Source organism: Convolutriloba macropyga, chromosome 13, assembly GCF_964194025.1.
Source record: "Convolutriloba macropyga chromosome 13, txConMacr16.3, whole genome shotgun sequence".
NCBI classification, from domain to species: domain Eukaryota; kingdom Metazoa; phylum Xenacoelomorpha; order Acoela; family Convolutidae; genus Convolutriloba; species Convolutriloba macropyga.
The window spans coordinates 17,742,117-17,886,295 of record NC_134480.1 but is presented as its reverse complement, the minus strand read 5'-3'; the positions used below and the strand labels follow the sequence as shown (position 1 = coordinate 17,886,295).

Genomic DNA, 144,179 nt, shown 5'->3' with positions numbered 1-144,179 from the left:
GTTCGCTGAATCCGTATGTCACTATCAAGAACAGTTTAGCAAGTAGAACCTTATAAAATTAACTGATTTATTGTGATGCCAAATTAATAAGATCGCGAGGAAAAAGTTACAAGACTAGACTTACGAGAAGTTACTCAATGCTATCAAGTTGTTGATAAGTAGTACTACAATTTTTGTCAAATGTTTCAACATTTTGGCAAAGTGCATTAGTTTTCTTTTCACTGGATTGGCATCAATACGGGGTGGGTGGGGGGACTAAAAAGTGTTCTGATCTCAAACCATAGACACTTAAATACACCAACATACCCCGGAGTATTCTCGTAGCTGCAGATGTCCATAAATAGCCAAAATTTTTGAAAGGCTGAAAGTCTGCAATGCTATAAGTTCCTATATATACACATCCAGAAGTTGACATCCATGAAATTTCGGCATTTTTAAACTTACACGTTGCGTGTTCCAATTATAGGTTAATTACTCTGCTGAAGTCACTTCCAAAATCTGACTTAAATCTGAAGTCGCTTCATATGGCTCTCGAAGAATGCCAGATTTTTTCAGTGACTTCATCAGTGTCCCATAACTTATACTAACTCCTTAGGTTAACAATTAACTAAATGAAACTGTATCCCACCATCAATGATGCACTGGAACCGCATGTGAACAACTTCATCACTCTCCAGCTTTCGAGACAGGGAAGCCTTGATTGTGAACACCTGTCCCCTCCTCACCACACAGTTCAGGGTCTCATACTCCCCCGTGTGATGTTCCCTACCATTCTTCTTTTTCATCAAATCCAATCCAGTTATTGAATCTAAAAATAACGTATTTTTTAAAACGAGTTATTTTTTAAAATAAGTTATTTTTTAAAAGTTATTTTTTAAAATAATTTTTTTTTTAAAAGTTATTTTTTAAAGTAAGTTATTTTTTAAAAGTTATTTTTTAAAATAAGTTGTTTTTTAAAAGTTATTTTTTAAAATAAGTTATTTTTTAGATCTCACAAAACTGGTCAGTTTTTTGTTTTTTTTAGCGAAAATGAAAATTGTTTGCATTAAATAAATATTTTTGAAAAGGAGCAGAAACTAAAAAATGGCTCTTTCAAAACATCTGACATGGAATTTCATCTGCATTTTGCCAAACAGCTGCCGTTATTCCAATACATCAACCATTTCAAGTTTCTGGTCTGTATGGATTTCTTGGGATCCTCATCCAAGATCTTAAATTTTTATGATCTCGTTTAAGATCACTGAGTTTTTATGTTTCTCGATGTTGTTGCAATGAAGTCAGAAATCTGAACTCAAAAAGCGAATTTAATGTTTTAAGGAAGCCATAGACTGCTCATTGAGCTGTTCTATTGTAATTTTTTTAAATTTGACTTTTAGGGGGTGATATGGTGCCATAAATATCAATTTTCTGGGACACGGTTGCAAAGATATGTTAAGATCTTTTTATGAGGTACCGTCTCATTATTGCGGCAAACATTGGCCAGGCTATGATCAACCACCCTGAAACTGCAATTAAGTGAGTGCTATAACCCGCTAAACCCCCCCCCCCCCCCCCCCCCGGTTGCCCATCATACAACTTTCCTTGGTTTCATACAAGGTCTTATATGATTTGTATGATTTCTTAGTGGTCATAAAAAGATCATGCAAAAATTCAAAATTTTACCCAAAATGCAGGAATCGTTATGCCTTGGTTCCATGCAAGGATCGTACTAGGAAATGCGTTATGAATTGTACGACATCATATATGATCCTTGCATGAAACCCTTGGAAGTGGCAACCGGGGCCCCACGTATACACCTTCATAGGGGCAGGGTATTTAACTGACAATAATTGGTGTGTGAATCACAAACCGTACCCATCAACTAACACCCCTCACTGATACAAATTGACAACTCCAGAACTCTTTTCTTCAATTTTGCTAAAAATAGCACAATGAGTCACTTACTCTCGACCTTCTCATTGTCGAAATCTCTGTCAGGGTACCATGGGGAAAAGTTGCGACCACTCCTTTCCAAGAATCGTCTGAATCTTCTGCGAAAGCGACGGTTTATGAATAAGTCTGAGAAATTTGAATTGTACTCGCTACGCTCTGGCAGCCCTCCTTAAAAAGAAATTGTTGATTTTAAAATCGGAAACATAAAACAAAATAGCCACTTGGCTGATGTTAATTTAGATTTGAACAATGTCTTCCAATACCTGATCCATGATTTTTTTTTAAAAAAACTATTATTATAACAGCATAAATTGAAACGAATCGTGTTTCTTCTAATATTTTTGTTTGACAAAAGGGGGAGTAAATAAAAAATTCCATAACCTTTTATCGCTGCAGTCAAATATTCACATTTTGACACGTACAGAAAAAAAAGCAAAATATTTACGCCATTGACATTTGAAAGGGATCAATAGAACATTAATTTAATTTGCTTTGCAAATATCTGGAACTTGAAAACTGTAAACGAAAAAAATGAATATACATGAAAAAACGAAAACAAAATTGAGAGAAAAAACGGAAACTGTAGCGACCGTTCATCTTTGTGAAATTTTTTGGGAATAGGCATTTAGGTTTTCAAAATGATGGAAACTTCAATTGATTGATAGAAAAAAATCTAGTAAATACGCGAATCTAGAAGAAAAAAAGCAGGGGATATAAATTTTAATAGAAGAAAGCGCATATTGACTAAAAATATGTGTAAATTTTGAGGTTTTAATAGTAAATGCGTGCAATTTATAATTTCTGGTGGTTTGGAGCTGGTTTGACAGGAACAAATAAAAACTTGTTCAAGCAAAACTTGACAAATTTTTAGCTCTAGCTATTGTGTTGTTCTCATCCAAATCTTGAACTTAATTTAGGAATTTGTTTTGATTGAAACCAAATATAAATTAGCAGTATCTAGCTTGCAATAATCAAAAAAGGAGGTCAGTTTACAAAATTTTGTTGCGAAGAAAATCCTGGAAAATTTCTTTCCTCTCAACAAATTTTGGTCCCAAATGTTTATAATCAAGTTTTAAAATTTGAAAAAAAAACTTGCTCGATTGGCACAAATATTCTCTTTTTAAATAAGAATTGACAGAATGCAATGATATTCTAGCAATTGACAAAAATTGAGATACTCGCCAATTCAATTTTTGTCAAGTTTTCTTGATAATTATGGGGACCAAGAAACTTTACAATTTTCAAATAATTTGAAAATTTTTTGAATAATTTGTTTGATTCAAATGAAACTTAACCCTTCTGGTTTACTCAACAGAAACATCGGAGATAGAAAATGTTTTTACCAAAGGACATAGCAACATATACAAAAGTAAGGGAAAAAGTTTTGGTTTACAAAACAATGATATAAAATTTCACGCAATTTAAACGATGAATACTTGACCAAGATAAAAAAAATATGCCTATTTACTCTTATAAAAAGGCATAAAAAATGGTACACTAATATTTTCTCTTGCTTCAATTCTGTACTCGTTATTTTATGATTATTTAAAAAACTAAAAAATCCTCAAGTTTATGCAAGTTTATCAAGTTATCTGAGAATTTCATGAACTTGCAAAAAAAATGAAGACAATTTTTCGACATATTAAAATGCAAAAAACCAAACAAGTTTGGGCATAGAAACTTAAAATGTGATAGTTTTTCTCTTTTATCGGAGTTTTCGATACGATCTTAAAGTTGAAAATGATTATAAACGACCTCAAATTTTGGCCAAAGATAAGATAATGAAAATAGACAAAAAGATGGAAAGAGAAAACTTAAATACGTACGTGTTCGTCCAATCTTTCTGTTTTCAGTTTTTTTAATCAAAATTTTAAACACATGGTCTCTATATGATTGGCATCAAAATTTTGTTTTTGAAATGTAATCATTGTGACTTGAAGGGGAAAAAAGATAATCTTTTTGGGATATATAGTGGAAGAAACAATTAAACTACTCTCTTTTTTATGAATTTGAATTAAGAACAACAGGTGACAATTTCTCAGTAGCGCAGAAAAACCAAATATTCCAACACAATTTAACTTCAATTTTGATTTTGGATTCTCAAATTGATGTTAGAACTTGTACTTTTGTTTATTATATTACGTGTTCGCAGTACACAATTTTTTTGTTGCGTCTAATTGAAATAATGAGAATTGAAAGATTTTATTCAAAATTTCAATCACAGTTGCCAAATCAAGCACTTTAATTACTTGGAGGCTTAATCAGATCGAAATTGTAGATAGTTTAGAAGTATCGGGTACTTGAAGTAATGGATAAACCTAAAATGTATCCGTAAATATCTGCTCAGAAAAATACTTAACAGTTCCATGCAAATACCGAAACATGTCAAGTTTTGGGGTTCGAGAAAAATGATAGCTTACTTCCCCAAGGCATTTTGAATGATGATCTGGAGCTAATGTAATTGTAATCTAAGCAACAGAAACGTTTCCAAATTCTATCGTGAATGAATTGTATCTTTCCATTTGCTAACTATCAGACATATAATTGGAAGTTGGTATACACTAGGAGGAACAAATACAAGGACAATTGATACGGTATTGACTATCATTTTACTATTCACAGAAATCTAATCACCTACAACTCAATGTTTGATTATTCGAAGGTTTCCTTATGGATAACTAATCCCTAATTCCTTATTAAGCAAACAAAATTGGTGAGATATGCAAATAAATGTTGAAAATTCTGATGAATATAATTGTTAGAACTCGTTAAAACTTACGAAGTGTAATTTTATTACTAACTACAAATATTTATTAACTAACTAATAACTATTAGGATCAGATATCACAACAATGTACTCCTATGCTTTCATGAGATAAAGTTTTTCAATTTAGCAATGAGGCCGTTAAGGACAAAAAAATTTACATTTATTTGATACGAAGCGTCAGCAAATGAAAAAGATACAATCAAGAATTCTTACAAGAAGTATGGTCAAATCAAATCAAATGTATAATCTAACAAGTTGAGCTAGAAAAGGCGATGGTATGAACAACTATAACTGCAGCGTGGTGAAAACAACATTACAAACAATCAAATATTAATAACTAGTGCAAAAAGTAAACATATGCGTGCACGTGCGATATTTAATGTATAGTACTAAAGAAAAACTGTTATAAACGCATTCAAATCTTAATGCATTGAACGGATGAGCAAGCTAAGCTATCAAAAATCAGACAGCGCAAGATATAAATGATCGTTTATGATACCAAAATAGACAGATAGACAAAGAGCTAACAGTTATTATGGAACCTATCCACATTACACTCATCGCATTCCCTTAGTCATAAATAAGGAGTTAGGTATTGCAAACTGGGGCGAAGTCGCGCGCGCGTGCGTGTGTGTGTTTGTGTGTGTGTGTGTGTGTGTGTGTGTGTGTGTTTGTGTGTGTGTGTGTGTGTGTGTGTGTGTGTGTGTGTGTGTGTGTGTGTGTGTGTGTGTGTGTGTGTGTGTGTGTGTGTGTTCTTGAAGCGCTTTTTCTCTTTTCGAAATATTAAAGCTTTCTTTATTTTTCACTGTAATTCGGGCAAAATTTAAGGTGCAGCTGATTTTTTCTAAGCAGTTTGCAGATACGAGCTGTGAAAGTCAAAAATACCGGTAAATTTTCACCCGAAAGCTAGAGAACTGTGCCCAAAACATATTCAGATATGCATTTTTCAACGCTGTACAATTTCCCAATTAAGATCGTTGCGCAGTTTTTTTTATAGCAATTTAGCTATTATGCTGTAATTAAACGCTGTTTCAGAAGTTGGAAGAAAAAAAGCATACAGAAATCTCACTTGCCAACAATGAACATCTCACAAAAAGTTACAACGAAAAGAGAGCAATTTGAGTAATTGAACATCGCAATTTATACGGAAAAGTATAGAGAAGAAAATAAGCAGTGAAAAAGTGAAAAAAAGAAAAAGCAATCAAGACATCTTATCAGGGTAATTTTTAAACAAGAAGTTATAAACATCTAAGCAATTATCTCTGATCAGTGATTTAAATTTAAATTTTATCCGAAAGGCAGCATTATTTTGTCTGCTTTGGAAAAGCGTAGAACCCAGGTTGAGGTGCAGACCCAAATTTCTTTATGATCAGACCCAATCGAGCGCACATCCGTGTTTTCGCAGACCGAAATTACAGGGTCTGGACGGAAGTTCGAGCACACTACAGGCTGGACCATGTTCTGGAATTGGATTGTTCAGAGGTCAATTTGGTCTGAAAAGTCTGATCATAGATGTATTCGAGCGCACTTGAGTATGATCATAAACGGTTCGAGCGCAATTGGGTCTGATCAGAAGCGCATTCAAGCGCACTTGAGTCTGATCATAAACTGTTCGAGTCCAATTGTGTCTGAACAGAAGTGTTTAGGAACCAAATTGGGTCAGATCAGGGAACATTTCAAGCGCTTTATTTTTTTTCGATTTTCTTACTGAGAGATGTTGGTTCTAACAAGAGGCAACACTAAAGCAACGTTCTGATCAGAGGCTCATCTAAAGTCCAATGGCTCTGATAAAAAAGAAGTCCAGCTGGTAGCAAAGTCCGGTACCCTTCAGGGGAAATTTCGATTAACTGGAGACCACGATGTTTCTTACGGAAAGCTGTTTAAACTCATCCATTGAGTCAGAAATATACTCTAAACGGTGTGCTAAAGAAAATTTGTTCTCAACAGTTGGGTTTCATTTTCTTTAGCAAAACTTTTATTCTTTGTTTTTCCTTAGATGAATTGAATACTGCAAACATCAGTTTTTATGAAATGAAGATATTATAGCAAATTAAGATATTTTTTCATGAGTAAAATCTTTCTCTGATCAGACTATTTTGAGCGCAATTGAGTCTGGTAAGAACCGGCTTCGAACGACCTTCAGTCTTATCATAAATGGCTGCAAGCGCAATTGAGTCTGACCATAAATGCTTCGAGCGCACCTGGGTGTAATCATAACCTCTTCGAGTTCACTTGAGTCTGATAATAGTCTAATTAAGGTCTGGGCAATGGTCTGAATTTGACTCTGGACCATTGTCTGAAGATGGTCTGATCAGAACGTCTTGGGTCTGAAATTTGATCAGAGACCCTCTGTGTCTGGAAAGTCTGATTAGAGGTAACTTGGGTGTGGAAAGTCTGATCAGGGTTAATTTCCGTCTGGAATGTCTGGTGAGAGATTATTTCGGTCTGGAAATTATAATCAGACAAAAATTCGTGTCCGGACCTCAAACTTGGAAGCAGAGAAGTTTACATTTTCGCCGAAATATTCCCTTTTATTCCACCTCGTCCATAACCACCCCGCAAGAAGGCTATGAAACAGTCGCGAAAATTGTAGAAATAGAAGCTTTATTCCAACAAATTGCTTTATCACAATTGCTTTATTACAAGCTTTACTATACAAAAATTCATTTGGTGTGTCAACCAGCATTCAGATAACGGCTCCCGCGTGATTTGAATCGACCCTATAAGAGATGTCCCGTAGATCGTTGCCTTTGCAGCACTGACAACTGACAATGATAACTCAAGAGCCAGATGTGATCAAATGTTCAGGCGACAACCCAGTGCCTTTCTTGAGGCACCTCTTCTTTATCGTAAAAACTGTTGTGGAAGCCCTGGTTGAATTGCCAGACGGAAAGTCGATATGTCCAGACCCAGATGATCGCACGACGGGGGTGTCGTGTGTTCAAATTTTTATAATCTGGAACTACGGAAAAACGCCCGAAAGTCTGGACATGAACGCACGAAAGTCTGGTGAACGCGTGAAAGTCTGCACATGGGCATTTTCCGTCTGGGATGGTCTTGACATGCCGCCTTTCTGTCTGGCACCTCAACCTGGGAGGTGTTTTCAGCTCTTTAAATCGCTGTATTCATGGTTCATCCAATACAACCACTGCCGGTGTTGAGAGCTTCGCCGAATTAAAACGTAAGAAATTGTGGGTTTTCGTCGGTTTTGCTTCACCGAAACTGATCAAAGCCCTTACGTTTTATTCATCGTTTTGATCGGTTATCGTCGGTATTTAAACGTAAGAATCGTCGGTTTTTGTCCGTTTCAAAACGTAAGAAGCGTCGGCTTTCGTCTGTTCAAACGTACGAAAAATTGATTTTTGACATAAATTAGCTGATTGATATAGAGTCTGAAATATCTCAAGTCAAAAACCGACTTTTGAGATGTACCAGTATGATAAGTTTTTAGCCTCCTCCTTTTTCATTCCCTGCTTTTACGTATGAAAAACCAGCTAAAGTCTGATCATGGTTTATTATTGTCTGGATTGGTCCGTTCAAGTCAACAATAAAAGTGAGCTGAAAGCGAGCACGTATGAAAAACGAGCTAAAGTATGATCATGGCTGATTATTGTCTGGATGGGTCTGGTCATGGCTGTTAATATTCTGGATGGGTCTGGTCATTAACGCGCACCTCAACTTGAGTAATACTACAACTTTTTAACGCTGATAGGATGATGACTCTATAACATAAACCGACGCTTCCTACGTTGAAACTGAAAATTCCGATTAAACCGACCCTCCTTACAACAATACCGATTATTTCGACAAAACCGACAAATACCGACGCTTCTTACAAGCAAAACCGATGACACCGACAAAAACCAAAGCTCGTACGTCGTTTTTGTTGGTATATCTCAACGTGTGAGACACTTAAAGTACAACTTACAGCACACCTATACTTACTGACTTATTTTTCCTGGAAGGGCGCCAACTCGATCTTGTCACCCATGACCCAGCTGAGCTTGAGAGTCCATCCGAACTGGATCAAAATTTACGGTTGTTATGTCAAGAACATTACTTGAGCTTCGATCTTCAGCCAAACTCAGTCGAAACCTCTTTTCAATTGTTTTACATATCTGCCCATGCATTGTTTACTCCTTGATGTCAGACATGGCTGTACGGAAGCTGTTAGGTCTGTAGTTGACTCATAAGAGACTTATGCATAGATTAGAGACTTATGCATAGATTGGGCAAAGATTAACCCTTATCTTACGTCGTTTTGAACCCTAAGAATACCCCTAATCTTACATTTGAGGGTTTTTTGTTGGGTTATAATCTCAAGATTACCCGCATTAACCCCCATTACCTCCTTTACCACCCTAATCTTACATCGTTTTACCCGCCTTAAAATTGTCCCCAAACCTTACATTTTTGGGGGGTATTTTTGCGGAGCAAAATATGAAAATTTCCTCTTTACCCCTCATTACCCCGCTTTATTAACCCTAAAGATACCCCCAATCTTTCATTTTTTGGATGGTAATTTTGATGGTTAAAAAATAACAATTGCCCTTTACTCCCCATAACCCCTATATCTTAAATCGGTATACCCTCTGAAGTTACCCCCTAATTTTACGTCTTTCTTGGCGTAATATTTTTTTTTGAGGGGGGGAGGAGGGCGTGGTAAATCTAACAGTTCCCCCTTACTCCCCATTACCCCCCTAATCATACATCGTTTTACACACCTAAACTACCTCCTAATCTTCCATCTATTTGGCGGGTAATTTATGGGGGGTTAAAATCTAAAAATCCCAACCCCTACACCCCACTACCCCTAATCTTACATAGTTGGATCTATTCTGTTTACCCCCCCCCCAAGTGTTTTTTACGCCCCACCTCCCCGTTACAAATTTTATATTGTTATATAGCACGCTATTATGTAATAAAATAGCGTGCGCTTGCGGGGCGTAAAAAATATAAGCCAACTAAGCTGGTGGGGGGGGGGGGCAAAACAGAACAGAAGCACATAGTTTTACCCCCTTTAAAAAACTTTAATCTTACATCTTTTTGTGTGTTTATTTTGGGGATAGAATCTAACAATTCCTCCCTTACTCCTCATTACCCCCTTATCTTACATCTTTTTGCCCCCTAAAATACCCCCTAATTTTACATATTTTTCAAAAAATTTTACATTTCTTTATATTTTTTCAAAAATTTAGAAATTCTCCTCACTACTCCCCACAACCCCCATTACCACCCTAATCTTACACCGTTTTAACCCCTTAAAGTTACCTCCTAATCCTAATTATTTTTCGGGGTTGTTTTTGGGATGTGTAATAATAATTGAGGGGTAAAATTTAAAAATTCCTTCCGCTATCCCCATCAGCCCCTTAGCCCCTAATCTTACAAAGTTTCTCCCCACCATAGACAATTAACCCCTACTCTTACATCAGTTGGGGGGTAGCCAGGGGGTTAATTTCGACATGAGCTGGTACCAGAGGCTCTATAAAGTTTCGTACTGAATTAAACTACCAAATCACCCTTGAAATAGGCCTCAAAATTCATGAGACAATATTGATTCCCATATATCCATTGACTACTTTAAAAAACATTTGAAAGTAGAAAACAATCAAACTGTTGGAAACACAAAATTTTAAAAGCTTGTCGTGTAGGAGGAGTGGTTACACCCCAAACTATCAGAAATGTACTGCAACGTTTTTCTTTTTATTTCGTTCCTTTTTTGGCATAGAATTCAAATGTTTTCATCAAAAAAATACTGGTAGAGCGCTGTACGTTGTTTTCAATAAACATGCATTCAAGTTTTAAAAACTTGACAAAAATGACCTTAATTTTTTAAATGTAAAAATTAAATCAATTCTGACAACTTGGTTTTGAAAGTGTCGACAAAAATTCTTTTGTTTGTTTTTCTGAGTCAAAGAAATTTAAATGAAAAATTAAATTGATCATAAAAATTTGCAAATTGATTTTCTCATTGTCGTGAAAAATTTTAGTAGAAATAAGAACAACGCACTATAACTTAAATTCTCGAAAAACTGAAAACTTCTACATCGATAAAACGTCTGGTACGTCTTTTTTTGTTTTTGCTGGCATCTCATAATGCCTTTTGCTTGCTGAAATTGAGTGTAGAGATATTTGCTTACCCGACATGATGTGGTGGAAATATGAACTGGCTGATCCAGACAAAAAGTTGCAAAGATTAGACAGTACAAACTTGATCATGGCTCAAAAGAACTCGTTCCGGTTTTGACCCCGGAGGGCTTTTCAAATTTTCCCAATTATGAATCAAAAACGCGACGGTGCGAAGCCCTGCGGGCATGATTAGAAAGTTTGATTCAAACTAAAAAGGGCTATGATCGGATGCTAAGACAAAAGTCATATAATCCGAAATTGTGCGCTTATGTCCCAAATAGTCAAAAATTTTCTAAACTTTGTAATTTAAGAGACACATGATCCGACGTAGCAGATAGTGGAAGAGTGCTTGATTATTGTTCAACAATGCAGAGAGTGCAAAAATTGCATGAGTTTGATCAAACAAAATTTTAATACTTGATGTATCTATTTTTGTCTCATTATAATTCTTGAAAATATTTATCAAATCATTTTTTGACCACATCACCCTCGATAGAACCGAAAAAGTTAAAGCTTTTTTCTGGCTGCAATTTCTAATTACTTTAAATATAGGAATATAAGATAATTGGACGCAATATTTTTCTTCTTTTATTTTCAAAAACTTTTCGGCCCAGAAACAAATGAAAAACAAAAAAAGAACACTAATAATACACTCCTGTTGTTCGAGATTTTTCATTTTTTTGCTTTCTTTATTTGAGTGTTAAAAATTTGAATGTTGGAGCTTATACAATATGTCGACTAATAAACAAATTTAGTTATATACCTGTTAGTGCTGTTTTCAATAAATTTAATTGAATACGATTGATTAATTTTAAAGGCTTTCCTGTATGAGTTCAGAGGAGCAACAAAATTTAGAACTTTTTGAGGCTCCTTAACTACAGTTATTCTTAGGAAGATTAAATCGGGACGAATTCGTTTCTTTAATTAGTTGGCGTACTTTCCTTTTTTTAATAATAGGTTAAAAAGGCCCGCTTTTTCTTTGACAAAACATCCATAGTTTTTTCGTTTTTTTTTTAAACTTGAGTGTTGTTTCTGCGCCACAGAAAAGACATACAACTTTTCGTCATTCTCTAACAAGACAAAAAGATCTGGAGTCTTTTAATAACTGTCAACAGCACTCTGATCTAACCAGAGAGAGAGAGAGAGAGAGAGAGAGAGAGAGAGAGAGAAAGAGAGAGAGAGAGAGAGAGAGAGAGACGCACATTAGATACAACAAATTCCGTGACTTTTTTGCCAATCTGCTCAACGAGTTTTGAACTTCTTGAACGGATTGATGTGTTCGAAATAGAGCCCTGTTTTCAGGATATACTAGGCAAAAGCTATGAAAAAGGACTACTACGGACTAGGAGGCTTGAATGGATTGGAAAGTTTATGGCATCTTCGAGTGAAGCTTCATTAGAACGTTTTTTGATGTGAAAAAATTTATTGTGTAAGCCAAGCGTGCCAGATTCCTACAAATACCGCCAATCAATCAAGAAGCTGAAATACAAGAGATTTGATCAAACTCGAAGAGGCCAGCTTCTGTCCGTCAACTTTCTGCCGTAGAGGAGTTTATACGCCCTCAGCATCACAAACTATTTAGACATTGGCTACCAGGATTAACGATAAGAAAGCAGACGCGTTCATCAGACGTGATCACTTATATCACGACAGAATTTAACTTTGCCCTCCTGCCTAAATTTGTACTCACTCTGCTTCCAAGGTGCAGGCTCTATGCGCCGGCACATTGCAGCAGAAGCGTTAAGTCAAACTTTTTGCAACGCGCCTGTTGTCCTTATTTTTTCTTGTCATTGATTCGAAGTCACCACTTTCTATTTATTGTTCATACTATTTTTCATACTTGTTGCTATTTTTATTGCTATTTCTCATACTTGTTTTGTTCGTAGTTCTTCTGCTTGTCTTCAAAAATACATAGAAGTTGGATAGCTGGTTCCAAGACGACCGGCTACCATTTTAAGGGACCTTTTTTCCTCAAATTTTTTTCTTTAAAGCTAAAATTTAGTGATTTTCGATGTCTTGAGAGAAAACATGATATCATTTTTTGGTTTGAAAGGTTGCATTGCTTTTCGGTTAGAAGTGTTAGTACTTATAATAGTAGTAGTAATGGACTCTTCGTTCTTCGTGAGTTTTATTCAGTGGAGAAACTCAAACTTCAGTTTCCTGTTAGCACCAATTTCTTCAGTGGGTTCGAAGAGCCCAAGAACACAGGAACCTCCAAGTGACCGAATCCAAATCGTTGTTGTTTCTTTTGGATTTTTAGCGAATTTCTCTAAAGCGTCTGTTGCTTATTCCCACAGAAGCCTGACGTCGTTAAATAGGAAAATAAGTTTTTCTGCACGCGCCATTCAATTCAATTCTAAGGCTAGATGTTTGTTGAGCTTTTTAAAAGAAATTCAGTGGCTAGTGATTTATGATACAAAATTGTCAACTTCTTCTAAATATTTCTCGATCAATAATCAAAGGGATGGAATTTTCAGTTAATAAGACTAGTTTTCATTTAATAAGACATTAGATACAGGATTTTAAAGACAGAATCAAGAAATACAAGTTATGAAGAGAAAATCTTCAGGCAAAAATTTTTGAAAATTGGTTACTGCGGATGATATGTTCCAAGAAAAGAAGCGATTTGGAGGAGGCACAATAGTTATAATTGGAGTACAGTTTTCGGAACGAAAGAATTGAGATTGCATACTCAACAATCAATCATTACTGCAAGTCCCGGGTCGAGGGTTTTCCCCAAAAATAACGGGGAAAAGAGTGTAAAGAGTGTAAAAAAATACACCCCTAATCTCCGCTTAATAAACGGTGGAAGAGTGTAATTACAAAACTGTAAAAAAAAGTGGAAGGAGATACTGAGGATTGACCCCTCATCTTCCCTCTCTCAAACATGTTACGTTCACCTTTAGCGTTCAGCCTTGCACCAACTGATACTATCATCATACGTTTCAATTTAGGATACAATGGAAATTCAGTAGGAGTGTAATTTTTTATCAGTCCACCCTATATTACACTCTTAGCAAAGAGTGTGAAAAGAGTGGAGAATAGAGTGTAAATAAAGTGTATTTTTTTGAAAATATACTCTTAGATTCTTTTCCCTGATAAATAGGAGTGAGATATACCCTAAATGATTAGAAAATACAAAAGCTATGGCCAATACCTCAACAAAGACAGGCTACTGAAAAGTTACTGGAATTTCTTTAACAGATTCTTCACACCAGACAATAAATGCACGTGGTGGATCCTTTGCAGATGCGGAAGCTGTAAGCCCATGAGCAAACTAATAACCAACTGAAAATTTTGACTGCATGAACAGGGTGAAAACCCGTGGACCTAACCTTAAACCCTACTCTACTACTACTACTAATCCCCGCTAAATAGGGGTGGATTAAGGGTGAAACCTTGGTTTGGGGTGGTTTTGATGATGAACTAAAGCTTCTGTGAACAAAAAAACCTAGCAGTACAAGTCCTGAAATACAATTCAAAGAATTTTCATAGACTAAACAAAAAACTAGGCCTAGAACGGATTATGAGTGAATTGAAAAAACCATTTCTAAAAAAAAATCAGAATAAGAAATAGAAAAAAATAGAAAATCAATGTCAAAATGCCGCATGTGAACAAAAAACCACTAACGAGAAATAGAAATGCGGTTCGAACAAAAAAGATAGGCCTAAAATGAACTACGAATGCATTTGGAAAACCATTTAGAAAAAAATCCGCTCGAAAAAGTTGAAAAAACAGTAAAAATTAAAGTGAAATCGCCGCATGTCAACAAAAAACCACTAGCGAGGAAACGAATTTTTCTTCAAACACCGTTTTCTCACTCTATTCTAAAATTAGTGCGAAAAAAATCACGTCGCAAAACCACTCGATTTTTTGCTCCACGTCCTGTTTCGGCATGCTCAAAATCATTACTGCAAATTGACTTCAAAAATCGTGAAAATGTGTGAACAGATATTTAAAAAAGACAGCGCCCCAATACAATTCATATGGTTTGAATTGTAGTAAACTCTTTTCCGTTTATTCCCATAGCTTAGTGGGTCATATTATGCAAACTTCTACCAGCACGTGTTATATTTTTACATAATGGTATGCTATGTAATTTGAAGTAATGTGCAACTGGGGTTGCATAACGTACAGGCGCTTAACCGGAAAAGCTTCAGAACTTTATGCAACAATACGCTCAATTGTAATAAGAACAGTTGTCAACAGGAATTCGAATCCAATCAAAAAATGGGGACAGTCATTATGTGGTTAGGGCAAGCGAGTATAAAATTGGACAACAAAGACAACTAATTAAGAAGCTTATTTTAAATAATAATCACGAATGGATAAGTACGGGTTGATAGTCAACGTTTTAGTCGTCGCTAAAAGTAGTTAAAAAATGTAATCAACATCTTGAAAATGACTGGTTTACTCTTTGCAACTGTCATCGGATTATAGAAAATTGAAAGCTTCAAATAGAAAATCTTGTCAAAGGTTGTTTTTGTCATTTACGGTTGCCAACAAACAGACCATGTTCAAACGTGTTTCGTCAAAGAGTTTATCTGTTTAGAAAAAACGTAGGCTCTTGGTACGTTGTTTACATTGCACAGCAGTTTACAAATAATTCTCGGGAACGACACGGTAGAAGACCCGATAGATACTTGCTCCTCAAAGTTGACAATTTCAATGTTAGGTGTTTGCAGGGCATTACAATTAACCATCGCTAAGCAAACATGTCTTGATAGTTGGTAAAACGTTTGATTCTAAAATGAAGAAAATTGAAAATGAGGTCACGGGTGGGTTTTCGCCTGTCTAGATCACATTTAGGACAAGTTTGAATTTCCAGTGAACATCTTCTTACTAGAGAAGTGAACTGCTGAGTCAAGTGTGCTTCCACTGCTAATGCTAAAATGGAGGAAAAATCAATTTTGTGGATGAGACTCAAAGTCCACCCCATGAGGAGGAAAAGACCACTTGGAGATGCTCAATGCTATCCTGAACTACATTGGTTTGAAGTACACTTCTGATCCTGATTTTATTATCGCATCAGAGATCTCTTACAAATCTTGTTCCAAGAAGCAAGGGTTCGTACTAACAGAATTTCAACAGGTCAAGCCATTTGGACATACCGGAACAATGGCGGAGGGGATAAACGCCTTGATGTTTATCTAGTATCTCAAAGAAATTTGACATTCCTTACAGATTAATAGTTTTTATCAAGACAAAAAAATGAAACATGTTCTGTCTTTTGGGCTTCCAAGATAACGAGATTGTGCTTCGTTCTAACTTCTTTTCCGGACCATATTTTTGCGAAAATGTTAATTTGTTAATTGATTATTTCTTAGCGACTGAGTCTATTCTTACAAATAACGCAACTCATTTTGCAAAATTAGTTCTTAAGTCAAAACAATTATCAGAACTCAAGAACTGTTTTTACATGTTCCACTACAATTTGCCACCGCCCAAGTATTATGTGTTGAGGTTGAGGTTGACTTCTCTTGATTAACGAGGACTTGTAATTCTTCGCCAATCAAAGGAGGCGTTTCTGTGTCAGCTGTTATGTGCCTTCCTTCGACATATTAGCATCTTCGCGTTATAGGAAATGCGATTATAGGCGTGGTATGTATAGTTGTGAACAACTGGTCTGAGGTTGCGTACGCGTTAAACCGAAATTTCCCTATATGAATTATATTCAAATTTTAGTTTAAATAAAACTTCAGTTTTGCAGAGCGTAGTTCCAGTATGTTTCTAAAAACATGAAATTCGCTGAATTACGCGTAGCTCAACAAAAAGCCCTCACATTCAAAGATAAGTGGACGTAATGCATTTCCAGCTGATCTTGGACAAAATTTTTTGAAAAGTTTCACTGTTTCTGCTCCCAAAAATGGAAGGTTTCATAGTTATTTGTAGATTGTTCAAGTTCACTAATTTCGTGAAATTTCTCGGATACTGTACACCTGTGATGCCGTTAGATTTAGAGACCAGATTTTTCAGAAGCTGTGAGGCTAGACCGTCAAGTCATGTTCCTAAACAATTGAAAGTCATTAGATTTTTAAGAGCATCGTAATCGCTTTTGATAAGGAGTGCTGAAAACCGAGAAGGGGGAAAAAGGTGTTGACAACATACTCAGTTTCAACAGCTTTTAATGTAATTTCAAAAATCCCTCGGATTTACTTTGGTTCTATGGAACAAACTGGTAGATGCCGGTTCGTATTTCAAGTTTCGCTGAAATGAGTTGCGAATGTTTTTCAAATGCCTTGATTTTAATACCGTCGTTAAATTGCCTCCGATCAACCTAATCCTCTGATTTACAACTGCCCAGACTGAGGTCTCAGACCCAAAGTGGATATGTCCAGACAAGCCCAGACGGAAAGTGCCTATGTCCAGACCGTCCCAGACTCAAAGTGCCTATGTCCAGACCGTCCCAGACGGAAAGTGGATATGTCCAGACTATCGTGCGTTCAAAATTTTTCGTGCGTTCTTCGTGCGTTCGAAGATAAATATGTCCAGATCATCCCAGACCAAAACAGTATATGTCCAGACTTTCGTGCGTTCTTGTCCAGACCATCGTGCGCTCCAAATCAAATTCGTGAGTTCAACGCCAAATTTTTAGTGCGTCCATGTCCAGACCATCGTGCGTTCATGTCCAGACTTTCGTGCGTTCACCAGACCGAAAAAAAATTACATCCTGTGGTGCAGTGCTATCCCTTGAAGATGAAGACAGAGAGCATTCCAAAATTCCACAAATCCAGATGTTTAAGGTTTATCAAAAAAATTGATTTTAAATCACTTTTTCTATACGATTGAGCGAAAAACTGACCCCTCCAAACCAGGCTTTGAAATCTTGTGGTAATCTACTTTCAAATTATACTTGAATTTTCCTAGGTTTTTTAAACCTTGTGGTATTATACTTCAAAATTTTCGCGCATTTTGCATATACTTGCAGTAAGTATATGCAAAATGCAAATTACACTCGCATTTTGCATATACTTAATTTTGTGTCCTTTCAACACTTTCCAGTTTCACTTGTATCCAACTGATTTTTTGAGAAAATGCAAGTTTAGTTTGAACGTAAATTATTTAAACATAGATTTCAGAAACCTAGGTTGGGGTAGTCGATTCTTTGCTCCATCATATATACATATATATAAAATGATTTGATTATAAAATTTTTCGATTTTTGCGCCACATTTGTCTCCTTTGAATACTATTATTAGTACTGTCTCCTATTAGTATAAAGATGTTCATGTACCTCACGTAAAAAAGACTCTAAATATCTGGATTTGTGGAGTTTTGGAACCCTCTCTGTCTTCAGCTTCAAGGATCTGCACTGCACCCCAGCAGGTAATTTTTTTCCGTCTGGTGAAAACACGAAAGTCAGGACATGAACGCACGATGGTCTGGACTTGAACGCACGTTGGTCTGGATATGAACGCACGATGGTCTGGACATGAACGCACGAAAGTCTGGAAATGAACGCACGAAAATTTTTCGTGCGTTCATGTCCAGACTTTCGTGCGTTCATGTCCAGACCATCGTGCGGTCACCAGACCATCGTGCGTTCATGTCCAGGCCATCGTGCGTTCATGTCCAGACCATCGTGCGTTCATCCGTTTTTCCAGACCGTGTAATTTTGAACGCACGACACCCCCTTCGTGCGTTCATTTCGGTCTGGACATATCTGGTTTCGTCTGGGACCTCATCCTGGGTGAGCTCCAATTAGTCGTTTTCTTTTAGTTCTTTTAGTTTGGCCCACAAAATACAAAGTTGACCAAAAAAAGAAAATCCTTTTCTCCGTTGGTGGGTTCTATAAAGATCTGGTCGTCGTTTTTTCAGTAAGATTGTTCATCAGTTCAACATGTCTTCAGGAATGCGCTTCAGAAAATGAGTTTGGAATAGTTAACGATTTTATCAAGGCTCAAGCTGATATCAAGCCTTAAAGTTGTGAACTCTGGACACTTAATACGTATATTTTTTTCACTATTTGAGTGAAGCCTACACAGATAATATGATAAACAATTTGTAAATGTCACATTGTATGCAGTTCAAGGGTACTGAGGGTCTCTTAAAGTACCCTGTGTTGCACAACTTTTTTAGTGTTGAGTTAGTAATTGTAAAGTGTAAAAAGAAAAAAGGAAAGCGTGTCCAAGCAGAAGTGGGCCTTCCATGTGGGTGCCAACAAAATGATGAAATTGAGAAACAGAAACAAAAAAAAACAAGCACGACAGAAATTGATCGTTTGAAAATCGAAAGTCTAAATTCATGGCAGGGATTGAATAGAATAGTGGCAGAAATTTATTAGAAAACACGAAAGAAATTGATAGACTGTCTCCATGACTGGAAAAGACCCATTCTGCAGAACTGCTACAGTTCTTATTTTTGACTCCTTTAGTAAGGTTTTTCCATTTTCCCCCACCCGGGTCCAGGTGTCACCGCTAAAAATTGCTAAAAGATGTAAGATTTGCGTTGAATTTGAGAAAAAGTGTAAGATTTGCGTTCAATGCGATGAATGCGGTGAAAAAAAATTTTAAGCGGTGGGATTTTTTTTCAGCGCAACCAGCAAAAAGCGGTGAAACAACAATATTCACCGCTACCAGTAGAATGCGGTGAAAGAAAATTTTTCAACGCTGCCAGCAGAATGCGGTGAAAAAAAATTTTCACCGCTAAAATCTCAAATCTTACAAATATTCAACGCTAAATTCAATGCTTATCTTAAATTCACAGAAAATATTATTGAAGTAAGTGACAGATGGCGCAGTGGAATAAGAAGTTCGTGACATGCGGTAGTTGGGTGGCTCGAACCCTCTGTACGGCAGTTTATTTTTTGTAAGAAATCCGGCGAATGCGGTGAAAAAACGTTTCCACCGCTAAATTCAACGCAAATCTTACAAAATTTCGCCACTTTCGCCGCATTTAACGCTACAAGATGCGGGCGCTTTGCGGTGAAAATCTTACATTATTTTTTGATAAAATCTCGACCCGGGCATCAACTCGTAGTAATACTCCCATTGAAATACTTCCCATTAATACTTGCCGCATTGAAATATAGCCCCCACTATGGTAATTTTACCATGATTGTGGGGTCATTGGTTATCTGACTATCTGGAGGAAGGTATTATGGGAAGAGCCAATTAAGAATTGTACGAATCAAAAATAATTATTATAATTATTATTATTATTATTATTATTCTTATTCGTTAATCACATCGCGCTCACATCGTTAATTTGCGTATAGTATAACCTCTAGGAGTAGTAGTCATATAGCAGTAGTTCGAGATTCAGGGTATGACTACTAGCCAAGGGTGTGCTGCAACCTCCATTTTTTTTAATCCACACACATTACCTTTTCCCAGGAATTGCAGTTTCCAAATATTCATGCAAAACGCCATGTGCATTTGTCATTGAGTGAAAGATGTTACAAAATGGTACCAGTAAAGTCTTTCTAACGTACTTTTTTGTATATTTTTTGCTAAACTTCAGATTTCAAGTTTTGTTTTTGAAGTAAATTTGAACGAAAGAAAAGGTTGCTATCTGATGCGAGTCGCCTGTTTTTTGGCAATCTTTAAGTCATCAAGGCATCGTTGTCTTGTTGTAATATCGAACAGTCTATGGTGACAATAATTTCTTGCGTCGAACTGGCAACTGGTAATTGACCAAGCACAACAAAAAAATCGTGCTTTTCTATTATTAAAAAGCACAATGGTAAAAACTCAAGTTTTCTAGTCTATCAACATAAACAGAAACTGTTTCCGAAACTGATCTAGTTGCCTTTATTACCATTTGTAGTTTTCAACTGTTGCTGATGATCTGAGTTTGGATTCTAGACGTTGAAACCGCATGCAATAACTGCACAATGTAGCCCGGACAGTCTCGTAACTTGTCTGTTTTGGAGCATTCTATCGACACATTCTTTTCGATGAGGTAGAAAGCTTCAGTGGTTTTGAAGGACCGTAGTTCGCAGTTATCATTTCAATTCAAATTTGAAGATATTAAAATTTTCGAGAATCTTTAGTTGCTGCAGAACTCATTTCTCTGTTTGAAGAGCACTGTGTGTTATCTTTGATATTTAGCAATTGGTACGTCAATTTTCGTGGGATTTGTTTTACACCACTCTTAATTTTTTTTAATTGACAAAGACTTGTTAGGTGCTCTGAAGCCTCTATAAAATTGTCCGCACAGCAGTAGCACTCGATGCATGGAAGAACATATGGTTAGTCGTTAATTTATATGAGCAACAAAAGAAGCCAGAGGATTGAGCTTTGCGTTGTACCTCTTGTGTTATTTGACCTTTCAATCGACCAAAAGTACAAAAATATTAATTTCCATCAGCACGAATTGTAATCTATCTACTTAATGAATTGTTTGTCTCAAATATTGTACTCAATTGAGAGTCTCTGAGAGTTCAGTTAAATTAATTTTGGAATTTTCCAGCAGAAAGAGCTAAGTAATAGTAATTGTTAGGAATGCAGCTAAAACTATGAAACTTTGCAATGTTATGCAAAACTGACACAGATGGAAGGGTCGGTGGAAAATCATTTCAGAAAACAATTAGACGGTAAGAAGTTTTCAAACCCCAGATGATCTTTTTCAACTAAACATTTTTGAATTATTGCTCCGCCGTGAAAATCATTCTTATGACACCTATTTCTTTTGAAAGTGTCAGATAACTTGGATCTTTCCCAGCATAAACCCAAACCGCCCTCTCAAAAACTAGGCATTCCTTTGTGGTACGCTGACCTCAATGACAGGGGGACAGTAGTGGTGGTTGCGGGTTGTCTCATCATCTAACAATCAGAAGCACGCAAAGCAAAATTGAGTTATCTAATTTGCAAAAAATCATTCAAAATTTTCGTCCTTATTTAAAATTTAGTACCTCAATGATTAGCTGATTTGCCGTAAAAACGCAAAGAAGCTATGGATCTTCAGCCTTGATGCCAATGAAAGGCGAGGGCCTCTGACATTTTTTAGGCGTTCTCGATTGATATATGCAATATGACAGCTACACTAGCCGTACCCATAGCAAATTCTCGTTACTTTCCTTCTTGCGTATAATTTTTGTCGGCTGGTAGCTTCTGAAAAGTGCACCATTGTAGGACCAATAGGAATTAGGCAAATTCTATGGCGAACTATTGGAAGAACTATTGTCAAGTGTGTACAACAGACCTTGGTATTTTTGGTGGTGACCAGCACTATGTCTGGGTCAAAAAAAAATATTGAACATCCCATTCTTTCCGTGAGAGCTGCCAATAAAAATACAAATTTTGATGCTATCGTGCAACTTACGAAAAATACGCTTTCAATACTCTCAAGCGTGACTTTCGCTTAAAAACAACGGGAAAATTCTCTTTTGTCTCCATCGCCCCATATGTATTTCATCTCATGAACCATTAAAATTGTTTGTTGACAAAAAACAATACTCTTTCCTGAAAAGTGACCCCCTTGCATGTTGAAGTATGGAACTGCCAACGTCTCCGTATTTGAATTTCTTGACAATTGTATCTCAGTTCAAAAGTGGTATGCGGAGGATGTTAAAGTGAGTGCTTATTCGAATGCGTATGTTGTCGGCGCTCCTGATAACCTGAACGAAACTTTTCAACTTGTAGAAAAAACAATGTTCTGCTTTCATTTATCAATTTACCAAGCGGCAAAATATTCCCAAAGAACATCTTTTCAAAATGAACAGCAAATTTTTTTCTCGATATATTCGAACTATTTGACGGTTGTACAGTGCTTGATAATGTAGTGGGTTCTGATAAAACAGAAAACAAATTGTATTGAGTTCACTAGAAGAGCAAAAATAGTTGTTGAAAAAAATGGCCTTTCATGCCAGTATTTCCCTTCAAACAGTTTAATAATCTTTCATTCATCATCTCAGCATGAGTTGACTTTCTTATCTTACACAACACATATTATTGAACACATATCAATAAGATGAGAAATCAATTAACTGTGAGCTGCTATTGAATCTGTTAAGGAATCAAAAACCTACATTACAATCAAAAATACCTGAAAACTCTTTTGTTTCCCCGTACGTGAGGTTGGCCTCAGCATCTCTAAACCTAAAGACCATTTAAAAAAGGGGGAACGATCGTTTAAACTGTCAATTCCATATTCCGATTCGCAATACGGAAATAACGCAACAACAAATCCTATATGAAATGAAAAAGGCGGATGAGCTTGATATTACCAAAAAAGACGGCAATTATGAAAGAAATGAATAAGAAGGAGATTCGGTCACTTCAGTTGTCTAATGAAAAAGGAGCATCAACTTGGTTGAGCGCAATTGAAGCGATATTACTTTGATCTAACGCGAAGTCAAATTTCGCGTTGGCGTTGCCTGAGCTATGACTTGGACCCAGTAAAGAAGCCCTCATTACGAGCATTCAATTAAAATTTCGCTCTGGTATAGTCCCTCCACTGTCCGGAAGGAGGATGCACCCACATGAGGAAAAGTAAAAATTGCAATTCCTTTGCGGGTTTGTTAATTGATGTCAAGATTGAACCTCATCTTCAGCCGTTGCATCGGTAAACGTTTGCTCTTAAACGAACGAGAACTGATGAAAATGCAAGATCAGATTTCAAGGACAACGGACTTTGGGAATATAGGTTCCACAAAACATACTGCGAAAATTTTTGGCTAAACATTAGATTTCAAGTTTTGTTTTTGAAGTAAATTTGAATGAAAGAAAAAGTTGCTATCCGATGCGAGTCGCCTGTTTTTTGGCAATTATTAAGTCATCAACGCATCGTTGTCTTGCTGTAATATCGAACAGTTCATGGTTACAAAAATTTCTTGCGTTGTACTTGCAACTGGTAATTGAGCAAGCACAACAAAAAATCGTGCCTTTCTTTTAAAAAGCACAATGGTAAAAACTTAAGTTTTCTAGTCTATCAACATAAACAGAAGCTTTTTCCGAAATTGATCTGGTTGCGTTTATTCCCATTTGTAGTTTTCAGCTGTTGCTGATGATCTCAGTTTGGATTCTAGACGTTGAAACCACATGCAATAACTGCACAATTTAGCCCTGACAGTCTCGTAACTTGTCTGTTTTGGGGCATTCTATCGACACATTCTTTTTGATGAGGTAGAAAGCTTCAGTGGTTTTGAAGGACCGTAGTTCGCAGTTATCATTTCAATTCAAATTTGAAGATTTCAAAATCTTCGAGAATCTTTGGTTGATACAGAACTCATTTCGCCGTTTGAAGTGCACTGTGTGTTATCTTCGATATTTATCAATTAGCATGTCAATTTTCGTGGGATTTGTTTAACACCACTCTTAAATTTGTTTTAATTGACAGAGACTTGTTAGGTGCTCTGAAGCCTCTATAAAAACGTCCGCACAGCAGTAGCACTCGATTCATGGAAAAACATTTGGTTAGTCGTTAATATACATGAGCAACAAAAGAAGTCAGAGGATTGAGCTTTGCGTTGTACTTCTTGTGTTATTTGACCTTTCAATCGACCCAAATTACAAAAATATTAATTTCCATCAGCAGGAATTGTAAGCTATCTACTTAATGAATTGTTTGTCTCAAATATTGTACTCAATTGAGAGTCTCTGAGAGTTCAGTTAAATTAATTTTGGAATTTTCCAGCAGAAAGAGCTAAGTAATAGTAATTGTTAGTAATGCAGCTAAAACAATGAAACTTTGCAATGTTATGCAAAACTGACCCAGAGGGAAATCTCGGTCAAAAATCATTTCAGAAAACATAAAGACGGTAGAATTTTTCAAACCCCAGATGATCTTTTTCAACTAAACATTTTTGAATTATTGCTCCGCCGTGAGAATGATTCTTATGACACCTATTTCTTTTGAAAGTGTCAGATAACTTGGATCTTTCCCAGCATAAACCCAAACCGCCCTCCCAAAAACTAGGCACTCCTTTGTGGTACGCTGACCTCAATGACAAAGGGACAGGGGTGGTGGTTGCGGGTTGTCTCATCATCTAACAATCAGAAGCACGCAAAGCAAAATTGAGTTATCTAATTTGCAAAAAATCATTCAAAATTTTCGTCCTTATTTAAAACTTAGTACCTCAATGATTAGCTGATTTGCCGTAAAAACGCAAAGAAGCTATGGATCTTCAGCCTTGATGCCAATGAATGGCGAGGGCCTCTGACATTTTTTAGGCGTTCTCGATTGATCTATGCAATATGACAGCTACACTAGCAGTACCCATAGCAAGGTCTCGTTTGACTTTCCGTTTTGCGTAGAATTTATGTCGGTTAGTAGCTTCTGAAAAGTGCATCATTGTACGACCAATAGGAATTAGGCAAATGCTATGGCGAACTATTGGAAGAACTATTGTCAAGTGTGTAAAGCAGACCTTAGTATTTTTGGTGGTGACTAACATTATGTCTGGGTCAAAGAAAGAAGAACTGAAAATCCCATTCTTTCCGTGAGAGCTGCCAATAAAAATACAAATTCGGATGATATCGGGCAACTTACGAAGAGTAAGCTTTCAATACTCTCAAGCGTGACCTTCTTTTAAGAACAACGGGAAAATTCTCTTTTGTCTCCATTGCCCCATATGTATTTCATATCATGAACCATTAAAATTGTTTGTTCTTTTAAGTTGTTCTTCTGTATGGCGAACTATTGGAAGAACTATTGTCAAGTGTGTAAAGCAGACCTTAGTATTTTTGGTGGTGACTAACATTATGTCTGGGTCAAAGAAAGAAGAACTGAAAATCCCATTCTTTCCGTGAGAGCTGCCAATAAAAATACAAATTCGGATGATATCGGGCAACTTACGAAGAGTAAGCTTTCAATACTCTCAAGCGTGACCTTCTTTTAAGAACAACGGGAAAATTCTCTTTTGTCTCCATTGCCCCATATGTATTTCATATCATGAACCATTAAAATTGTTTGTTGACAAAAAACAATACTCTTTCATGAAAAGTGACCCCCTTGCATGTTGATGTTGACAAAAAACAATACTCTTTCATGAAAAGTGACCCCCTTGCATGTTGAAGTATGGAACTGCCAACGTCTCCGTTTTTGAATTTCTTGACAATTGTATCCCAGTTCAAAAGTGGTATGCGGAGGATGTTAAAGTGAGTGCTTATTCGAATGCGTATGTTGTCGGCGCTCCTGATAACCTGAACAAAACTTTTCAACTTGTAGAAAAAACAATGTTCTGCTTTCATTTATCAATTTACCAAGCGGCAAAATATTCCCAAAGAACATCTTTTCAAAATGAACAGCAATTTTTTTTTCTCGATATATTCGAACTATTTGACGGTTGTACAGTGCTTGATAATGTAGTAGGTTCTGATAAAACAGAAAACAAATTGTATTGAGTTCACTGGAAGAGCAGAAATAGTTGTTGAAAAAAATGGCCTTTCATGCCAGTATTTCCTTTCAAACAGTTTAATAATCTTTCATTCATCATCTCAGCATGAGTTGATTTTCTTATCTTACACAACACATATTATTGAGGACATATAAATAAGATGAGAAATCAATAAACTGCGAGCTGCTTTCGAATCTGTTAAGGAATCAAAAATCTACATTACAATCAAAAATACCTAAAAATCTTTTTGGTTATCCGTTAGTGAGGTTGGCATCAGCATCTCTAAACCTAAAGACCATTTAAAAAAGAGGAACGATCGTTTAAACGGTCAATTCCATATTCCGAATCTCTGAGCAATACGGAAATAACGCAACAACAAATCCGATATGAAATGAAAAAGGCGGAAGAGCTTGATATTAAACCAAAAAAGACGACAATTATGAAAGAAATGAATAAGAAGGAGATTCGGTCTCTTCAGTTGTCTAATGAAAAAGGAGCATCAACTTGGTTGAGCGCAAATGAAGCGATATTACTTTGATCTAACGCGAATTCGAATTTCGCGTTGGCGTTGCCTGAGCTATGACTTGGATCCAGTAAAGAAGCCATCATTACGAGCATTCAATTAAAATTTCGCTGTGGTATAGTCCCTCCACTGTCCGGAAGGAGGATGCACCCACAGGAGGAAAAGTAAAAATTGCAATTCCTTTGCGGGTTTGTTAATTGATGTCAAGATTGAACCTCATCTTCAGCCGTTGCATCGGTAAACGTTCGCTCTTAAGCGAAAGAGAACTGATGAAAATGCAAGATCAGATTTCAAGGACAACTGACTTTGGGAATATAGGTTCCACAAAACATACTTCGATGTTGAAATTTTTCAAGCCGATTGCAAAAGTTGTCCTGAAAGCAGTAGCGAAGCCTGCAAATATCGTGAATTCATTAAAAAGAATGAATATGAACAAAGAGTGAGTGATGTTAAGAAATCAACATTTTGTCCACTTGCCTTAGAGGAGCTAAATCAGTCAGCTTCAAAGGCGCTTAGCTTAAACCACTGGAGTTGAAGCTTTCTGCGCTAAAAGAGGACAGCTTCGCTGACATATATCTAGGGCTGTCATGAGTTTCGCCTCTTGGCAAGCGGTCAAACCTTGTCAGCTGATCGCCGCTCACATTAGTTCACGCAGCTGACTTGCAGTTGGTGACTGATCATTAGTTACAATGTCTAACATAACTTTCTGACAAAAAGTAACAAAAACGAGGCAAAAAATTTCCTTTTTGTTACAACACTAGTGTTAACTTGGCCGAATCGTTCCGGCTGGGATTTAAATTTAATGGAGAAGCTATGTCCCTTCCTTCCGTTTAATATGGGGACTGTCTTTAGGGGCAAGCCCCTCAGCCAGTCCCGATTTTAAATTATATTGAAAAAATCATAAGTTCGCAAAAATTTGAACCTTTTAAAAAATCCTTTTTTCTTTGATTTTTGGGCAAAAAATACCTGCCAGTAGTAATTTTTGCGGAGAAGCACGTGTAACGGCTGCTCTCCTATCAAAGTCAAGGAAAACTTTACACCGCCCAGTTCGTTTCAGCGGTTTCAAATCTGTCCGGATATTGTGTTTTTGCAGTTAACTTTTGTGAACTGTATTATCCGCTATATTTATGCTTCGCACAAAGTTTCTCTTACTTAGGAACTTCGTTCCTCAGAAAGAAAGTTTTGAGAATATCAAAGTTAATTCTCTTTTCACAAGTCAAAGTAAAGTTAAAACTGTACAATCACTAATATGATCAACAGAAACAAGACACGATAACAAGTAATTTACCGCTCAAGAAAGTGTGCTTCAATACGCACTGTATGTCAGTTTAATATAATCAAAATTGCAAATTTCAACTGATTTTTGGTAGTTTTTCAAGCTCCTTTTATGCTGCTAGTCACGTGGATTTACATGTCAAATTCAACTGTTGATTGGTTGTAGATAATAATGTCGACAGAATGTGAACACTTTTCCATAACGTCACTTTTTCAGTGTAAATTTGATGTCATGGGAAATTTGTTAACCATGTAGAAGTTTTGTCGAATATTCTGTATCAATAACAGGTTGATTCGCAATCCAATCGCAAAGAATCTGATGCAATATTGTTGAGTCGTAGTATTGTTTTGCTGGTGGTTGAGGTAGTTCGAGTTTGAGTTATAGTTTGACTTCATAAATGACGATTGTGTACTAATAATAGTTGCTAAATATAAATGTAGAACAAAATGAACAAATCCGTTTGGCTTCGATAGAATGTAGCCTTAAATTTCGCTTGTCACGCTATTCTAAACTGAACATCTTGAAATGACCTTGAAGCGCTATTCAATTTGGTAGTTGAGTTAGTAAGCTCAGCCTCAACATCGCCGGCCCTGTTTTCCTTCGCGAAAACATCTTTTCCAGTTAGTACTGGGGCGAGCTTCACTACTGGTCTCTTGTACACTCCGTCGTTCGTTCGAACTATAGCTGATCGAATCACACCGTCAGACCCATCGATGGTCTCCGTAACTCGACCTAGGTTGTAATATCCACGCTTATCGCTGTCTTCGATCAACCAAACGAGATCGCCTTCTTTAAGGGTTTCGTTCGCCGTAGATCGCCATTTTTGCCGATTATTTAGAGTTGGCAGATATTCTTTCCGAAATCTGTCCCATATGAGATTTGCATAGGCTTGAGTTTGTCGAAAGAGCTTTCGATGATCAACAAATTCTTCCGCGCATGGTAGGTAGGGTAAGCAAACGTTCCTGTTGCCAAGCAAGAAGTGATTGGGGGTCAATGCTTCTAAGTCATTAACATCCGAACTGACTGGAGTCAAAGGTCTCGCATTCAAAGTCTGCTCAACGATGCACATCGTTGTTGAAAGAACGTCCTCGGTGACTGATCTGTTCCCCAACACTGCATACATTGCTTTCTTGCAACTTCTCACCAACCGCTCCCATACTCCTCCAAAATGAGGTGCTGCGGGTGGGTTGAACTTCCATCTGATCCCTCGTTGAATTAGATGTTCTTCGATCCCTTCTTTGTTCCATGCTGCAACATACTCCGCAAACTCTCTTTCAGCTCCAACGAAGTTTGTCCCGTTGTCGCTGACGATCGTATTCGGTTTGCCTCTTCGAGCAATAAATCTCATTATTGCATTGAGACAACTATCTGTGTCCAACTTGGGTACCACTTCTATATGCACCGCTCTCATAGTTAGACATGTGAAAAGACAACACCATCGCTTTTCATTTCTTCGCCCAATCTTCACAATGAAAGGGCCAAAGTAGTCGACTCCAACATTTGTAAAGGCTGTTAAAGCATCTAACCGCTCTTCGGGTAGATCTGCCATTACTGGTGCTATCGTTTGTGCTCTGCCTTTTCTGCAGGTTACACACTTGTTCTTGATTGATCGCAAGGCATTTCGTATGCCTAGGATCCACATCTTCTGTTGAACAATGTTTCTTACATGCTCAGTGCCTTCGTGTTGATTGTCCTTGCTCGTTTCGCAAGAATAATTCAACTGCACGATGTTTCCAATGTAACAGTATTGGATGCTTTGCATTGAAATCCAACTGACTTTTGCCTATTCTGCCTTTGGCTCGAATAAGTCCTTTTTCATCCAGGAAGGGGGAAAATTGTAGAATTTTGCTGACTTTTGGAATTTCCTTTTCAGCTTTGAGAGATTTCATCTCTTCACCAAACTGTTCTTGTTGTAGTAGCTTGAAGATTGTTGCTTTTGCTTTTGCTCTTTCTTCGATGCTAACTATGAGTGTTGCTGGTTTGTGTTTGTTCGATGCTCGCTGTACGTATGCCACTGTATTTACTAGTCTGTTGAAGTTACTGAATCGTTCCCACTGGATAACAGCTTTCTTCTCTTCAGCCTGTATCACGAATACTGATGAGGGTATATTCTCTTCATCTGATGCAAAGCTTTCTGGTCGTTTTAACCAGGCCGGCCCAGTGAGCCACTCACTCCTCTTGAGTTCCTCAATGTTGATTGCTCTGGTGCCAATGTCCGCTGGGTTGTTGATACCGCTGACATGTTTCCACTGTGAAACATCAGTTGTATCTAGTATCTCAGCTACTCGATTGGCCACAAACACTTGTTGTTTGCGATGGGAACTGTGTATCCACTGCAATACCGTAGTTGAGTCTGACCAAAAACTGCAACTATTTATCTTCATTTCATGTTCCTTGACTATCTGTTCTTTCAACCTCACTGCCATGACTGCCGCTTGCAACTCCAATCGCGGTATTGAAAGATGCCTCATCGGTGCCACTCTGCATTTTCCGATGACAAATGCTAAGTCAGCTCAGTATTCTTTTGGTTGTGAACGTAGATAGGCCACTGCACACATCGTGTCTTCAGATGCGTCAGCAAACACATGAAGTTCGGTTTTATCCCTCTCTCTGTTGAAGTATCTTCTATCGATGCTGGTTTCAGCCACTATTGGAAGTTGTTCTTTCCATCTCAGGAATTCTTCTTCTTCACTAGGCTCCACTTCGTTGTCCCAATGTTGTCCATTTTTAGTCCAGATGCCTTTCAGAAGTCGTCTCATATGAACACTGAACGGAGCAAACAATCCGATCGGGTCGAATACTGAAGATACCAGTGACAGAATCTTCCTCTGGGTTATAGGTGCTTCAACTTCCTTGTTTGTACCTCTGCATACTTGAAGGATGTCATCAGTAACGGTCCATTGTAGTCCTAGCACTGAAGATCCCTCCGTACTGGGTTCCACTTCGACTTGCTTTGTGTTGCTGATTGACTTCAAGTCCTCTGGGATTGCTTCGGTAACCTCATCGTTGTTGCTTATCCACTTCTTCAGCTCGAATCCGTGTTGTGAGAGAAGAGGTTGTAGCTGATTGATGACTTGAATTGCTTCTTCCGGGGTTTCCACTGATTTGATGAAATCGTCCATGTAGAAGTTGTTTTGTATTGCCTTGGTTGCTATTGGATACTCTTCTTCGTTGTCCAGTCCCACTCGCTTGAGAGCATAGTTCGCGCAAGTTGGAGAACTCTTAGCTCCAAATACGTGACGCTGATATTCGTATATCTGAACAGGTTCGTTAGTTCTTGGACGCCATAAAAACCTCAAGCAACTTCTATCCTGTTCGGGAACTTGCACTTGTAGAAACATCGATTCGATGTCAGCTGTCAGGGCTATTGGTCCTTCACGGAATCTGAATATTGTTCCAATCAACCCATGTAGCAGATCAGGTCCTGCTAGTAGCTTATCATTAAGGCATACTTCTTTGTACTTTGAGGCAGCATTGCAAACACGTCTTACTTTGCCAGGCTTGTTCGGGTTTAGCACTGGATGGTGTGGCAAATACCATTCTTTCCCGAAGTTGCCATTCACTTCGGACTCGTCCAATATCTTTACGAATCCTTTTTCTACGTCTGTATCTATTGACTGTTGATACAAATTCTTCAGGTTTGGGTCCCTTTGGAATCTTCGCTCCAGTGAGTAAAGCTGACCCAAGGCTGAGCTGTAGTTGTTTGGTAGGTTTGGCTCTGGTTCACTCCACAGCATTCCCACTTCGTACCGCTCGCCTGTGAACTTCGTCGTACTCTCTAGCATCTTCTGCGCCTGCAGTTCCTTCTTTGACTGACTGACGACGTTGATTTTGGAAGCATAGGTTTCTATTTCCCACCAGGTTTGGATATTCTCAGCCACTTTCACATCTTCTGTGAAGGCGAAATGACAAACATTTTGTCTTCTTTTGCCCGTCATGGGTCCACTGACTACCCATCCTAGCTCTGTTAGAACGGCGAAAGGTTCACTTCGTGTTCCTATCTTGTAGTCCAATGGTCGTTGTAGCTCATAAGCATCTTGACCAAGGATGATGCCAACTTCCATCAAGTTGAAGCTTTTGTTGGGTAAAACACTCAGGTGGTTGAAGCTTTGCTTCAGCTTGTTGTAGTTGTAGTTTGTGTTTCCCAAGGAGATTGACGGGTGTGCAAACGCCTCGATTGAATGCACCTTTGAATGTACTCCCTTTATTTTTAGAGGAACCTTTTCTGTCTTCAAATCCTTCGTTCCGTGTATGCCAGCTATGTTGAGCGTCACATCGGTGCCTTGGGTCCGTAACTTCTCTTGCACACTTTGATCGATGAATGAAACCGTTGATCCACTATCGAGGAAAGCATATGTGTTCAGCCTGTTGCCACCGCTCTGTATTGAGACAGGAACTATCTGAAGAAAGCTAGTAACTTCGTTACTCTGGTTGATTGGTGCTGCGCTTACGTTGACTGCGTGATTGCCCTCGTCCATTTGGTTTTCTGAGTGTAGCAATCGGTTGTGCTTCTTGATGCATCCATTGATGCCGCACGCATTGACTTTACAATCTTTGATTGCATGCCCTTTGCCTAGACATCCGTAACATAAGCGTTGCTTCCTCACTGCTGCGTACCGATCATTCACACTCATGTTCCTGAATAGTGGACAGTTCCATATTTTATGAGTGCCATCAGCTAGCGGACAGTGATCACTTTGCGTTTGCTTTGTTTCTTTCACGTTCGAACTTGCACTGAAGTTCGATGTTTTCGAGAACCGTTTGTCTCTATTTGTGCTTCTTCGGTCTTCTTCTCTTCGCTCTCCCTTGAAAGCTGAAAACCCTTCGTGCACGAATGCTATCCTTGATAGCCATTTGTCAAACATAATCAGATCAGGCCAATCTTCATCTTTATCATCAACATAGAACCACCACTTCTCTTTGAGAACTTGGGGTAGTTTATCTACTGCCATATACAATGTCGAGCTTGATTGCAGATCACCAATCTGCTTGTACTCTTTGAGCACATTCACAAAGTTCGAAACAATAACTGAGAAACTGATCAGACCTGTTGAGTCGTGTGGTTTCACCTGACTTGCTTTGCGAAGACTCTCCAGTTGTGCATCAATGATCACATGAGGCCTTCCAAATTTCCTCTCCAGAATGCTCCATGCAGCACCATAGAACTGTCCGGAATAGCCCATTCCAGAGATTGCTGACCTTGCCTTGCCTGTCAGTAGAGTCTTTAGATGGCTCATCTTCTCTGAGTCTGGTATTGGTCGTTGATCCACTGTAGCAATGAACATACTAGACCACTCCGGCCATTCGAGAGGGTTTCCATCGAAGTTGTTCAACTTCAGCTTTGGTAGGTTATTGCTACCTGCATATCCACTGTTGTGTCGGAGTAGACCAGCTCGGGGGGAAACGTCTCGGTCTTCAACACTTGAGGATCGGTCTCGTGAACTGCGATATCGTGAGAAGTGACTTTGCCTGTTCACTTCAGGGGTTACTTCGAAGCGAGCTGTTGATCGATCTGGTGTTTGAAGGTTGTCGATTCTGCTGGCCCAGTCAGAGACATCTCTTTTCTTGGGGGTCCAGTTGAAGGGTGATTTGTCTCGAGCACCAGTTGATTGGGAACGAGCATCACCGTTCTCTAATGCTGTTCTCTTCACTTTGCGCTCTAGCTCACGCTCTTCCTCCAGCAGTTGATGCTTGGTTTCCAGTTCCTTCATTTGCATTTCCAGCTCTAGCTTCCTTCGCTCGAACCGTGCTTGTTCGAGTCGCATCTTGGTTTCAAATTCGATATCGAATTTCTTCATCCTTTCCTCTCGCCTTTGCTTTGCTGAAGATGTTTCCGAAACATTCTCCGTTTCTTGGCCACTTGCTGTTGCTCCATTTTGCACTGTTTGAGCAACTGGGTTGTCCGTTTGGTGATTGTTGCTCTCGCTGTCGTTCACTGCTTGGGTTGCGTTGCTTTGCTCTGCATTCATTTCTGGTTGCGTGCCTTTGCTTATATATGCAAGCCAATGATAGTCCAAACTTGCTTTGCACTCCCTTGCTTCTTTCAGATGCTCTTCAACGAAATTAGCTTGATAGGGCACAAGCTTGTTTTGACGCTGCAGTTGCTTGGGTATTTCTTCCTCTAGAAGGTGAACAGTCTGTTGGTAGAGGACCTTTAGTTTGTTGGGTCGATCTGAATCTTCAATTATTTTGTAGCCAATCCCTGTTTTGGTGTTGACTTCCTCCCGTAAATCTATGAGCTTCTTGTCGTACCTTTGAGCTGTTGATTGAAGCTCCTCTCTGCTGATTGTGTTTGGATTGCCTGGTTGCCTTTTGCTTTGCTTGCTCCTTTTAAGCGAGGTTAGTTCTTCAACGTAATTTGTGAAGTGCACTCGCAACTTTCGTTCTGCCTCACTGGTGTTGCGCTGTTGATTTGTTTGATTCTCTTTGGGGGGTGCCTTCGGCACTCTCTTCATCAGATTGGACAGCAGTTTGCCTTCCACTGTCCGGGTCGGCGGACCAAATGTAACGGCTGCTCTCCTATCAAAGTCAAGGAAAACTTTACACCGCCCAGTTCGTTTCAGCGGTTTCAAATCTGTCCGGATATTGTGTTTTTGCAGTTAACTTTTGTGAACTGTATTATCCGCTATATTTATGCTTCGCACAAAGTTTCTCTTACTTAGGAACTTCGTTCCTCAGAAAGAAAGTTTTGAGAATATCAAAGTTAATTCTCTTTTCACAAGTCAAAGTAAAGTTAAAACTGTACAATCACTAATATGATCTACAGAAACAAGACACGATAACAAGTAATTTACCGCTCAAGAAAGTGTGCTTCAATACGCACTGTATGTCAGTTTAATATAACCAAAATTGCAAATTTCAACTGATTTTTGGTAGTTTTTCAAGCTCCTTTTATGCTGCTAGTCACGTGGATTTACATGTCAAATTCAACTGTTGATTGGTTGTAGATAATAATGTCGACAGAATGTGAACACTTTTCCATAACGTCACTTTTTCAGTGTAAATTTGATGTCATGGGAAATTTGTTAACCATGTAGAAGTTTTGTCGAATATTCTGTATCAATAACAGGTTGATTCGCAATCCAATCGCAAAGAATCTGATGCAATATTGTTGAGTCGTAGTATTGTTTTGCTGGTGGTTGAGGTAGTTCGAGTTTGAGTTATAGTTTGACTTCATAAATGGCGATTGTGTACTAATAATAGTTGCTAAATATAAATGTAGAACAAAATGAACAAATCCGTTTGGCTTCGATAGAATGTAGCATTAAATTTCGCTTGTCACGCTATTCTAAACTGAACATCTTGAAATGACCTTGAAGCGCTATTCAATTTGGTAGTTGAGTTAGTAAGCTCAGCCTCAACAGCACGTTTTTAGCATCAAAAATCATTTTTTCGAAAGTTTGATATTCGCGTTTTTTGGTCAAATTTTTGAAAAATTGGGCCAAAAATTCAAAAATTAAAATTCAACTTTTTCAAAAACTTTTTTTTCACATTTTTTATTACTCGCGTGCATTACTAACTACTTGGATCACCTACTCGACTTTACAGGACATCAATAGCTCAATTAGGTTAGCAGTAAACTCCTTATGAAAAGGGCTCTTGTGCCCCCCAACCGTCAAAAAAATGTTGATCCCAAATGACGTTTAGAGTGCCCCTACGCCAACACTACACTTCTGCGACCCCCACTACTTTTCAACGGCAGACAAATTTTATCATGGAGGTCAAAGGTCAAAAGTCAGTCATTTCCGAGAAAAGTCAAAAATCACGAAAAAATTGTCAAAAATCACGATTTTTTGAAAAATTTTGAGTTCTGTCACCTTCGACTTCTCTGCGCGCTATAACACTCCTACCTGTGCTTGATCGAACTGCACAACAAAAAATCTGAAAAAATTTCAAAAAATTGCGAGCGGGGATCACTTTTCTCAGAAAGTCGCATTTTGACCCACCAACCTGATATTTGGCAGATGTGGCCTTGTAGAATTTTCAGTTTTTTACCATTTCGGGGCCGCGTGCAAAGTCTCATCAAAAGTTACAGGCTCAGTTCCGAGATCATGAAAGTTTTTGCACCCTGGATCCTTAGTCAAAGGAATACTATCTGGCAGGGCCCCTACCCCGCCAATCTGGGGTAAACTTGTTATTTAATTGTGTGAACGCGACCACCTAGGGACAGAAATCAGCTTCGCTCCTAAAGAGTTTCATCCTCTGCCTTCGAGGCTCAAGCACACTTAGGTGGCGCGAAATTGTAGATGCTCGAATGGGAGCTGTTGCAGAAGAGAGAAAGTTTCTTTTGCCTCATCTACTTTCGCCTTAAGTTGTTTTTGTTCTGATGCTATCTCTTTTGTTTTACATTTTTCTCAGCTGATGGTTGTGTACTATATTCTTATTTGATATATTTGAACAATACGAAATTCTTTGAAGATGTAGTGCTGGGGGCGGGGACCAGCCAATATTCACCCTGTGTAGAGGAGGGTAGTTTCTTAATTTATTTGAACTGCATGATCGCTTGCTGAAAATGAAACATGTGCTGTTTATCAAATGAATCATGTGTCTGGTGTGCTGCATAGTTTCTTTGGTCAACTTCTTTTGAATGTCGTTTCTTCCCTTTAGCCAATAAAGCATGAATAAATTAATCTTAATTTTTTTGTTTCCATGCTGGTAATAATGTATTCTATTTCGTCTTTGGTTAATCAATTAGTCAAAGTTATTTTGCCCAATATTTTTGGAGGTGTACAGTGCTTGTTTTTGGAAGGTGCTAAAATTATCCCAAAAACAGTTTATGATAGTGAGCAAAAGAATTGAACAGCTAATTTCAAATGTCTTGCTTCCTGATTTGATTGCAAACATTATTTTTCGGCAGATCATCTCTGTTCACGTTGGTTTCATCATTTGCGTGTGATATGCTCAGTCAGACAAGGACTTGAACGTTTTGTTACTTGAATTAACTCGGTGCTAATTGTCAGGGGCTGGTTATGCTAATTCTCTTCGCTATGGTCTTCTGAACTTTCTCTGGGAAATTACAACGCATTGCTGATTTCCTAATTACGACTTACAGTTTACTGGCTTACTGCGCAAAATTTGTGTTCATAAATCATCGAGTTTTCGGTCAGAACTTTTACACCGCAGCTGTATTGTTGCCAGACCAACATGAAAGTAGCCATTTGAGTTGAATTAATTAACAAATAAGCCTATGTTTAGAAAACTGAAAACTTGATTGTTTTAGTCTCGCACGGTTTGTAAATAATGCCTTTGTAATAATAATAACCAGTTATGAGTTAACTGATGTTGATCGCTGGTCATATCGTGAATGAATTCAGAGACAAGTTTTCTTTCTTTTCATTTCGTTTCACACAATATAATGTAACAGGATGTGGTCCTAGACTTTTCTTAAAGTTAAAGCGAAAACTTCGTGGAGTACAAAGTATTAAAAATACTTTGAAGAAGGCATAACACACCCATGAATGGCATACTATTATGTAAATAGTTAAATTGATGTTTCTAGCTGGCGTTGGCTTATTTCTATAACTTAAGATCACTTGATTTTGTTTGCTCTCGGACTTGAACTACATTTAGACTTAACTATCTTTACTTCGATTATTGAGGATTTTGGTCAGTTGACGGATTTCTTGTAATCTGAAATGAAGTTAAATCAGTTAGAAATAACAGTATGGTTATTATTTGCCAATCTTATTCGTTTATCTAATGCCGGTCTAAGCAAATCGGTCAATGGTTTTGTTCGCGATTCTGGAGAGGAATATCAGGTAGTAATTAGTAATAAGTGATTAAACATAACTTATAATTTGAAAATGATCCATTTTATTAGTAAAAAGTTCTTGTGAGACATGAAGTGCTACAATTTTCTGTTGTAAACCTCACTGAAATTTGCTGTTACGTAAAAGTTTCTGATCTGTCCATACTAGTTAAATAAAATCTGATCGCTTTTCCTATTATTTGGCACCTTCTGTAAAATTTATTTGTTGGATATTTCTGATAAGTCAGAAATGATGACCTTCGGGAGAGTTTTTGGTCAAAGTTTTTTACCATTCAAAAAAGAGTAATACTTGGCCTTTCAATTCGTACGAAATATCTAAGGTGCTTGATGGATTGATTTTGTGGCCGACTTTTTGAAGGAACTTTGTAGCAGTTTTAAAGCATGTCAAAGTGTTATCAATATCATTAATTAATTGAAAACAGTTTTCTTTTATATTGTTGATGGCTGGTGGATTATAAATGCTTGCAATAACATTCAATCTCTGAAGAATTTTAGAATAATTGATGGAGGGTCAGCTATAAAAGTTGTTAATTAATTATATATACATTGCGATGTGGATCAGCTAGATAATAGCTGATACTAGATTACAAGAGAAAGATTAAGATATGGAGTATGCTTGATAAAGAATCTTACACATTTAGAAAATGAATTATCGGTGCAAAAGTATGACCGACTGAATTTTCTAATTCTTTGATTTTTTTACAGAAGACAAAACTTCTCTACACGTTTTTTGGTTTAAACCTGGCTAAAGTTTGCTGTTACGTAAAAGTTTCCAAATTTCTGATCTGTCCATACTAGTTAAATAAAATCTGATCTGCCTTTCCTTTTGTTTGGCTTTTTTTGCACAATTTAACTGTTTGATGTTTCTGGTAAAAATCAGAAATGATGTACCTCGGGAGAGTTTTTGTCGACTATTTTGCGATTCAATAAAGAGTAAACTTGGCCTTTCAATTCGTACGAAATATCTAAGTTGTTTGATGGATTGACGTTGTTGACCGACTTTTTGAAAGACCTTTGTCGCAGTTTTAAACCATGTCAAAGTCTTATCAGTATCATTAACTGCTCTAAAACATTTTTCTAATGTTTTTGATGGACAGTAGAATACTGATGCTTGCAATAACAATCAATCTTTGAAGAGTTTCGAAATAGTTAATGGAGTGTTTCTTGTTTTATTTCCAGTCAGCTACAGAAGCATGTTAATTATTTATATATACATTGCGTTGTGGATCTGCTAAATAATAGCTGATACTAGATTACTAGAGAAATGTTAAGATATGGATTATACATGATAAAGAATCTTACACATTTAGAAAATGAATTGTCGTTGCAAAAGTATAACTGAATTTTCTAACTCTTTGATTTTTTACAGAAGACAAATTTCTGTGTTTTAATCTACAATTTTTTGATTTAAACCTGGCTAAAATTTGCTGATATTTAAAAGTCTCCAACTTTCTTATCTGTCTATACTAGTTAAATAAAATTTGATCTGCTTTGCCTTTGATTTGGCCCCTTTTTTACAATTTATTTGTTTGATATTTCTAATAAGTCTGAGTCAGAAATGATGTATTTCGGGAGAGTTTTTTATCAAACTTTTTTGTCATTCGAAAAAGAGATAAACTTGACCTTTCAATTCGTACAAAATATCTAAGTTGCTTGATGGATTGATGTTGTTGACCGAATTTTTGAAGACCTTTTCCGCTGTTTTAAAGCGTGTCAAAGTCTTATCAGTATCATTAATTGCTCTGAAACATTTTTATTTTTTTTATGGCGGGTAGAATAATAATTCTTTCAATAACAATCAGTCTTTGAAGAATTTGGAATAATTTAGGGAGTTTTATATTTTATTTCCAGTCAGCTACAGAAGCATGTTAATTATTTATATATACATTGCGTTGTGGATCTGCTAAATAATTGCTGATACTAGATTACTAGAGAAGGATTGACATATGGAATTTACATGAGGAAGAATCTGACAGATTTAGAAGATGAGTTGTCGCTGCAAAATCATGACCGACTGAATTTCTAATTTATAGATTTTTTACAAGACAAAACTCAGCACCAAATGCGGTACGCGACGCTGGCTTTTTCCGAGTCAAAAGATACGTAATCTTATGATTTTTCATTCCTCACAATTGTTTAATCATTCCTCATTAAAGCAGAATTGTGGCAACTGTTTTGTGGCAATCTATCGTGAGGGTTCGAAGCTTTGTATTCAATTTTTTTAATGCCTTGATTATTTTGAACTTTTTTACTATTGCCATCATAATAATTGTATGCATCTTTTAAAGCCTTCAAACTCTTATGTATATGGTGCCTAACCCCAGCAAATACTTAAAATTTTTAACCTCCGGAGCACGTGCTTTTTCAAAAAAAGAAGTAATCAGCGAGTAGGGCTGGATAAAATGTGGGTATAACGGATAGGTCCAGGAAGTCTAAATTTTTCTAACATCATTCCATAACGCATAAGCATAGTCACACTTCGGGTTAAAGTTGTCGTCGTAGCTGTTGCACTGAGCTGCAATTCGCAGGCAATTTTGGCGGGATACAGGCGCTTGTTTCCGTTTTTAACTGGTTCAATAGTTGAATTTGTATCATAATAATAGATATATTAGTAGTAGTGTGTGTGACTGCCTATCCGCAACTTGCTTGTAGTGCGGCAAACTTTCTGCATCTACGCCGTGGTGAATGGCATGCGGTCCCCGGGTTAGTGTGACTAGGAGGAGCATCGTCAACATCAGGGGAAAGGGCAAGGAAGGCGGATTATTCTTTGCAGTGGGGTTCTGTAGGACTGATGGTTTTAAGTCCAGCCATTTAGCTACCTCTACTGATATTTCAAAAAGGTCAATCACTTTCAGGTTTGTGGTGTTCTTACTGCAGTTGAAAATGTGTTTTACGTCATTTGGTGCTACATCACATTTGGGACAGTGGTTATCATTGTTACAGATCCTACTCAAATAAGAGTTTAGCAGGGGACAGTATCCAGTGCTCAGTTGCACTAGTCGGATACATGCAATTCATGGCAACGTTCGTTCTTCTGCTATCTTTGGGGGAGTTGTACCTGGTTGCTTGCTGTCTTTGTTCAACTGAGTACGGACCGTGTTTTAATTGCTCTTTATTGTTTACACCACCTTGGGGGACACCCTGTTTGACTTTTCTCCACTTTGACATTCTTTTGTTGTATTCTACGTAAGATAACCTGCCGTGTAAGTATGAAGCGACCCATCTTTTAATGCTACTCAGCAGTGATGCCTCGAGTATGACTCCCAGTGGTAGATTGTGATCAACCTTGTCGAAAGCGTCAGTGGGGCCTAAGGCTACTAGTAGAGTACGGTTGAAGGTTTTCTTTTAAGGCCTTTTTGTATATTGTAGGTGACAATATTGAGAGTTGGTGTTGTGGAGTGCTCAGTTCTAAAGACATGCTGATGTTCTTTTAGTGAATATTCTATAAAGTCACTCAATAAAAGTTTTTCTGTTAGTTGTGCAATCGGGGAGAGGAGTGCAATTGGTTTGTGGGCTTAGATTCGTCTATGGGTTTTCCCGGCTTGTGTAGGGGTATAACACGGCCAACTTTTCTGATGTTCGGGATTTTTGCACTGTTTAAAGAAACGGTTACGGTGCCATTGAGGTATCTGTGCTATGGGGACTATATTGTGTAAGTGGATTGGCGCTGTTCTATCTGGGCCCAGCGCCCTACTTTTCTTTGTTTCACTTATAGCTTCTTTCACTGTGTTACACAAACGTTCTGCCTTTTATTTCCAGTTTCCTTATGCTTAGTACATTTTTTTTCTGGTTCTTTTTTCTTAGGTTGTGGAGTGTATTTTTGGTTAAACTTATCGGCGCATTTCCTTGGATCACGGTGAGTAGTTTTCTTAGCGTCAATGTATATGGCTCGGTTTGCAGGTGGTTTAGCAATACTTGACGAAAGTCCTTTTAGTGTGCTTCAGAGTTTAGAGCAGTTAATTCTGTGAGTAAGTGTTTGTACAATTTTGATCCACTTTTTGCGCTTAACATTTTTGCGCTGAACATTTTTGTTTATCATGGTTTAGTTGCGTTATTTTGGGGTCCCCTGGATTTTGCGCTTAACACTTTTTGCGCTGAACATTTTTATCTAATGGTTAGATTTATCTTACGTTTTTTTTCGGGTCCCCTGGATGTTTTCTTTCAGCTTGGCTGGGAAAATTTGCAACCATCTTTTTAATTCTTCCTTGTGGGATATGCCTGCCAGCCGCTGCATTTGTGGCTTTCCTTAAGGTCTTCTCCGCGTGGTAGAAATTTATTAGCCTGCAATGTCGTCTTTAAAACTTGGCCCAGTCAGCTTTGTGGAAGTTGATGAAAGTTCTTTGTGGTGTTGTGTGTGTGATGAGGTTACAGGTGATGAATGGAACTATGAGTTAACTACACAGACTTTGAGTAAAAGTAAAACCTTACGCTGTATCATTGGTTCAAAATGGCCAATTTTTCTATAAACAGTAGTGGTCGATGAGAGACAGTGTTCTGAAAAGCTCTGCAAAAAACAATTAATTTATGAGAAAAACAATTAAGAGACCATCTTTTAGGCAAATGGAATTGATTTGGTGTTGCTCTACTCAAATGCTTACCAAGGCGTGTCAGCAATTGGCGAATTCGATGCTGAGGTGTCAGGATATAAAAAATCAGGAGAATCGGGAACTCTTGTGACATGGGAAACACAGAGTTATCAGATATCTCAAACTGTTTCTGCAAAGGTTCACAAACAGACATATCCCAATGGCATTCAAAATTCTACAACCGGGATAAGGTAAGTTGAAGAAACAGAATCTTCGAGAGAAGTTGAAGTTTTTCTGATGTCTTTGATAGAGCTTTCTCTAACCACAAAAAAGGAGTAACACACATTCAATTCCCCCTAATCACGGAACTGCTTCCTTTTCCCCCTGTTCCAGATGCTATTTTAATTTTTCCACAAACTCGGAATTTACTCTTTTTCAAGTTTTTTTTTTTTCAAAAAGAATACTTCAAATGAACGTACTTTTTACATTTAAGTAATTTAAGTTAAAGTACTTTAAAACATTTAAACATTTTAGAGATGACATAATATCTGGTTGGCCATGCTACAATGTAGAGACAGGACTAAATGTGGGTTTTTGGTCTCTTGGAGATCACATGTTTGGATGGATTCAACAGAAGTTTGGTTTGTGGCCCAAGCGAGAAGACAGAGCTCAAATAGTGTAAGAGAAACATTTTAAGTCCAGTCCGGAAAACGAAGTGGAGCTTTATAGGCTACCTGATGGGGTTTTCTCGTCAAAATCCTATATTAAATGTGGGACAGTTGATAATGCACCATGGTTAACGAAAGGCAAAAATGCATGTATGAGGGGCTTCTGATGAGTATATTTAAGAGCTCTCAAAGGACTTGTTTAAGAGCTTTCGAGCAGTATGGTTAAGGGAACAGATTGAGAGGTGTCAATGACTGAAATTGTTGATCTGTTAAAAAACTGAAAGCGCGAGAATGCAAAAAAGAATCGATAACCGAAATGAAAAAGAGTCAATGATAGAAATGCAAAAAGAGTTTTGACCAAAAAATGCGAATGCAATAGGGGTCATTGAAAAAATTATGGAAGGAAGGAAATTCAGTGACCCAAAAAGCGTGCTTGCAAAAAGGGTCGATGTCAGAAAAATACAGATGCCAAAAGAGGCAATGTTGGAAACGAGTTATGATTATCAGTGTCGGACTTCTTTTTTTTTCTCTCTATCTGCCTTTTTTTTTATTTTTTAATAGCCGCCCTCATCTTCTCAGCCGGCTATTATTGCGCTCGTATTTTTTTTACTTCATCAAACTTTTTTTCGCTTTACCATTTTGCCGCTTTTTCGACATTTTGCGTGAAATCTTTTTGACTTCTCTAGGCTAGTTTCTCTCTTCTCTCAATCTGCTAAAAGTGAATTTGAACATCAGTTGCTAAGCAAAGCAATTCAAAATGAACAGAGTCGGTATAAAAAATTGAAGTCAGAAATTGAAACCGGATAAACCCATAAAGCCCAATTTTAGATGCCCGCTATTTGAACGTCGTTCATATGTCTTAGTTACCACCTCTAATGCTTATTGGTGTTGATAGTAGCCCCTGTAGCCTCTCTCTAAGAAACAGAAGTACGTTATGTTCAACTACGAAATGCCATCAAAATAAATCGGACTTAAAAACTGTTTTTGTACAAAAATCTTTTTTTTTCAATATCTTCTATTCTTTCAATCCCAATCATGCTTATGGAATCAACGGCGGCTATTTTCCGGCAATCTGCCGGGTATGTTTGCCGTTCAATGTTGACTGTATTCTCTCCCTTTTCCTGCCTTTTCTTTGTTTCACTTGCTCTCTTTCCTCGTTCCTTTTTCAAGTTCTCGCTTTCAACTTTGTTCTCTGTCCTTGCTCCTCTTTTCGTCTTTGCCTTTTCCATCTTTTTTCTTTTTGCTTCCGCTTCTCTTCCGCATTCATTCCTCGCCACATTCCCCCTCATCCGTTCTGTTTCTCGCGTTCTCGTTTTTCTCTCTTACTTGTTCGTTTTCTGTCTTTTCTACTTGTGAGCAGTAGCAATTTTAAACATCACAACCTGCAATAAAGAGGCTAGAATCATAAGTGTATCTATTCCTACACAAGCTGTTCCTCAATATATAATCCTGTTTTTTTCTTTGATATCTTTTTTCTCTTTTATCCTTTTTCATTTTTCAACAACAAATGGGCTTTTAAAAAGTAGGGTTTGTTTGCTTGGGACATTTCGGGAGTTATTTAGCTTGTACTCGAATGATTTCATGTTAAAAAGTTCCCGCAAGAAGTTAAGTGTTGCGTAAAAGATCTGGACTTCTGTAAAAGCTTTTCGAGCTCAACTTATGAACCAGATTTCTGATAGATTTCTCTGCTCTTGACTTTTGCTCGATCTCTTTCTTTTCATGCTTTTCTTTACCTCTTTTCTCTATTTGCCTGCCTTTTCCTGTTTTGTTTGCGCCTCTTTTCTGGTTTGCTTCCTTTTTTCTCTCTTCCCTTCGATGTGTTCTCTATTTCTCTCAATCGCTGTCCTTATCCCTTTCCTTCTCATATGCTCTTTTTCACACATTTCCCGTTGACTTTCTTTTTAATTGCTCTCAGACGAAGTTTCGAGCAATTATATTAGTTCTGTCGGTCTTTTTTGCTGTTTTTCGCTTGACCGATTTGACAGACCCATTTTACTTTTGGTCCTCAAAAATGGGATAAACAGGTAGTGCCGAGCTGGCAGTAAGTGCTCTTAGAGCATTTCAGCTCACTAGTCTGCAAGTATGCGATTCACCGAAACTGTTTTGGAGACTTATACTTATGTTGAGCTTTTCGAGGTCAACTTATGAACCAGATTTTTGATAGATTTCTCTGCTCTTGACTTTTGCTCTATCTCTTTCTTTTCATGCTTTTCTTTACCTCTTTTCTCTATTTGCCTGCTTTTTCCTGTTTTGTTTGCGCCTCTTTTCTGGTTTGCTTCCTTTTTTCTCTCTTCCCTTCGATGTCTTCTCTATTTCTCTCCATCGCTGTCCTTATCCCTTCCCTTCTCATTCGCTCTTTTTCACACATTTCCCGTTGACTTTCTCTTTAATTGCTCTCAGACGAAGTTTTTAGCAATTATATTAGTCCTGTCGGTCTTTTTTGCTGTTTTTCGCTTGACCGATTTGACAGACCCATTTTACTTTTGGTCCTCAAAAATGGGATAAACAGGTATTGCCGAGCTGGCAGTAAGTGCTCTTAGAGCATTTCAGCTCACTAGTCTGCAAGTATGCGATTCACCGAAACTGTTTTGGAGACTTATACTTATGGTGTGAAGGGCGGTTCTGAGAGATTGACCCCCCCAATCCCGACCCCTGCACATCGTTCAGACCGTAAGGGCCCCGTGCAGCCAGAAAACCCCCTCCCGGCGTTGCCGCTGCCACATTTTACTATTTGAGAAACAAAATTTAAGTCTATTCCTCTGGAAACCTTTTTATATTTCACCACAAATATGCCTTTGTGAAGGTTAAATCGTTCATGTAGTTAGTAGTATGTTATGATAACATTTTGAAAGTGATTTGTGAAGTTGTTAATGGTATCCAGCTCTGCAATCAGTAAATCCCCCCGGCTGAAGCGGCTTACAGAAAATGATCCCTGCTGTTCGTTTGAGAGTATTTCATCCGACGTTTGTCGGTTGCTTCATTCTCGTCTGAACACATATTTAGATAACTGTTTTTTAGATAATTTTAATTCTATTTAGTTAGATTTAGCAGTATTGGTCAATTTTTCTGGCCCAGCGCTCATTATATTTAATTTTTGGCGACAATTTTTCATTGATTGAAAGTTTGTTTAATGATATTGTTACCATTTTCCGTTTTTGATGATTGCATCATTGAAATCAGTATTAAAATTGTTCTCATTTTATCTGCAAAAGGTTTTCAAATTTAAATATACTCAATTTCAGAACTAAATTTTCTGTAACCTTATCATAGTGCAGTGGATAACAAACAAATTGACAGCTTTCCCCCAATTGTTTCCTCTTCCCTAATTATCACACAAAATCATGGTTACCGCTTACCTAAGAAATTAATAACTCTAAAATTATCTTAAGCTTATTTTTGATTTTCTTGAGATATCAAATTGTTTTGTTACAATCTAAGGATTTTAAACAGCATGGTGTCCAATATTGTGTCAGATCCATTAATTTCATGAAAGATAGTTGCGGCATAGTCTGAGTTTATCTCGAAACTTAATTATCGTGAAAATTAATTTTGTCTAATTATGGCCATGTTTTTGAAGAATTTTTGCAGTTTTGTTGCTTTTTAGTAGCTGCAACAGCTGAGGGAAACTGTTTGACCTTCTTGTTTTTTACAATCCCATGAATTTGGATTCTATTGGTGACTGTCTTTTTTGTTAGATGTGCTCAGACAGTGATGAGTTTTGTCAATTGGAATCGAATTTCGGAGGTGAGTCTAGTATCACAGAAGCAGCCAGGTGTGCGAGAAACAAATTGTTTATAGGCGGTCATTTTTTGAAACGTATTGAGGCAACTTGGATTGACTCATTCAATGGGAAGCTGAAGGTTTTAATTTTTTGAATCTCTATTTTTCTGAACTATGCCTTTAAATTTTCGAGCTTTGCTCGTTTTTATTGCTCTTTTTGTTATTAATTGCTCTCAAACGAAGTTTGTAGCAATTATATTTGTCCTGTCGGTCTTTTTTTATGCGATTTTTCGCTTGACCGATTTTTCGTCTGACACTTTTGATTTTTCGTCCTCAAAAACGGGATAAACAGGTAGCGCCCAGCGGGCATTAATTGCTTTTAGAGCCTTTCAGCTCTGTTTCAGCTCAAACTGTTTTGGAGACTTATACTTAAGTTGTGAAGGGCGGTTCTTAGAGGTCGACACCCCCACTGCTGACCCCCCCCCCCCCCACCTATTGCCCCCAACCCCGCCCCAACGCGTCCCCGTGGCTACTGACGAACAACCAATCGCTAAAAACACGCAATTTTATACTATTTTTCACACATTTTTTCAATTTAAAGTTTGTCATTTTTTGTGTTTTTCCTGTCCTAGGTGTCAAGAAACTTCCTGTAGGGTTTTATATTAGGTTACTGCATAGTTTATAGTGGTAGTGGAATGGTTTCAACATTTTAACATCACGAATTTTAGCCTTTTTTTGACAAACTGTGCAAATTTTTCCAAGTTTTTTGACATTTTTTTTATCCACTTCTTTCCAAACGCAGGGACCAGAAAACGTCCTTAAGGTTTTGATAATCAGTTAATGAAACAATTTTATTTGCCATGGAATAGCTTTCAATTTTTTAATATGACAAATTTTATCAATTTTTTTAAATAAAACTTGCATTTTTTTTAATTTTGTTGTTGGTTTTTAGGTTTCTCCAGCCTCAAGACTCGAGAAACCTCCTCTAGGGTTTAAAAGTAGGTACTGTATAATATCTAACTGTAATGAATTGTTTTTCTAGATTTCAACACCACAAATTTTAGCATTTTTTCCAAAACTTGCAATTTTTAAATTTTTTATGACTTTTATTGTCAGTTTATTATCGCTATTGTCAGTTTATTTGTCATTATTATGATTTATTCAGGTTTTTCAGTCTAACAGAAAATCTTGGTTAGGGTTTGTAATGAGTAACTGAAAAATGTTTGTTGGCTATGGATTAGTTACAACTTTTATCACAAATTTTAGTAGTTTTTTTGCAACTTCTATTTTTTTTCCATTTTTGTCGTTTTCTTAGTTTCTCCAACCTCAACAGCCACATAACCTCCTCTAGAGTTTGTGCTGAGGTTACTGCATAGCTTCTAGATGTATTGGATGGTTTTTCAAGATTTTCAGACAAGCAGTTTTCAAAATTATTTGCAATTTTTTCAAAATTTTTTGATTCTTTTTGACTTTTTCATCATTTTTCTGGCACCAGAATCCTAGGGACCTTCTCCAAGGCTTCATAAAAAGCTGTCGCATAGTTTCTAGACTCATGGAATTGTTATCATTATTTTAATGACTCCAGTTTTAGCACTTTTTTTATAAAATTTATTTTAAATTTTCAAAAAATTATTATCATATTCCAAGTTTATGGATGTTTTTGAGCCAGTAAGACTAATTAAAGCTTGAAATAGTGATACTGGATAGTCTCATGAGACATTGAAATGGTTTTGAAGATTTTGATGTCTCGAATTTTTGCAAGATTTTGTTAAAATTTGCGATTGCTTTCAAATTTTTTTGAGTGTTTTTGTCCTTTTCTGAGTATAAACTATCATTACTGGCCAACGAAATTTTTCAAGTCTTGCAGATGGGTTACTTGATATAACTCAGGAGAGAAAATAGTTTTTAACATTTCACTGTGAAATCTGGAAGCTTTTCTTTTTAATTTTGCAAATTTTTTAAATATCAGTTTTCTATTTGATTTGTTTACTAACAAAGCTAGAAAACTAAAAGTTGAAGAGGCGAATCAATCTAGCACTAGCTTCAATAAACTGTGACTAGCTACTGACAAAGTCAACCGCTCGCCGGTCCTTTGAGGGCAATTCGCCCGACGTTAGTCGGTTATGTTTACTTAGTCTTGTTATTGTATGGTCTTTAGTAATTTTTAAGGATGCCTAGTTTTGCCTTTTTGAAGGCTCTAGTATGGTCAACTTTTTTGACTCCAGCGCTTTTTCTTGATCCTTTATGAAAATTACTTAGGTTCGCTGTATTTTTTGTTCTTTTGACTGGCTTGTCACTGATTCTCGTCAATAAGGATTTGGCATGGGATTTCCGGATAAGGTAAATTTCAATTTTTTTTGAATGTTTCAGTTGTAGCTTGTTGTTTTAACGATTTGGACACTAATTTAAAAAAGACATTTTCGATTTTTGTCGGCGTTTTTTTTTCATTGTTCCCTTGTTCTTTTGTCGTATTTTTGACAAGTCTCTTGAAGTTTCGAGAGGTTCTCTTCTTATACTTTTAAGCGGTTTTGTAAATAGCAAAATGCTTTTTATTAACGTGATGCCATTCTTTTTCACAAAATTGCAATAAATATTTGGATTTTTCTCCAAAATTGTTTATTGCTAATAGACAGTATGTTTGTTATGGTAATTTTTAAGATTTAGTTACAGGCTTTTTTGTGTGGCTCCGTTTTTAATCAGTTGAACGCTCTTTCGAATTTGTGGATGATCACTTGTTTGAACGTCTTAAGTGTAGTTCTTTGTTTTTTCTTTGACACTGTTAGCTCTCTTAAAAAGGATAGCTCTTTTTCATATATTTTTTTGTTTATTTCGAAGTTTTGTTTTTTGTAGTCTTATTCATTGCGAACTGTCAAATGCTCTTGTAATGAATTTGGTAATCAAGTCTTGTAATTTTTTGGATTTGATTTTGGTCTTGTCTTGCTGTTTCTTTAGTCCAGATGTTTGTTACGAGCTATGACGTTACATTTTTCGCATCAGCATTTGTTCGTTATTTGTCATTCTTATTGGAGTGAGCTTTTTGTCAATTGGCGTGATTGATTTTGTGGCCACGTGTGACTTAACCCAACTATTTTTTTCCAAAATAATCTTTTTTCTCTTTCTATTGTTGAAGTAATTTTTAATGTTTCAGTGGATAACAACTGACTTAAAAATAATTGCCACTAAGTTCTGGTACAAAAGCCGAGAATTTTTCTAATTGTATTGCCAAGAAATTTTTCGACATTTTTATAGGTTGTACTTGGTGCACAAGCTCAAGTAGAACAGAAATGGGGTACGCTTAAGTCAAAGGCCAATTGCTGAGCAGGTTATGTCTGTTGAGAAGATGTAGCGGAATTACTTTAATATACTAGTAGAGATAAATACTGAAGTTTTAAGTTTCGTACTTTTTTCTCGGTTGTGGAGACTGGTCCAAAATTTTTCTAGTGCTAAGAAATAAGAGGACAGATTACTGCTCGACAGGTGAGAGAATTTCAGAAAATTGGCAGTCAAAGACGCAAATACTTTCTTGCTAAATTAGGTCTTATTTGGTATTAAATATTTTTGAACAGTATTCCGCAGTTAAGTATTTAATTATTAAATAAAGTAAGTTTTTTAATGACATTAATTCGAAGTTCTGATGGCTTTCTCGTCTAGCATGGAGAAAACTCAAAAGACAATGATTCTTTATTAGACAAAATTTTTCAGAGGTATTATCTGTGGCCTAAAGATTACATCAAAATTTTTCAACCTTTTTTGTTGGGTCAGCTTCGATTTGGCTCGTGCTGACTGATCAATTCAAATTTTACCAGTTTTGATGGATTCATGCAGATTTATTGGACCTCGGAAAGAGAAAAAGTTGCTGGAACTTCAGATAACTAATTAAACCATAAATAGATGGTACGATAGAACGCTTTTCTTGATTAGAAAAATGGAAATTAAACCTAAGGTTCTCAAAACTTAAACAACTTTAACAAAGTTAAAGATAACCACGTCAAATTTCAATTGTTTTGCCTTCGTTTCACGTTGTCAATTAGATTGATATCACTACAGTTTTAAAATTTATCTCTTTTGCGATCAATACCCACAATTATCGGCTATTTACCATAATCATTTTTTTAGTACTGGTTTGAAGTCAGGCCCGTTGATACTGTTCGACGCAGATGCAAACGAAACTACAATTTACAGTCGGTTTGACCAATTTTTGGTCACCCACATGACATGGCATTCTTTCGAGCCCAACGGATCCGCTGAGCTGTGTTATGGAATCATGGGGAACGTCAGCACTGTTCCCGAACAATATTCTGTGTCCTTTATAGAGGTAAAGCGAGAGGAATCTGTCGCGTTGTTGTGAAATAAGAGTGCACTCATTGCTCTTTCATTTTTGCCCGATTAATGTGACCGTCAAATTGTTAATAAAACTAATATACCGGCATGGTATATTATACGAATAATGAAAATCAATGCTTAGGCTTTAAAAATCAGTATCCTATTTATTAAACGCGTGAGCTCTAAAATAGGACAAAATTTTTGCATATTTAAGGGACCTCTCGAAGCGCATGATAAAGATTTAAGTTTTTTAATTTTTGTGATCTCAAATGCTCTCAATCTGAAATATCTTTATTGATACGTTAAAAAGCGATTCTGAGAAACGGTGGAATGTAGTCGTTATAGCGCAGTTGGTAAGATGGAGGACTGCTATTCTGAGGGTCTAGTGTTCGAACGCGTGTCGGGTACCTTCCCTTTTGTAGACTTGAAAATTTTTATCCCGTATGTGTGTGTGTTTGGGGGATGAAAAAATGTAATTGTTTTCTCTTTGTAGCAATTCTTTTTTCCATTTTTTGTTTTTATTTCAAATCTTTGAACGATTGTTTTTGGTAAACCACAGGGATTTTCCGGTTAGTTCTCCCCTCTGCCATCCGTTCCGTTTCTGTCTCTCTCTCTCTCTCTCTCTCTCTATCTATCTATCTCTTTCCTTTTCGTTTTTTTTTCTCTCCCTTTGTTTACTTCTCTATTTTCTCAAATTTAATGACCAAGAAAACCAGTTGAGCAAATAGTCACCCCAAGTAACGATAGGCCAAAACAGAATACACAAAGAGCTTCAAACAGACTGAATTGGAAAAATCAAACAGTTTTCTGTCCTCCATAGGATAAACAAAGGTTGAGTTTTATTTTATGCCTGTTTATTTCGGTTCTTTTACCATTTTCCAAAAAATTGCTATGAAACTAAGTTTTTAGCAGTATTGGTCGTATTGTCTAATCTCCCTTTTTTTATATGAAACATCAGTAGCAATTGGGCACAATCGTTAACATTGCTCCCGTCGGAACATGTTTTAGTGGTTCTTAATCAGGCAACCTAGCGCTTAATAAATGCGTTTTCAGACGCGCTTTGCCATCGTATTTAAGCTCCTGTTATGCATATTTTTTGCGCTCATTAAGTATGCGGTATAGCAAAAACAAGCGAGTCACAAACGCCATTGTCCATAAATTTTCTGTAGAAAGAGCAAAGGACAAGTGCAATACGCTTAGTTAGCGTAAGTTGTGAGACCTATGGCTGTTAAGCGAGAGTTATGGTTTCGAGCCCGAGTCGGTGCCAAACAAAAACTTAACTTCTTTTAAAACTCTTATTGGTATAAATAATTTTCTTTTCATTGTTTTGCGGGCCTGCTAGTTAATATTAAAACAATATTTGTTCCACGCTAGCAACTGAAAGCGAAAGTATTATCTCTATCGACGGGGAAGGAAAATGTAAAAACATAGTTTTACATATCAGTGATAACGCGCTATAAATTGTAATTAAGTACCGAAATATTCCAGTCAAATTAGAAATGTGAATCACCATTGCCCCGCAGTTTTTCTTAGGTGATAACTTTTTTCGGTCCCGGACCCATTCATGAAATTACCTTAATGAAACGAAGATTCATTACTGAATGAGATTAACTTAAGTGTTCATTGGTCTTGCTGTATTTTCAGGATATAATTTTAGGCTGGACATAGGTTTTTTTTCGTTCGTTTTTATGTTCATGCAAAATTTCGGGAAATTTCGATAATTTTGAAATTATGGGTAATGTGGTGTTGCACACATGATCATAAATATAGCTGTATTTCAGAGAAAAACTAAATAAAACCAGTCATTAGAATTAGGAAATTCATGATTCAGCGATGTGAAGCTCTAGAATCTGCTCCGAGGACTTTTTTGTCAGTCTTTGACTTAACAGAAAGGCTTTTTAAAATAAATTTATTAAATTATTGCAGGTCACAGTTCATGGTCTTCTCTCGGCTAGATCAGCCTTTGAGGAGTGGGGAAAAATTATGACTCGCTACCACGGCAAGACAGACGCTGCAAGGAAATTTGATTTGACTGTAAATTATGTTGGTTACTATACTGATAACGGGGCATATTACTACTACAATACCGAGGAAGGAAAGACGTATGAACAAACTGTGAACGATGTTGTTGATCACGCAAGTTTTAAGGAGATTCCTTACAAATATCTCCAATATGACTCCTGGTTCTACCCGAAAGACGCTCAAAATAGTAAGATCTTTCAGTGGAGTTTTTCTTTACAGTACTTCTCTTGACTACAGAAGATTGTTAGCCTCTAATTTTTCGAAAGCCTTATTCCAATCGTTGAAAATTGGTACAAGTTAAAGGAACGCATTGATAATAGTAGATCTCCACCGCGGTGACATTTTTGGGGGAGATGGGGGTTGGGTTGGTTGGATCTGAAATCTTTCGTTTTAAGATTGATACTAACGCCATGGTGACGAGTATTAGTTTTAATTCTGGAAACTTTTTGTTTCAGACGCTGTCACACAATGGGTTGCAACAGCTGTAAGTATTTTCTACTCAGATTTTGTAACTATGGTTCAAAAACTTAAATGAAGCGGATTTGGAAATTGCTAGTTGACTATCTGCTAAATCCCCCTGCCATATATAAAGTCAGCCAATGAAAGAATTGTGTTCTAACGCAAACAGTCATTTGTTACAGTACTGTTGCTTGCTTGAAGTTAGGGAATAATCTGAGAATAATTGAAAAATTATTATTTGAAAAATACCGATTTAAGGAAACTTTTCCCGACAACTTGACAGCAGTCTTCAATCGCAATATGATGCCAATTGTGGCACACAACAGATATTTCTCGCCTTACAATGTGTATGCCAAAGAGAACGGAGGAACGTTTGACTTCATTCTTGAGGATAACATTGCCATTCCAGCGGATGCCAGACTGTGGAAATTTCTGTTCCAGCAATCAAAAGTTTGGGGATTGACAACATACGAGCAGGTATTGTTTACTCTCAATTTTAGTGTGGTTTATTAATTGCTCTTGAACAAAGTTTGAAGCAGTTATTGTAGTCGTGTTTATCTATGCGCAATTTTCCCTTGACCGTTGTTGACTTTTCGATGGACTATGAAGGTCTTGACTTCTTGTGTTTTACGTACTCTAAATTGCTCTCTCGTTCACAAGTTGAAGCAGCTGAACTTAATTGACCGTTGACTACAAAAAGTCAAAGACTGAGTAGCCAAAAATCAACAGGCAAGAACCATGCTACTACAGAATCGAGTTACCCCCAGACGTTCGAGATAAATTGACCCAACGATAGTCGTTTGTTTTGTATTAAGCTTTAATTTCACACTCATTGTCTGAGGGTTACATTTTTGATCACAGAAATGATAAAATGATTTAAAAAAATCTGTGGTGCTAATGATCGGTAATTAATTAGTTGCTATTTCAAATCCAAATCAGTCTGAAATGAGAGATATATGTTGAGCAGGACTGGCAGAACTGGATCCTTGAGGAATCGATTGCAACCACCTCCAGTTTGACTGCAGCTTCTGACATGTTTGTAGAGATGGGAGAGGCTGCACAGGAAAGTGGTATCACTGTTCAGTACTGTATGTCTCTGCCCAAGAGTGCTCTGCAGAGTCTCCTCTCGAATTCAGTGTCACAAGTGAGAGAATTATATACCTTATAATTACCCAATAAATTCCTCCGGTTAATGTTTCTTCTATCTTTTCCTGAATATAACGAAAGCTAACTTTATAGTCGTGCAGATGCTGTCTTGCGAATTATCACGAAAAATTATAAATTTTTGCACCGTTTTGGTTTTCTAAAGGTTTTTTTAAGAGAAGCTTCGCAATTTTGCAGTAACTTCACTAGTGGGATAGTTTATTAAGGTTCTTCATTTCAGTTTTTTGTTTGGGAATTGCAACCCTTTGCTCGTATGTGTCATAAGCTGTCATCATTATTGTTCCGACCCCACTTGTGGGGGGGGGAACTATATACTCAAATGGGTTTTTTTTTTGTTCAGTCAATTTTGGCCGATCGATATATTCATCGCAGTGAAATGTGAGTGGTATCATTGAAAAGCTGGTCCAGCGTAGAATTCAAAATTATTTTTTTTATTTTCGTTGTTTTTTTGAGGAGTTATCGAGGATTGAAGTTTTGTGTGAACACGGGATATTTGTTCACTTTTAATGTGATTTTTCTTCAAATTAAGATATTTTCTATAAAAAATAGTATTTCAAACTTAAATTTCTTGCCATAAATGAACCATTTTTGTGTTCCTAATAGACTAAAGGCGTTAAAATAGACTAGTTCTGGTCTCATAGGGATGTTCAATATCAAAAAAAAATTCGAATTCTATTTGAAAGCTGGTTTTTTATACTTTTCTACTTTTTTTTTGCTTTTTTAAGTCACCTAGAGACAAGTCACTTTTCATATCGAGGTTCCGTTAATGACAAACCTCCTTTACAATCAATTGCAGCCCGGTGAACAAAAAAATCGTTTTCAAAGAATTGCGCATGTTTTTTGGCTTTGACTCTTGAGTTTTCTTAATTTTAAAAGAAATTTTGAATATCTTTTTGAGGTTTTACTAATTTTTTGGAGTCTTATGGCCTGGACTCATTGACTAACAGTGCAATAAGTTCCGTAATGAGATTTTAGTGAACATATATAGTGCTTTGAGAGGACAGCTAATAGCTGTTAAGACTTTAAAAATAATTTTTCGAAAAATTTTTTCGAACATTAACCAATCGTAAACTTATTATCGTGAACTGTAAGTCAGTCTCTGCAATGACAGCACCCTCATCCGTCCTACTGTAACCAAATTTGATCTGGCTAGCAGTTTTATCTTCTAATTTTTAGTTATATGACTTCATTGACACAAGATTTCAAAAAATTTTAAGTTTTTTTTGGATATTTCCGTATTAATCGTTACTTTTGAAATCTTATCCCATTATCTTAATTTTGACAGCTCCTATTGTCTTGAAGAAAAACTTCAGTGGTTCGCAGATAAAGTTTTCAGAGAAAAGCTAATGGTTTAAATGGCTTTGAAATTTTCTCCTCGTACTTTTCTACTGAATTTTGGTTGTCGCCTGTTTTTGTTGCTATTTTCATAGTCGTAAGACTTATTGTGATAACTTATTGATTATCTATGCATGAGAAACATCTTTGCCCGTCATCGTGTTTTTTCTGAACGTAGTTTTTGACCTCCGATGAAAGGTTCTGAGTTTAAAGGCTAATAAAATAAGATTTTTAAAATAGTTTTTCGAATTTTTTTTTTGAACATTAACCAATCCTAAGCTTTTTCTTCGCGGACTGTTAGTGAGCCCTGGAACTTACAGGATCTTTTTTTTTCTAGTACAGCCAAAAATAATCTTGTTAGCGGCTTCATTTTTTACCAATTAGTTTCTAAACTTCAATGCCATTAGTTGTCAGATATAATTTTTTTTTTAATTTCTGGGTACTTTTCTTATTTTTGGATCCTTTTGAAATCCTATCACATTATCCTATTACTGATAGTTCCCATTGGTTTAGCGAAGACGTTCAACGGATCATAGATAAAATTTTCTGAGAAGAACTTTTCGACACTTTCTTCTGGCACTTTTCTACTTAATTTTTAGTTTTTGTCCAACTTTTTTGTTGTTTTCATCGTCAATAACTTGTTGGAAGGTCTTATTAATGAAATATGAGTCGCAAACAAACTTGTTGTCCCATGGAGGCATAATATCTCGTATTTAGTGGATTCCGTTGAAAGCTTATGAATTAAATGGCGTTGATACTACGAGTTTTCTCAAAAATTTCGTGGCTCTGTATTTGTTCATTTTTTTTATTTTTTGAAATATTATTGATTGAAAAAAAGAATGGCATTTCTGTTTAAAAATTATTTGATAATAGAAAAGTTTTAGTGAAAAGTTCATTTTTTAATGCCTTCGACACTTTTCTCGCTTAATTTTTTTCTTGAAATTGCTGTTTTTGCCTGTTTTTGTTCTTTAGGTCGCCGTAAAATGCTGACAAGTCGCTTAAGCTGGTAATTGAAGATTGGATTTATAATGTTACCCGAAGTAGTCAGTTCGTAGCTTTTAGTCTTAAAGTTTATGATATACAATTTCAAATAATTTTCAAACTTTTCAGTTTATGTTGTTCTTTTCGTCAAATTGTAACTTATTTTCATCAATGAGAGGTCACATCCAATTTCTTGTGTTTCAAAAAATAACATATCAACTGATAGTATTTGTCACCGATGCTTTCTGTGTTAGACAATATGCGTTTTTATCAAAGTTTTTTGAGTGCTCTTTTTTTGCGTTTCTTCTCTTCTTTCAGAACAATCGCGTGGTAACAGATCCCAATGGTTTTCAATTGTGGCCCAAATCAACTTAGTTAATCTCTCAGTATAATTCCTTCAACTAAATTATTAGAAATAAGATTTCAATTAAAAATACATTATTCAGATAATAGCTAATGATTTTAATGATAGCAAAAGTTTGTGTTTTCGCAAATCGTTTATAATTTTTTAAGTTTTTCTTTAGTTCGTTTCTATGACATAGTCTACCCAAAGACAGTTCTTTTTGGTTTTGTAATAACTTTTTGTAATTTATCAAAGATTATTTAGTTAAAAGCTAATGATTTTTAAGACTTTTGAAATTTCTTGGTTTAAAAAATGTTAGTAAATTCGAGTAATTCAGGTTTTATCTGACTGCATTTTGACGTTGTTACTATGTGCTTTTAAATTTAGATTTTCAGTTTTTGCCGTGAAGTTTTCGTTTTTGCTATTTTAATTTTCGTTCTTTCGTCTCGTAGTCTGTTTAATGTCAGATGTCATTGGCGCTTTAATGAGGCATGACATCATGTAATTCAATTAGTAGATAGCTTTTGTAACGATTGGTTTAAACTCAAACATCTATTTCTGTTATCTCTTCATTCGGTTGACAATTAAGTCAAAAATGTAGATCAGTTCGGGTCGGAACATCATGTGCGAACGCACATTAACGAGCCGCCTTGTTTTTTTCCTCTGTATTTCAAATTGAGTTCAATTAACTTCTCTAAAACTTCACAAGTTAACGCCTAGAAAAATAGAAGGCTGTTTTGTTCTCGGCGAGTTTTTACAAATCGGAGAGATAAATCGTTTTTACGAGTCTAAATTCATACTTTTCGTTGTTATAATAGGCACAAGAAGAACTTAGTTAATGATTCGATCAAACAGTAGCTATTCGACGAAAGTTTTTGTAGATGTGTTGTCGATGTAAATTTCAAGCCCGCTAAATTTAAGGCTTGTATTTTTGTGGTGTAGGGAAGAGTGAGTAATGACTACCAACCGGGTAATGAACAGTGGAAGATTGGGGAGTCTTCAATGTTTGCGTGGGCAATGAATGTGGCTCCTTTCAAAGACACTTTCTGGACTACTACTCAACAGCCAAATAATACATACGAGTATGTGCGAAGATAATTAGTTAATAGTAGCTCTTATGTGTTTTTAGGTTCACTGAACTAACCTCTGATGAATATAATTATTAATTGCTCTCAAACGAAGTTTGTAGCAATTACATTAGTCCTGTCGGTCTTTTTTATGCGATTTTTCGCTTGACCGATTTTTCGTCTGACGCTTTTGACTTTTCGTCCTCAAAAACGGGATAAACAGGTAGCGCCCAGCGGGCATTAAGTGCTCTTAGAGCCTTTCAGCTCTGTTTCAGCTCAAACTGTTTTGGAGACTTAATACTTATGTTGTGAAGGCCGGTTCTTAGAGGTTGACGACACCCCCACTGTTGACCCCCCCCCCCCCTATTGCCCCCCCACGGCGCTGTTTCCCCCCCCCACCCCACTGTTGCACGCCCCCCTCACCATCAGACCCCCGGTGTACACCAACCCCCCCCCCCCACCCCCGCCTCCCGTGGCTACTGACGAACAACCAATCGCTAAAAACACGCAATTTTATACTAATTTTCACAAATTTTTTCAATAGTCGCACAGCGATAGCTGGGGCTATTATTGGCCTTTTCTTGGTTTTTTTTATTTCGTCATGATTTTTGTTACGACCGTATGACGTCACAGCCACTTTTTGTTCATTCGTTCATACAATTTCAACTGAATTGCATCTGTGACGTCATTTTTCGCTCTTAGTGGAGCGAGTTTTTTGTTCATGCGCGTGATTAAATTTTTGGTCACACTTGACTTACCTCACTGTCAAAATGACTTCTTCACTTTGAAATTGACTTTTATTTACTTTAATTCAAAGAGATAAGGTCAAACGGGTGTGTGTCACTCTAATTGAAGGTTATTTGAGATCAGCTAATAGAGGCAGCAATAACTTATACAGATTTTTATCAAAATATAACAGATCAGCCTTCAATAAAAAGACGAATTTTTTTGTCTGTCTTTTTTTTCTGTTTTTTTTAGACGGCCGATCTACGAATCTATTGCGGCTATTTTCTGGAAATCTGCCAGTTGGGTTTGAAAATTTTTGTCATTTTGTTTTTTCAGCCCTAGGTGTCAAGAAACCTCCTCAAGGGTTTTATATTACGTTACTGCATAGTTTCTAGTGGAAGTGGAATGGTTTCAACATTTTAACATCACGAATTTTAACCTTTTTTTGACAAAACGTGCAAATTTTTCAAGTTTTTTGAAATTGTCATTTTTTAGGTTTCTCCAACCTGAAGAGCCAGCAAACCTCCTCGAGCGTTTTTCGACATTTATATTTTATTATCCACTTCTTTCCGGACGCAGGGGCCAGAAAACGTCCTCAAGTGTGTGATAATAAGTTACTGCAACAATTTTGTTTGCCGTGGAATAGCTTTCAGTTTTTTAATATGACAAATTTTATCAATTTTTTTGATAAAACTGGTAATTTTGTCAGGTTTTTTGTTGGTTTTTAGGTTTCTCCAGCCTCAAGACTCGAGAAACCTCCTCTAGGGTTCAAAAGTAGTTACTTTATAATTTCTTAATGTAATGAAATGTTTTTCCAGATTTCAACACCACGAATTTTAGCATTTTTTTTTACAAAACTTGCAATTTTTTGAATTTATTGTCAGTTTATTATCGCTATTGTCAGTTTGTTTGTCATTATTGTCATTTATTCACGTTTTTCAGTCGAACAAAAAATCTTCGTTAGGGTTTGATAATGAGTTACTGAAAATCTTTTGTTGGCCATGGATAAGTTACAACTTTTATCACAATTTCAGCAGTTTTTTTTGCAACTTCTATTTTTTTTCAAGTTTTTTGAAATTTTTTTGTCATTTTCTTGGTTTTTCCAAACTCAACAGCCACATAACCTCCTCTAGAGTTTGAGCTTAGGTTACTGCATAGCTTCTAGATGTTATGGAAGGGTTTTCAAGATTTTAAGATCAGAAATTTTTGAAATTATTTGCAATTTTTTCAAGTTTTTTTGAATCTTTGACTTTTTATCATTTTTTCCGGCACCAGGGTCCTAGGGACCTCCTCCAAAGCTTCATGACAAGCTGCCGCATGGTTTCTAGATTCATGGAATTGTTATCAATATTTAAATGACTCCAGCTTAAGCACTTTTTCGATAAATTTTAATTTTTTAAATTTTCGAAAGATTATTATCATGTTCCAAGTTTATGGATGTTTTTGAGCCAGTAAAACTAACTAAAGCTTGAAATAGTGATACTGGATAGTCTCTTGAGACAATGGAATGGTTTTGAAGATTCATGTATTTTGAATCTTAGCAAGATTTTGTTAAAATTTGCAATTGTTTTCAAAATTTTTTAGTGTTTTTGTCCTTTTCCCAGTTTAACTATCATTACTGGCCAACGAAGTTTTTCAAGTCTTTTAGATGGTTTACTTGACATAACTCAGGAGAGAAAAAATAGTTTTGAACATTTTCCTTGCAAAATCTGAAAGCTTTTCTTTTAAATTTTGCGATGTTTGCAAGTTGTTTAAATATCAGTTTTCTATTTGATTTGTTTACTAACAAAGCTAGAAAACTAAAAGTTGAAGAGTCGATTCAAGCTAGCGCTAGCTTCAATAAAACTTGGCTAGCTACTGACAAAGCCAACGGCTCTCCGGTCCTTTTGAGAGCAATTCGCCCGAAGTTAGTCGGTTATGTTTATTGATTGTACTTCTAACTTTGAGGAAAAATGTTAACATTTCTCTATTGGGTATCAGAGATTAGTATCCTGGCAAGTCAAAATATTAAAGCGCACAGTTCTAAATTCTAGCCATGGATTTTGTCAACGTTTTTCGCCAGTTTTTGTCAATTTTTTGACGAACGGATGGATAATCATTAGTTTTAGTTGTTTAATAGCCGCCCTCATAGTCTCAGCCGGCTATTATAGCGCTCCTATTTTTACAATTCAAATACACATTTTTTAATGACTTTGATCTTTCAAAACGGGATAAACAGGTAAAGCTCAGCGAGCATTAAGTTTAATTAGAGGCCCAAAGTGGACTTTAGTAGTCCTTCAAGTGCTTATAGTGGTGCAACTGCTGGGATGGCCTTAATTTAAGGTTAAAAGGTCATTTTTAGGAGTTTTTGGGCTCAAAATGGTGCAATTTTTGATGTTTTTGTGATTTTTTATTATTCAAGGTTGAAGTTTTTGAAAGGCGATGAAGGTTTTTTGGGAGACAAAACTGCCTGTTATGACCATTTTATGAGCTATATATTTTTGTACTACAAACACAAACACAAAAAATGATACTAATTTTTGCAATTTTTTTAAGATTTTTTGAAAATTTTTGTATCATTTTTTGAGTTTTTTTAGCCCAAGGTGTCAAGAAACCTGCTCTAGGGTTTGATAAAGGATTTGATGATAGATTACTGCATAGTTTTTAGTAGTCATGGTGTTGTTCTTAACTTTTTGCCATCATGAATTCTAGCATTTTTTGACAAAACTTTGCAATTTTTTTAATTATTTTTTGACATTTATTGTCTTTATTCAAGTTTTTTAAGTCCCAGGAAACTCATCAGGGGTGCAATAATAAGTTATTGAATGTTTTCACTTGACATGGAATGGGTTTCAACTTTTGAATGTAACAAATTTTATCAATTTTTTTCCACAAAATTCGCATTTTCAGGTTTTTGAACGTTTTCGTCATTTTTTTTATTTTCTCCAGCTTCAGGGACCAGGCAATTTCCTTTGAGGTTTGTTAATAGGGCAGTGCATAGTTTCTAGTAACAATGGATTGGTTTTTTATTTTTTTAATGTCTCGAATTTTAGCTTTTTTTGATAAAATCTGCAATTTTTTTAAGGCTGCCTAAAATTCTTGTCAGTTTTTGATATTCGTACATTCTCAAGTGCAGGAAAACATATTCCACGTTCTGATGAAAAATTACTGCATGGATTTTAATTTCAATAGATTTGTTTTCAACAATGTAACCTTTCGACTTTTAGAAGTTTTTTGATAAAATTTGCATTTTTCTTCAAGTTTTCTAAAAACATTTTTGTTTTTTTTGCCTCAGTGGCCAGGTAACCTCATCCAGAGTTTGGTAGTATGTTATTAAATAGTTGCTAGGGGCAATTGAATAGCTTTCAACATTTTAATTTCGTGAAATTTGAAATTTTTTCTAAAAAGCGTTTTTCAAAGCTTGGAATTGGGTTACTGGATAGGCTCTAGAGACACAGAAATTATCCCGAAGATAATTATATCACAATTTTCAGCAACATTTCCTTATAATTTGCAATTGATTTTTAATTTTTTTGTTCATTTTCGAGATAATCGATCTTCAAGGGCCAATGAATATTTTTCAGGTCTTGCAGATATAATACTGGACCAATTTCAAAAACAAAATTTGGCTTTGAACATATTTTTTAAATAGATTTTTTACAGGGAAAACTTGCCTCAGGTTTAAAAGCTTCAAGAGTTTTAGCAATGAGTATATTTTTGTTTAGTTTCGATTCTTTTAGTTTATCAATTTTTTGATGTTCTGTATTGATTTTATTTGTGTTCTGGGTGGCATTGTTCAATTGATCTGCTGGTCAGGTAGAATACGTCTGAGTTTTTCATTCAATTCCTTGAATTTTATTTCAGGACTTGTCCTGCTATGTTTTTTACTTCGTCGAACTTTTTTTTCGCTTAACCCATTTTGCCGCTTTTTCGACATTTTGCGTCAAATCTTTTTGACTTCTGTAGGCTAGTTTCACTCTTCTGTCATTCTGCTCAAAATCCTTTTAAACAGCAGCTGCTCAGCAAAGAAATTCAAAATGAAGAGAATCAGTATTAAAAAAATCAAAGTCAGAAATAGAAACGGGATAAACCCATAAAGCCCATTTTTAGATGCCTTGTGCTTGAAATTTGTTCTCATAAGTTTTAGTTACTATCTATAATGCTTATTGGTATTGATACTAGACCCTGTAGCCTCTCACTGAGAGACAGGAGTATCTTCAAATACGAAATGACATCAAAATAAATCGCACTCAAAAATGTTTTCTAATTTTTTTTTTCGAACTTTTTTTCGCTTTACCCATTTGCCGCTTTTTCGACATTTTGCGTGAAATCTTTTTGACTTCTGTAGGCTAGTTTAACTCTTCTGTCATTCTGCTCAAAATCTTTTTAAACAGCAGCTGCTCAGCAATGCAATTCAAAATGAAGAGAATCAGTATTAAAAAAATACAAAGTCTGAAATAGAAACGGGATAAACCCATAAAGCCCATTTTTAGATGCCCTGTACTTGAACTTTGTTCTCATATGTTTTAGTTACTATCTATAATGCTTATTGGTATTGATACTAGACCCTGTAGCCTCTCACTGAGAGACAGGAGTATGTTCAAATACGAAATGACATCAAAATAAATCGCACTTAAAAATGTTTTTATACAAAAATCAATTTTTGTTGATATTTTCTTTTCTTTCAATTACAATAGAGTTATGGGAATCAACGGCGGCTATTTTCCGGCAATCTGCCGGGTATGTTTCAGTTTAAGAAAATTGTGGGGCTTACTCACACAGAAAGTCCAGGCAGAAGAATTTCAATTTTTCTGAAGAAATAGCTTCAATACTTAGGGTTTTAATTTTTACACTGCAGAAGTTGGATTAATTTGAAAATTGTCAAGTAGACTAACATAGTGCTGCTATTAGGGAACTGGCAATTGTCTATCTTGATTTGCATCGCACAAATGCTTGTCGAATTTTTGAAATTTGAAAAAATTAAAATTTCATCTGATAGTGTATGCATGCGTAAAAATCGAAATTGGACGGAAAATTAAGATAAGATTTAATAATGGGTAACTGTATATTACTGTTTATCTTAGGGCAATTATGTGCTGATGTTTAGAGGCGAGGAACCTTACCCAGAGTTACAGATAATGGTAGCAGTTCTAAGTTGTGGGCCAGTTGGACCATCGGATAAGATTGGATACGAGGACCGTGCCAATATTTTCAAATCAATTACAAACGATGGCTTAATCCTAAAACCAGACAGACCAGCATTTGCAATTGATAAACAAATTCTTCAACAGACAGGTCTAATAGACGATGGACCAAAAGGACAGGTAGAACCACTTTCTGTCTCATCTTGATATGGTTATTGTTCCGAACCACTTTGGGGGGGATATATACTCAAAGGGTTTTTAATTGCTCTCAAACAAAGTTTGTAGCAATTATATTAGTCCTGTAGGTCTTTTCTTATGCGATTTTTTTGCTTGACTGGTTTTTCGTTTGACCCATTTGTATCTTCGTCCTCAAAAACGGGATAAACAGGTAGCGCCCAGCAGGCATTAAGTGCTCTTAGAGCCTTTCAGCTCACTAATCACCAAATATGGGATTCACAGAAACAGTTTTCGAGACATACTTATGGTGTGGAGGGCGGGTTCTTAGAAGTTGAACCCCCACACCAGTCCCCCTCCCCCACTTTACCCCCAGTCCCTACCCCTGCACATCGTTCAGGTCGTAAGGCAAAGACCCCTGTGCAGCCAACGACCCCCTTCCAACCCTGTGCAGCCAAAGACCCCCCTCCAACCTTTGCCCCACCCCAGATCGATGTATTCATCTTAAAGAGTTGAGACTGGTATCATTAAAAAGCCCGTCCAGCATAGAATATTGAATAAAGTTTTTTTGATTTTGGTTTTTTTACAGTGAGTTATCGAGGTTTAAATTTTTGCGAATAGAAGACGGAATACAGTTGTTTTATTAACATTTTCCGTGTTTTTTTGACCAAAAAGTAGAGACTTAGCATCCGCTGTCGCACTTTTTGAAACTCAAAAAGGGCTGGTGTTACTTTTGTTTCCTATAGGAGTCTTCTGGAATTAAAATTTCACCGGCTGACGCCCGACGTTAGTCGGGAAGCAATTCGCCCGACGTTAGTCGGTTATGTTTGGTTTATTTAAATATTTCATTTGCTGATTAATCTTTCTTTCACAAACGTATGAAATGATTAAGCGTTTTTGTTGGACTCGCTGGAAAGTTCAGGCTATGTTTGGACTCATCTTGGATTTTTACAATCAATAATTTTTTTGGATTATATTGGGGCGCGGTCTTCATTTTTTTGTAATTTGGTTAATTTTGTTCATTACTGACGAGAATTGTTTCAAATCAAGGCCAAATTAATGACAGATCCTACATAAAGAAGAATGAGGCCAAATGAATAGACATGTCTTGAGAGAAAATCTCATCGTTTTTATCTCTTTGACAATGTGGTTTCGTAAACTTTGATTGTCTTTTGTTTTGCCTTCATTTGTCATTCTTTTTGCAGCTTCACGACTTCGTCTTATTAATCCAACATCCAATTGGTTTCTTTGAGAGCTATTGGCGCTCTATGCAATGCTTTCAGTTGTTATCTAATTCCTCTAAGGACTTTGAATTTATTTGTTATAAGAAAATGTCACAAAAGTTTTGATGTTTGCTTTTTTTTTGTCTTTTTTCTGTTCACGTGTAGCTTAGTCTCAACAAATACATGGCAAAACTTATCAACTTACAAGAATTGAGCGTATGTCAATTCCTTGTTGAATACTTAAAACCTTTTTGTTGATTCTCAAATCTCTCGAACTTTAATATTTAGTTCGGATAAAAGTTGTCTTCAATCCTTAGTTTAGTTGCCGTTCAAGCGACAAGAATTAATTTTTCTTAATATTGATAATTAACAGCTCCGAGTAATCTCAATGCGATAGCACAATCGAGTTGAAGAGTTTCTAATGTTTTAGTTGGGAGTTGAATCCTTATTGATTTAATGATTTTTATTCCTACAGCCATGTTCTGTAGTTTTTTTTTGAATTGCGATTCAAACTGACGTTTATCATCAATTATTATGCCAAGGTACTTGCATTCGCTTTTTCATATTTTTTGTCAGATATTAAAGTTTCCAAATCTTTGCTTTCAAATCTACAGCTTGGCCTAATTTTGATATGCTCTGTTTTCTATGCGTTCAAATTTAGTTCATGATTTTTAAAGTATGAAATACTTATGAACTGACTTTGTTAAGAGTTTCCGATAAATCTTGTTTAGCTAAGTGGTTGACCTCATCTAAGAAAATAACCTGCAATCGTCTGCATACTGTATAATTTTTGTTAGTGTTTATTTGAGTTTTTGATGTGGTTAACGTATAGTTTAAAAAGCAATGGACCAAGCACATTTCCCTGGGCACGCCTTCTTTCACTTGGTACCAAGTGGAAAAAACATCCTTGACGCGTACTCAATGCTACCTATTGGTTAGATAATTTTTAATTAAATTTGTTGCCGAAAGTTCCCACTTCCTTCAGTTTTTTAGAAGTTTTGGATGAGAAATAGAATCAAATGCTAATTATCACAAAATAAGCATGTCCAAATAGTCAAGATTTTCCAACTTTTTTGTACTCTCTGAGAGAACGGAAAAGTCATTAGCGTAACATTTAAGCTATGTACTAATTTGGTCTAACTAAGCAAACTGAACTACTACTTTTGGATACACTAACCCATTAACAACTGGGCACGTCGAGAAGCAGTGCTCTAATAATCAGTAAAATTATTTTTATTGTTCTATAAGAAGTTCCAATGAAGGACTTTAGTATTGAAGTCAGAGCTGTTGATTTTGCATTTTGGTTGATTAATAGCCGCCCTCATCTTCTCAGCCGGCTATTATAGCGATCCTATTTTTTTTACAATTCAAAGAATTTGAATTGTATTGGGGCGCTGTCTTTTTTTTAAGATCTGTTCACACATTTTCATGATTTTTGAAGTCAAATTGGAGTAGTGATTTTGGTCACGCCGAAACAGGAAATGGAGCGAAAAAGCGAGTGGTTTTGCGGCGTGAATTTTTTTCGCTCTAATTTTAAAGTAGAGTGAGAAAATGGTGTCTGAACAAAAATTCGGTTTCTCGGTAGTGGTTTTTTGTTCACATGCGGCAATTTCACTCTGATTTTTACTGTTTTTTCGATTTTTTGGATCGGATTTTTTTCTAAATGGTTTTCCCAATCCATTCAAAGCTCATTCTAGGCCTAGTTTTTTGTGTGAATTAAATTTTCATTTCTCTTTAGTGGTTTTTTTGTTCACATGCGTCATTTTCACTTTGATTTTCTGTTTTTTTTTCTTTTTTTTTATCAGAATTTTTTAAAAATGGTTTTCTCAATTCACTCTTAGTCCATTCTAGGTCTGGTTTTTCTGTTTAATAGCCGCACAGCGATAGCTGGGGCTATTATTGGCCTTCTCTTGGTTTTTTTTTTATTTCGTCGTCATGATTTTTGTTACGACCATATGACGTCACAGCCACTTCTTGTTCATTCGTTCATGCAATTTCAACTGAATTGCATGTGTGACGTCATTTTTCGCTCTTAGTGGAGCGAGTTTTTTTGTTCATGCGCGTGATTAAGTTTTTGGTCACACTTGACTTACCTCACTCTCAAAAATGACTTCCTCACTTTGAAATTGACTTTTTTTACTTTAATTGAAAGAGATAAGGTCAAATGGGCGTGTGTCACTCTAAATGAAGGTTATTTGAGAGCGGCTATTAGAGGCAGCAAAAACTTATACAGATTTTTAATCAAAATATAACATATCAGCCTTCAATGAAAAGACGAATTTTTTTGGTCTGTCTTTTTTACTGTTTTTTTTTACTGCCGATCTACGAATCTATTGCGGCTGTTTTCTGGCAATCTGCCAGCTATGTTTAGTCAATGAAAATTCTTTGAATTGTACGTCAGGACTTGTCTTGCTATGTTTTTTTTTAAGATCTGTTTACACATTTTCGTGATTTTTGAAGTCAAATTGGAGTAGTGATTTTCGTCACGCCGAAACAGGAAGTGGAGCGAAAAAGCGAGTGGTTTTGCGGCGTGAAATTTTTTTGCTCTAATTTTAAAGTAGAGTGAGAAAATGGTGTCTGAACAAAAATTCGGTTTCTCGGTAGTGGTTTTTTGTTCACATGCGGCAATTTCACTCTGATTTTTACTTTTTTTTCAATTTTTTGGATCGGATTTTTTTTCTAAATGGTTTTACCAATCCATTCAAAGCTCATTCTAGGCCTAGTTTTTTGTGTGAATTAAATTTTCATTTCTCTTTAGTGGTTTTTTGTTCACATGCGGCAATTTCACTCTGATTTTTACAGTTTTTTCGATTTTTTGGATCGGATTTTATGGTTTTCCCAATCCATTCATAGTCCGTTCTTGGTCTAGTTCTCTGTTTAGTCAATGAAAATTCTTTGAATTGTGTGTCAGGACTTGTCCTGTTATGTTTTTTTTACTTCGTCGAATAAAAAAATGTTTCGCTTTACTTCATTTTGCCGCTTTTTCAACATTTTGCGTGAAATCTTTTTGACTTCTCTAGGCTAGTTTCTCAATCCATTCATAGTCCGTTCTTGGTCTAGTTCTCTGTTTAGTCAATGAAAATTCTTTGAATTGTGTGTCAGGACTTGTCCTGTTATGTTTTTTTTACTTCGTCGAATAAAAAAATGTTTCGCTTTACCTCATTTTGCCACTTTTTCAACATTTTGCGTGAAATCTTTTTGACTTCTCTAGGCTAGTTTCTCTCTTCTCTCATTCTGCTAAAAGCGATTTTGAACATCAGTTGCTCAGCAAAGCAATTCAAAATGAACAGAGTCAGTATAAAAAATTGAAGTCAGAAGTAGAAACGGGATAAACCCATAAAGCCCAATTTTAGATGCCCGCTATTTGAACATCGTTCCTACAAGTCTTAGTTACCATCTCTAATGCTTATTGGTATTGATAGTAACCCTGTAGCCTCTCTCTAAGAAATAGAAGTGTGCTCAAATACGAAATAAATATAATCCATTGAAATAAATCGGACTTAAAAAATGTTTTTGTTCAAGAATCTTTTTTTTTCAATACCTTCTATTCTTTCAATCCCAATCATGCTTATTGGAATCAACGGCGGCTATTTTCCGGCAATCTGCCGGGTATGTTTAATAGCTGCCCTCATCTTCTCAGCCGGCTATTATAGCGCTCCTATTTTTTTTCGTCGAATAAAAATGTTTCGCTTTACCTCATTTTGCCGCTTTTTCAACATTTTGCGTGAAATCGTTTGACTTCTCTAGGCTAGTTTCTCTCTTCTCTCATTCTGCTAAAAGCGATTTTGAACATCAGTTGCTCAGCAAAGCAATTCAAAATGAACAGAGTCAGTATAAAAAATTGAAGTCAGAAGTAGAAACGGGATAAACCCATAATGCCCAATTTTAGATGCCCGCTATTTGAACATCGTTCCTATAAGTCTTAGTTACCATCTCTAATGCTTATTGGTATTGATAGTAACCCTGTAGCCTCTCTCTATAAATTAGAAGTTTGCTCAAATACGAAATAAATATAATCCATTGAAATAAATCGGACTTAAAAAATGTTTTTGTACAAAAATCTTTTTTTTTTCAATACCTTCTATTCTTTCAATCCCAATCATGCTTATTGGAATCAACGGCGGCTATTTTCCGGCAATCTGCCGGGTATGTTTAATAGCCGCTCTCATCTTCTCAGCCGGCTATTATAGCGCTCCTATTTTTTTTCGTCGAATAAAAATGTTTCGCTTTACCTCATTTTGCCGCTTTTTCAACATTTTGCGTGAAATCTTTTTGACTTCTCTAGGCTAGTTTCTCTCTTCTCTCATTCTGCTAAAAGTGATTTTGAATATCAGTTGCTCAACAATTCAATTCAAAATGAACAGAGTCAGTATAAAAAATTGAAGTCAGAAGTAGAAACGGGATAAACCCATAAAGCCCAATTTTAGATGCCCGCTATTTGAACATCGTTCCTACAAGTCTTAGTTACCATCTCTAATGCTTATTGGTATTGATAGTAACCCTGTAGCCTCTCTCTAAGAAATAGAAGTATGCTCAAATACGAAATAAATATAATCCATTGAAATAAATCGGACTTAAAAAATGTTTTTGTTCAAAAATCTTTTTTTTTCAATACCTTCTATTCTTTCAATCCCAATCATGCTTATTGGAATCAACGGCGGCTATTTTCCGGCAATCTGCCGGGTATGTTTAATAGCCGCTCTCATCTTCTCAGCCGGCTATTATAGCGCTCCTATTTTTTTTCGTCGAATAAAAATGTTTCGCTTTACCTCATTTTGCCGCTTTTTCAACATTTTGCGTGAAATCTTTTTGACTTCTCTAGGCTAGTTTCTCTCTTCTCTCATTCTGCTAAAAGTGATTTTGAATATCAGTTGCTCAACAATGCAATTCAAAATGAACAGAGTCAGTATAAAAAATTGAAGTCAGAAGTAGAAACGGGATAAACCCATAAAGCCCAATTTTAGATGCCCGCTATTTGAACATCGTTCCTACAAGTCTTAGTTACCATCTCTAATGCTTATTGGTATTGATAGTAACCCTGTAGCCTCTCTCTAAGAAATAGAAGTATGCTCAAATACGAAATAAATATAATCCATTGAAATAAATCGGACTTAAAAAATGTTTTTGTTCAAAAATCTTTTTTTTTCAATACCTTCTATTCTTTCAATCCCAATCATGCTTATTGGAATCAACGGCGGCTATTTTCCGGCAATCTGCCGGGTATGTTTAATAGCCGCTCTCATCTTCTCAGCCGGCTATTATAGCGCTCCTATTTTTTTTCGTCGAATAAAAATGTTTCGCTTTACCTCATTTTGCCGCTTTTTCAACATTTTGCGTGAAATCTTTTTGACTTCTCTAGGCTAGTTGCTCTCTTCTCTCATTCTGCTAAAAGTGATTTTGAATATCAGTTGCTCAGCAAAGCAATTCAAAATGAACAGAGTCAGTATAAAAAATTGAAGTCAGAAGTAGAAACGGGATAAACCCATAAAGCACAATTTTAGATGCCCGCTATTTGAACATCGTTCCTATAAGTCTTAGTTACCATCTCTAAAGCTTATTGGTATTGATAGTAACCCTGTAGCCTCTCTCTATAAATTAGAAGTTTGCTCAAATACGAAATAAATATAATCCATTGAAATAAATCGGACTTAAAAAATGTTTTTGTACAAAAATCTTTTTTTTTTCAATACCTTCTATTCTTTCAATCCCAATCATGCTTATTGGAATCAACGGCGGCTATTTTCCGGCAATCTGCCGGGTATGTTTAATAGCCGCTCTCATCTTCTCAGCCGGCTATTATAGCGCTCCTATTTTTTTTTCGTCGAATAAAAATGTTTCGCTTTACCTCATTTTGCCGCTTTTTCAACATTTTGCGTGAAATCTTTTTGACTTCTCTAGGCTAGTTTCTCTCTTCTCTCATTCTGCTAAAAGTGATTTTGAATATCAGTTGCTCAGCAAAGCAATTCAAAATGAACAGAGTCAGTATAAAAAATTGAAGTCAGAAGTAGAAACGGGATAAACCCATAAAGCACAATTTTAGATGCCCGCTATTTGAACATCGTTCCTATAAGTCTTAGTTACCATCTCTAATGCTTATTGGTATTGGTAGTAACCCTGTAGCCTCTCTAAGAAATAGAAGTATACTCAAATACGAAATAAATATAATCCATTGAAATAAATCGGACTTAAAAAATGTTTTTGTACAAAAATCTTTTTTTTTTCAATACCTTCTATTCTTTCAATCCCAATCATGCTTATTGGAATCAACGGTGGCTATTTTCCGGCAATCTGCCGGGTATGTTTGATTTTAGTACTAAATTTTATTACCTCATAGGGTAGTATTTAAATTGTCTACTCCTTTTGTCCATCAGGTGTGGTCCACATACTCGCAGGTTGGGCCTTACACACATGGCATTGTGTTCGCAACCGACATGCAAGAAAACTACATAACAAGCCCAGAAGAACTTGGGTTCCACTCAGAAACTGACAGCATTCTATACAGTGACAGGTTCAATTGGTACCGAAAACTGACTAAGGCTGAGGATAGAATACCGCTGATGAACTGCACGATGGTGGAACCCTGCTTGATGTATACGAGTCCCAAACTGACTAGGGCAGGGACTGATGAAAAAGGGAGAGCTTTACCCTCTGTGTATGTTTTGGGAGAATTGTCCAAATGGGTCCCGATGAGCTCCAAACGATTCGAAAGAGTCACTGTGTAAGTGTCCCAAAAATTATTCCTCCATTATTGCTGTGTTAGAGGTAACTGGTTGTTGAGAAATATATCTTTGTGACTTGCTTAGTAATGAGTTGCTTAGATAGCATTTTCGATCAAAAATAAGAGGAAGTTTTAATATGTATTTCAGCATTATGGTTCTGTTGCAAAATAATTAATTCAGACTGCTCCGCTACGATTACGCAGAACCTCATATTTAAATAAGACTATTTAGATCTCATGCTAATGAATGTTCATTTAGGACTTATGATGACATCATTCTGGACATAAAAGGGGCTGCTGACGAGTATGTGTACGTGACCATTCTACTCGACAGTAATGGAGGGCCTGACCTCTCGTACACAATGATTGGATGCTATCTAGACTCGGCTGGTAGAAACCAAATGTCGCTCAAGAGTTCGTCCTGTTTCGATGGACACAGTTTCACATCTGACGCAAGGGCGAGAAATAGCAAACGAGTTCTGCTAGACAGAGCTTAGCGTCCAAGTTACAGTTCTGGTGTTGTTTGAATTCTGCTCCTTAAGATTATTATAGCTGCGAAGCTGTAAGCTGAGCGTAGCTATATTGCGGTGCTCTTGGTTTTTACGACTTGAAGAGGAGTATTGGTTTTCTTAAGGTTTTTTTTTTACCGGAAGTACTATTCGTTCAGACGATGTTTTGACCTAAAAGCGAAAGCGAGTAAAATTGCAGTGTGAACTAATTTTTTTCTGAGCGAGAGAAGTTTTTTGATCATGCGCTGAGTTTAGTGAATGACTTTTTGACATTGAAAAGTAGTTTTTGACTGAATGGCACATATAGATAACCATTTTTGGCCGTTTTTTCGTTTAAGTGGCCTAGTTTTTTTGATTGTAATTTGGTTTTTTGTATAAATAATTTTTAATCGATGCTATGTTGAAATGTAAACACCGGAAATTGATAGCACAGTATTATGCATAGCCTGAAATTGCGTTTCAAATGCGAAATTGGCACATATTTCTTGATTTTTTAGTTAATTTTTGGCTTTTTTTTCTATTAATTTCTTCATTTTTGGATCTTTCGCTGTTTTTTGTCAAAAATCAATTAATATGGCAACTTCCCTTTGATAATTCATATACTCAATGCCTCTTTCTGCCTCGATGTAATTTGTTTCATAAAATTGTACATTTGATAATCCGATTTTCGTAGTTTTTTGCCAATTTTTTTCAGTTTTTTGTTTATGTTTTGCTTTTAATTACTAGAAATAGTATTTTGGGGAACATGAGGGACTTTAATTTCGTTTCAATAAAAATGCAATCATTTTTTGGTGTTAAGTTTTTGAAAAAACAGATAAATTTTTTTCATAAATACAGTCTTAAATATTTTTTGACCACATTTTTGCAAAATGTTTCAATGTTTCGCATGTCTGAATTCTGCTTTTTCTTGTTTTTTTCTCTTGAGCAAGTTGGATTTTTGTCTCGAATGACTCATTGTTTTTTCTATGTCTCGAATGCTGATCAATGAAATGTACTCGTTTTTCTTGAATTTTTTAAATTTGATTTTTAACTTTCAAAAATCAAGAATTGGTCTTTTTGTTACGGTGTTCCTAACATTGTGTCCATATTCTTCACATTCTTGTTTGTATCATTCTAGTTTTTTCCTGGCACCTACTTTTATTTTCGTTAGATTGTTTTTTTCAGTTGTTAAAAAATTGAATGAATTCAGCTTTTTCTTAGATCTTGGTTTCTTCGGTTTGCAATTGATTTAATTCAAAATAAAGCAGTACTGGGAGTTTGCTAGAAGGTCTTTTCCAACATTTCTACTTATTCCTATTCATTGCAATTTTCTTCCGGTTTTGCTATTGTTTTTAGACGATTTTTCGCCTTTGAATATTATTCTGTTGCTTTTGTTTTTCTATGATTAATTTAATTTTTGAATTAGTATGAAATCATGTTGTCTAGCATATATAATCAACAAGGAAGAATCATGTATTATTTTTGTCTTAATTGCCGTGATTAGAAATCTAATTGTAGTCGTTCTCTGGTTCTTAAGTTTGGGCACTCTTTTTTGAATAATTTTGACTTTCCTGTCTTTTTTAAAAAGTTTTTATCTGCCGTTTGCTCACGATCTTTTTCAGATTAGTATCAATAATTATCTGAGGGCAATTGATGGCCCTGTCAGCTTTGTCAGGCTATCAGCTTTTCGACCATCCTAAAAATTTCAGACTTTTTTTAACGTTACCAAACGTTTTCATTAATAAAATTTTGCTGCATTTTCTTTCTCTTGGTGACAATGGTTTAAATTTCACCGATTTTTAGATCAGACCCGGTGAGGTAATGAGTTAATGGTTTAATACAAAAGGTAATGGCTTCAGCTTTTTGTGAAGTTTTGGTGATTCGAGTCGCTTCCGGAATTCTTCCGGCTATGTTTTTTGTTTCGACGTCTGACGCTTCATTTTCGTTTTACATTTGTTCTAGAACATTCTGTCTCGTCACTGCTTAAATGGCTTTTTCGCGCTTGATTTCACGCTTTCTGCGTGACCTAAATTGCGGTTGTTCAGAAACAGAATCTGTTCGTAAAACAAAGTTGATTGTAAAACAGAATGTATGGTCCGACAGCCGAGTGGTTAAGGCGACTTGCTGTTAATCCGGAGATCGCCGGTTCGAGACGCGACAGGGAAAAATTTTTTGCACCCAAAAACAACCTCCTTTGAAATAAACTTGTAAGTTTTATAGGCGGCGGCGATAACTATTATCAACTCACTTCTGTATCTTTTTCCATCTGTATTTTACGGCACGCAAGTCTATTTCGCAGCTATTCCGGCAATCTGCCGGCTATGTTTTCTGATTGCATACTTAGTTTTAGAAAATTATTCAGAATTATATTATAGAATCAAACTGATCATTGATATATATTGAGTAGAATGTTTACAAGATTTTTGATTCAAGTTTTAATTTAAAATGTCCTTCAACCTTATATTTGGCTCTTTCACAAAACCCACACCAGCCACGCCCCCCCCCCTCCACATTGGATCATTTAAGGAAGGGGCTCTTATCTTTAATGGGAAGTAGGTTGGGTCAACTCGAGCAGTATCTAGAGCGACTAAGAGCTGGAGGTATTTTAAAAGAAATACAATAGCCCATAATTAATAATTAAGTTTCAGACAATTGTCAAGATGTTAGACTTGTTTTTAACCAGTTGGATAGTGTCTATGCCAAGAATGACACTGCTTCGTTCAGATCGTCTTCAGTTGCCTGTATTTGCAGCCAGTCCGAGTGATCGGATATTTTGGCCACTTTCTTCACCTCATTCGCCAATGCTGACAAATCCTCGACCTTGTGTAGTTTCTTGCCTGCAAAAGGAATCAAGTTTTAGGAAAAAGTTGTTTCATTTGGCGGTAGTATTCCATGTTTAAACTGATAAATTGGTGAGGTAACTGGACGCTATTTGCCTCATTTCTGACAGTTACTCTGAATATTATGTAAATAGTGGTGATGACAAATTTTAAAAGTGCTAACTGGTAGGCAATTACTTACAACCATATGACTCCATGAAACGTTGACTCGAGTCGAAGTAATTATCTACAGTTAACGCTACAGCACCTCGTCTTAAAGAATTTTAAGCTCCACTAATATTAACAAAGGATTCACAGTAACTGTCAAAAATGTGGCGAATAGTGTTCTGTTGCCTCCCTATTTTACCGATCAAAGTGTAAGTCAATAAACATTTTATCAATGAAATAAATGGATGCTCCATGTATAGATAACGTGACTAGAAAGCACTGAACACCTCCGGCGTTTTTTAGAGAATCCCATAACGGTTCGAGATGTTAAGTCAATTTCAAAGTGACGTACGCAGAGTCACGTAATATTGCTAGAAACCCAACTTGCTAGTTTAAAAATACCAGAAGTACATTGAAACCGACTTCTCTCCGTGTATAGGAATACCTGACCTTTTCTAACGCTACAGCTTTTCGGAATTGTAAGCGTTTTAGCAATAATTATTGAATGATGAAGCGGTGCCTGAGAATTACCAGGGTTCGTGTAGATAACTTGTTGATACTAGAAGTAGTATTGCCATATTAGCATGGATTGTAAAAGCTGTGTTATGAATTTGAAACCCAATGAGAGTGTATAAAAACGTTTCTGTATGTTATGAATCTTAGTTAGCATTAAAAGCCTGTCCGGACAAAACAGTCCCAGACAAAACAGTCACAAATTGCAAAATATTCCCAGACAAAACAGTCCCAGACAAAATAGTCTCAAATAAAATATTGGAACAATTGTAAATATAATCTACAAACAATTAACAAATATAATCTATAAGTTAAGCTTCTGAATGCATTGTTTTTAATTGACGTGAATTAGGACTAAACCAAAAACTGGTTTAAAAATACATTATTTGTCAAAAACTATGCTGTAATCAGCTTAATTTTGTTCGAAGAAATACAATCACATGAATACCTTAAGGGGTTTCGTTCTTAATTAATGTGCACAGGTTTGACTCTATCTTTGTCTGGGACTATTTTGTCTGGGACTGTTTTGTGTTTTGTTGGGACTGTTTTGTCTGGGACTGTTTTGTCTGGGACTGTTTTGTCTGTTCACCAATAAAGAGATGAATTAAAACATTGAATTACCACTTGTCTTCTAGCGCATTATCTTGCGTAGTGAGAGATCTATGTTAGTACATTAGACAATACCAGTTCCCAATGATGAATGCTAAAGGTCAGCATGTTAGATGTGCCACTGTATAAACTTCCTAATTAACAATCTCAGAGAGCCAAGTAGGTGTAAAACGTTTTGCGTAAAATTGATACTATTTGCAAGCTTCGTAAAGTATAAGGTTCTGCCTAAAAACGTCTCAGAAAAGGCGTACTTACCTTTAGTTTTGAAAACAGCAACTATTAGTACACTAGATTTGTTCAGGAAAACTTGGAAAATTTGAACCGCTGTCAAGGTGAAAATAGTGAGCATTCGCATCACGAACAATTAGAAACAATTTTAAAATCATTCAGTAGCGATATAAAATACCGCACGGAGTTCAAACAAAAGCCAATCCTATCATCGCAAAAAGTCATTATTGTTAACCTTTAGTAACATTAAACAATGACTAAAGTTCTTAGGATGTTAAAAAACCTGATGTGCTCAAAAACAGAGCTCCAAAATTCTCATGAAACAATTTATGTAACCAGTCTGAAAAAGCTAGACTTCAACAATCGACTTTGTGACCCAAAAGGCACCTTGTGAAGGCATGGGGAAGATAACGTTCTTAGAAAGGTAACTGAAGTTTCGCAGCAAGTAACACTCATTCAAATCGTTGATTGAACCTGCAGCAAACTCGCAGTGTTGAATTATAAATTTTTAAAGTTGCAAACCAAAAAAATGAAACCTTGGAAATCATTAATTTTTTTAGACAACCTATATAAGCAGAGCGAATAAGTTTATGGTGACTTTTTTTTCCTTAGCTAAGTTTTGGAACATTACGGACAATACATTGTAAATAAACATAGGTACAAAAATACTTTTGTTTTTTAAGATTTAATTTTTTAAAGTTAAAATCAAAAGCTGAAGTGTACAACGAATACAATTCATTTTTTAGCAATCAAAGCCTTGAAAAGCAATAGCCCTCCTGTACAGATTTTTTTTTTTAAAAAATGGAAAATGAGTTAAAAGATAGTTAACTCATATTAAAAAATGAGTGAACTTGTGAGCCTCCTAACTTTCAACTTTTTTCTCGTAGTTTAAGTACAAATGCTAACCCGCCAGTCCCAATTTAGCCCAAGCCGGGGCATTCGCCATATTCGTGCCAGTTGTGACCGCGCGTACATGGCAGTCCTCCTCTCGAATATGTTCCATCTCCCTCTCACTAAATTTGGATGTGAAGAATTGTGGAGACACCACTGGAATGTACACTGCCACTCCACTTATTGAATTGAGTTTCGAGGCCGAGATCTTCGTTATGGGAACTCCTGCCTTCTCTGAACACATAAGGTCATCCATCATTTCACATGAACAAATCCAATCTTTTAAGCATGCTTGAACAAACCGATTCTCGTTTTTGCATCAGAATTGAAAAGTTGCAATAATATTGAAGGGTTTTGAAATCAATTGAAAATCGTTGATTTAGTTTTTTTTCCTGAAAAAAATTGAAAGACGATAATTAATTCAGTTTGAGACAGTTCTAAAATTAACTTTGCCAAAGCAATTTTTTTGGAGACTCCACGTTGGGAAATTTATTGATGAATTGCCATTCGTGAATTCAAAACTTGAAAAATTTTAAACTCATTTGTTAGTGAGTCTGATATTTCTCCGTAAATTAGCAGATCAATTCTAAAAACTACATTGGCTTGAACAGCCTACTCAAAACAGTTACTTACAGGGTCAATTAACTGCAAAACTATTTTGAATGAACTAATATTGAATAAATGAATGCAACCTAATCTTAGTATATTTCCCAATAAAAAGCTTCGAAAAAGATTTACATGAGAAAAACTGGTTGTAAAACTATAATTGGAAAGAGACCCTTACTTTATATGTTTTTGGTTCCAATTTTAGTTCAAACTTCAACTTATTGAGTCTTTTTGACCCGTGTTACAGACCACAATATGATAAAGCTTACTAAATGCGTCCTCTAGTTTTGTGATAGTGGAATCTGCATCGACAGCCGAGTGGATCACAACTTTGGTGCCAGTTGGCTTCGGAGGAGCTGTCACTGTGTCTAGAGGACCCAGGTCAACCCTGATCAAAGATTTCACGTGCGTGCTTACAGCCTGAAATAGAACTCGTGAAATATTCGCTCCGCCAGTTTTGCAAATTGTGCCCACAGAGTATTTTGTAATTAAATATAACATACGACTGGGTTCGTAAACATTATAGGCTTGGGGGGGATGGATACTAGAGCTACTTAGAAAAAAGGAATAAATATGACGAAGAGATCTAATATCCCGCGGTGAGAATGAGTGGTGCTTTATGAGAAAAAGAGCATCTCTAAGTGCTCTTTTATTGGAGAACCGACAGAATTGCATATATTCTGAAAATGTCAGACATCAATCATACGCAAAAGAAGCAAGTCAATCGCGATAAAATTTACCCTGTTTTGAGAAAGACAGGAAATGGGACGATTCTATTACGTTATTGCATTTCTACTTCCAAAACCAGAATAAATATTTCTGCGAATAATTTATCCATAGCAGACGTGGGCTCGTACAAAATATTGACCTGCACCTGGGTCACCATATCTTAGTGTTTACACATGGGTCATATTTGATGTCCTACAAATCAAGCAATGTTTTCTTGTATGATTACTAAAGAAATGTTTTGCATTTTTAAAGCTCGCAAAAATTTTTTGTATGATATTTGTATGATTACTAGGGAAACATATGATCTTGCTGCATGTGAACAACCAAGAAATCATATACATTATTTATGACCGTGTATCATATTAGTAACTATGTCTGGCCTTCTAAGACTACTAAGAGTTTTGTATCAACGCGTGAATAATCATAAAGAGCAATGTAACGAACTCTTTACACCATTTTTTGCATAAATAATTTTCAATCTCCATAATAAAAAGTTGATCAGTTTTTCAAAGAAATTATTTTGCTGACTTTCCAACCTGTACGAGTTCGTCAGGTGTGATGCTGTCCAGGTGTTTCTCACTGCAATCATCGTTGGTCTGTGCAATGCCCCCTAGCACCCCGAATGGTCTGTATCCCCTCTCCACAGGGTAGATCACCATTATCTTGTACTTCTCATACGCAGCCACAGCCATCTCCATCATGCGCTACAACCAAACGTAAAATTGTTAAAAATTGAACATTGAAATCTAAAAAAAGATGGTACATAACTTTGTAATGCCGGGTAATTCAGTTCTAATTCAGACCCGGTTTCCGATAGCTTAACTACCACAACTGTCTTCTCGAGTCAATTGCCAGCTCTACCTCATTTTCCTCATTTGCAATGTCGCAATCGCCTGTGCAGAAAAGCTGTTATTCTCCCCACTTTGATCAGACAAGAACAAACAGAATGAGATACAATCTTTGGTGAAATATTTAGTTGATTTTTCAGGTATTTACGGGTCACCTTTTTTATATGTTCAACCTCAGAAATTTGATCTTGTTAGTTATTTTTAGGCACATTACAGTTTTCCAGGCGAAATTGAAGTGAGACAATGTTACCAGACTTTTTAAAATCTAAATTTGGGATTTTGTGTCATGTAAACTTATCGAAACATTTCAGTGCGAGAAAATGCCTGCTAAATGAGAATCCCAGCACTCAAAGAGGCCTATCAAAACAGAAGAAAATTGTGGAATGCATTTTGCGCGCAGGGAAAACTTTGCTCTCGCCCTTTTAACAAAAAATTCAATGTCTTAATTTCAATGAGCTAGACCTGTTTTTGAGATTGGTTTATGAAATTAAATTTCCTCAAAATTTGTTTATTAAAGTATTGATATTATTTGAAGATTTTTTCAGAAGACAAACCGTAGTTGTTTACAAAGAATCAACAAATATTGTCAAATAAATTTTCCAACATAAGCTATATTTTTTTTTAAAAATATACTTTATTAACTCCTGTTCTACAAAATGGCATAAAATTTGTCTTTTGTTCAAAAAAAGTTGGCTTGAAGGGTTAAAATGTTGAAGAAGCCGAAATACACACAATTTTTTTCCTTTTACCATATTGACTACTTAAAACAGAATCATTGATTTGATCGTGGCCAAAGATGTTTTGGATCTATACGGATAATGCAATTGACGAAGTTGCACAGCTAAGAGCACAAGAAATTTCCGACGCTATATTAATTGAACAGAAAGTGGGGTTATAGACGTTATACTAGATGTTTATCAGTGCGCTGAATTCGTGAATTCACGTAAAAATGACGCTTTTCAAAATTTTTCAGTTAATGGTAAAGACCTTCAAATTTGTTGTATAACTTTATTCAGGTATCATGATGTTTCAAATGAAAAAACCTAGCTCAGCAAATTTTCGAGCATTAAACCAAAAATATTTTTGGCTAGCTGAAAGATCAACTGAGAATATGAATGTTTACATGCAGAGAAGGATCTGAATCTGCACGTGAATCCGTTACAATTTTTTCAAAAAAAAGTTATACAGTAATCAATTATGAGAAATAAATTTGAGTTCCTCATTTCCATAAATAGGCAGCAATTGTTTTGACACATTTTTCTGGTGCAATGATAGCAATTAAAATTTGACTTAAAACAATTGAATTAATATTTGTGTATGTTTGAAACGGTTTTACACCCAACTATGGTTTGCGAACATTTTCGACTGGACTTATTCATGTCTATAGACAACGGGAAAACACTGCGCCACAATTCATTTTTTATACAATCTTCCACTCATTTTAAATTCTCTGAATGTTTTTTAATCAAAATTTTATTAAGTTTTTGCTTTCGGAAGAGAAAAAACAATTAATGTGGAATAAAAACTTTCAATTGGCAACAGCCTCTTCGAAAACGCATAAACTATCAATAATTTCACTCAACAAAAGAGAAACTATTTAATTTTCTTAATCGTCTTTCTCCAAGTTACCTTCAAACTACACAAAAATTTAACACATTGCAATTTAAAAAGAAACAGCGGGAAAAATGCTCAAAAATTTAATTCTTTTTAATATTTGTTCAGCTGACTATGTTTGACGCGTTATTCTTGCGCAAAATTTCCAAAAAGACAGTTTGCTTGCTTGTGTTTTACTATAAACTCAGCCTTTTTTGCGGTCATAAAATTTTCTTGAAGTTTTGTTTTTAAAAAACTTAAGTTGTCGGATTTGGGTTTTAAATTATTGAAAGTATTCTGTTGCTTTGGAAAAAAAAATTTGTGTATAAAAATTCAATTAATATATGCCTTTCTGCTAATTTGGATTGTAACCGCCAACAGGCTTCTTTGACCCTAAATCTTACGTTTTTTAATTATTTCTGTTTCTCATTTTTTCATGTTTTCTTTTTCTTTTTTCTGAGTGAATGTTTGTAAAATGTTGTCGTTTTTCTCATTTGACATGACAGCGAGATAAGTTATGGAACTTTTGAAGCTGATTTTTTGTTTCACACAGTGCCAAGTAGATGGACCGCAATGTCATTGAATTTACTATAGTGCGACAATTGTCAAGACTTCCCTGCGATCTTTGATCAGACCGTAGTGCAACTTTGCCCTCTGATCAGAATCTTATCCAGACGATGGTGCGACTGAATCATTTCCAAACCCCTTTAATTTGGGTCGTACCACGCCACCTCTATGTGACTCAATTGATCTGGTCAAAAAGGAGGGGAAATGAGAACCACGTGGACGAGGAATGTCGCCTTCATGTCGTTAAAAAGTGCTTTGCTCAACTTCGTTTTGCGGCCCTTGTCAAACTTTGAAAAATGTCCAGAGGACTATGAACAGTCTGTGAGTGACTGAATCCAGTTTTTGAAGTCATGTCCCAAAGTGAATTCTCCGCTGGAGTTCCTTTCGGTAATTAAAATTCCCAATAAATCTAATAAATATAACCGAGCTGCAGTGTGAACACGGTTATAGTAAATGATATAGTCAGTCAATCGTGTTTCAAATATCCAAAAATTGTACTAGAAACAATGTCAAATTTTGAAGACACCAGTTTAGGGTATCAGGAGGTTTATAAATAAATCTTTAAGAGATCGTCATTCACAACTCAATCCGCAAAATCTGCGTCGTATTCAATTACAGGATCTAGCTTGCAGAAAAAAGTACGAAAGTTTGCATAATGGTCCTATAAAACTTTGATCAAAAATTAAATTGGTCTAGGGAGATCTGATCATAGGTTAATAATGTTCAGACAATGATCTCATCGTATGTAGCATGGAAGTCCTACAAAAGTTTAAATTCTGGAAAACAGCCAGGTTTTCCAAACAGTGTCACATTTCAAAATCGCAAGTTCTTGTTTCAAGCAAGGTCTCTGCTAACGTCACTTGACAATCTTTGCATAAATCTCAAACCCGTGCTTGGTTCTCGATTAATGTCACACTGTCTCAAAGTCACGTAAGCTGCACTTAAAACACGTAACTTGCTAAGTTTGACAGTGTCGAAAGCTCAAGGCAGTCAACTTCTATAGCCAAGCATTCAGGAATTATAACTTCTGGCACTCAAGTCTGTCGTTATTTTCAAATTTGCTTGTTTTCAAACTTTCATCATTTTCAAACTAACCATGCTCCTTTGCAGTTTAAGTGTGGCTAGAATGATGACGACGTCACTGTTCAGAATCATGTCCATCCGGGTGCTGAGAGAAGCTGGCTCCTCGTCATTGGCCAGAGATATCTGCACGTGGTGTGCACTTAGCATACTTCTCACTCTTGTCACGTAAGTCGAATTGTCCCTCATGCTTATTATTAGCACTCGCTTCATGTTGACAATTGTTATTATCTCGTTATCACCAAAATTATAGTTGAATGTTCTGGGTTGGTTTGCTGTATAGAAGTCAGGTATGCGCTGCTGTGATATCTATTTTACATATATCTCAACTCGAGGAATTTTTGTGCAACAGTTGCTGTAAAGATGCAGTTTTTGACCCTTCTCAGTTCAATCAAAAGGTCAGTCAAAAGTTTTACTTTTTGTGAAAATTTTTGGAAGTTCCCCAAAATGACAATTTTGCATGAAAAGTTTTCTTCTATAAAAATTTTTGATGCAAATCTGAAATTATGTGGAGTTTTTGGAAAGTTAAACTAATGGGATTTCTCCTTCACAGTTATATAGTTGGTTTCAATTGTAAAAGTTTTTGATCAATGATATATGATGGGCTTCGGATATTTGATCATAAAGACCATTTTTTTCATTTTTGCCCGTAAAAAATAAATGGTTTGTACCAAAAGTTGTATTTTTGGGCGGGAGTTTATCCGTCGTTTTAAAAATTCCTCGAGCTCAGATGTGATAGGTTTTTTAATACAATTTGACAAAGTTGTGAAAGACGTTAATTTCTCTTTTTTCAACAAAACTTGTTTGATTTTCTAGAAATTTTTACAGGTTTCTCTGATAAATTTAATAATTGTTTTGGCGTTACCTCCTTTCTCTTTGCTTGTTTAAATAATTTGCCAAAAATCAATCATTTTCGGCGCTTCAGAAGTTTGTTGGCTTATTGTTGTGGCGCCAAAACACCAAAATTGATTTTGTCACAAATAGCCATTAATTTCTGTGCTCCGCAGTTTACTAATAATATCTGATTGAACATGAGGAAAAGTAGGCGTTGAATTTAAATCTGGTAATTAGCAAAATTTGGAATGATCAGAAAAAAATCATTGATAGCTGAAAGAGCTAATTTTATATTACGAGAAGCAACGAAACTTTTCACAAAGTTTTAACCCTAATTGCAACGTAACAAGATAGTTCCTTCATTTGAAAATTTATCACATACGACAGCTCAGCTGTACTCTATAATATAACACAACAGGATGCTCGTTAATGATGTTCCGACCCGAGCTCATCCACACTTTTGAGTTAATTGTCAACCAAATGAAGAGATAATAAAAATAGATGTTAAGAATAGAGTATAAAAAAACGCTTAAAAATTTAACTACTTATTGAATTACATAATGCCATGCCTCATTACAGCGCTGACGAGATCTGTCATTGAAAAAACTACGAGAAAAAAGACAAACAACAAAAGAAGCAAAAACAAAAATTTCACGGCAAAAACTAAGTATATAAATTTGAACGCACCTAGTAACAACGCTAAAATGCAATCGTATAAAACCTTAACTGCACAAATAAACTTTGTCCATACTAAACAGTAGATGACAATTTTCTTTAAAGAGACTAGGTATCAAAGTCGACAAAAGGCAATAATAAGGCGAAATTGAAAAATCAATCAACTTTTTTTAAACCAAATAATTTATAAATTCGTTATAATCAAAAGCTTTTAACGAAATAATTCCGAATACATTTACTAAACATTCATTATGAAACCAATAGGACCTGTCGTTAGTTAGATTAAGCCATAGGAACGGACTACAGAAGCAGAAAAACTCAAAAATTAAACAATTTGTGAAAACACAAGTTATTGAGGCCATTAAAATCATTAGCTATTATCTGAATACTATGTATTTTTACTTCCATTTTTTTCATTCATAGTAACGCAAGTAAAATGATTCTGAAAAATTAAATAAGTGCACTTGTGTCACATTTGATAATCATTGGGATCTGTTATTACAAAGGAAGAAAAAAGAAGAGAAAAAGAAACACAAGTACACCACTAAAGTTTTATTTAAACGCATATTGTCCACAAACAAAACATCAGTTACGACATGATATCACTGGAAAATTAAATTTTTCGAATACAAGAAATCTCAATGATGAGATAAAGCTACAAGTTGACAAAAAAAACAACAAAAACTGAAAAGTTGAAAAAAGTATTGAAATTGTACAATATCATATACTTTGAGACTTTTCACAATAAAATTACTGAGACTAATCACTATAAAATGACTGCCTCGGGTATTATTAATCCTTGAATACTCAATTATAAGTTTTTGAGACCGGTTAGAATTTTACGCCTACTTAAAGATTAAAAAAACAGGCAAAAACCGTTAGTTAAAAAAATATTGAGCTAGAAAAGTGTCGAAACCTTTAAAAAATAACTTTTCGGTAAAGAATTTTCTATCATTCATTAATTTCTTAAAGCATGAGATTTTTTTTCAATATAATTTCAAAATATCCATAAAAATGAATAAATACATTAAAACCACGAAATTCATGAGAAAACCGTTAATATCAACGCCATTAAATTCAATTGCTTTCAGCGAAAGGCAATAAAAGCGCTCGATGGTAGCATAAGAGTTATGCCTCCTTAGGACGACAATGATGTTTGTCATTGACAAGTCATCGATATGCTAAGACATTACAATAAGTCATTAACTAAGAAAATAAGAACAAATACAGGCAAAAACCAAAAAATCAGTAGAAAAGTGCGAGAAGAAAGTGTCGACGCCTTTCAAACCATAAGCTTTTCTTTGAAAACTTCATCGATGATGCATAGAAGGTCTCTTCTAAACGAATTCGAACTAACACTAATTGGATAATGTGATGAGGTTTCAGTAGAACCAAAAACAAATCCAAAAATTTTCCAAATGTCTAAAAAAAAATTATGAAAACTCGTGCATCGATTTTATCAAACCATTAGTTAGAAGATAAAGCGGGCAACTTAGATTATTTTTGTTGAAGTAGGAAAAAAAGAGTTCTGGTAATTACTGAGACGTTCGTACAGCTCACGAAGATAAATTACGATTGGTTAATGTTCAAAAAAATTTTTTCGAAAAATTATTTTTGAAGACTTAACAGCCATCAAATTCAATAGCTTTCAACAGAAGTCAATAAATACGCTCAGTAATGACTTAATAAAAAGAAAAAGATGTTTGTCATGCATGGGTAATCAATAATATATCGCAATAGGTCTTATTAATATGAGAACAAAAACAAATACAGAAACCAGTAATTCATTAGAAAAGTGCGAGAAGAAAGAGTCGCAGCCATTTAAACCATATCTTTTCATCTGAAATTTTTATCTTTGCTCCACTTGACGCCTTCTCAAAACCAATGGGACCTATCAATATTAGGATAAGGTGATAAGATTTCAACAGGAACCAAAAACTCAAAATTAACCAAAAATTTAATTTTTTTTTGAAATCTTGTGGCATAGAAGACGTAAAAACAGGAGTTAGAAAAAACACGCCAACCAAAATAATTTAAATTGTAATAGAAGAAAGGAAAGAAAAAATTTTGGTCATTATCCAGAATTTCTTACAAATCATGAAAATAAGTTTAAAATTGTTTATTTTTCAAAAATTTCTTTTTGAAAAATTATTTTTAAAGTCTTAACCGACAAAGCTTTCAACAGAAGTCATTAAATACGCTCAGTCATGACTCAATAGAATGACAAAGATGTTTGTCATGTGTGCTTAACCAATAAGATATCACAATAAGTATTATGACTATGAAAACAACAACAAATACAGGAAAAAACCAAAAAATCATTAGAAAGTGCGAGAAGAAAGTGTGGAAAAAATTTTAAAATTGTTTTTGAAATCTCGTGGCATCGAAGTCATAAAACCAATAGTTAGAAGATAAAACCGATAAACAGATTTATTTTGCTGGTAGTAGAAAGGATGCTGAGGCTGACTTACAGTTTACAGAAATAAGTTTATGATCGGTTAATGTTTAAAAAAGTTCGAAAAATTATATATAAAGTCTTAACAGCCATTCGCTGTCCAATCGAAGCACTCTATAGCTTCACTAATGCTCACTACGCAACCCCCTGTACTTTTAGTCAACAATTCAAGAACACAGGGCTCCAAAAATTCAGTAAAACCTCAAAAAGAAAATCAAAATTTCATTGAAAATTACAAAAGCTCAGAGTCGAAGCCATAAAAAACATGTCCGATCCCTTGAAAACGTGTTTTTTGCTCATTAGGCACCATATTACTTTTAATCAAGTTTATCATTAACCCAACATAGATATGAAAACTATTGGTGACCTAAAAAATATGAAGTTTTCTAAAAAAAACAGCTCTCAAATAGGATTCGATTTCTTTGTAGTAAACTTCCTATGAGACCAGAACTAGTCTTTTTATCAGCTTTCGTGTATTAGGATTACGGAATTGATACTTTTTGTGGCGTGAAAGTTAATTTTGAATGAAAAATTTTTAAAGGTTTGAACATAATTTGAAGAAAAATTACACTAAAAGTGAACGAAATCATACCAAATATCACGTGTTAACACTAAATTTTAATCCTCGATAACTTCTCGAAAAATACGAAATTCCCAAAAATCTTTTTAGTTTCGAACTCTACAATGGACGGGCTTTTTAATGATACCACTCACATTTCTATGATGAACATATCGATCGGCAAAAATTGACTGAACAAAAAAAACCCATTTGAGTTTATAGTTCCTTCCCCCACAAGTGCGGTCAGAATAAACATAGGCATCCAAAAATTTGTATTTTGACGCATCGAATTGATTTTAGTTAAAGTTGTTCCAGAATTTTACAGAATAAGAAGCCGAAACATATTAAACAATTAAAGCAAAGTAATGTGTCAAAGCTGTTTAAAAATGGCTGATTGACAGGCAAAAAACTAATTTCTGTTCTGGAAATGAATATGCTCATTATCCATTAAAATTTATAGCAGGCGCACTTTTTAATTCAAGACACTAAATTAAAAATAGAATCACCCAGACTAAATCAAAATTCTATAATTGGTAAAAAAAATTTACTCATTTATAAACTCAATTTTTGCCAAAAAATTAAATTTCGTTTGCTCCTGATTGCTTTTTTGTGAAATAAAGAAATAGAAATAATGTTCTTTCAAACTTCCTACACATTAAGTGCATATTATTATCATAGCTGTTTTTGAACCGGGCAAAAATGCTCAAAAGAAAACGAGCGGGAAGAAAGAACGAAATATTCAAGAGCCAGCGTAGTCATAAGCTAACATGGTCGGGAAGGGCGCTTGAAATAAAGGATTTTCAGCAAATGCTCCATTCTCTTTTGTTTTTTAAAATGAAACCTAAACTTCGGACAAAAAAATTCAATGACACTTAGTGTTTGTTTGAAATGATTTTTCAAATGATGTGACATTTTTTTTCAATGAAGTGAAATTTTAAGGCTATTTGAAATTTTCTTTTTCACAAACAAATTAAACATTGAATTGGGACTGAGAGCAGTTGCAAATCAATGATTCCGAATTTTTCTGAACATTAAAAATTTACATTTCGCGGCTAGATTCTATACCGTTGGTTGACAATGGTATTGGTTCTTGAGCTTCAAAAATTCTTAAAACGGTGACCGGACGAACTTCTATTGTTAAGAAGCCAATGTTGGTTTCATAAGTTTCTTCCCGCAGTTTTTTTACCAAATTATATGAAATAATGGGAAATTAAATATAAATTCGTTCAGTATAGTGTTCGTTCTATTTGAAGAAGTTTATCAAATGTTCAATGTATATTAGGCTGAGTATCATTTAGAGAGAATTTGATGATAAGTTCTGTTCTGTATGAATTTCAAACCGGATGATAATAATGCTGGATAATGTTAGTTTAGTAACCAAAAGCTGATCAATTTTTCCATTTCAATTACTTTTTGTGGATGTCAGCTCAGCATGTGCACATTGTTTTAGGATTAAAAACAGGAACCCCACAACTAAAGTTCGATGTAATCGGTTTCTTAATTTAAATTATATTTCTTTCTCAACTTAGTCAAGAGTAGAAAAAATTGATGTTAAATTGGCTTTTCTAAAATTCAGCGTTTTGTCAATCAATTAATCTTGCCTGTTCAGATACTTTTTGCGAACATTTCCCTAGAAACTAACTAAAATCACTTCTAATTTTAAAAAATCTCAGGAAAATGAGAGCTACAAACAATAAAGTAATACATATATTGTAATTTTTAGTATGATTAATCTCATGCCTCGAAAAGACCTGAACTGAACGAATTTAAGGTGAAATAATTTATGTTAATTTCGACAATTGTTCAAAACTTTTAATTTTTGGTGGCTGTCAACGGGTCCCATAGACAATTCAACAAAAATAAACTCTTAAAAACTTTTTGAACTAAAAACCTAGAGACAACGTGGCCAGTTTTATTTTACAAGGCCACTTTAAGCCAAAAAAATCCTTTAGGAAAATCAGAGTTTCAAAAATTTTGGCACAACAGGCAAGTCATTAAAGGGCAAGAAATTTGTCTAAGATTATAGATAAACAGAAAACTACAAAGAATTAAGCAGAGAAAAAGATTTCTCAACATTTTGTCAAAATTCACTCAAAAAGAAATACCAACTTTTTTTACAAACTGTATTCATCTGGCGTCTAAATAATCTGTAAGTATAAGGCGTCTTCTTAAGTCCCACTTACGGTAGCATCAAACACTCACGGAAACAAAACAATAAGCAACAAATTTGCCTAAAAAGCTACAAAAAACTGCTAAATGATATCTCCAAAAAAGAAACAGAGAAAAAGAAAAGTATTAACTACCTTTGAACTTTTGAACCACTATTGAAGCAAACTTTACCACAACATCCTAATCAAACCTCTTAAGCTAAAAATTTGAAATAAGAAATTCTTTTAAAAAGCACGCAGAATTTTTTTTCACACCTCAATTTTTCACTCTCGAAACCAGTTGCATGAACAAAAACTACCCTCTCTTCGTTACACTCTTTAACTTTGCTCGGTGCCCAAACCAATTCAATTTTTTTCCACACGTTTCGTTTTCTGATGAAATTTTTACGCCAAGAAAATTGAAACATAGCTGGAAGCGATTACGAAACGACTCAAATAAGCTTTCGCCGAAAAAAAAACTAGCCTTTAAATTCAATTTTATCTGCGTAAAACGCCTTAGGTTTGAGAAAATAACAATCCTAATTCAGATAACAAAAATTAGTAATCATCCAAAAAAAAAATTGAAAATTTCAACTGTTGTTCTCAGATAGTATAAGTACATATTGTTGTTTCACGTGAGCCACGCTTAATCAGTCTAAAACAAATTTGGCTAAGCCAAATTAAATAGCATAAATCTATTTTTGAACACAAAATGAAGACAATTAATAAAAAGCAAGAGTTGTATCAAAATGAAATCGTTAAACTCCATTGAGGAGGCAGCTTTCTACCAACAAACTTAAATCAGTTTACAGTAGACAGTGGAAAAAACCATTCTATTTCAGTTACTGATAAATTCGATAAAGCATTACAATGGGCCAAAAATCGCAAAAAAATTTTTTCAGAAACAACAAAAACATTCAAATTAGCGATAAACACACATTATCTACTAACGCGCTTCCCAATTGTTTGAAATCAACCTGAATATAGTTATTAGAGTCCAGAACAACCTCTTCGTCGCCACAAAATTTTTAAAACAGAAAACAGATTTAAAAGCGGCATGATAGCAGAAATTTTCATTCGCCTGAGCAAAATTTATTTTTACAATTACATTTCTCGTACCAATTCAAAAGAAGAATCGAACATTATGACTACTCTCTCTTTTCTCCGCTCTTTGAATTTGGTAACCGAAACAAGTTTCCAAGCTTTTTTCCTTCCCTGATTTTCTGCGTTTTTTTCCCGCTAACATATGAAAAAAAAGATTCGAAAGAAAGAAACGTTTCGAAGAGTCGTCTCTTCCAAAAAAATTTCAGCGAACGGTCAGCTATGGAAAGTACTCCAGAAAAATGGAAAAAGCAATTAAAAGCCAACTAATGAAATGTTTAGCCCCCGGAAACCAACCGAACTAATAAAGAATGGAGAAATTCAGTTATATCCTTATATAATAAAAATGCATATGAAAAATTATTTCTTTAAAAAATACGAGATCACTAAAATACTGAAGCAACAATAGAAAAACCATAATAGGCTCACAACCCTCTGTCTAACCCTGAAAGCCATAATAGGCTCTGTCTAACTCTGAAAAAACTAGAAAAGCTGCAATAAATTAACAAAAATAATTACAAGTTACCCTACTTTTGTCAAATTTCGCAACAAAAACTTTGTTTTTGCCTGCCAACTGTGACCAATTACTAACTTAAACGTTTTTAAGAAATAGGCGTTGTCCCAGTTCTCAGAGAACTTAATAAAACAAAACAAAGATCGAAAATGTGCAAAAATGGTCTAAAAATCAGCAAAACAGCTGAAAATCCTCAAAATAAGCTAAAAACTCATATTAATTACAAAAAACTTACCAAAAAATTTATCAAAACAATCCTAAAACCATTAGTATAGTCCATTCAAACCCATGACATAAAAGAAACAGTTAAAACGAAAAAAAAATGCTTGAAAAATCCGCTCGTGATCAAAAAGTTTCACTTGCGCAGAGAAATTTTTTTTCACACCTGAAATTCTCGCCTTCTAGAAAACAGCATTATGATAAAAAAAATCTCTTTTCACTCCACTCTCCGATTTTGTTCAGCACTCAAACCACTCTAAAATTTTTCACTTGTTTCATTTCCTGCTTCAAAAATCACTCCAATAAAATTGACTTTTGAGGACACTTCTCCAATACTCCTCGAGTCGTAAGAAATCAACGATCATCATTATTTACTTGGCAAAAGGAAAAGGTTAGAATACTTCTAAACAGGTTAGTGTACTCGTGAATGAACTGGAATCTCGCTGTGTGAACGTGACTTTGACGTTGTGGAGAGAAGTAGTCACGCAGGGATCCTTTTCACGTCTCATTGTTGAAGAGATTTAATTGCACGTGAACATGGTGGAGCGTCTGATTGTCTTATTTGTAAACAACTTGTCACATCCAGGTAGACACAACAATGAAATTGCAATCATCGCAGTGGCCAGGTGACAATTTTACAAGACTAGTTGGGGTGCTCCAAATTACATAATAGCTATGCCCAATTTTGATTGTACTGAGATATGAGCATCATTTAACAGATAGATCGTTAATTCGAAAAAAAAGTATTTCTTAAAAAGAGATGTGATCTTAGAATATATTTTGTCAAGGTGCGTGCTCAAGCTAGCTCTGATCATCTATAACTTTCTAATAATTATATAATTATTATAAAATTAATTAAATATAATTTTTTGTTCAGTTCTCAACTCATTTATTATCCATGTTAAAATACTAGGGAGCATTCTGAAATTCCATCAGCTTGAATTTCAAAGCGGGAGTTTCCAAAGCAGAGCCAACGGATAAACCAGTTTTCAGGAATTTATGGACCAAAAGCCACAAGGAGGTATAAATTAAATTTTTAGACTTGGAAAAATACCAAATTCTTATTTAATTGTCAAGAATTGAAAGACTGAGAAATCTGGCTTTAATCGGGAACAGCGTACCGGTTCGAGATGTAAGCTAGAATTTCAAAGTGATTTTGGTTGAAACACGCCTTTTACAAATTTTAGTATGTACCCCCCCCCCTCCCCCCCCCCCCCCCCCCCTCTTAGTGGGCAGCTTGCTAAATATAATCTACGAGGCTACTGTTTACTTGTTCCAGAGTTCTATAAAGTTCCAAATTGTATAAAATGTCCTTTTAAGTCCAAATGACGAACTATTGATCATTGTTGTTATGTTTTATGAATAGTAAACATATGTCCAATGACGTATTTCAATTGAAATGACACGGAGCAAAGATTTTTCCGAAATTTATGCAAGAGATGTTCAACTGATATTCAGCTAATCAAACACAATATTCAGCTCGTTCGGCATTTTAATCGAAATTTCATCGCATTTGTCATATAATTATGCGGTGAAAATGTGCGGACTTTTCAACACGGGGGAATCGGCTAATGTGACGATTCGACTAAGCGGACACTGGCTTGACATTATGAGGAACAGGTAAGCTCCCAGTAAGTCTCCCCCCTAAGTGGTTGTAAGAATGATAAGAGCATTGTTCCTTTGGGCTATTATGAGTTGTAATATCACCTATCCAAACTCAAGTATGGGTGTAATCAGGCAGCATTAATTGCCCAAAAGGGGGTGAAATTAGCAGGGCAAAGATATATAAATCGCTCAAATACATACACAACAATTACAATAAAAAGACAAAATAAATCGTAACTCGCCCAATAAAAAACACACCTTTTCAAAGTTGTTCACGGATGTTGCTGTGTATGGACACAGTGTGTCTACAGGTGCGTGAATTTAAGAATGGGAGATTTTGTGAAATGATGCAGAAAAGTGGGAATTAGTGACGGGATTTGTTTTCTTGTTTATCTTATCCCAATTTAAACTCCTGTGGATCAAAGAAGACCTCTTCTCTCCCACAATTCCTGCCTAAGTCGCGCCTCCCGGGGATCTAGTCGGGGGGCTATCAATCGGGATGAAATTAGTTAAAATGTGTCAATCGGGTTTATTTGTTTATCAGTGCTTGTGTGTTTGGCTGTTGTGATTCAGGTGTTGAAAATAATTGGGTGAAATCCCACGCCCATTCCACTTGCCTGATTGACATTTTCCCAATTAAAGTTAAAAATATTACTAAAAAGTTCGATTTGGTTGCCAGTGACGTGCGCATGCCAAGAAAATACATTGGTTAATCTCACTATAAAACCCTATTCGAATCGGGAGTGGGTGCCGGTGGATAACAAAGTACCAAAAAATTGAATGTGCTCAAGTTGTTTAGGGCACATGGGGTATGTTATAGAATATGATGTCATTGAGAATAAATTCAATTTATGATTAATGAGCTGAGCATTTCGGATTTGCCAGTAAACTTCTACTACAATTGTCCAGTCTTTGGCACACTTTGAATATCAATCTTTTTTTAATATTTCCCAGAATGAGGTCGGCGACCCAAGAGAGTTATGAACAGACCAACTTGGGTTGCGGACAGGGGGGTCCAGTGCGACCGTTAATGTGGAAAAAGTTTGGGTCGCGCGTTCCGTCTAGCCAATGGCATTCTTCGGTCAATTTCTCACCAACATTTTGGTCCGATTGGTCAGGCCAATACCCACATTTCGGTCTGTTCGGTATGGCCAATACCCACATTTCGGTCTTTTCGGTCTGGCCAGTACCCATATTTCGTCTGTTCGGTCTGGCGAATACCCATATTTCGGTCTGTTCGGTCTGGCCAATACCCATATTTTGTCTATTCGGTCTGGCCAATACCCATATTTTGGTCTGTTCGGTATGACTAAAACCCATATTTCGGTCTGTTCGGTCTGGCCAATACCCATAATTTGTCTATTCGGTCTGACCAATACCCGTATATTGTCTATTCGGTCTGGCCAATACCCATATTTTGGTCTGTTCGGTATGACTAATACCCATATTTCGATCTGTTCGGTACGGCCAATACCCATATTTCAGTCTGTTCGGTCTGGGCAATATCCACATTTCGTCTGTTCGGTCTGGCCTATACCCATATTTCGTCTGTTCGGTCTGGCTAATACCCATATTTCGGTCTTTTCGGTATGGCCAAAACCCACATTTCGGTCTTTTCGGTCTGGCCAGTGCCCATATTTCGGTCTGTTCGGTATGGCCAATACCCACATTTCGGCCTTTTCGGTCTGGCCAGTACCCATATTTCGTCTATTCGGTCTGGCGAATACCCATATTTCGGTCTGTTGGGTCTGGCCAATACCCATATTTCAGTCTGTTCGGTCTAGCCAATACCCATATTTCTGTCTGTTTGGTCTAGCCAAGAATTCAAGGCCAAGAAGTCCAGCCTGTATTATTATTAATGTATGTACAATCGAGTTCAATCAATTTAAAAGGCATCAATAAATAAATGAGAAAGTTTGATTTGGGAATGGATGATTTAAGCTGTTTTTACTTGAGTTTTTCCTTAAGTTTTTAAGCTGTGAGTCTTTCCTTAAAGGTCAATTGATTCGTCTTGTTGTTGGAAGCCAATTCAAGCGCCTGGAATGGCTTGTGCTGGCTCTGCTTGTTTTAATTCTTGTTTTTGGTGTTCTTGACTAGCCTCGTAGATATTGTATAGTTCGTCGTTTCTCCATGCTCGGTAAAATATCAAAAAACATTTTTTTATTCACAAGAAGGAAAAAGACTAAGAGCTGGTTCCTTGTCGATTGTACAAATGTGTGCTGCATTGACTGGTTTTTTTTTCAAAATAATAGCCTATCATTGTTAGCCAATATCTATTTCTAGATGATCACACTACTTCATATAACTAATTTTATTAACTCTATCTCTGAATCGGCGGTTTTTTCCATTGTTTTCTAAGTTTCGTTTCCGTTCAGGAAAAAGAAACGAATAAATTATAAATTCTATTGGATGCTTTTACACGTTTAAATGGGTTTTGATCAACGGTCTGTCCTAGGGTCTGTTCTGTCTAGCGAATTGTTTTGACCGCACAATGATACCGAATGGCCCGTTTAAATTGTAATCACTGATTTGCATAATGTTGAAGAAAATTTTCAACAGCGTAGTTAATAACTGTTCTGTACATATATAAGCAACATGTAATTGTTCCAAATATATTATGAACACGACAATATCCAGGCAGGCACAATTATTGAAAAAGCCCACCCGCTTTGTTGAAAATACAAAAATTAAGATATTAACATAAACATGCTTCCTAAAACACAGCAGAATTGACTTCGCGAAGTAGTTGTCGACATGTGAAGTTCAGTATAGCACCAAAAGGGCCACAATGACCGTAAAACTTATCCAAGCAGACTCTTTATTTTGCTCATTCACTACTATGCTCCTTCTATGAATATAAAGCGCTAAATTTTCAGTTTAAATGGGCTGATAAAGGAGATGTTGCAACGAACGGGTATTTTTCCAATGCTGGCTACAAATTTTGCTAATATTTGTTGAAAGTTGCTCGAGTTTTCTAATGAATTTAGAGTTTATAGTGCTGTTCTTTTTTCCTAACGAGACGATGCTCTAGAGAGAGAAATAATACAGAAAAACCTACATCCGAAAAAGTCATTTTACCGTATTTATACGCGGGCGTTTTTGAAAAATTTTCAATATTTTCGTTTGTTTTACGTGCCGTCTGTACGAAAGTTTCTGTTCTAGGGAGATAATTAAAATGTATTAAAATCTAAAGCAATCACAGATTTTGGTATAAAATTGATCATTTTTGGAACGAAGTGAACCATTTTGTGATTGAGCAAATTTGTAAAAACCAGTTGTGGTGAGCTACGTTTGATATTGTTTTCTGTAATTTTTTAGACAGTTTTTAAAAATATAATTCCTAGATCAACTAAATATAAGTTTCAAAATTAACATAACACTCACTTTAGAGGTCGGCGACCCAAGAGAGTTATGAACAGACCAACTTGGGTTGCGGACAGGGGGGTCCAGTGCGACCGTTAATGTGGAAAAAGTTTGGGTCGCGCGTTCCGTCTAGCCAATGGCATTCTTCGGTCAATTTCTCACCAACATTTTGGTCCGATTGGTCAGGCCAATACCCACATTTCGGTCTGTTCGGTATGGCCAATACCCACATTTCGGTCTTTTTGGTCTGGCCAGTACCCATATTTCGTCTGTTCGGTCTGGCGAATACCCATATTTCGGTCTGTTCGGTCTGGCCAATACCCATATTTTGTCTTTTCGGTCTGGCCAAAACCCATATTTTGGTCTGTTCGGTATGACTAATACCCATATTTCGGTCTGTTCGGTCTGGCCAATACCCATAATTTGTCTATTCGGTCTGACCAATACCCGTATTTTGTCTATTCGGTCTGGCCAATACCCATATTTTGGTCTGTTCGGTATGACTAATACCCATATTTCGATCTGTTCGGTACGGCCAACACCCATATTTCAGTCTGTTCGGTCTGGGCAATATCCATATTTCGTCTGTTCGGTCTGGCCTATACCCATATTTCGTCTGTTCGGTCTGGCTAATACCCATATTTCGGTCTTTTCGGTATGGCCAAAACCCACATTTCGGTCTTTTCGGTCTGGCCAGTACCCATATTTCGGTCTGTTCGGTATGGCCAATACCCACATTTCGGCCTTTTCGGTCTGGCCAGTACCCATATTTCGTCTCTTCGGTCTGGCCTATACCCATATTTTGTCTGTTCGGTCTGGCTAATACCCATATTTCGGTCTTTTCGGTATGGCCAAAACCCACAATTCGGTCTTTTCTTTCTGGCCAGTACCCATATTTCGGTCTGTTCGGTATGGCCAATACCCACATTTCGGCCTTTTCGGTCTGGCCAGTACCCATATTTCGTCTCTTCGGTCTGGCGAATACCCATATTTCGGTCTGTTGGGTCTGGCCAATACCCATATTTCAGTCTGTTCGGTCTAGCCAATACCCATATTTCTGTCTGTTTGGTCTAGCCAAGAATTCAAGGCCAAGAAGTCCAGCCTGTATTATTATTAATGTATGTACAATCGAGTTCAATCAATTTAAAAGGCATCAATAAATAAATGAGAAAGTTTGATTTGGGAATGGATGATTTCAGCTGTTTTTACTTGAGTTTTTCCTTAAGTTTTTAAGCTGTGAGTCTTTCCTTAAAGGTCAATTGATTCGTCTTGTTGTTGGAAGCCAATTCAAGCGCCTGGAATGTCTTGTGCTGGCTCTGCTTGTTTTAATGCTTGTTTTTGGTGTTCTTGACTAGCCTCGTAGCTGTTGTATAGTTCGTCGTTTCTCCATGCTTGGTAAAATATCAAAAAACATTTTTTTATTCACAAGAAGGAAAAAGACTAAGAGCTGGTTCCTTGTCGATTGTACAAATGTGTGCTGCATTGACTGGTTTTTTTTTCAAAATAATAGCCTATCATTGTTAGCCAATATCTATTTCTAGATGATCACATTACTTCATATAACTAATTTTATTAACTCTATCTCTGAATCGGCGGTTTTTTCCATTGTTTTCTCAGTTTCGTTTCCGTTCAGGAAAAAGAAACGAATAAATTATAAATTCTATTGGATGCTTTTACACGTTTAAATGGGTTTTGATCAACGGTCTGTCCTAGGGTCTGTTCTGTCTAGCGAATTGTTTTGACCGCACAATGATACCGAATGGCCCGTTTAAATTGTAATCACTGATTTGCATAATGTTGAAGAAAATTTTCAACAGCGTAGTTAATAACTGTTCTATTCATATATACGCAACATGTAATTGTTCCAAATATATTATGAACACGACAATATCCAGGCAGGCACAATTATTGAAAAAGCCCACCCGCTTTGTTGAAAATACAAAAATTAAGATATTAACATAAACATGCTTCCTAAAACACAGCAGAATTGACTTCGCGAAGTAGTTGTCGACATGTGAAGATCAGTATAGCACCAGAAGGGCCACAATGACCGTAAAACTTATCCAAGCAGACTCTTTATTTTGCTCATTCACTACTATGCTCCTTTTATGAATATAAAGCGCTAAAATTTCAGTTTAAATGGGCTGATAAAGGAGATGTTGCAACGAACGGGTATTTTTCCAATGCTGGCTACAAATTTTGCTAATATTTGTTGAAAGTTGCTCGAGTTTTCTAATGAATTTAGAGTTTATAGTGCTGTTCTTTTTTCCTAACGAGACGATGCTCTAGAGAGAGAAATAATACAGAAAAGCCTACATCCGAAAAATTCATTTTACCGCATTTATACGCGGGCGTTTTTGAAAAATTTTCAATATTTTCGTTTGTTTTACGTGCCGTCTGTACGAAAGTTTCTGTTCTAGGGAGATAAATAAAATGTATTAAAATCTAAAGCAATCACAGATTTTGGTATAAAATTGATCATTTTTGGAACGAAGTGAACCATTTTGTGATTGAGCAAATTTGTAAAAACCAGTTGCGGTGAGCTACGTTTGATATTGTTTGCTGTAATTTTTTAGACAGTTTTTAAAAATATAATTCTTAGATCAACTAAATATAAGTTTCAAAATTAACAAAACACTCACGTGCACTTTTTAAAATGCCGAAAGTCTTCAGTGCAAATTTGAAATGCCAGAAGTTGCTACTTATCCAGAAGTTGACTTTCGTTGACTCTCGTCATATTCAAACGTGCGCGTTTCGTGTTTTAAGTATGGTTGCGTGACTCTGCATAATTTACTTTGAAATTTTGACTCAATATCTCCAACCGCTTCGCGGTTCTCGATAAACGCCAGAAGTTTTCAGTGACTTCAAGCAGAGTCACGTAACCATTACTTAGTTCAGACCTGATTTTGTTCTCTGCAAAGAAATCTGTAACTCAATGTTTCTTCAGAGGTGGCTCAGTGCATTTCAGCGTATCAGTTTTACGATAATTTTTCTCGTCGTATGAAATACTCTGGACATTGAGAAAAATTTAAGTCGGTCTGCTAATTTAACTAGTATTTTCTTATATTCCCGAGCCAAAATTTTCAATTCTGCTATATAGTATCAGGATCCTTGTTGAAAAAAAATGCATTTAACACGAAAATTAAAATGTTTTGTCAGGCAAGTGTATTTTCTAATTATGTGACCCTTTCGTTGAATTCGGTTTTTCACGACATATAATTTTTTTTGTTTTGGTTTTATTTGGCTCTGATCATTGGCACTGTCAGTATAAAAGACAAGAGGGCTCAAAAATATGCTTTCGCACATAAGGTTCCGACCCCGCATATCCACGATTTTGGCTCAAATGTTCACCAAAACAGGAAGAGATAGAAAACTTTCAAAAATTCTCACATATTGATCAACAATAACTTGAGTATGAAAAAAATGGTCTCTAGCTCAAAATACATATTAAAGTAAATAATGCCGCCCTATTGGGCCAATTATATCGATTTTTTTGAAGAAAAAACTAAATAATTACAAAGTCGAAACAGAGTTTCAAAAAAACTTAAATTGAACAAACTAGCTTGTTTTTCTTTAGATGAAACATGGGACCAGTCTTTGATGAGAGGAAACAAGCAAAGAAAATGCACAAAAAAGACGAATTGACAGAAAACCGTTTGTCTTTTCCAAAAGATATAATTCATAAAATCCATTAGATGTCAATTGAAATTTTGAATAGATTTTTTTTGCATTCCTATTGTAAAATAAAGACATTGAGACCTGTTAACTGCCGGAATATGTTGGACGTCTACAAATAAAATCGTCAAATTCAGACAAAAAACAAAAATTCCTTTAATTTTGCAAAAAAATGGCGTCGAAGCCATAATCTAGTCAGTAAAAATTGAGATATAGCCAATGACCTACTCGTCGAAACCCAATAGCGAGATATTTGACAGCTGAACAATGAGACTGGGTGACACAATTCCTAAAAAGAACAAATAGAGAAGTTTAAAAAAACATATATCATAAAAATTTTTCAAAAACTATCGTTTTCAAAGTCATCAAAGAAATAGATAACAACTGGAACCACTGAATAGGGTTTTTTTTTCGAAAAAAAAGGATTGGGATTGGCCGTCAACAAGAATGTGTCATTCACATTCAAAAATAACGGTAAATAGGAAAAACCAAAACTAAACATTTATTTTGCGAAGAAACTGGTATTGAAGGCGAAAAACAATAAGCATTGCACTAAAAACGTTAGATTTGTTCAATTGTGCATTTCGTTACGACAAATAATTCAATATTCAATTCGTAGTTAAGATAACATGTAGACAAAAAACAGCCAGGTTGGTTCAAATTTGAAAAATACCTTTATAAATGTTTTAAAACTTTTGATTCCAAAGTCATGAAGAATTTTGCTATCAAATGAAATCAGGAAAAAGTTCTTTCAAAGCAAGCCGCTGTGACCTCCAATGATGCAGTGTGTCTAATTCGAATTCACAGAGAATGACAAACAAGAACGAAAATCAGACAACAATTTATTCTTTTGCAAAAAAACAGGTATCGAGGCCGTTAAAACAATAAACGATCCACCAAAGCGGCCATATGATCGATTGTAGTTTTCTTCGTCGCTAATAGGTTCATAAACAGCCCATAAGCCTATATTTATTGAGAATAGATAACATGAATGAAAAATCAAGAGCAAAATGTGAATTTAAAAAATATATTTTTACACTTTCATGACCTGTAATAAACCACAACTTGTCAAATGACTACAAAAAAAAACGACAAAAAACGATCAAAAACAAAAAAAATCTTTAAATTTTCTAGAAGACAGAGTCTAAGCAGCTAAAACAATGATCTAATTACCAACAAACCAATGTGCCTTCAAATGTCCAAATGTGCCCTCCTTTAAAATGCCCAGAAAACAACACTTGAAAATCAAAAAAGTGACAAGAGCGTAAAAAGAAATTAAATTACCGGAAAATGTCAAAAACTATAAACATTGTACAAAAATTTGTAGTATCAAAGCAGAAAAACGATTACTTAAAGTGTAAGGTCGCAGAACGTGTTAAATTTTGATTGATTAGAATCCCGATGTGACCTTTTTTTGCTGATCTTTAGCTAGAAATTGACCAAGAAAAATGAAAGTGGCAAAGCTCAAAAAATCATTCTTCATGTTTTAAAAGTCAAAACGAGCATAAGCTTTCGACTAAAAAGCAAAAACCGTAAGAAGGAAATCAATTACACTGGCCACAAGTACTTTTTGATTTTCATTGTTTTTCTGGAGCAGTTAATGTAAACAAGGGAAGAAACGCGAGCATTCTTAATAAAAACTTCGACTGGTTACAATCAGTTGTTTTGGACTGTAAGAAACAACGATTAGACCAAATCTGGACTGAGCATTGCCGTTTGTCTATTAAGAAGACTTTATCGTTCCGAATATTATGGATATGGAATCATTGACGTAAAAGTCACTCTATCAAACATAAATCGTGCATTGTGCTTAAATAAAGTGGTAAATTAGCGAATAACCGGAACACGTTTAATTCGAGTGCTCTCTGAAAGTATCCACAATTAAAACTAGACTGTGTTTGAGGCACCAATTTTTTGTCATCAATCCTTAGAAGTTTTGATACTGTAAATTTAAACAAATTGGATTACAAAAGCCTTTTTCGAGACATTTTTGATGGAAAAAAGACTGAAATTTGACAACTTTATCAAAAGCTTTAGCCCAAAAATTGAACCAAACAGTTGAAAAACGCTCTTGTGTTTAGAAGTAAGACAATCAACACTATCTTTATCAATTTTAACATATTTCTAGCAAAACTGGCATGAAGATTGCTTAAAAAACGGAAAATGTGAACAGAAACAAGGAAAATCAGCCAAATGTTCACTACACTTTAAACCTCTATAACTGTGTGGAAAAAAAACGAAATTCAGGAAACTTTTTAAATATATTTTTACTAATTTTAATGATATTGTTTTTATCATTTTTTACAACTTTTAGCAAAATTGAGGAAAATTTTTGTCCAAAATAGGGAAAATGTGGACAAAACGACGGATTTCTGTCTACTATTTACAAAACTTTAAACCTCGATAAGTCCCTGTAAAAAGCAAAGTCGAAAAAAAATCTTTTTTAAATCCACATTCTACGCTGGACAGGCTTTCTAATGATACCACTCACAAGCCTCTACGATGAATATATGAAAATTGTCTGAACTAAAAACAAACCGTTTGAGTATATAGTTCTTCCCCCACTGAAGTGGGTCGGAACAATTACTAAGGAATGCGTCCTGGTTGTAATGTTTTCATTCAATTGATCGCCAGTGGTCAGCAAGTGACGTCTTCAAATTTTTTCAATTTGTCTCCCATTGTGATACCACTAATTGTCTAATTTTTCCTTTATTAAATGTTGATTCTCTCTGAAAATATTAGGCTGGCAAAAGTTTTGGCGCTTTAAACCTTGAGTCAGATCATGATTATAGCTGTACTGATATTTTGCATAGTTTATAGTAGGGTATCAAATTAAATATTTTTCATATTTGACGGTCTACGTTTAAAATAATTTCTTCGAACTTCGTAAAAGTCACTTTGTAATCAAAGGCCATGTGTTTTTTAGTGATCATAGAACAACTTGCAATTGTTTTTCACATAATTTTCTCCGATCTAGAGAAGTTTTGTAGTGCACTAAAAAGTAAGTCGATTTTTTCACGTTAGACACTTGACGAATGGCGAGTTAGACCTAATATTGGTCCCTCGCATTGGAGATATTATTCATACAGTTACTGTGACTGTATTTGACCGGATTAATTTATTTTAATTTGAGATCAGCTATTAGCCATTTTAGGGAAATTGTATGTCTTACATAGAGGGAAAATTTATGATTTTTTAACACAAATTTTACAACCTTACGTTTCTGCAATCTAGTTCTACCAAGAGTGCTTGCTATTTTCATAAATGCAAGCTGTAATTGATCAGATTTAAAAAATATTTAATTTCAATTACTTAACATAATATTTAACATCAATTACTGTGCTTTAATTTGAAGTATTATGTGCTTTTTCTAACTATTTGAAAAACAGCTGTTTCCAAGTTCTTTCAAATGAACATGGAGAAAATTCCCCACAGTCGGTTAAATAGTGAAAAGTTTTTTTTTCTAACATCCGAATGAGTTATAGCTTTCTACTTGAGGAAAAGGAATATTTGCAAAAAATAGCAATTTCCGCCGGAACCATTATTTCCAAATATGGGGAATATCTTTTTTGAAACGTTGAACGGCGCCTATTGTGTCTGCATTTCCAGTAATACCAGAGCTATTTTGAAGCAATTAGTGGTCTAATTAGGATTAACGGGGCTTTAGTGGGCAAATACAAAAACAAAACCACCTAGCGAACCAGTAATTAAAATGGCGTTAATTTAATAACCCGTACCAATAACATACAACGCACTGTTTATAATTATTTTCCATTATTAAGTTGTGCTATTCGTTAGTTAGGGATTATCACCGCTGGATTTATATCTAGTTATTATAAACTGGCCACTAACTGGAGATTTTAGCTGCGCAGTTTGACCAGAATTTTATTGGAAATTTAACAGGAGCTTAGCGAATAATTCACAAGTATTTTAAAGTATTTAAACAGTACTAGTCAGCTTGATAAAGAGCGTTTTCATTGGTCGGTGAATTTGATTGGTCGAGAGAGTGGCCAAAGTTGTAAGCGAAGTACTTTGTTATTGTTGTCAACTTGTAAATCCTTTTGTACCCCTTCATTTTACAAACGTCAAATCATAATAACAAAAAGGCAACATTAAGTCTGGCTGAATTAAAAACTGATACAATTCTCTTATTAAATTTACATTTTAAGTAATTTTTATCTTGGGCTTACATCCTACCGTGTCCAAGCACAAAAACTTTCTTTTTTTTCCACGAAAATTCTAAATTTATTTAATTTTCAAAAAATTTGAAAACTTCAATATTCCTTAAAAATGACAGTTGATCGTAAAAGTTTCACGTCGTTTAATATATGCGACATTTTATCTAAAAAAGACGCAACTTCTGAAGTTTCGAGTAAGAATTCGAGAACTTTGAGTTTATCAACAGAGCAGTTTTCGGAACACCCAACATTAACTAAAGATTCGGGTTCTCAACCTGACGAACAAAATGGTCATTCGGAGAAGCTGCAGTTTAACCCACAGTTCACGAAAACAGAATACGAAGATCCAAACAGTTCCGAAGAGTTCATACCTGCCGACGTTGATGAAGATCCGACAAGCGCCGATGACGAGACTTTAAGCAACCAAGAGCTCGGAAGCGACTTCGAAGACGAACCGGAAGCGCCCTCTGTTAAATCCGAATCAGTCGAAACTTCGGACGACTCGGCTAAGAAACACGACAAACCTCCCTTCAGCTACAATGCGCTTATAATGATGGCCATTCGCAGCTCACCCGAAAAACGACTGACGTTGAACGGTATTTACGAGTTCATCATCAAAAATTTCCCGTATTACAAAGAAAATAAACAAGGGTGGCAAAACTCAATTCGGCATAACTTATCTTTGAACAAATGTTTTGTGAAAGTTCCCAGACACTACGACGACCCCGGAAAGGGTAACTATTGGATGTTGGACCCTTCAGCCGATGATGTTTTCATTGGAGGAACAACGGGCAAATTGCGAAGAAGGTCATCAGGAAACAGAAACAGGCTTGCATTTAGGCGCCCGATTGGGTTCGCAGCACCCTACCCATTTCCTAACGGATTTCACCCGCCCGTTTTCCCACCAGGTAACGGGTTCAGTCCAATGAACCCGGTGAACCCGCTTCTTCCAGGACACTTGCCAATGGTACCCCCTCAACTCGGACTTCCAAAATTGTCACCCCAGGAGTTGTCACCTAACGGGGTCCCGGAGATACCACAGCAAACGTCGCCAACTTTTAATGGAATGATACCAAACCCAGCAGCCGCCAATTTTCTAGCGAACCCAGCAATTTTAGCAACCTTGTCTAGGCTACCCAATATTGGTCAGCCGGGAGCGGGGGTTTCAGCTGCTCTTTTGCAGTCTCTCGGGGCAATGAACACACCTGTTAGTGGGGCAACTATGAACTTGAACCCGTTTTTGAAACCCAAAACTTTCTAAAACTTCTAGTTTTTAGTAATACCTCACTTAGAAACTGTTTTCCTCCAAAATTTCAACTTTGGTGCTATTTTTAAAATTATTTATTTTCTTTCATTATTTCACTTTTAAAATATGCGGCACATGAACAGGAATTTGAACTAATGTTGATAAAATATTTTTCAATTTTAGTTTGTGCTATTTAATATTATTGTTCTGAATTTGAAGCACTGCTACAATTAATCACTGTCCTCCATATGCATCCTATTCGTCTATTTTTGGCATAAATTGTCATAAATTTAATATCTTTTCTTAGTTTATAAAATTGTTAATAAATTTTTCACTTCCAATACTTTGTTTTTTGCTGAAATATTGAATGATTTTAGTCATCTTTTAGGTATCTTTTTTCTTGCCTCAAATATCGTTTTATAAGCATATATTTTTTCACCTTTTAGAGATTTCCTTTCAACAATTTCTAGAAATGCATATGAAATCAATAGAATTATTTTCTTTTTGCTTTAAAAAAAGAAAAATAAGCTAAATCTGAATATATCAAATTTCAATTATTGCCCGTGAATAGTTTGTACTCAATTTTTGGGAAAGCAATTACTTTTGCTGAACGAAAAAAAAATAGATGTAGCGTCTTGGATTATGTTTTGAGTTTCTGTAAAACATCAGATTCTCCAAAATTTAAAAAGTATCAAATTTTTAGAAAATTTAAAAGAAAACAATCATAAACGCTATACCTCTAGATATTCTTTGGAAAGATTTTGAAACTTCAGCAGAAACAGCAAAGAGCGCCGCCCAATAAATTTCTTTTATCATTGTTTCTGTTGTTGAAAAACTGATAAATCATTATAGCGCGGACGATGCATAGCATTATATCCGATTATATCTGTTTTATCCAAAGACAGTAACAATTCACATACAAACACTACTTCGGAACTCAAGTACGTAAGCAATTTTTCTCCATATTTGTTTGTTTACAGTTTGTTTTTTTTCGATAGTTGTGTTTTAAAAACCTACCAAATCATAATTTACAAGTTTGACTTTAAAACAAGAAGCCTGGTTAAATTATGTAAAATAGCTGTTCTTTTTTTCAAATTAACAGATAGAGAAAACTGAAAGCTATCAATAACATCACCCAAATCGCCCTAATTCGAACCAGCAGTTTTCGACAATAATTTATTTACCGTTTCCGTATATAGAAACAAGAATATTTTAACTCAAGTTAATGATGCACAATGAAGATTTCAAAAAAAATATAAAAACATTTTTGGCAAATTCACTTTTATTGTCTTTTGTAAATCTGAATTAAGGTCGCAGTTGCTGCCCAAATAATTAAAAACGTTTCTTGATACAGATTTTGCAATTAACATGTTTTTCTTTAACCCAAATATGTAGGCAGAAAATTTTTCAAAGCTCTTAATAAGAAATTAAAGTAAACAACTTGATACGATAATATGAAAATGATTCTAGAGGAATTAAAACTGAAAAATCATCTTTCATGGATCTGCAAAAATATGTGATAATTGATTGGTAATAATTCTCTTAAACTGATTTTCATATTTGAAATTTTAACTTTCAATTGAATCAACCATGTTTAAAGGTTTATAAAACCATCTATGCGTTATATAAAATCATCAATATTTTTATTATTAAGTTGGTAAGCAAAACTTGTCAGCCTCTTTAAAAAAATTGGATGATTTTTGTTTATTGTAATAATAAGTATATAAAATGAATTTGCTATAAACATTTTTATTTCAAAAGACTTCGAAAATTTTCTATCGCTCTAAGTTGTGAAAAGCCTTTTTGACAGAAAAAAATGCCTTGAGGTTTTAAAACTTGAGGTTTTGATGGTAATGAATTAGCATTTTAAAAATGAATGAAAAACTACTAAAAAAATGAAAATTTTATATTTGGGAATAAAAACTGACTGGTTATATAAAACAAGAAAAATCTATAACTTTGTGGCAGCCAGCTCACGCTCAAACTAAGTTAATGAATGTTATCATGAAAGTGTGAGGAGCGCCCATTAATAAGATCTTCGGAATGGAAGAGAAATTTTTGAACATTTTAAATTAACCAGTTTATAAATCAGTCGTAAAAGAAACGCAGTATTTTCTGCAAACAAACAGCGTTCATTTTAAGTTTTTTATTCGTTAATATTTGACAGGGTTGGCGGCAGGTACACGTGGTTCAATTTCTTGATTGTTTTCAATTTATAGGATTCATAATTAAAGTTACTCCTTGATTAATAATGGGTTTTTGTAATCATATTGGAAGCTAGTTAAATGGGCTTAATATTACAAAGGCAATGAGCTTAAAACATGCGAAATGAGCTAATCTTTGAACGACTTGTTTTGGTTTCTCTTCGGTCCAAGAAATCTAGCTTTATCTTGAAAACTGAGTTTGGGGGACTTTGTGTTGAAGCATGACAGCTCAAACGTCAAATCATGGCCTCTATCTGGCAATGAAGAAACAAAGCCTCGAGTTGACATGACAGAAATCTTGACGCCTGAGGACGGCCAAAGTTTGTACTTTTTCTGATGAATTTTTTGTCTAAAATGACATTTTGGATGAGTAAAGATGGCACATGTTTTGTCGCTTAATTGGGGAGCTCTAGTGGTCGTTTTTTACGGTTTTATTAGCTCCACAAGTGCCTCTTGTAATAATAGCAGTGAAAAATGGAGTACATTTTGAGTAGGAGATTGTAAAACTGTTTTTGATTGATTCTCCGATGCACTCAAGTGGCAAACTTAACATGGCTGCATGTGACAACTTAATTAGTCCTTGATTGGCCAGGTATTGGTCTCAATTAGACTGAAGAAACTCTTGATTCTTGTCATTTTGTCACGCCACAGGTAACAAACACTCAAACAATCAATCTCTGAACGTCAAAACATGCTTACCATAAGCCACAACAACAACCATTACAACCCCCTTAGCCTCAACTGCCATAATAGAGATGTAGTCGTCACTGCTAGAGAGCAGCAGCAATCATGATTACATCTATCATGTTCGCAAGACAACAATAACACACTTGCACACACTCAACCATGCACCACTCAAGGCTACCTTGACTACTAGCCGAACGGCTTCTAAGAAGATGAAACGACAAATGAAAACTTTGCCATTTCTAAATTGAGTTTAAGTACTTTGGAACTGCTGATAAAGTTGAAGTTAGGCTTCGGTATGACTATGTAACACGTTGATTGCTGCAGTAGTCAATGATCGAGCAGGATCTTGTAAGAATCTTCCAATTTTAGGAGTAATTTTGCAAGAGCACTTACAAAAAATGCAAGATTACCTTGATAGTTAGTTCGATTAGGGTATGGCATAAAAACTATGGTCGGTGACCAGACCCAAATGACCTCTGATCCGAAGCTAGAGTTCCTCGTCTGACGTTTGAGTAGACTTTCGTTTGGAAAATATTCTAAAATTAGATAAAATTATTATGTATTTAATTAATTAGTGAAGATTTTCACTAATTAAATTCAATTATTTCAACTATTCGCAGGCTTCCTTGTAATAAACATCGAAGCTTGCAATTTTCAATTTGATGATAACTATCAAATTTTCACTTTTGATTGTTGAGTCCAGACCCAACAGAAATTTTCTGGCAAAAAATCTTGAAAGAAGATGTCACGTTTTTCAACTTGTTTAAGACTCTCTACGAGATCTTGCACGATTTGTAGTATAACGCGAGGTTCTAGTTTGAAAGGTTTTTTTATTCAACTAAGATCTTTGTGAGATTATTCGATTCGGATTAGTTTACATTTCGGCTAAAGGGACAATGTTTAACCAACCGACAGGTAAGCAAGCACGTAGAGAGGTCCAAGAGTCGAGAAGACAAAAAATTTAACGATTCCTAAGTGATGTTTTAGCTCTTGAGAGAGAATTAAAGACTTGCAGTCACAAAAAGCAACTCAGCGTGAATACATTTTGCTAATAATCACATCATAATACACGGCAGATCACGTTAATTCTCATCATCAGCAGAAATACAATGAACAATATAGCTGCTACACGCTTGTTTATCGCGTGTGATTGTTTTCATATTCGTAGACACAACAAAACATTCGCAGCAAACAAAGGAAACATGAAAAATGACAACTTTTAATTACTTTTTATAAAGTAATTATTCGCAAATTTTTAATACTTATTTGACTTCTCATTTTTTGAAAAATGGTTTGAATTTTGTTCAAATGCTACAAAATTGTAGAATTTTCCCCCGTTAGCAAATTATATATTTTTGAAACTTCCGAAATTTTCCTCGCCGCCCCGTGCAATGTTTTAAAAACCCAGTGACCACCCGCTATTTCGTGAACACGTTTATCTAATGACCCTTTAATATTTCGCCCAAAATTATTTACAGGGGGTCTGAAATTCCCGAAATTGAGGGAAACAAAATTGAGTAAAATCTCACGTGTGTATGTCTGATATATCTTTTCAATTTGTTCAGGAAGTCTTTTATACAATGGACAGGGGCAAGTAAATAACTGTTTACATTTATTTGTGTTCCGTGATTGTAAACAATAAGTTGACAATTAACTGTTATTAGTTGTCAGTGCTGACATGGAAACTCGTGTCAGTTGTAATTGAACAGTTGTTCTCACTTTTCCTCACTTTTCCCACTGGAATTGGAATATTGTTGAGTGAAATATAATGAAAATAATCAGATCAGTCTGGGGAAATGTTTTTGTTTCAAATATGTCAAAAAATAACAAATAAAATGTCAAAAAATTAAAATGTTTTAAATTTTCACTAATTGTTTATGTTTATTCAGTTATATACACCTATAGTTAGTGTTAATTTTAGCCTTGATCACAAATTGCATCAAAATTTGAATCGTGTTCAGGGCTGCATTAATAAGGAGAACTTTGAAAACATGGATAACATAGGAAAAAGTAAAAAAAAAAGAAATGTATGAAAACAATGATGTAAATAGAGGGTAGGGGTTAAAATTGGTTCCACGTTTTTTTTTTCAGTGCCGTCGTTCTTTTAAAAATTTGGATTTCTTTTTTTTAGCATTTTTGACATTCATTTTAAAATTAATCTTCACTTTTTGGCTTCACGCCCGAAATTTAAAAATTGGCTTATTATATGTTATTATTTTTGCACACTTGATAACTGTCAACATTTTTTATGAAAAGTTATTAAGATTTTTTGAAGAAATTTGGTTTGCATTATAGCAATATAATCTTGTAATTGATAAAGTTATTGGCCTTAAGCGATACATTGAGTGTTATGGTTTCTTTGACCGAGGGTAGAATAAAATCTATACAGAGATTGAAACCTTTTTTGATCACAAGTTGCGGCAGCCTGACTGCTATCTTTTCACTCTCAATTACTCCTTGGGAGACTAAAGAGATAGAGTCTAGAGATAGCTAACACTTTTATAACTAGTACCTCTGCTATCCCCTAATACAGCCCCACTAGCTAACCTACTACTACTATTACAGTACTTAGTATTACTAGTTATAAACTTTTAACTCGATAACTGGCATTGCGAGATATTATTGCTGCTTACCTGTGCGCTATGTAAACTGTGCATTAATCCGAAATTGCACACCTACCTTTCAAATATTCAGCAGAGTAAAAAAAAACTAACGTTTAACGCTTTAATTTGCCCCTAGAACAGTTTTTTAAACTATAGTATTAAGATTTTTGGACTAGGGCTGATTGATAGAAATTGTAAATTGCAAATCGGATGTTTTTAGTTGATGGGTGTGTAAAATTGGTTTTGGGCTTTGTGGGTTTTCGGCTATGAGGACGTGATGAAGGTAATGAGGTATGATCACAGGTGGTTGGTTTGTTGGCTGGTACTAAGTGAGTGTATTGGGGGTGAATTACGAGGTAAGATTTGTTTTGGAGGCTTCAATTAAACCCGGGATCATAGCTACGTGATTAAACATTGATACGGGGCGCTTCGCGAGGGATCAGTTAGTTTTCCCGCAACTTGGCGGAATCAAGCGGCGTCCGCCAGCTACCTGAGATTAGATGGAAGTCCTGCGATTAAATGTTTATAAAGTAGCCCAGTATTAACTTAAGTATATTTTTATGAAGCAAATTTATTCATTATCGGCTTTTGTTTATTTTCTGAAACTCTTAAACCGTTCCTATCAATTTTATTGACACCTAGCCGATTGAGCGTTTTGATAGTCACTCAATGTGTATGCAACATGCGCTTTGATGTTGACACAGGGATCTAACAACCATACAGTTTATCACTATTTGGAAACAGTTGCTTAAATTAGCCAGATTAACTGGCTTTTTGCCAGCCGGACTACAGAAACAAATGTAACACTTCCTTGGCGCCCGAACTAAGACCCTCTAACAACACAAACTGTCTACCACTACCCCCCCCCCCCCCCAAATAACCCCCCAAAACCACACCACTACCCACAACAACACTGCCTACCCACACATACCCCTAAAATTAACTTTGCTCCTGCAAATCTGAAACAAAGTGTCAATTCAAACCCATTTTGCCTGCTTCGAGGAATCGCTTTCGCCTTTGACCGATTTGTTAAGCTTCCGCACAAATGTCCCGACATTCAATTTTGACCAACTTTGACAGTTTTGGCTGGAAAAGTTGGAAATATTTTTGATAATAAACAAAGCCACTGTAAACAGGGAAGTTTTGTTATTGCCGTCGCATAATTACAGATACAATAACAATATTAGAATCGCTTACAGGAATTAATCTACGTGACTTTGAGTGAAGCCATTTTTGCTTCGACCCAATTTATACTCCAAGTTGCAAAGTTTATGACAGTCAAACATTTGAAGTCAAGATTAATGCGATCATAATTTTTAGAGAGTTTATTGAAATGTAATAATTGAATTTTATGCTTTCGTCGAAAGCAAGTTAAACATAGCTGGATGACAAAAAACGCGTCCATATGAAATTTTTTGTTGTTTTTAAGAATTTTAAATTAGAAGTGATAATACTCTGTTAACAACGTAAAGGATAAGAGTTGATTTTAGCGCCCAACAAAACAAGTTTGTACGCTTTATGCCGTAAAGTGAACGCTAGTTGTGTCATAAAATGTCTTTTTTTTGAGAGACAAAAACTGAATTGAGAAAAAACATTGGTCTACCTTGTTGGATCATGAAAATAGCAAAGAATGGTCCGAATACGCACTGTGGAAACACCGCGATCACTTGGGCGACTTTCAGGGCTAATATGTAGATTCTTTTTCATGGTAATTTGAGATTTTTTGTTAGTCAATTTTGGCCAATCGATACATTCACCGTACAGTTGTGAGTGGTATCACTGGAAAGCGTAGAATATAGAATTAAAAAAATTTTTGAAGATTTTTATTTATTCCGAGGAGTTATTGAGGTTTAAAATTTTTTGAACAATCGACTGCTTTTGATATTTTTGTTCACGTTTTCCATATTTTTTGTTAATATTTTTGTCCAGATTGCTAAGACTTGTTATTGCTGCTATTGTTTTTTATCTTCAAAGATAGAGAAGGATTGCTGAACTGCTCCATCTAACTTTTCCGGTTAAAATAATGACTAAATATTTCAAACTCAAAAATTTTTTAAATCAAATGTGGCACCAAATAAGCTTCTTTAGCCTACCTTGTATATAATTGCCCACGGAACAGAGCAGAAAAACCGTCGACACAATCTTTGTAAATTCCAAAGAGGGCTAGTTTTGTTAGGCCATATATGACAGCGTTTTGGAAATAAATTTTTCCTAGTTTTTTTGTTAATTGAACTCATTCATTTATTCATTTTTTTTGTCAAATTATCTTTTTTTAACATTTGAAACAAGTTGATCTTTTAATGGACGACGTGGCGTGATAGCCTAAAGGTAAGGTGTGTGTGAATCACACTCCAATCCTCACACAGACAGCTTCACGGAGGTAGGGGATTGAACTCTCAATCCCCTACCTCCGTGAAGCTGTCTGTGTGAGGATGAGCTCTTACTTAACCATAACTTCAGGTTGACAATAGCCTGTCCAATATTGGCTGCAATGATGGTACCACGTGAAAAATTCAGACGCAAAAAAGTGGCAAAAGTCACCCAAAAAGAGCAATGCTGCTCATAAAAGTAACAGTCTGAAATGCGGGGAATAATAAGAAAAAGGGCAGCTGAGAACAGGCCAATGTGATCTAAAGCTGTTCCGCTGCGATAACGCAGGAAACACAATTAATTAATTAATTATTTATCAAATAGCAAAACTAGTTGTAAACTAGAAGTGGACTTTTAACTCTCATTGTTTAAATGTTTGTTGCAGGCCAGAATGATTTAAAACCAGGGGCGCTGTCGTTTTTTAATATAATTTCGTAACTTGGTTTCTCGTTTATTTTTTTTGCAATGGAAATGTTTAAGATCAAAGTTCATCTTCTAACAGATCTTATGTACGTGAAATTGGGCTGCAATGAACGTATATTATAAATTCTATGAAAACCTAATAGCTTTAAAGGCTCAAACAATGTGTTTGCGTAAAATCGTTTGTGAAGTTTCGAATTTCTGCATGTATTCTATGTTGTTTTGTTGTCTTATTACTTAGTTTCCCTAATGAAAGGTTCAATTGGCCTCAAATATTAAGATTGAATTAATCTGTCGCGTGTTATTAAGTGAAAGTTTTTCATTGTTAGGCCTTAAGAATTCGATTTCACAAAAATATATGTTTTTAGCCTTTCAAGTTTTGTCTGTCAACACTTGGCTTAGTTTCAGCAAAGAACTCTTTTATCTTTCTAGTAACTTAAAAACAATTTTTGTTTTTATGTTTTAAATATCGAGTTTGTGGATTGGTAGTATCTTTTTAATGTTCTGATTGATTGGAGCTTTTTTGACTTTTAAGGCATCAACACGTTTTTGAGGTTGTTTTTGTTGTCTGGTCACATGGTCATTTTAACGACAGAAAACGTATGAATTATTTGGCGTCAACAGAAGGTGCAGTTGAACATATCTAAGGTTTTCAGTTAAGAGAGCGTGATTTTAACAACTTCGACGATCTTTCGCATTTTTTTTATGTTTTTGGATTTCTTTGATGTTGGCAATTTTTATCGTCTTTTGTAGTCAAATAAAATATTTTGGAAACTGCCCTTTTATGCGTATCTATTACTTGCTATGGAGGTATAATTGAACTCAATTAATAATTTCAATTGATGAAAAAGGTTTGTCTTGAATATGAAATTAAGTTCTCAAAACAAACAATAATCGAACTTTCTATTTTCGTCCTTTTTGTCTGCTTAGTCTCATTAACCAGAGCTCTCAAATTGTCACTAGGGAATTATCGGCTGATTTGTGCAGCTTTGTTTTATTTGATGCATTTTGAGTTTTGAGAGTAAGCGTTTTTTTAAAGAAAATAGGCACTGAATTTTGGTCGTACTTAAGGTGTTTGTTTGATTTTCTAATTTTGTCTTATTTGATAATGTTGATTTTCTTGTCTCGTAATCCCATTATTGGCGAATGTTATGTGGCCTTCTAATGCGATTAGTGGTTTGAGGTTAAAAATTCCGTATACAAATCAAACTATTGGCTTTGATTTCTACATAATTTCAAAAAGTGCATTATCGGGGCAACAAAACGGGCTAATATAGACTTCTCAACTCGTCTTTTTCAAATAGTTATTAACAAACGTTTTTAATGAAGTTCAACATTTTCTTCACCTAATTGGAGATTTCATTAAAATTCCGTATACAAATTAAACTATTGGCTTTTTTTCTACACAATCTCAAAAAATTCATTATCAGGGCAACAAAACGGGCTAAAATAGACTTTCTAACTTGTCTTTTTCGAAATGCTTTTTTTCTACACAATCTCAAAAAGTTCATTATCAGGGCAACAAAACGGGCTAAAATAGACTTTCTAACTTGTCTTTTTCGAAATGCTATTAACAAAATTTTTTCACTAAGTTCTACATTTTCTTCGCCTAGTTCGCTCAAGAGTGTAGTAAAGAGTGGAATAAAGAGTGTAATTATAGTTTTTTTTTAAAAAAAAGTGTAATAAGGGTGTGTTAAAGAGTGTAAAGAGTGTATATAAAAGTGTAATTTTCTCAGAATTACACTCTTACACTCTTATCCCTGCTAATTAAGAGTGAAGTTGGCTGTACACCCTTATTCTCGCTTAATAACGGTGGAATACGGGTGTACACCTTGGCCCGGGGACTAATTTTCTTGAACATTAGGTGAACTTTCGAAGGTTTGCTATCTCTTCCTCATCTGGTAAGCAATTAAATCAGAAATGTGGAGAAATGGGGTACGAGCCTTCTGTGAACGCATACTACTGAGCCCCTAGTTTCTCAAGTATTATTTTTGTTTCTGACTACAAATATAGCTTTTTTAGCCATGCCACAAACAAGTTTGCGAATTTCTTTGTTTGCCCCTTGCAGAATTGCAGAAAATCTGTGATACCTATTATTACACTTTTAATCAGTTAATTACAAATGGTAATGCGTCGTTGCAAAAATGATTATCAGGGTGAAAATTCTTATTGTTTTTATTTTATTGAAAAAAATCAGAAAAAGTTCCCAAAATTGACAGCTTTCAAATAATTTCTTAACAACTTCCAAAAAACTACATGAGAAATACAAACTTAATGAGAAATACAAAATTAAAACAAAATTTATCAATTTTTTAAATTAGAAAAAAAATTTAAAAGTTTGCGTCACTAGAAACATCACATAAGGAAAACTTACAAAAATGGTTAGAGTACTGATAAATACAATTTGGTAATACACTATAGTGAATAAATTAGTAATTCTTACAACAAAATATATGAGGCCAAATTGATGCGAGGTGACAAAAACCCTATTGAGTTAGAACAGTGTTCAGAAACCAGTTTCGGACTCACTGTCAAAAAATACTACAAAATAAGTTTACACTTTGCAATTGTACAAAGATTTCTATAACTTGCGAAAGGATAATTCATAATAACTATTTCTAGATCCATAGTTCAATAATAGTTTTTGGAAAGAAAATTGGGTTCCCAATTCACTGCTTACTGCGGCTCCGCTTGCTGCTATGGGTTGATCAAAATCATCATCTTAAATAAACTTCACAATACGTAACAAACTTTCCGTAGTAATAAAAACTTTCGAAGTATTATATTTTTCTCGAATACATTTTTTGTAGGAATAAAAAACGTTCTAAACCCAAAGCACTAAAAGAATTAGATAATGACAACTTAGATGGACGAGTAGATATGCCACTTAGAAGACTACGAGACAAGAAAGACAACAAAATCAAATAAAAAACAAAAAATAATTACGACCAAAACAGAGTATCGTTTTAAAAAAACAAATTAAACGATTAAAAAGAACGTCACGTAGAGCTTCAATTCAATAAATTATTTTGTACTTTATTAAAAATAAATGAAATCTGGACTGAACGCGACCAGGTAGCAGAAAATAAAAAAAAGAAGACAAAACAGGCAAAGTTAAAAATACGGGTCAAAAAGGGGCAAATTTGAAAAGTCACTGATTTTTCAAAGAAACCCGCTCAGGATCGTGAAAATTATTAGTGATGGATAAAGATTTTAAAATATATTCACTCTACCTTCATTGGAACCCATTGAGACTTGTCATTACCCAAATCTAGCATAGAACGACAAAAAGAACTACAAAAGTAAGCAAAATCAAAAATTCAATTTAATTGCGCCAGAAAACGGCGTCGAAGCCGTTATAACCATAGTCTGTTCACTCAGATCGTTAAAACTTATCAATTGCGGATTCATTAAGCATGTGACGTGCTATGTGACGTGCCATCAGTATATTAACGTGACAAGATTCAAAAAAAGAACCTCAAAAAAGTGCAAATATCTAATAATAAGGAAAATGAAACCCGTAGATATCTCGTAGTATCAAAGTTAAAAACGCAATTGTTAGAACATCAGAAAACACAGTGACGACAAATTCTGATACATCAGAAAGAAGATGCGACCTCTGTTGAAACTAAGCTACAAGTTGACATAAAAAGATTAAAAAAATTCAAATGATGTTTTGAGAACAAATACTCTCAAGAGACTTAAAAACAGCACGCTTTCAACTTAGAGCACTAAATTGAGAAACGAGTAGCTCCTTAGGACGCCATTTCGACTTTTCATTAGTGGGACTAAATCACAAGACCACATTATTACAAGAAGAGAACTTTAAGTTTCAAAAACACGCAAAGAGTGTTGAAGCCATCCGCTATTCAATAGTAATAGTTTCATGTGAGGTATGCCCTGATAAATTTTTCTTATTTTGAAAAATTGCGAAATATACTTCATTATACTAAATTAAATTTTAAATTTGATGTAGTATATTAAATCAAATTTGGGTATTTTTTTTATTTTGCCCTGACACGGATTAGCCACTTTTGTCGAAACAATGCTCAATCAACATATAATACTACAAATGTTGACAATAACGCGCCAAATGAAGCATTTCCATTTTCATTAATGCTCATGATTTAATTAATTTTTAACTCGAATTGCTAATAAGGAAAAATCTAATATGCAGTTTTTCAAAGACAAGTCTTATCGTTTCATTTTTGAGTCCGAAACAAAATTTTTGAATGGGTATAATTTGGTATAATGGGAAAGACCCCGATCTGAAACAACTTAAAAGAATAAAAGATAAAGCATCATTTCGGGGAAAAGTTTCTTAAAACGTGATTTTTTTCGTATAACCTATCTATTCAACACAATCTTTGTTCAATCATTTTTATTCTTATTAACTCGATCCGTACTTTAGTTCGGTAGATTAATGTTATAGACTTTATTTACAATGTCGAGACCAAAATTGGTTCAAGTTTGCGTCACATAAACAAAATTTGGCGCTGCAAAATATGCTGAAAAATTGCAAACTTTGATCGTACTTGTGGTTAGGAAAAGTGTTCTCTCTTGTCATCTGTTTCCAAATATGTTTTGTCTTTTGTCACTCTTGACTGGCCAAGGGGTGAGTTTGGATTGAGGAAAGCCACACACAGTTATCAAAGACATGTGAATTGATCCGTTAGGTCACAACATCGGCTGTTTTTTGGTGCATGGATGAACTTCAAACTGAAAACACAGACTCTCCGTCTCTATAACCGAATCGTGATCACTACTTCTACTGACTTACTCAGACAGCTCAATTCATTAGATCGCTAAAACTTATTACGGATTCCAGTAAGAAATTTGGGATCTATTCTGTCCCCCCCCCCAGTGTTTTTTATGATCCCCAGTTACAAATTATATGTTGTTATATAGCACGTTACTATGTAAGAAAAAAAGCACGTGCGCCTGGGGGTCATAAAAAATTTGTGCTCACTAAGCTGGGGGGGGGGGGGGGCAAAACAGAATAGATTCGAAATTTGAAAGAGCAACAGGATCAGAAAAGAATAAGAACAGAAAAGATATGTTGCGAAATGGGATAAGGAAGAAAGCTCTTTTCAATAAAATGAAATTTTGAAGTGGCAGGTTTAACACTGATTTAAAAGTTTGATTAATTTACTTTTTGGTTTCTGTAGATAAAAGATCATTTTGATTAAAAATGATCAATTTGATCAAGAATATCTATCTAATGAACTGTCAATCTGCATATACAACAATAACGAATCTTGCAAAGACATGGTTTTGAAGTTATAGGTATTATTACACTCTTAAACATATTGTTTTTAATGTATTTAAAAAAAAACGTAAATACAATCACGCGGTAAACGAGGAAAACTCGATGATTCCATAAATCAAAACATTGTCCTGAAGCACCACAATTCCGCCATATTTTTCTCTTCGACTCCCATGCATGTTACCGCATTCGAAGTTTGAACAAATGTCGGCCATTGGAATAAACGTTAAACGTCCAGAACTTGACTAGTCGCTGCAATTTGTTGCTTGCAAGTTGGGACTTGACTTCACTTTGGGACGTTTAGTTTCATCTGCTGACAGATGATTATTTTTTCTTAAAATGGGGGTCTCCTTGAGTTTTGTGGAACATGACTTCAATGCTTAGCAGTCTATTTTCATATCCTTGCTGATGACAAACACTTCCAGACCTCAGTTCTCATTTTTCCCGGCATTTCTATTTCTCATGATGCGACGCTGACTGGTCCAAGCAACTGTTGCTTTTCAATTACTCGAATTATCACAAGATTAAAATTCTGTTTCGAAGGTGGAGTTTTATTTTTTCAGCTCGATGAAATTGAGTTATGACGTCTATGTGGAGGAGTCATTTGTTTTTTATTTCATCCTAGCTGGAAATTCAGCCTCTTCTCTCAAATTTTGGCCATAATTTCATTTTTCCAAGAAACTGTGTTTTTCTTTTCTTTTGTTTCCATATATCTTTACTCCCAATTTGAACTTTAAAAGAGCATAACAATTAACTTTTTATTGTTTTCTATCAATTTTTTTTAAATAAGTGATTTTTTCGTGGAATTTTTTACATGTTATTTCAAAAAACTGTTTGTTTTGTCTGAAACTTTGTGTCGTCAGACTTGTTTGTAAATTTCAACCTCTTTGTGGATCGTTGTTTATCCTTTTACCCCTAAAAGTTTATATATTTATTTTGATGGTGTTGATGATGGTTACTCAAAAAAAATTTTTATTACTATTTTCAAAAAACGCACGAAGGTTATCTTTTAGTCAATATCTGTCACCCTTCCAACTTTTTGCTGTACCTCTGAACAGTTTTTGATCCTTTGTGTCTGCAATATGATTTAAAAAATTTGAGCATTCATCCTTTAGTCAATCTGTACGTACCTTATCTGCCATTAAATATTAATAAAACACTCACGTGCATATTTTAAAATCTGCCAAAAGTCTGCATTGTCAGAATTTAAAATGCCAGAAGTGCATACTTAGCCAAAAGTTGACTTCCGTTGACTTTCGTCATTTTGAAACGTGAGCGTTTCGTGTTTTAAGCATTGTTACGTGACTCTGCAGAAGTCACTTCCAATTTCTGACCAAATATCTCGAACCGCTCCGCGGTTTCCGATAAACACCACAAGTTCTCAGTTAATTCAATCAGAATCACGCGACTATTACTTCAGAGTAAGTTATGGATGGTTTGATAATCATCATTTTGATTTGATTCATCATTTTTAATAATGGTCGAAAATGGTTAGCACCAAACAGCTAGCCTGAGTTTCTGTTGAAATCGGGACAGTGAAACTTATAAATTATTGTTTTCGAGTCTCCCTTTACTGGAGAGAATAAGAATAATTTTGTATGACAGTGCCCTTAAACCATATGGAAAAATTTTGGGCTATTCTATCAATTGATTCTATTTTATGCGTAACCAAAAAAAAAGAATAAGGCGCTTTAAAGTATCTGCTTTACACACAGCTGTTTCCAGAAGCATGGAGCTGAACTTTGAAATAGTTTATTTTTTTCGACATTATGAGTACTCTAATCATATTTTTTTCTGTGCTTCATATCTGAGCTGCAGAAATACTTTAATTTTGTAAAAAAATTTTGACCTTAAAAGTTTTTAATAACATAATTGATAACTCAAAGATTATAATGCGTAAAAATAAAAAAGCGCGCAATTAGATTTCTTTAGTTAACTGACACAACAAAAATGATGATAGTGTTAAACGCACAACAAGTTCAGCAGTCTTCACAGAACTTGTTTTTCTCCGGCAATAAAATCGACTGAGATTAATTTAGTTTGCTTCCAATAAAGCACTATTTTCGGATAATTTTAACAGTTTTTGTTGCTATTAATCGTTATTTCTTAGCAAAAAATTGGACTTGCACAGTTATAATCATTAAATAGCCCAAGAGTTTTGGTAGCTAATAAAAATAGCGACTGGTTTCAGATCTTATACAAAATGTTGATGTCTTAACACAGTTGTCTCTATTTGGTAAATTTATACAACCAACCACAAATATTGATATTATTGAAAAAAACTTAAAAACAGAGTAATCTATGAATGAAAAAATGAAACCATTATCTAATATATAAGTAGAGGAAAAAATCCAATCCAAAAATAATTGCTTTTCTTCAATTAGGAGCAAAATTTTATGTACTGACACACGGCAAATTCTCTAAAAACCTGTACTTTAAGGAGCCATTTTCTTTAATCTTCTGTAACAAAATTGCAGACCATTGGAGTTAATGTTGGCTAAACATGATTTTAATTAACAATTCATTGATTCTGTGACTATAGTTAAATTGCATTTCAAGGAACCCTTTGATTGCATGTTCGAAGTCTTTCGTGGTAAAAGTGTTTTACGGCTTTTTCGTCTCCATTCGTTTGTGTGTTTGTGCATATACGAGTGTTTGTGTATGTGTACGCGTTTCTTGGTGTAAGTTTGTGTGCGTGTGTGAGTGTGTGTTAGAGACAGAGAGAGAGAGAGAGAGAGAGAGAGAGAGAGAAGTAGAGGGGAAAAATAAGTAGAATATACGTCGCTTGAAGTCTATCTTATTTTGACATGTTGACAATTACGTTGCAAGTTCTGTGCAACCTTTATTACTCCTTTAGGCATCAATTTTTTCGACTATAAAAAGGGTAGAAGAGGAAATTTTGTTTCGTTAATGCCTGCAAAATTTTAATGAAGATACTTGTTCGTATGAGATTGGAGTCCAGATAAGTGTTTTTCCACGAAGTGAACAATAATTACATCAATTAACGTCTGGTGAACAAGCAAGAAATAATTTGAGGTGCTATTTTTGTTCTTGTTATGTGCTTCAAATTTTTTTTATCGTCAGTTTTTCAAACCATTTTGTCATTAATTTACATGCAGAAGTAGAATATGAAGAACTTAGGAAGTTTTGCTATTATCGCTTGAATATTCTGGCAATACCTGTTGCATATTTTTGCTTGAAATTTGCTGAACAAGGGTCAGGCAAACTTATTACTCTTCCCTTCTAGAAATTCTGTTTCCCTGACTTCATCAAAGATTTATAGTTTGCAATTTTTATGTCCGCAAAATGTCTTTCATATTGCTCTCGAAAAACTCTGAGAGTTTTCAGAATTTTATAAAGCAGCTAAATATGCTTTTTTGTCTATAGAGAATCTGAATCTTATCGAAAACTGTCGACTTGCCCAAATTTGACAAGAATCAGTTGACTTGCCCATCAGTTGACACGAAAACTTTTGTTTTCATGAAATTATATGAATAACGCGAACGCCTATTTGCCGTTCTGGACCCTGTCTTTTATTTAGTGATCATTTGTTGTATGCTAGCATAAATTTTGAATGTTGAGATGACATTTTTTCTACATTGACTTCTATGACAACTTTATATCATCACTTTTTTGATAATTGTTGCAGTTCCAAAACTCTGTTGGAAATTGTTGCAGTCAAATTCTGTATTTAACTTAATTTTCTTACGGGAATAAAGGGCGTTACGTTACGAAAAAACCCAAAAACTTAATTAAAGAAGGACGTATTTCATTTGTTGGAAGAGTTCAATTTCACTTCAATCCTTTCCTCTCATCGTGTAAGCAACCAGTTAATTATCAAAGACTCTAAATTTCAAAAAAAAACATGTTAAAATTCATAAAATGATTTTTGTTTCAAACTAAAACTCAAACGCCGCAAACTAGAACAAAGTAGTCGACAGGAACAGGCTTAGTCCTGACCAAACAAGCAGAGACTCCAAATTCAGGTACAGGCAAAAGTGAACAAAACTTGATTGCACGGTCCAAGCCAAGGAGAATTTGGTCACCATGTGCCAGATCGAACACAATCGAGGAGAAACTCTAGGCCAGACCGAACAGACCCTGCCCTTGGCTCAGACCAAAGGACAGACCAGGGGCCAGACCATAAAGATCCACAGGAGTTCCTTCGACAGACCGGACAATTGTTTGTTTAACCGTCTGAGTTATGTTGCTGTTTGCTAAATGACATTTTTTGTTTACAAGAATAGCACAACATTATCTTTCTGTAGAGGTCCGGCTCCTCTCTTGGGCTGCAGGTCGTCAGATAATAGAGCTTTGTTCGAAGTCTCATTAGTGCCAACTATCTTGATACTACCTCTCCACAGAGCTTAAAAGAACTTGAATTTTTTCTTTGCAATGCCGAAAAAAGTGTGGGACAGACCAAGCCGACCAACATTTTCATTATGGGCAAGACAGAGCAGACTCAGAAACAGGTATGTGCCAGACCATATTGTAGGTGAGAACCATGCCGGATAGACCAAAACTGACCAAAATTGGATGTGAGCCGGATCAAACGCAAGCATTGGCCAGATGGAAGCGTGCGACCAAAACTTGGTCCAGACTATGATCCTGGTCGCACCGGAGCCTCCACTCCGGAACCCAAACCCCGCTGGTCCATAGCTGTCTTGCGTCGCAGACTTCATCCTGGGACGAGCCTCAACAATCTCAGGCCATAACTCGGTAGCTTTGTTTCTAAAACCGCGTTTTTGCCATATGTCTTAATCTTAATTGACGTTATTTTGAATCTTTCAAAATATTTTAACTGGCAAAAGCGTCAATATCTGCAATGGTTCTCAGAAATACTTTGACATCATCATCAGAAAGCGTTTTTTGTAGAGGTTTTTTGGTTGTCAATAAACTTCCCTTAGGCTCTCTCGCCTCGACAGCTAATAGTCAGTCAAAATGTCAGTTAGAATCAGTAATAATTAACAGAATTTTTAATAATTATGAGACAACTTTGAGCATCACACACCACACACCAACTACGCTTGTCAATTTAGACAGCTCCGAGTTTCAGATTAGTTTAGAAACTAAGTTAGCGATTACAACTACAACTTTCAGTTTCTGACGCGCACCACACGACACTTGTGAACGAGTTTTAACTTCATTGTGTTTTATTGAGCAGTGAAAATTAGCAAATATTTAGCATTTGATGGCTTAACAGTACAGCGTGTGGTATTTTAAAAGTGGTATTTTGAGTGGCTTTGTTACAAAATTGTCATGTGTGACACCACTGAGACGACTGCTGGCAATTGGCCCTCTAGCGGTGGTTGTTGTTTTGGAATGTGCTTTTAATTGAGATCAATCAATGTTAGCAAGTAGTTTAACACCTCTGTCAGACAGCGTGTTTTTCTGCAGGTTAAACTACTCAAGATAACTCAAACTGTGTCTAACGACACGACACAATCGGCACGGGAGGTATTCGTCACAACTTTTCTGTCTTTTCTGTTCTTTTTAGCCGGATTTTGTCGTAAAAATTATAGTTTTGATGCTTCTAAATCAAAATGTTGTTGCTACCCAAAATCTGTAAGTATAATGTAAAAATATAACCATATAATGTTGGTACATTTTTTAAAGTTTGTTTCTGTTAACACCCTGTCTCATGTCTATGAGTTATTATTGTGATGTCACGATATTTATTTGGGTGTCTCGCCCTTTCACTCGTATTCAAAGTTTATTTTGACTTCAAAAAAAGGTTTATTCCCTATCTATTAACGCAGACCTTATTTCCTTAAGTAATTTGTTAAATTATTCAAAATACATTAAACGTGTGTATAAGGAATATTAAGGTCTTTTCTGACAGAGCTGTGATATATGATAAATTCATGTGGTATAATTGTGGCGCTATTCATTTAAATTCTCCCTGATTTAAATTAGTTCATTTTGCTTTGTAAATGAAAACTTTATTCAGCTCATAAAAAGATCATCGTTAATTGTTCAAACCCTTTTAAAATGTTTTGATATGATTCATAGTCTGTGCAAGCACACTATTTCCAGTTATTTTACCGCAGTTTCCTAATTTGTTCTCGTTCATATCATTTAGTGCATAATCAAACTGATGATCAAATTCTGTTTTAATCTTCATCTTCATTTTTTCTCAATTTAATTCAATTTTCACTCGAATCTCTTTTCATTTAACTTTCGTCCGCAAATTAGGTTAAATTAGCTATTATGTTAAATAAGCTATTATGAGTTTCTATAGTCTTTTGGTGAGTGGATCAAAAACCCTAATTCGAGGCTTGTATTCCCGGAGCATATACCAGATTATTTTTTTCTTCGAACTGACAAAACTTTAATAGACAAAATAAAACACAATTTTGCACCGCGAAATCACTCAATTTCCAATACAAAACTGAATTGGATTTCGCCTAGGAAATTCATAAATCAGTACAGAAAGACCTCTTGTACGAAATGGCGAAGTCAGCAGCTCGGGAATCCCGACAGACACTCTTGTCCATTGAGCCATTTTGGGAAAGAGCAACCACAGATCCCCCAATTAGATGGGAAAAATGGCAAATACAAGTCAAACTTGCAATTTTGGCACGCGAAAATTTAACATTGGATACACTTCTTGAGACAAAACTTACTCGTTTAGACTACCTCCTGAACCTAAATATGAAGAACCCATTGACGATGCAACAGAACAGACCGAAAAACAGCGACTAAGAAGACAAAGGGACATATACGCAATAATCAACTCACTCTTCCAGGGGACCTCAAATGTCAGAAAATTACCGAAGCAGGTATCCTCTGTGGTGGACAACCGTGGACACTGTGTGACCAGAAATGCGTTTCCGTTCTCTATCTTAGTATTGGTACAGAAGGCCGATTTCGGACCCAAAAATTTCCCCATTATAACATTTACAAACTCGCGACGCTCAAATTGTAGGAAATGCTAGATATAGCTTTCATCGGACCCCGAAATATAACATTCGATTGTTATGTTTTCTCTCCATGGAAACAGAAAAAGGGAGAGAAAATTGAGCAATTCTATAACCCTCTGAAGGAGCTCGCAGAAAGTTGCGATTTTGAAAACCGCGAGGAGGCCATAAAACAAAACATCTTCATAACCAATATGCTAGATGATAACATACAACGCAAACAACTGCGTGAAACAGTCCGACCAGAAAAACTTCTCTGAATTGCTGTCAACAAGGAAATGGGTAATGAAAATCAACAAAAGATGTCTTCTAACAACACATATGACGTAAATGTAGTCCAACAATTTAATCGATTTCACGGGCGAACTCACCTATCCAAAAATACCAAAACTAAACATTCAACCGTGACGCCAATGGCCATTGCGTCCACCAAAGACAGGTACACCAAATCTATCTGAATTTCTTCATTGGGAACTTTGCAGTAATTTATTGGTGCCCATTTGCCAGAAGGAACAATGGACTTTGAATTTTTTTTACCGATTTTCACATACGGGTTACACGTTTGCTGTTTTTGACAACGCGTGAATTGCTTCAATATGCGCGTCTTTTATGGAGTTGAGTATCGCGATTTCGTCGTTAACGCAAACACAGCCATTTTTGACATGCAAGTTTTTCCAACACTATGTATATAGGGAGAGATTTGTCTGCATGTCTTGGTTGTACGTATTGATGCAGTCCCGAATTTTCTTCAGTATGGCGTCTTTGGACGCCAGGCTGGCTATCAGGTTGCGAGAGAAGATTTTGGAAAAGGTGAAGTTGAAAAAAAATGGTGTAGAGGTCGTCCGTAAAACTGGGTGTATTAGTGACACAAATTGTATCTGTGATGGTATTTTGCGGACCATTTGAAGGTCCGGCCGCATCTGCAAATCTCATTTTGAAGGAGTTGTTTGTCGAATATTGCACACCGATTCATCGTCTGAGTTCGACATCATTAAAACTGTTTGAAATGATGTAGCTTTTAATCTTATGAAAGTTTGAATTAATTGGAGGCGACTGAATTGTGGAGCGATTAGAGACAAAAAGCAAGTTAGGAAAATTTTTGTTCTTGTTGAGGGTTGTAAAATTAGAAGGATAGGAACTTAATTCGCTAACTAAGTTGGCATAAACTTTCTGAGTTACTATGTTACTTTGATCTTGGTTGATCATAATTTTTTTTGCTAATAAATAGAAAGCAACTCAAAAAGACAACAAAATCCTTCTTTTGTCCCTTTTCTTTTTTAAAGCTTAACTTTTCTTTTTATCTTTAAAGCACTTTTGATAATACAAAGACATTAAACAGCTTCTTTTTTTTAACTCAGCAGCAAACTTGAACGTTTTGGTTCTGCAAAAGAATAACTACTCTAATTTGAAGTTGCCGCATTCTGTGTGACTACTGATTAATTGCTTCTCATCATCATAAAAATTTTAAATGTTTATTGTTTCTGGTTATGACATTGCTTTGGTTGCGTCACAATGAAGATACTCTAAACATGCAATGTCAGCTTTCGGTACAAGGAGTGTACGTTTTGTACAACTGTGAAAAAAGCAACAACTCGAATGAGCAAAATTATACATTGCATTGATCTCTGAGATGTATCACACACAATAGAAAGAAAATTTTTAGACTACTGATGAAATTTGTTTCAAATGGGGCCAGCAGGACCCTACGCTATTGCAGTTTCTTTAATGAACCTGATATCTTTCCACCACAACCAAATGTTTTACAATTTTTTCGTCATTTTCCTCAGGTTTTCCGCTCAATTAACAACAGGCACCAGCTGAAAAAAGCATGATTGGAAATTAAAATTTCAACAAAATCGGTCCATTATTGTTGTTCGACATCAATTACAAATTTCGTTTGAGGAAGTTTTCCATTTTTTGAGACATGAGACAGTTCAAAATGTTCCATTTTTTTAGAAACTTTATGTTTGAAATTCTTCACCTAAGGCAATACAAATTTTAGCACCCCAACGCAGCAATTATTATTAATATGATATTGGACAAGAAAGAGTAATTGTAGACAGAAAGACGAAGAGAACAGCGGGAAAGAGAGAGATAGAGAGAGAGAGAGAGAAATGGTTTGGAGAGACAGTGACTGGGGGTGGGTTGGGTAGAAGGGGTGACTTGTAGAGGAAGGGTGATAGAAATATGAAGAAATTTCACACAACTCCTCCTCTGTAAGCGAACAAACAAACTTTGCCGCAGAAATATTTTGATTCCTCGACACTTTGGACAATTTTCCCCGGAATTGCCAGAAAGTGAGGATAGATAGATCGGGAAGAGAGGGAGAGAAGGAGAGGAGAGAGAGGGGGAAAGTAGCACGTGGAGTGAATTTTGCTGCTATTATTTGTAAATAAAAGACAACTGTTAATGCAATATTCGATGCCCAGAGGGCAAATTGCTGTTGTATTTGTAATGCAAACGCGTGAAGACACAAAACCGTGGGATTTACTTGGGCCGTATAGCAGCCGAAATAAACAGATAATTCTTGTTGACAAGTTTTAGGTAAATTTTAAAGAGTTACTGCAAAAATAGCCGCGAGATGTTTTGGAATGTACTGGGAAAATAATATAATTATGTCACGCTCAGATCCAAAATGTTTATACCCTCCTAGAAGTTACTCTGAGCACCTTTCTACTGAAGTTCTCCCTCTGTCTTCTTTTCTCTCTCCTTTCATACACCAAATACCCTCCCAGCAGTTGACCCCCCCCCCCCAATACCCTCCCCCCCACACACACACACAAAACCACCTACTCACTCACACCCTCATTCGTACATGCACAGTTGGCCACTATTCAAACTAACTCAACACTTCCAAGAATCAGAACTGACTTAAACTACCAATAACAATTCATCATCACAAACTCCCCCCCCCCCCCGACAAGAGGGAGGTTTGTGAAGGGGCCCTGGGCACAGGAGCCTGTCGTGTGTGTGTACATTGCCCGGGGCGAGGGTGCTGTGGTGTGTGTATGTGTATACATTTGACAGTAATACCCCCTGTAGTCCAACTCTATCCAATTCACTCGAGTGAAAAGAAGCCCTACAAACTTTTCAACAATCCGCTGCTGTTTTAGCACTCTTGCGACCATTTTTGATGGTGTTTGTATTGTTAATAAACCGTAAATTTCAAATTTCACCCAAATTCACACGAGCCATAAAACCCAATTTTAAAGTCAATTCAACAACAAACTTTGATACTCACTTTTCTTTCCCAAAACTGTTGTTCGATACACTAAAAATAAAACCCACCACAAACACCCCTTAAATCTTCTCTTCTTCCCATTTTCGCCTAACTGACATTATAAATCCATGTTCTCGTGGTTTTTAATCACAATTGATAACATCAACAAGATAAGAAGAACTTTGTGTCTATAAAAGGAAATAAACAACAACAACAGATAGCGCCACACCTGTTCATCAGAAAATTGGGCTCCTATTCTGTTCACAATTGTCCAGCTTAAACTTTCGTCGAGAAAATGCTTGAGCCCGGCATAAACTTGGCCTGCAAAATTTCAGAAACTGAAACCTCCCAGTTCCAGTTGTTCTGAAATTTAACCGTGCTGATGATTGCCGTTTCACTTGATCGGGAAAAAAGATTGTCGATTTTTTGCTGCTGTTTTCTCTACTCAAAAACAACCATAATATGCACATTTGGCAACATTGGCAAGAAAAGAGTGACGGAATGAAGTGTTCTAATCCCAAACCAGAATTTCGCAACTGTTTCAGATTTTTGTTGCATTCACTGGGCGCTAGCAAATTATTTCAGCAATAAGTTTTGCAACTGTTATCATCGCAACAAGAGTTGATTAATTTTTGTCAGGTTGCTTTAAAGTAAATCCGATTTTTTCATCATCTCTTTAGCTGAACTTAGTGGATGCATCATTTTCATTAAGCACAGCAGCTCTTCAAAGTCAGGATATTTTGCTTTGAAATCGCACTGGGGCGAATAACTTCCTGGAGTTTGGTGGCAGAGCAAATCGAGCTGAATCAGTCGAGAGACATTCTGTTTTTTTCTGGACGGCCAGTACTCATTTCATGTCACAATTTACATTGGCTAGTCTTGATCTTTGAGTAAAATTTACTTAATGAAAAATGATATGTTCAGCTTAACTCCTATCAACAATGTTTGCTTGCTTTGAATGTGTTTTGAACTTCCACGTGGGTATTTTTATATTTATTTTGTGTAGCAAGTAGTAACTGCTAAGCCACAAACTACTTTAAGTATAAAGAGTGTGCATACTTCTATGGTAATCACCAGTGATAAGCTACAAAGTATGACATTACTTTCTCTGCTTTTACTTAATTTTGGTAGCCTGGACGAACCCTATGACCTCAGCTTGAAAAAAAATGCATATAAAGAAAGTTAAAATATTCGGCAGATGCAATGTTTTGGAACTGAATTAAGATTTCATTCTTGAATTGTGGTGGTTCAGCGCTGAAATGCCGAGTCAGCGCTGAAAATAAGAATTAGGCCCGGGTTGCTAGATTTAAATGGAGAGTGGGTATAGTAACGGAAAGTTTTTCAAATTTTCAACTTTTAATACCCTTTTTGATGAAAGTCGTTTTTAAAGCACTCTCCATCTAATAATTTTCAGAAAAATAATCAGTCGTACCAAATTTTCATTGCAATAGTGTAATGCCAACAACAGTTATATAAAGAAACAATCAGCTCAGAGAGACAACCACCCTACTAATGTCAAAACATTGGCGCCGTGGTCTGCTAGCCTTATTCAGTTTTTTGAAAACCGATGAGCTTAAGTATCAGCTAATGTCTCGTAAACCGTATAATTTTTATTTTGAACCAGACTGCTGTGTAGTTTCATACAATTCATACAAACTGTTTCAGAAGAAAATGCGTTTCTTGGTTCCCAAAAATCTCGTTACTTGATACCGATGTAATAATTCTGCATGTTTGTTCGTATTTTGATAATATTTGCCTACTAAAATAGGAAAAAAATCTTGGAAAAATTTACCATGTTTTTATATATTTTCCAGGGCAATCAAATTACGTTTCAGTGGGTACAAATATGCTGACAACCATGAAAGACGTTGCCAAATTTTACGTATTCGTCAACCAGTTCGGAATTCAATTGTCGTGACAATATTATATTATAAATGCCTATGGGATGATGAAAATGTTCCTCAAAGACTATTCAAAATTGACCTTGCTTTTCCCAAGTTTCAAGCAAGGCAGCTTCTTTAATTTCGATTGTGATCTAAGTACTCATTAATAAAAACAAAACCACAAATTAGCATTCACAGTTTAAATCGCAGCTAGGACATTTTTTGTTCTCTATAAATACAATTCCAACTATTGGGAAATTTTCATAATGAGGGTTGTAGCATTTAGTTGCAATTGTTTTTTATTTGCCTCCAATAGAGTTCGGCAATAAATTGTTCTTACAAAGACTAGAAATCGTGTTTTTAGCAATTTAATTCCACTTAAGCACACTTTTTAAAGATCTTTTATTCCTTTTATTTGTTGAGTCCTTTTGTTGTGTTTTTCCACAATTAGCTCAATCAACTTTGCCCCAACATTGAGTGGGAAATAGGGAAAATATTCAACAATTCATTAATTTTCACCCTGCTTGTTTTCACCTACTGTGCTAATGTTTTACGCTCCCACGACCCACTTGAAAATTACCTCAATTTCCAACATTTTAACACCCGTCTATCAATCAACAAAACCCATTTTTACCCAAAAATTCACCGTCTTTCCTTCTCAAGGCGATAATCATGAAATCTCTCGCTGCTTGCTTGCCTGCTTGAATTTGATGAACAAATTTGAAAACTTCTGTTTTTGATGTGAAATTTTTATAAATAATCAATTTAATCGCAGTGAAGTAGCTTGAACAAAAACGAAAAATCGTAAAAATAATTGAGCAAAAAATTTCTGATGAGAGATAAACAACTTATTCACGACAAAGTCGATTTGAAATCCGTGTAGTCTCTAAAAAATAAATGAAGAAAAAATTGAAAAAGTAGTGAAAATTTGGAAGCTTTCGCAGAAACTTTTTGGGAGAGCTATCATTTGAAAGCTTGTTCATTGAAAAAAAGTTCACTTTCACATCAAATTGTTTATGTTTATAAAACCTGAGATGATACAATCAATATTGGGTGAAAATATACTGATGCGTCTTAAAATTATATCATTTTGAGGTGTATTCCCAGTGGAAACAAATAATGAACAACTGACAATTTTATATAATTTTAAGTCATTTTCAATTTCATTTGACTTCCTTATTACTTCTAGTAAAATTTAAAATTTCAGAAAAAATAGTGTCTTTATTTTACCCATTTTAACAGTTTAATTGCACGCTAGATTTTGTTGTCTTTCTTAGATTTGAAAGCTGCCAGTCATTTTCATTTCACTACAGATCGGGTTTTCTAATTTACTAATTAGCTGTATCTAATGACAACACAGCGCCAATTTTGGTCAGTACAGAATGAATCCTAACACGCTCTCGTGGGTGAACAAAAATGGGCAAATTAGGATGGAAGTTGTCAAAATTGGGTAACTGGAAGCCCCATTTGGTAAAAATTTGGTGAAAATTGACAAGATACAAGGGAGAAAAGTTGCGAAACAACACCCATTAAAGTTTTCAGGTTTCTCTAAACTTTACTCTTCCGCTTAATTGACACAAGAAACCTCCAAACTGCCATTTTTACCCATATTGTAAAATATTTTTGACAATTTTTCCGTTGAACAGGGTAATCAAAACCGGAATTACCCAAAATAATTAAATGAATTTTGGGATTGTTAATATGCAATAGATATCTATGTTTGCAACAAGTATCACAATTTCCTAATACTTTTAGAAAACTTTAATTTTCTAGTTTTTTCGTATTATAATTGCTTCGCAAATAATAATTCTGAAAATTTTCTTTTTTTTTGAGAAAAAAGTCAATATACGTTCGGATTGGTTGAGCTTCATTAAGAGAGTTTTCCTCTTGTTTTCCCAGTTGTAGGGGGAAGTCCAAATAATTACCAAAGATGTTTTTCGATTTTGGCTTTGGGGGGCACAATTTAGAGTACTTTCAGTCTAAAATCACAATGGGAATTTTTCAAGCGTCGCCTGCTCAATTGTACCGCACGTGTACTCTCTTTGAAAGATCTTTAGGCAGTTTTGGAAAATATTTTCAAAATCTTTCCCCAACTTTTGTTCAGCCGCATTCCAAATTCCCTTCGGCTATTCATTACACGCAAAAATGAAGCAAATTTTCCAATAATTGGCCGATAAATGTCTTTTGTAATTTTTCCAGCGTAACTTAATCACCTTTAAAAAGAAAGTAGAAAAGGCGCCAGTTTTCAGAAAATAATGATCGTGTACCTACAGCCTATTGACATAATGCGTGTGAAATACACTCAAGAAGATCTTAATTTTTAACCCGAGGGTGAATATCTTATGTTAATATTAATGAGACATGGATAATTCCAACGGTCACCTCAATATTTTTCCTCAGTTGAAACATCAGAGAATATAAACAACAACATATATAATTTTCAAACTTTTGATGCAAAATCGTTGGTTGAAATGAAGTTGAAACTTTTCTGTGCACGATAATAACCAATAGATGTTAGATTTTGTCTTGCACAGCTAAAATTAAATTTCAACTTAGAGCGAAGGAAAACGTGCAGTAGACTATGGCAAAGTCCTGTTCAGAATAAGCTGTTTCGAGATAGACTGGATCAACTCAATAGTGTAATAATCCAGCTTGTGGTATATCAAGCTAACGAAGTTGCTACTTCATCAGACCTGTGGTGCAACGGTAGCACGCCTGGCGCGGATCAGGAGATAGTAGATTCTAGTCCGCTAAGCTCTAATTCTTTAGCAGTCAATGGAATTAGCTAATACCACAGTTGGGTTGTTACAATAGCTTTAATGTCAAAATGATGTCAAAGAACATAAAGAGTATACTGAAATTAGCTCAATTTTTTCTTTAAAAAATGACTCAAAACAGCAAAAACTGTTATAGATCTTTTTGACATGACAAAATCTACCGATTTGATCAGTTATAGTTGATTTTGTAAGGAAAACTGATAAACTAGAGATGATGTCAAACTACGCAATAGATGAGGCAAAATCTGAAAATCTAAGTTATCTACAGTTTCATAGCCCCAAATAAAGTGAGCGCACTGTTTAGTTTAAAAAATATGATCTAAAATGACGTCTGACAAAAAACGAAGTTTTGTTTTTGGTACCATAGATCGCTTGAGCAACAAAAGCAGATCTTATAAATGACCCACCTACATGTGCCCGAATAGATTACACTACTAACTGTCTACGCAACACATCGTTTGTGTTCAAAATCTGAAATGCAGCCAGTTCTGCAAATCCACAATTATACCTCTACCTTAAAAATACCGGGTCAGAAACAAATTTTTGAAATTGCACGACAGGGCATCCTAAAGCCTGTGCAACCTGATGGTGTCACAAATACATCACTAGTAGTGTGGCAGTGAAATAAATATAGAGCTTCTAGACTTTGCATGGACCTAAAATTTCAAAATACAGCCGATGTTATGGACGAGGACTATCGCATTCCAGACATGAAGACTACATTCCATAATGTGCAGGCTCTCGCAGGGTTTCCAACACTCAAGACGATATACTGCTTCAGGAAACGAAGAAAAAACAATTTCAGAAACGAACACTTGCAGTCAAAAGTTTATTACGTGAGCAACATTTCATCAACGGCCAACCGATATCCAACTCAAAACAGTCTCAAGCGCTAGTTTACTCGGTTACACTATTTCGAAAGAAGGAATAGCAGCCAATCCTAAACATGTTGAGAAAACGTAAAAGACGGAATCACCACGAAACAGAGAAAACTTTAAGTCTCTTGTCGTCCTAGCAAATTTTAGTGTTCGGGTAAAAACAGATTTTGCCTGATATTTTTTAAAGGAAAATTAAAAAAAAAAACAATTTCAGATAGGAAAAATTCAAACGTCAGAAACGAGTAATGCGCTAACTCACTTGTTCAGGTTTACAGCTCGACAAAAGAAGCAATTGTTACAATAACGCCTCAGAAAAAAACAATTGTTGGGGTGCTCTCACAAAAAAAACATCTTGTGAACTCCGTTTGTGGAAAGTTGTCTGAGGGCAAACAAGATTACTCTAACATTGAGCGAGAAGCACTAGCAATTGTCTTTGAGGTCAAAAGAGTGCAAAAAATCCTGCTTGGTAGGATGTTTACTCTATAAAATCACTAAAAAGCTCCCAAACATCTCTTTGCACCAGAAGAAAAATTCAAAAAGTAACAAAGTAACAACAACAAAAATTACGGGTTGGGTACAATTACTAATGGGATTCAAGTTTGAAAAAGAAAACTCACTCAAAGAGCAGGCTCTCTATTATTATGCTCTGAGTTGACTGAATTTTGACAACAATGATGACAGTAATCGACTACGCGTTGCCTTGAACAACATCCTTTTCTTTCAAGCTGACCCGGTAGTGCAGTCACACATCAGAACTGAGCTGGATTCGAACAAAAGAAGATGCTCTAACAGTTTTTAGTGGAATCATTTTTTGTGGTGTCGAACTAATTCCACACAAGATCACAAGACCTGTTGCAATGACTAGAACTCATGAAAACTCCCCTTGAAAAAACCAGCAATTCAATAATAGCCGGTCGGTCGACATCAGTCAAGATGCTCTTCGAAGTGTTTGTGGGTCAAAAGATTGCCAATCAGCCAAAACCACAAACCTATATAGCAGAAGCAAATCTTAAGAAAGAAACTTTTTTCTGAGTTTGATTTGGTTAAGGCCCAAAACAATACATTATTGGAAGCAGACGCTGGCACAGTTTGGTTTGAGGCTATTTCTGGCAGAATTAGAATTTAACAAACAGTGACAATTATTTCCAGTTAAACGTTTTTGATACCAAAAACAATAGTATCAAATAATGGCCCTAAGTTTGTAACTGGTAACCTAACTTAGGGATTTGAATCACTAGGTGTTGAAAAAAAGGTGAAGTTTCCCATCTAGCATCTAAGAGAAAAAAGACTTGCTTGGCCAGCGGTCCAAACAGTGAGATAGGGCATTCAAGCCTGGAGTCTAGATTTGTCACTTTCCTGCATTCAGTTCTGATGACACCTCGGAACACTTCCAAGACGCGGAAAGGAACTCCTCTGGGACTACTGATGGGACAAAAAAAAGACTTTTAGTGGGCACTGACTTTGCTGGGGTTGAAACAGTCCTCTACATAGAGACGACGAGCAGTTCGCCAATAGTTCTAGCCATTTAAATTATCGATAACGGAATGAACAAATCTTACATGCAGCAAATTCTTTCATATATGACAAGGTTTGCTAGTGACAACCAAAATGCACGGCTGGAACCTGTTGAGATCAAGACTGAATCTGTTGATCTCCTATCTACTGACTCAGAACCTGAGAGCAGTAGGGTCAACACAGAACTGGTTTCAGCTAACTCTAATAATTAATCTTTGTAGCTGTAAGAGAACATCCTTCAGGAGTCTCAAGAACTTCAAGGATACAAAAAAGAGCAAGAAATATTTGGAGAAGCTCTTGCTGCAAACTTGATACAAAGGAGGCAAGAATCACAGCCTGGTACTCAATTTTTTGCCGGCCTGGTTCTTTAGTGAATCCGATTTTCCAATAATTTCGTCGAAATAATTAAGAGACGTATTAAAAGGACCGTAAACTTTGTTTGTTGAATGAATTATGAAGATTCTGAGTGATAATCTCTGTTCAATACCGTGCTGAAGTTTCTAAGGCTTCAACCCGCGTTAATAATGTTGCTAAGTTCTTGCCGAACAAACTCAACCTATATAAAACTCGCAAGACCGTAAGATCTAGCAAAACAACATAAAAGACTAAAGGTGTTGAAGGATCAGGTTTTAGTCCATTCTGAGAAGCAACTGCTCTTTGTAACGACTTCTATTGTTCTAAATACAATATGATTGCACTATTCAAAGAATTGGTTCGAAGGAAAAATCATGTTGATATCATTAATTATATCATTCTTATTTTTTTCGGATTGGTTAACCAAATAAAGTGATTTAGGACATTGTTTACATAGTAAATGTCAAATTGCTGCAATCTTTATTTCTTTTGACATTGGCACGAATGGTTTCTACGTAGCATTGATGCCAATTTTGCTAATATAAGGGATAATCGCCACACTTGTGGATTTGCCGCCACAAAGTTTGTTAGGTCCGTGGATAGCTTAGTGGTTTACCTAACGTGTGCCTCGGGTTGCTCAAGGTTTCCCTTTCAAAAGTCGGGGGGAGGGAAAATTTTTTGTCACTACAAGTAAGTTTTTTTCAGTTTTGACCATTTTTGATTTTGACGATATCTAAGTGTTTTTCATTATCAAAATTTATTTCTTGCTGTCCGATGGCCCTTGTTGCTGATGCGAAGTGGCGCCAACATCGCTGGTCTTGTTTTTGCTCTCGGCTATTTTCATGACTGGCCGGTTCAGCTCCCCATGTGCCATTTTGACTCCTGCTGATTGCACACAACAGTCGTTGCCCATGACGATTAAAATGATTCGTCCCAGTTAGTCACAGTTCGCTAGAGTAATCTATCAGCCAAACAAGTTCACTTTTATTCAAGTTTTGCGCATGTTCTTTTGACCACTCCGATTTTTGGTTCCATTTTGGAAGGTATTCATGAGTCCATTTTTTCAGATCACGTCAGCATATGATTGAGCAAATTTGAAGTAATTTTCCCGATCCTGTAAGCACTCACTGGATCGCATAAATGAAGCACTCGCGTTCTCTTGCGCGGGCAAGAAAAAGTATTGGCGCTTGACGCGAGTGCCTCCAAGTCAGCAGGGTAGTCACTAACTGCTGTCATGGATCTTGTGTTAAGATTTTGCTCTAAAAGACATATTGTAGTTTTGGGTAAATCGTCAGTGATTTTTTGGTTGACCAAGATTAACATCATGACTGTCATGAAAATTTAAACCAGTCTCTTCCAGATTCCACCAAAGTGTGGAGCTGCTGATGGATTGAATTTCCAAACGATCTTTTTATGAGCTAAGTTATCCTCATATTTAGCTTTGTTCCACTCGTTCTTGAATGGTTTTAGCTCGTTATACGCTCTAACTAAATTCGTTTTGTTGTCATTGAGTATTGTTTTGGGGTAGTCTTGTCTTGCAATGAATCTTGTCACTACAGCTAGACATCACTCGCTGTCTAATTAAGGCGCCACTTCAATGTGTACTGCAGTTTTTTTCAGAAAGGTGAAGAGGCAGCGTTATCTCTTTAAGTTAGGTCGTAGCAGCTTAAATTCATGGTGTCCGAAGTATTCAACTCCGGTCTAAATAAATGGGGACATATGTTCTCCAAATTGCTCTTTGGGTAGTTGTGCCACCGGTTGTCATCTCTTGGGAGAATGGCCTGAAGAAATATTGCTTCCATAGGCGCTGCAAGTGCTATTTGTTGTTCCCGGAAGCGCAAAATGGTTCCGATCAAACTCTGCTCAGGTCTGGTTGGGATAGAATTTTATCGTTGAGGGCTACACTTTGATACTTTGCTGCTGCATTGCACACTCTTCATACTTTTTCGGGTTTATGCAGATTGATGACAAAGTTGAAGTTCGGCTCTGGTATCGGTCAGTTCAACTTGATCAAATTTACAAAAATAACCGGCTTTGACCTCAATATCGATGAATTCCTGATAACGCGGTTGTAATCTATCATCTTATGATGTGCGTCTTTCTAGGGATTTGAGCTGCCCCATAGCAGAGTAGAAGTTGATTGGTAACTTCACATCCTCTTCTCGCCTTAAAAGGCCAATTTCATATCTTTCCTCGGTGAATCGATTTGTGGGCGCCAAATTTTTTTGCTCTCTCTTCATCTTCTAAATGATGATGACATCACAGTTTGATTCGTAGGATTTAATGTCTCGACGTTTGTTCAATTGGCTGTTTGCCTTGTCTTCTGCAATAAAGGTTGCTGTTGTAGCAGTTGCTTCTTGATCCGATGGTAGAGGACCACTCAATGTCCATCCTATATTCGATTGCACTGCTTTCCTTCTGTGCAGTTTTATAGTCTGTGTTTTTGAGTTGAAATGGGTGGAGGATGTTGTAGCAGTCTTGTCTAAAGATAACTTGAACTTCATTAAGACTGTAGCCCTGATTTGGCAAGTTTATAAAATAGGTATAGCGATATTTCAGTCCTTGTAGATCTACAATCTGGTCACCAACTTCAATTTCTCATGAATAAAAATTGAATTCTTATCAAAGGCCGAGACTTCGCTTGTGCTGAAACGGCTATCATCTCCACTTTCTCCGTTTTAACATTTTGTGATCTGTGGATTCCTGCTACTTACAAAGAACCTTTTTGGCCAGGCAGGTGCAGTATAGATACGATTGACTTATCCACGAATGAATTGAGGAGCCTCTGTCACGCAATGCCAGCACGCTCAGGCTGTGGTTTCCAATAACTAGTTTCACTCGCACCACAGGAGTCCTCATTGTGTGATGAATGTTTCTACTGATGTAGCATTTGAGGCACCTGTTGAAGACTCCTTCTTCCAAAAATCTCTTTGCAAAAATTGGTTCTGTAGTCGTCCACAATTGGGCTCTCTGCAAGCTCTACTTTTGCAACTCTTTGACCGATGACCAAGTCCAGACAATTAAAACGCAATCTAAACTTCTGCGCGTCCGTTTGTCGTTTATTCAGTTTCGTTGATTTAATTTTCTCGCAGCTCTAAGTGGCCTGCTGTCCATCTTTGAGCGGATGTTTTGAATTTTTTGGTTTCTCAGAATCTTCATCGATGGATTTGGTTTTTTGCAGTTGTGAAACTTGGAGATTGTCTGGGCTAACAAATCTTCATGAACGAAAGCAGTCGATTCTAACCAGTTTTGGATACAACCAAATTTGGTGCTGGTTGCTGGTTGTCCTGTAGGTGTCGTAGCCACTGCTCCTCAAGCTGAGGAAAATATTCTATTGTTGCTGCACTCCAAAGTCCTTTCAATTCAAGGTCAATCTGAAAACCTAGTCGAGTAAGTACGCTAACTGTGTTTGTGATTACGTTTGCAAAGCTAACAATACCACTTGTGTCGTTGCAGGAGGTTGACTATATATCTTAAATTGAGAATTAACTATGACTCTCGGTCTTCCAAACCTTTTGAAACGACCGTCCCTGATAATATGTCTTTGAGTTGAAATCCAATACAGCTATTGTAATTTTCGGCCGACCAGGGAGAGTAATCTTCAGATACTGCATCATCGCAGTATCGCTAAACTCTTTTTGATGCACAATGACATCAAAAATTTCTGCCCACTCAGGTCACTCCAAGGGGTCTCCTGAAAACTCCGTTAACTTGAATTTTTATATTCCTCTTGGATCACCAATCGGTTGGTAATTCACATGTGGGTTAATTTGCTTCATTGTTGTTTGGTTTTGACACTCTATGGATATATTGCAAGAGTTGTGCTCGGGAATTTCAATCCTCTGTGTATTATGGAAAATTGGCTGTTCTTTGCTGTTCGAACGTCGTCTTGAGCAAAAGCGACTGAGTTTCTGTCACCCAAATTGATTTAGGAATTTATGGCTTCTTGAGAATATTCGAATCACCCAGTTGCGTTGAGAAAAATCTTACAACCAGTTAGAACAGCGGGGAAGTTTTCGGGTAGGCGCTGAAGCGTTTGTCACCTCTTTCCTATGTGACATATCTAGGAGGGTTGATCACAGTATTGGGATATAATGGCCGGCTGAGGCCAGATAGTTGGACCACTGAATCTTCCCAGCCTGTCATTCTTTTTGAGTGGAGTCTTGATCCAACACTTTCAAAGTTCTGCCTGTGACCTAGACGCTCATTACTTATTTTTTTTTCAGTTCAATTTCCAGCTTTCGCTTTTTTTCAGCTTCAACTTTCTTCCTTTCATTTTCAAGGTCACGATCATGCTGTCACAGACTTAATTCGCTTTTATGTTGTTGCAACTTTAGACGTAATTCTAATTCCTTTCGTTCCGCTCGCCGGCTTAGTTCCATTGCCGCGTGCTCCTGCTCTAAGTCGAACTTCCGTTCTCGTTGTCGTTGCTCTGCTTCTATCCCAGCTCTTAGGTTTGCGAGCTCTATTTCAACAACCTTCCGCCTTCATGATGAACGCGAGTTGGCGATACTTGCTTCTTTTTTGCAGCGGTGTTTAGCAGATTGCTTGCGAGAGATCTCAACAGTCTCTTCAAAGTTTTTCTGTCTATCGCTCCTCTTTCTGTATCAATTACAGCTTCATTGGGATCTCCTTCACCTGCCAATTTGGATTTCACTAAAGATGTCTGATTTCAACTCCCTGTTTTAGTATGCTTCGATGATAATCTTCATCCTCACTTAAAGCCGTCAACCAATGCGTAGCAGTATCTGACTCCACAATTCGTATAATTTCTGCGTGACTTGAATCTAAATTCGCTATCATTTGTTCCAGTTCGGCACACTTTGGCTCCCTGCGGTAGTAGACTACATTTTCAGTTCCTAACTCCTTTCTAATTTTCTGCATCGCTATAAAACGATACGCGTTTTGTCAAAGTTGTGTCGAAGCGCAAAGGGTCTTTTCGACATTTGACTCGCATAGCTGCGAAGTTCTTCAATTCCTCCAATTTGTGTGTTTTTGCGACCAACCATTTGATTGTCTTCTTCTTTTCGCACAAATTCTGTTCGGTGTACGCATCGAAAATGTTCAAATACTTTGACTTCAGGAGCTTCCTCAGTTGATGTTTGTTTTCCTCGAGATCAGCTTAAAGAGACATTGATATGCTTTTGAGGCAGACACTATTTTGTTCTGAGCTAATTGACCTTCAACATCAGCAAGATGTCTCTGAAATGTTATGGGCAATTCGGCTTACTTTATCTCTAGTCTCATGAGTTAGCTTGACAACTTGTATTCAGTCACCTTCTAATGTCTATAGACGTTTTTTCCGGTCATCGTAAGGATTTCTTGCTCATCAATTTGAATCAAAGGTTCGTTGCTGTTCATGTTGTTGTCCAGGTCAACAGACCAAATGTTGCGAATGCTTAAGAATTTTAGCGGAACCGAAATTTCGCAGCCTGGTACTCGTGCATTATGCCGGCCTGGTTCTCCACTGAATCCGATTGTCTAATTATCTCGTCGGAACAATCAGTCGCACGAAAGTATTAGGGAATGTAATCATAATTGTGTTGATCAAAGTTAAGATTATACTTAGCGATAATCTATGTTTATTCTGGTGCTGAAAACTGTAGGGCTTCTGGCAGTCGATTTATTTTTGATCTAGCAAAACTTAACATAAAAGACTAAAGCCGTTGAATGATCAAATTTTAGTCCAATCTGAGAGTTGCTATCTGCTCTTTATAACAGTTTCTAATAGTTCTGAATACAATATGGTTAAACTATTCAAACAATTGGATTGAAGTAAATAATAGGTAAATACCATTTCTGACATCATTGTTGCTTTTTTCTGATTGGTTAATAGAGTAAAGTTATTTAAGTCATTGTTAACAAAATAATGTCAAATTACTGCGAAGTTTACTTTTGTCGAATCCAGCACGGACGGTTGTTATTTTGCACTAAATGTCTTAAATGTATGGCATCGGAACATTAAAGAACACCTATATTATCACAAATCTAACAATTTAGGTAAATCAACAAAAAAAGCCAAAATATCAAAAAATGTCATTTTTGCCCAACATAAGTGCTAATTGCCACACCTGTGGATTTGATGCCATAGCATTTGTTGGTTCCACGGATAACTTATAGGTCACCTTAACCGTTTGCTTTAACCGCGGGTTGTTTAGGTTTTCCCTTCCCAATGTCGGTGGAGCGTACAATTTTTCAATCTCAACTTGTAAAATTTTTCAGTTTTGACCATTTTTGAGTTTTGACACTTTCAGAGTTTTTTCAGTAGCAAAAATTATTTCTTGCTGTCTGATGACCTTTGTTGCTGATTTGGAGTGGCGTCAAGAGATGTAGAAAGCTTAGGAACTTAAATTGAAACTTCGATTTATGCTGAACGACATACGGCACAAGAAAACATTAGTTCAAAGCTAAGGTTAAATTAAACCATATTAGGTAATCTAGCAATCCATATCTAATCGGATCTGCGAGTTTTCCTGCTGATATGGACTATCAATACAGGTGATATGGACTATCAATATTTTCTTTCTTTACTGCAATTCAAAACAAATGAAGTGATGTTGTTTCGATTGAGAAAATCAGCCACTGAACTCGTTTTTTGGGTACTTTATAAAAGAATCCTGAAGATTGTGATAAATATTTTCCATAGAAATTTTCCTTTCACTAAATTAATGGTCGCACAATCGTCTGGTCAATGGTCTGATTTCGGTCTGATCAGAGTTCATTTCTGCCTGGCAAGGTCTGATCAGAAACAACTTCGAACGCACTCCGAGCGCGCACTGTGTTTCAGACACACTTCAGTCTGATCAGTGGACACTTTGGCCTGGGATGGTCTGTCTGGCAGGGTCTGATCAGAGGTTATTTCCGGATGGCACCTCTACCTGGGAACTTCCTGGAGAAAACATCAATAATCGGCTGGACAATGGTCTGATTTTGGTCAAATCAGGGGTCATATCCAGAAATCTTTCATTCAATGTGGCGCTAAAACTATCAACAGATAATTTATTATTCGTGGGAGTCATTACGACAATACAATGAGAGTGTAAGTTTAGGTATAATGCACTCAAAACTTTGATTTATGCTGAACGACATACGGCACAAGAAAACATTAGTTCAAAGCTAAGGT

General features: G+C 35.8%; 4 protein-coding genes across 5 annotated transcripts in view; 2 read left to right on the top strand and 2 right to left on the bottom strand.

Moving 5' to 3' along the window:
• Nucleotides 1-4,965, bottom strand: part of LOC142351644 (protein-glutamine gamma-glutamyltransferase K-like) — a 45,151-nt gene extending 40,186 nt beyond the window's left edge. Inside the window, exons 1-4 of the mRNA XM_075403783.1 lie at nucleotides 4,952-4,965; nucleotides 4,353-4,400; nucleotides 1,945-2,100; nucleotides 629-808 (exon numbers count right to left, since the gene is read on the bottom strand). Of these exons, the coding sequence (XP_075259898.1) occupies nucleotides 629-808; nucleotides 1,945-2,100; nucleotides 4,353-4,365 (349 nt within the window). The 5' untranslated portion in view covers nucleotides 4,366-4,400; nucleotides 4,952-4,965. The remainder of the gene's footprint in view (nucleotides 1-628; nucleotides 809-1,944; nucleotides 2,101-4,352; nucleotides 4,401-4,951) is intronic.
• Nucleotides 4,966-36,522: 31,557 nt separating this feature from the next.
• On the top strand, nucleotides 36,523-72,834 carry LOC142352310 (uncharacterized). Its single transcript, XM_075404843.1, has 12 exons — nucleotides 36,523-37,666; nucleotides 42,234-42,454; nucleotides 42,738-42,881; nucleotides 50,708-50,906; nucleotides 52,841-53,123; nucleotides 53,392-53,420; nucleotides 53,654-53,872; nucleotides 54,363-54,539; nucleotides 58,161-58,300; nucleotides 64,098-64,314; nucleotides 71,903-72,249; nucleotides 72,509-72,834. Exons 1-12 carry the CDS (start codon nucleotides 37,544-37,546, stop codon nucleotides 72,744-72,746), a joined length of 2,337 nt encoding a protein of 778 aa, XP_075260958.1. The 5' UTR covers nucleotides 36,523-37,543; the 3' UTR covers nucleotides 72,747-72,834.
• A 2,518-nt stretch (nucleotides 72,835-75,352) lies between these two features.
• LOC142351526 (uncharacterized) lies at nucleotides 75,353-84,257 on the bottom strand. Of its 2 annotated transcripts, none has more exons than XM_075403597.1 (6): nucleotides 84,140-84,257; nucleotides 83,404-83,712; nucleotides 79,837-80,004; nucleotides 78,841-78,991; nucleotides 77,981-78,199; nucleotides 75,353-75,574 (listed from the first exon to the last, which is right to left on the bottom strand). In XM_075403597.1, the coding sequence occupies exons 2-6, from the start codon at nucleotides 83,599-83,601 to the stop codon at nucleotides 75,432-75,434; spliced, it is 879 nt and encodes a 292-aa protein (XP_075259712.1). In that variant the 5' UTR covers nucleotides 83,602-83,712; nucleotides 84,140-84,257; the 3' UTR covers nucleotides 75,353-75,431. The 2 variants fall into 2 exon arrangements, with proteins under 2 accessions (XP_075259712.1, XP_075259711.1); XM_075403596.1 differs by having other exon boundaries at nucleotides 83,404-83,697.
• A 20,062-nt stretch (nucleotides 84,258-104,319) lies between these two features.
• LOC142352174 (uncharacterized) lies at nucleotides 104,320-106,300 on the top strand. Its single transcript, XM_075404579.1, has one exon. It carries the CDS (start codon nucleotides 104,826-104,828, stop codon nucleotides 105,972-105,974), a length of 1,149 nt encoding a protein of 382 aa, XP_075260694.1. The 5' UTR covers nucleotides 104,320-104,825; the 3' UTR covers nucleotides 105,975-106,300.
• The last annotated feature ends 37,879 nt before the right edge of the window (nucleotides 106,301-144,179 follow it).

Coding starts and splice junctions, on each gene's coding strand:
- LOC142352310 (XM_075404843.1), top strand. CDS start 37,544: ATGAAGTTAAATCAGTTAGAAATAACAGTATGGTTATTATTTGCCAAT. Junction 53,873..54,362: donor GATTGACAACATACGAGCAG/GTATTGTTTACT, acceptor TATGTTGAGCAG/GACTGGCAGAACTGGATCCT. Junction 58,301..64,097: donor CAGCCAAATAATACATACGA/GTATGTGCGAAG, acceptor GCTGATGTTTAG/AGGCGAGGAACCTTACCCAG.
- LOC142351526 (XM_075403597.1), bottom strand. CDS start 83,601: ATGAAGCGAGTGCTAATAATAAGCATGAGGGACAATTCGACTTACGTG. Junction 80,005..83,403: donor TTAAACTGCAAAGGAGCATG/GTTAGTTTGAAA, acceptor GTTTGGTTGTAG/CGCATGATGGAGATGGCTGT. Junction 78,200..78,840: donor AAAACTAGAGGACGCATTTA/GTAAGCTTTATC, acceptor TTATGTGTTCAG/AGAAGGCAGGAGTTCCCATA.
- LOC142352174 (XM_075404579.1), top strand. CDS start 104,826: ATGACAGTTGATCGTAAAAGTTTCACGTCGTTTAATATATGCGACATT.